Source organism: Dromiciops gliroides, chromosome X, assembly GCF_019393635.1.
Source record: "Dromiciops gliroides isolate mDroGli1 chromosome X, mDroGli1.pri, whole genome shotgun sequence".
Lineage (NCBI taxonomy): Eukaryota > Metazoa > Chordata > Mammalia > Microbiotheria > Microbiotheriidae > Dromiciops > Dromiciops gliroides.
Window position 1 is genome coordinate 81758111 of NC_057867.1, and position 144179 is coordinate 81902289.

Consider the following 144179-nt stretch of genomic DNA (forward strand, 5'->3'; position numbering starts at 1 on the left):
GTCTTTGTCTATGTCTTTCTGTCTCTGTGCATCTCAATTTCTTTGTGTCTCTGTCTCTCTGTCTTTGTCCCTTTGTCTCTCTGTCTCTGTGTCTCTGTATCTCTTTTCCTTTGTTTCTGTGTCTCTTTCTCTGTGTGTCTCTCATTGTCTATGACTGTCTCTCTTTTTGTCTCTCTTTCTCTGTCTCTCCCTGTCTCTTTCTTTCCCTGCCTTTGTCTCTCTGTGATTCTCTGTTTCTTTGTCTTTCTATCTCTGTGTCTCTGTCTCTTTCTCTCAGTGTTTTTCCAGGTTTCTCTGAAATCTGCCTGCTCATCATTTCTTACAGCACAATAGTATTCCATTAAATTCATATACCATATAAATTCAGCTATTCCTCAATTGATGGGCATCCCCTAGATTTCCAATTCTTTGCCACCGCAGAGAGCTGCTATAAATATTTTTATACATGTGGGTCCTTTTCCCTTTTGTATGATCTCTTTGGGATACAGACCTAGTCATGGTATTACTGGGTCAAAGGGTATGCACAGTCCCATAGCCCTTTGGACATAGTTCCAAATTGCTCTCCAGAATGGCTGGATCAGTTCACAACTCCACCAGCAATGGATTAGTGTTCCAATTTTTCCAGAGCTTCTCCAACATTTATTACTTTCCTTTTTTGTCATATTAGCCAATCTGATAGGTTTGAAGTGGTACCTCAGTTGTTTTAATTTGAATTTCTCTAATCAATAGAGCATTTTTTCATATGGCTGTAGATAGTTTTAATTTCATCATCTGAAAACTGCCTATTCATATCCTTTGACCATTTCTCAATTGGGGAATGACTTGCATTCTAATAAATTTGATTTAGTTCCCTATATATTTTAGAGGGGCAGCTAGGTGGCACAGTGGATAGAGCACCAGCCCTGGATTCAGGAGGACCTGAGTTCAAATCTGGCCTCAGACACTTAACACTTACTAGCTGTGTGACCCTGGGCAAGTCATTTAACCCCAACTACCTCACCAAAAAAAAAAAATTAAAAATTAAATTAGAAATGAGGCCTTTATCAGAAACACTGGCTGTAAAAATTGTTTCCCAGCTTTCTGCTTTCCTTCTAATTTTGGCTGCATTGCTTCTGTTTGTACAAAAACTTTTTAATTTAATGTAATCAAAGTCCTCCATTTTGCATTTCATAATGTTCTCTATCTCTTGTTTGGTCATAAATTCTTCTCCTCTGCACAGATCTGAGAGTTAAACTATTCCTTCCTCTCCTAATTTACCTATGGTATCACCTTTTATGTCTAAATCATGTACCCATTTTGACCTTATTTTGGCATAAGGTATAAGATGTTGGTCAGTGCCTAGTATCTGCCATGTTATCTTCCAGTTTTCCCAGCAGTTTTTGTCAAATACTGAGTTCTTATCCCAGAAGCTGGAGTCTTTGGGTTTATCAAACAGTGGATTACTATAGTCATTTACTACTGTGTCTCCTGTGCCTAGCCTATTCCATTGATCCTCCACTCTATTTCTTAGCCAGTACCAGATAGTTTTGATGACTGCTGTTTTATAGTAGAGCTTCAGATTTGGTATGGCTAGTCCACCTTCCTGTGCATGTTTTTTCGTTAGTTCCCTTGGTATTCTTGACCTTTTATTCTTCCAGATGAATTTTGTTACTATTTTTTCTAGCTCTACAAAATAATTTTTGGGTAGTCTGATTGGTATGGCACTGAATAAGTAAGTTCATTTAGGTAGAATTGTCATTTTCATTATATTAGCTTGGCCTATCCATGGGCAATTGATGGTTTACCATTGTTTAGATCTGATTTTATTTGTGTGCAAAGTGTTTTGTAATTGTGTTCATAGAGTTCCTGGGTTTATCTTGGTAGATTGCCAAATATTTTATATTGTCTGCAGTTACTTTGAATGGAATTTCTCTATCTCTTGCTGCTGAGCTTTGTGGGTCATGTATAGAAACGGTGATGATTTATGTGGGTTTATTTTATATCCTGCAACTTTGCTAAAGTTGTTAAAATTGGTTAAATTGGTTAAAATTGTTTCGAGTAGGTTTTAGTTTGTCATCTGCAAAGGGTGATAGTTTTGTTTCCTCTTAGCCTATTGTAATTCCTTCAATTACTTTTTCTTCTCTTATTACTAAAGCTAACATTTCTAGTAAAATATAAAATAATAAAGGTGATAATGGATATCCCTGTTTCACCCCTGATCTTACTGGGCATGCCTCTAACTCATCCCCATTATATATAATGTTTGCAACTGTGCTAAAGTTGTTCATTATTTCAACTAGCTTTTAGTTTATTCTCTAGGACCTAATCTGTACGTATACCATCTGCAATGGGGTGAAGGTTTTCTTTTATCATTGCCTATTCTAATTCATTCCATTTTTTATGTCTCTTATTGCTAGAGATAATATTTCTAGTACAATATTGAATAATAGTGGTGATGTCCATTAGGACATCTTTGTGTCACACCTGATTTTATTGGGAAGGGTTCGAGCTTATACCCATTACAGATAATGCTTGTTGATGATTTCAGATAGAAATTATCATTTTAAGGAAAGCTCCCTTTATTCCTATGCTTTCTGGTGCTGGCCCATGGGGGAAGGGAGGGATGGGGAAAGGGGTCCTTAGATCATAGACTGTTAGAGCTGGGAGTGATGTAGGAGGCAAAAAAGGGGTTAACAGAAAAACCCAAGACCCAAGATCTAATTTAGTTCTGAACTCTAAAAGGGATTCAGATCCCAGTTAATGGATAACTTAAGACTTGAGTCTTCATTAATATGTCAGACCTAGGTTCTCCTTACACACATTAATCAGCACACATAATAAGAACACAAAGAGGTAGATCATAGAGACCTTAACTATAACAGTGATACACTGACAGGGTATAGAAATTCAAACTGATAAATAAATATTTTGAAACTAGCCATGGGAATCAAAAGGTGACATGCTCAGAAAAGGACAAATTTGTCCCCAGATTCACCTTATGACGTGTAAAGACCCAAAACACACCTCCACGGAAAAAGGTACCCACCTCAGGGGCTGGCTTAGGACCCCAGGAACTCCAAATTAGGATAAGCCCTCCCCTGTACCTCCAAAAGCTGGAGATCATTATAATGAGACTGATAATCAATTTACCCATACTATAAATATAACTGTCTTTTCTTTCCTAATTCCAGAGATACTGTTCCACTTTTCTGGTTCTATCTGTGTTCACTCATAGTATTGCAATAAATCTTGTAAAACCGAGTCACTGAGTCTTGTAATTCTTTTGGGACGACACACGATCAATTTGACCCTAAATTCCATTCCACATCAGGAGAATCTTTCTGTAAAAGTGAGGAGCTTCATTGATTATCTGTGTTATTTAGAATATTATGGGACTAGGCTGGGCTTTCTAAAATATTGTTATTTATAAATTAATGGTGGGGCAGCTAGGTAGCGCAGTGGAAGGAGCACTGGCCCTGGATTCAGGAGGACCTGAGTTCAAATCCGGCCTCAGACACTTAACACTTACTAGCTGTGTGACCCTGGGCAAGTCACTTAACCATCACTGCCCTGCAAAAAAACAAACAAACAAACCCATAAATTAATGGCTATTGCACTGGTTTTAGCACTAAGCATTTATTATTAAGATCATATATTAATAAAGTATTGACCACGTGTCTCCCTGACTTCCCCATTGGTCACAGGCTTATAGGCCTATGCAATTGCATACCCAACATAGAGAGTAAGAGTCTCAGGAAGGAGGAGAGAGAGAGAGAGTAAATGCAAGCACCATGCCCTCGTGTCCCCAGGGATTTTTATCCACTTTTTGGTAGAGGTGGGTCACCACATATTGATCTAAGATAATTAATTGGTTAGCATCATTTAGCTTCATTGATTGACATTATTTGGGGGGTGGTCTAGAGATCAAATTGCAACCATGTAGGTGTCTTCCTTCCCCTAGCTAATCAGAAGTATCGATCTGCATTCCTGTGAGAGCAGCTCATCTGGATTTCTCCTAGAAATTAATTATTAATAATTATTTTCTCACATATCCCACCTACTTCGAAGTAGGTAAATGCCTTCCTTAGGCAAGAACAGTTATTAATTGAATCAATTAATCAGAACCATTTGTGAACCTGTATAAGTCTCCTGGAATCCATCAAAAGCACTGTCTTAAGGGATTTGGTCATGCCTCTAGGAATTTGCATGAAAGAGAGGTCCCATCCCAGAAAAAGATAGATATTTCTAGGGTTTAGAAATAGAGAGGAATAAGCTGAGTCATAGCAAACTGAGCCAAGCACGGGCAGAGTTGGGTCAACCAGCAACAGGAGAAAGAGCAGGTAAGTTTGAGCTCTGGCAGAGAAGGAAAATATCAAAGATAGACATTGGCTCTTTGAGCATCTCAGAGCAGAAGACCCAGGCTGGTGCCACCAGTGTACCTGCCTCCTTGAGGCTTAAGGGTAGTTCCAAGAAGAGGTCTGCTCCTTCCAGCTTCCCCTCTTAATACCTGTCTACCCAGAGACACTATAGCAATCTACTGCTTAGTCATACAAAGTTAACCTGAATTTTGCCTCAATCATAAATAGGCCAGGGATTCATTCATTCTATCTTTCTCTGTCTCTCTCTCCCCATGTAAATGTAAATTTACACAGAGAGCCCAACCTCTGCCTAAATGTTAGGAGTTTTCTTAACCCACAATATTTCATCTAAAAGAAATTCCTTAAAGTTATAGAAGAGGCAACTATGTGGACTGAGATGGGGCATTATATTACCCCTAGGCTCACTTTTATTTTTTTTTAAATAATAAACTTTTTATTTGTAGTTTTGAGTTCCAATTTTTATCCCTCTTTACCTTCCTCCATATCCCCCTCCCTGAGGTGGCAAACAATCAGATATTGGTTATACATGTATGATTATGTAAAACATTACCATATTTGTCATTTTGTACAAGAAAACTTGATTAAAAAGGGAAAAATAGCATATTTCAGTTTGTGTTCCATCAATATCAGTTCTTTCTCTGGAGGTGGATAGTATGTTTCACCAATAGTCCTTTGGGATAGTTTTGAATATTGCTGTCTCTGTGCACAATGTTCTCTTGGTTCTGCTCACTTCACTATACATCACTTCATACAAGTCTTTCTAGGCCTTTCTGAAATCATCCTGCTTGTCATTTCTTATAGCACAATAATATTCCATCATCATCATATACCACAGTTTATTTATCAATTCCCCAATTGATGGGCCTTCCTTTGATTTTTAATTCTTAGCAATGACAAAAAGAGCTGCTATAAATATTTTTGTACAAATAGGTCTTTTTCTCTTTTGGGGGCTGTCTTTGGGATATAAACCTAACAGTGGTATTGATGGATTGCATGCACAGTAATGTAGCCCTTTGGGCATAGTTCTAAATTGCTCTCCAGAATGGTTAGATCAGTGCACAACTTCACCAACAGTGGATTAGCATCCCAGCTTTCCCAAATCCCCTCCAACATCCAATAATTTCTGGTTTTACTCTATTTGCAACTCTGATAGGTGTGAGGTGATACCTCAGAGTTGTTTTAATTTGCATTTCTCTGATCAATAATGATCTAGAGCACTTTTCCATATGATTATAGCTAGCTTTGATTTCTTTGTCTGAGAATTGCCTGTTCATATCCTTTGACCATTTATCAATTGGGGAATGACTTGTATTTTTATAAATTTGACTCAGTTCTCTATATATTTGAGAAATGAGTCCCTTATCAGAGATATTTGTTTAAAAAATTACTTCCTAATTTTCTACTTCCCTTATAATATTGGTTATATTAGTTTTGTTTATGCAAAAACTTTTAAATTTTACATAATCAAAATTATCTATTTTATTTTACTCTCTATATCTTCTTTGGTCCTAAATTCTTCTTCTGCCCATAAATCTGACAGATAAATGATTCCATGCTCTCTTAGATGTTGGTCTATACCTAGTTTCTGCCATACTGTTTTCCAGTTTTCCCAGCAGTTTTTGTCAAATAATGAGTTTTGGTTGCCAAAGCTTGGATCTTTGGGTTTATCATATACTAGATTACTATACTCATTTACTATAGTGTAATTTGTACCTATTCTATTCCACTGATCCACCTCTCTATTTCTTAGCCAGTACCAGATTGTTTTGATAATTATGGCTTTATGATATAGTTTGAGATCTAGTACTGCTAGACCACCTTCTTTTGTATTTTTCATTGATTCCCATGATATCCTTGAACTTTTGTTTTTCCAGATGAATGAGTTCAAGAGCTCACTGCCTTTCCTCCACCATCTTCCACTTATTTTTTCAAATAACTTATATAGTATTGGATTAATTGTTCTTTAAATGTTTGGTAGAATTCACTTGTCAATCCATCTGGTCCTGGGGATTTTTTCTTAGGAAGTTCATTGATGGCTTCTTCAATTTCTTTTTCTAAAATTGGGTTACTTCAATATTTCATTTCTTCTTCTGATAATCTGGGTAATTTATATTTTTGTAGATATTCACCCATTTCATTTAGATTGTCAAATTTGTCATATAATTGGGCAAAATAGCTCCTAATAATTATCTTAATTTCTTCGTCATTGGTACTAGTAATTTGGTTTTCTTCTTTCCTTTTTTTGGTCAAATTAACCAGTGGTTTATCCATTTTATTGTTGTTGTTTTTTTTCATAAAACCAGCTTCTAGTTTTATTTATGAATTCAATGGTTTTCTTACTTTAAATTTTATTAATCTCTCCTTTGATTTTCAGGATTTCCACTTTGGTGTTTAGTTGGAGATTCTTAATTTGTTCATTTACTAGTTCTTTTTTAATTGCATACCCAAATCATTGATCTGCTTTTTCTCTATTTTATTGATGTAAGCAGTTAGGGATATAAATTTTCCCTAAGAACTGTATTGGCAGTATCCCATAAATTTAGATATGTTGTCTCATCGTTGTCATTTTCTTTTTTTTCTTGCTTCCCACCTCTCCATCAATACCTTTTAGATTCTTCACCTCATTTAAAAATGCTCATTGATATTTTCTGTTTCTTACAACATAGTATCCCATGTATCCCTCCCTCTTTCTCTCCTCCTCCATGCCAAGTGACAAATGGTGTTTGGTTTTTTTTTTTTTTAGGAAGGAAGAAAGTCAACACAAGTATATGGTATGCAGAGGAGAAGATACTTGTAGCAGGAGACACTGTCTCTGAAAATATTCCAGCTACTATAGGCTTGCTCCCTGGGGAAGCACATCTGCTCTCAGAACATGCAGAGGACTGTCGTTCATTGCCATTTTGGCTTATGAGGACAACTTGAGGACCACTTGAATTGGGTGGGGGCTCTGCCTGGCATGAGGAGCCAAATTGGACAGGAATTTCCCAGTCTTTACCCCATGTCTTCTCTTCTCCCATCTCAGGGCTTCAGTCTCAGCAGGTAGTTGAGCCTAGAGACCATAAGGTTTGGCCTTGGCTATAGCCCATCCATCCCCACTCCCATCAGGAGAGATCCCTTCACATGCACAGCCACTAGTACCATCAGTTGGCCTTAGGTTCTCATTGCACAATCCCTGAAAGCTAAGAACTCTGTCTCTGGCTGCTGAATGGCCTGACCTAACTCTTGGTCTTATTACTCTGGCAGTCAGCACCAACTAGAGAATTCTGGGCTTGCTGCTTCCTTTACCCTCAGTGTGAGTCATGAGGCCTTTGACTCATCCCAATGGCCAACTATGCCAAATGTGAGATCCTGGCCTCATGCTAGTGCTCAGTTCAAAATCACTGTTGGCAAGAGATGGAATGCTCTCAAGTCATTGAGTCTAAGAACAGAGGTGGCTATGTGGTGCAGTGGATAAAGCACCGGCCCTGGATTCAGGAGTACCTGAGTTCAAATCCGGACTCAGACACTTGACACTTACTAGCTGTGTGACCCTGGGCAAGTCACTTAACCCCCATTGCCCCACCAAAAAAAAAAAAGAGTCTAAGAACAGCAGGTCTACTTTGGACTCACACCCCATGGTGGGGGTGGCAGATGACCAGTGTGGGTCTGGGTGTATCAGCCTATGATATCCATCATGTGTTTGAAGAGTCACGGGGCGGTTGTGCTGCCATGTGCCCTTAGGTTTCCTCTGAGGCATGCATGTGTGACTAGGACTAGGTCAGGATACCTGGAAGAGCTATCCATTGTCTCTGGTGCTGAAGTGATGGATTTTGATCTGTTGATATCTCATGTTAACTAAACTGTTGTGTCAGTTCTTGAAAACTCATTTGGCAAAAGGTAAAAGCAGGGATAAAGCTTTCTCAGAACAAAGAAAGGGCAGAAGGGTGGGCTTCCCCACTCCTCTGGAAGGATATCACAGAGCCTCCTCCTGGAACTCATTCCCTCCAGCTCAGGGATGAGATCATCCCTGCTCCCTCAGTGGTCCCACTTCTCCTATCTCCCATTGGCTGAGGTCAGCCAGCACCACCACCAGCCCACCCCTATGGTGATGCCACTTTATCCTGGTCCTCCACCAGCATTAGTCCTTTGTGTCTTGGGAGGAGGAGGAGGTTTGGGTCCCCAGTTTCATGGAGGCTGGGCATGGGGCCCCAGGTAGCTGGAGGTCTGCCTGCCCCTTATCCTCTGCTCCCCACCCCCTGACCAATGCCCAAGGGAGCTACATGTGCTTGACTGTGGATGTGTGAGGTAAGCTCTCCCTCTTCTGCTGCCCCCTGTCCTCCTGCCCCTTCCTCTCCTGCCTCTACCACTCCTCTTATTTCCTCTACCTTTCCCCTCTTTATTCTTCTCTTAGATGAGCTCCCTCCAAAGTTCTCCAGAACCTTCCTGCCCCCATATCCTTGTCTCAGTGCCCTGAGGAATGTGGGTGGGGTCTTGCAGGAGTATGGATACCATTGTTTATGCTTGTGCTAGGTGTGTAAGTGGGATGTTGCGTGTGTAGGTGGGGGTGTAAGTGTGTATATGTGTTTACGTACACATATGGATACCTGTGTGAGTCTGCTTCTCCAGGGTTGCCCAGACTTCGCATTTGCCTAGGGTGACCTTCCTGCCTTGAGAAGTCGGTCAGGGGGAGGCAATGGGATGGGGTGGTGGCCAGCTGAGTAAAGCCTTTGGGGATACTCCCTCCCCTCAATGGAGGCTGGCTTCTTTTCTTCCTATTTCCTTTCTTCCTCCCTCCCTCCTGTCAGGCACCTGCTTGACCTTGGACTTAGGAAGAGAGGAGATAGTGATTGTCTTCTTCCCCTCCCCATTCTATCCCTCATCTGGCTTCCTCTGTAGCGTGTATGTGTGCCTAGGAGTATATTAGGGGGCTTACTGATAGGATACTTGGTAGAGCTTTCCATTGTCTTTGGTGCTGAAGTGATGGTTTTTATCTGTTGATAGATATCATGATAACTAAGATGTTGTGTAAGTTCTTGAAAGATTATTTGGAAAACGTAAAAGCTGAGATAAAGATTTCTCAGAACAAAGAAAGGGCAGAAGGCGGGTTGGCGTGTCCCACTCCTCTGGAATGATGTCACAGAGCCCCCTCCCTTCCCTATGTCCTTTAGACATCCCTGCTCCCTTTGCTCAGGGATGAGATCATCCCTGCTCCCTCAGTGGTCCCCCATTGGCTGAGGTCAGCCAGCACCATCACCACCCCGCCCCTGCAGTGATGTCCCTTTATCCTGGTCCTCCACCAGCATCAGTCCTTTGTGTCTTTGGAGGAGGAGGAGGTTTGGGTGTCTAGTTCCATGGAGTCTGGGCTGGGAACCACAGGCAGCTGGAAGTCTTCCTGCCCCTCCCCTCCTTTATCTCCTCCCCCTCCCCCACCTGACCAATTGCATAGGATTCTGCTGTACGTGATGGGGGCTGTGTGAGGTAAGCTCTCCCTCTCCTCCTGTTGTCTCTGTGCTCCTGCTCTTACCCTCCTGTTATTCCCCCTACCTTTGCCCTCCTTATTCTTCTCTTAGATGGCCCCCTCCAACCTTCTCCAGAACCTTCCTGTCCCTATAACTTTGTCTTAGGGCCTGGGGATGTGGGTGGGTTTTCCTGGGAGTATTGATGCCATTCTTTATACTTGTGCTGTGTGTGTAAGTGGGATCTTGTGGGGGGGGGGCGGGATTTACATTTGTATGTGTTTGTGTATACGGTTGTGTGAACCAGTGCCTACTGGGTTGCCCAGGCTTCTACTTTGCCTAGGGCCACCTCTTTGTCCAGGTCTTTGTCTTGAGGGCCGGAGGCTATAGAGGTAATGGGGTGGAGTGGAGGACAGTAGGGTAAAAATTTGGGCCCACTCCCCCCCCTACTCAAGTGGAGGCTGGCTTCTTTTCTTCATTTTTCCCTTCATTCATTTCTTCCTCCAGTCCCACACCTGCTTGACCTTGGACTTGGGAAGAAAGGATATAGTTGACAAACTCTTCCCTTCCCTTCGCCCTTCTCCATCATCTGGCTTCCTCTGAGGCATGCATGTGTCCCTAGGACTAGATCAGGCCTTACCGAGAGGATACCTGGAAGAGCTATCCATTGTCTCTGGTGCTGAAGTGATGGGGTTTCATCTGTTGATATCTCATGTTAACTAAGCTCTTGTGTCAGTTCTTGAAAACTCATTTGGCACAAGGTAAAGGCAGGGATAAGGCTTTCTCAGAACAAAGAAAGGGCAGAAGGACGGGGCTCCCCACTCCTCTGGAATGACCTCACATAGCCCCCTCCTGCATCCCTCCTCCCTCTGCTCAGGGATGAGATCATCCCTGCTCACTCAGTGGTCCCACCTCTCCTGTCTCCCATTGGCTGAGGTCAGCCAGCACCACCACCACCCCACCCCTATGATGATGTCACTTTATGCTGGTCCTCCACTGGCATCAGTCCTTTGTGTCTTTGGAGGAGGAGGAGGTGGCTTGCGTCCCCTGTTCCCTGGAGCCTGGGCAGGGGTCCCCTGGTAGCTAGAGATCTGCCTGCCCCTCATCCCCTTCTCCTTCCCTTCCTTCCTTTACCTCCTCCCCCCAACAATCCCCAAGGGTCTTGCATACGTTTGATTGGGGGGGGGGTGAGGTAACATCTCCCTCTCTTCTGCTATCCCTTCTGATGTTCCCGACCTCCTGCCCCTTCCTTTCCTGCCCTACTCCTCCTCTTCCCCTCTCTTTATCTTTCTCTTCGATAACCCCCACAGCTTCTCCAGAACCTCCCTTCCCCTGTAACCTTGTCTCAGAGGCCTGGAGGACATGTGGGTGCATTGTCCTGGGAGTATTGATACAAGCATTCTTTATTCTTGTGCTGTGTGTGTAAGTGGGATCTTGTGTGCATGGGGAGGGGTGTGTGTGTGTGTGTGTGTGTGTGTGTGTGTGTGTGTGTGTGTGTGTTTGTACACACTTGTGTACCTGTGTGTGCCTGCTCCTCCAGGGTTGCCCACACTTCCACTGTGCCTAGCGTTTCCTCCCTGCCAGCCCTTTGTCTGGGGGGCTCAGTGATTGGGGTAATGGGGTGGGGTGGAGGCCAGCTGGGCATAGCCTTTGGGGATACTCCCTTCCCTCCTCAAGTGAAGGCTGGCTTCTTCTCTTCCTTCCTTTTACCCTCCCTCCCTCTGTCCCTCTTGGACTTGCTTGACTTTGGACTTGGGAAGAGAGGAGATAGTTGACCAACCCTTCCCCTACCCCTTTTCCCCATCATGTCTTTTGTTTGACCACATGTAATTTAATATTATATTTATTATTCTTCTGGTTTCAACCGGCACTTGGTGAAAGGAACAACATTTCCCTGTAAGTTATTGTCAGACAGGAAGAGATAATTGTCCATGAACCTATGGATGTCTATTATTTACAGCCTGAAAACAGAGGTTTTTAAATTTGCAGTTCTCTAATTTATGTGGTATTTGGGGCATTTTTGTCATATGTTTATTGGTAGCTTGGATTTCTTCCTTTGAAAACTTCCTGTTCATATCCTTTGACCTCTTCATGTTTGAAATTAAAATCCCTTACTTTTATAGCTTGTATATGCAACATTTATTTGAGAACTTTCCTACAAAGACGTTTCCTCATTTAATTCTTACCCCTCTAATTTCACTGCATTAGATTTAATTTCTCTCAGAACATTTCAGCTTTTTAGAAGCAGAATCGTCCATCTTCTGTGATCCCCTCTGTCCCGACCTCTTCCCTGTCCATAGATGGGGAAAGTCATTTCCTCCTTGCTTCTCTGATTTGCTAATGATTCCCCCTTTACATCCAATTCCATTTATGTTTGAATTTGATATGGGGTGTGAGGTGTCAATCTTTTCTCATATATCTCCCAAACTGCTTCTGATTTATCCTGTCTGTTTTTGTGATATAATTTGAAACCTGCTACTGATTAACATGAACCCAAACCCCTTTTTTTTCCTCCTTTCTGCCTCCATTTTTATCCTTCACATTGTTGACCTCTTTTAAAAATTCTTTTTTGAGCTTTTCTTTTCTTACATCACTGAGGTATCCCAAGTATCTCTCTCCCCCTCCCTGAGAGCTATCCCATGTGACAAAGAGTATTTTTTTTTTGTAGGAAGAAAGAAAAAAGTCAGCCTGGGTGATGGATACATTTGGAAAATGTGTGAAGTATGGAGCAGCTGTGGACCTCTCACCTCCAAGAAAGGCTAAGTTGATGGTGTCTTCTATCTTTTTTTGAGTCCTAATTAATCTTTTTCCCCCAATTAATCTTTAACATTTTGTTCCATGTACTTTTTTTTTTGGAGTATTGTTCTTTCCATTTCAGTTTTTGTAGTTACAATGTATACTGTTTTCCCTGGGGATGCTGTTCCCCGTTCTGTCTTATGCCCTCACCCCTCCTCTGCAGAGCCTAGCATTGTGCTGACCATTGAGTAGGTGCTCCACAAGTGGTGTTTGTTGTAAAATGAATTGACCTAAAATCTAATGAACAAGGAACTTCATAACTCTGATTTTGATTATCACCTCTGCACTGCCTCAAACTTTTTGAGCCTGGGAATGGCATTCCCAATTCTCCCAACTCTTTCATGTCTACAGTTGCTATGATTCCTCTCCCTCTCTGACTCTAACATAGGAGAAAAATCTTGGCCCTGCAGGGCCTACACTCAGGAGGAGCTGTCCTGTGGAGCATGTCAGTGAATCCAGAAGCCTCTGAGCAGATCTCTCTGTTGTGCCAGTCTCTTCCAGGAGGCTTGAGCACCAGCAATCTTTTCATTCTGATTTAATGTTGGAATCAAATGAGATCCTGGGAAGTCATTGGGCTGTTAACATTAGCAGACTTCCTTTGAACTGATAGAGCCTTGGGGATGGGGAGAGAGGAGACAGTCTCTGAACCCTTACCCTCCCCTTACCCCTTCATCTTTTTGGTATGGTGATGCTTCGTTTAATGGTATATATTGTTTTCTGGTTTCAAGCAGAACCTGGTGAAAGGGCCACTTCCATGGAGGTTGTTGTGCAATAGAAAGGGGAGACTGTCTGTGAGCTTGTGGGCGTCTGTGATTTACAGACTGAAAGAACAGAGTTGCTTTAATGAGCACTTGTGCAATTCTGAGGGATTTGGAGTGTTTTGTCATGGGGCCATGGATAGCTTGGATTTCTTCCTTTGAAAACTTTTTGTTCATATCCTCTGACCTCTTGGAGGTTAATGATTCTTACTGAAATCAATTCCATATATATCATGCATATACAACATTCATTAGAGAACATTGCTGCAAAGATGATTTTCCTCACTTAACTGTTGCCACTCTAATTTAACTGCATCCGATTTGTTTGGGCAAAGACATTTCAGTGTTATAGAGGCAGAATGATCCCTTTTGTTTTCTGTGATCCTCTCTGTGGCTGAATTGATACATGGTGTTAGGTGTTGATTTCTTTTTAAAAATTGACTTATTTAATTTTGACTTGAAAAAATAAAACAAGCATTTCCCTAACAAAATGGGATAGAAAAAGAGAGCCTTGCCCTGAGATTGCCAATATACACTGTACAACTTGCTATTTCTTTCAAATACACCACCCAGTTATCATATACCTTTTTTCCCTTCCCTTTCCCTGCCAAAATTTTGAGATGGCTACCACTGGACATAAATCTGTGTGTGTATGTTTGTATGTATACATATTTATATGTATGCATATGTATGTGTGTATATTTATACATGTCAGAGTGTTTTGTATTCTAGCTGCTTCTTCCTTCCTAGACTCTTTGCAGTCAATTTGGGTATTTCTAATAGTCAGAATAACTTGATTACTCAAAGTTGTTCCTAAAACAATACCGCTATTATTGTATAGAATGCTCTTTTGGTTCTGCTCATTCTGTTCTTCGTTATTCTGTGGAGGGATCTCCATGCTTTTCTTGTCTTTTTTTTTTTTTACTTGCTATCTTTGTTATTTTTTCTTTTCTTAAATTTTAATAAACATTTTAATTCAAAGTTCTGAGTTCCAACTTCTCTCCCTCCCATTCACTTTCTCTGAGGGAGTAAGCAATCAGATATAGGTTATACATGTGCTATTATGTAAAACATTACCATATGAGTCATTTTGTATAACAAAACTCAAATACAAGAAAAAAATAAAATAAAGTGAAAAACTGCATGCTGCAGTCTCCGTTCAGTCAATATCAGTTCTTTCTTTGGAGGTGGATAGTATGTTTCATCACTAGTTCTCTTATTCCTTCTTTCTTTTTTCTTCTCTTATCACTATTGCTAGGATTTCCAATACAATATTGAATAATATTGGTGACAGCGGGCAGCCTAGTTTCACACCTGACCTTACTGGGAAAGCTTCTAGCTTATCCCCATTACAAATAATGCATGCTGGTGGTTTTAGGTAGATGCTTCTTATCAATTTAAGGAAAAGTTCTTTTATGCCTCTGCTTTCAAGTGTTTTTATTAGAAATCAGTGTTCTCCTTTACCAAATGCTTTTTCTGCATCTATTGATATTACCATATGATTTTGTTACTTTTCTTAATGATATAATCAATTATATTAATAGTTTTCCTTACAATGAACCATTCCTGCATTCCTGGTATGAATCCCACTTGGTTCTAATGTATAATCTTTGTAATATATTGTTGTATTCTTTTTGCCAGTATTTTATGTAGGATTTTTGCATCCGTATTCATTAATGAAATTGGTCTATAATTTTCTTTCTCTGCTTTTACTTTTCCTGGCTTAGATGTCAGTATCATATTTGTCTCATAAAAGGAGTTTGGGAGGACCCCTTCTTTGCCTACTATACCAAATAATTTATTTAATATTGGAATTAGTTTGTCTTTAAATGTTTGATAGAATTTGCTTGTCAATCTTTCTGGTCCTGGGGCTTTTTTCTTAGGAAACTCCTTTATGGCCTGTTCAATTTCTTTTTTCTAAAATAGGTCTATTTAGATATTCTATTTCTTCTTCTGCCAACCTAGGCATTTTATATTTTTATAAATATTCTTTCATTTTACTTAAGTCGTTAAATTTATTGGCATGTAATTGGGCAACATAACTCCTTAATTGCTTTAATTTCATCTTCTTTAGTGGTATATTTACCTTTTTCATTTTTGATACTAACAATTTAGTTTTCTTCTCTCTTTTTTAAAATCAAATTAACCAATTATTTATATATTTTTCAATTTTTGCATAATACCATCTTATAGTTTTATTTATTAATTTAATGGTTCTCCTGCACTCAATTTTATTAATTTCACCTTCAATTTTTAGAATATCCAATGTAGTACTTAATTAAGGATTTCCAATTTGTTCTTTTTCTAGGGTTTTTAACTGCATAACCAATTCATTGGTCTGCTCTTTTTCTTTTTTATTGATATAAGCACTTAGACATATAAATTTTCCTCTGATTACTACTTTTTCTGTATCCCATAGTTTTGATATGTTATTTTCTTATTGTCATTTTCATTAATAAAAGTACTGATTGATTCTATTATATTTATTTATTTTTTAAAGCACAAAGTGCCTGCCTCTTTTTTTTGTTTTTGTTTTGTTTTGTTTTGTTTTGCAGGGCAATGAGGGTTAAGTGACTTGCCCAGGGTCACACAGCTAGTAAGTGGCAAGTGTCTGAGGCCCGGATTTGAACTCAGGTCCTCCTGAATCCAGGGCCGGTGCTTTATCCACTGCGCCACCTAGCTGCCCCCTTGATTCTATTATTTAACCCATACTTTCTTTAATATTAGTTTGTTTAAACTATAATTAGTTTTCTATGTTACCATGGTGCATCAATTAATATTTTTTGCATTGTGATCTTTAAAGAAAGCATTTAATATTTCTACTTTTAGCTATAAAATTTTTGTGCCCTAACTATATGGTTAATCTTTGCAAAGGTGTCATGTACCATTGAGAAAATGGGGTATTCCTTTATATTTCCATTCAGTTTTCTCCAGATATCTATCATATCTGTCATATCTAGGGTTCTATTCACTTACCTTCTTTCTTATTTCTTTTTTATTTACATTTATTTAAATCTGAGAAGGGAATATTAAAATACCCCACGATTATAGCATTACTATCTATTTTTACCTGTCATATTGCTTCATTATCTATGGTTTCTTTTATCATAATGTAGTTTCCTTGTTTGTCTCTTTTCATTAAATGCAATTTAGCTTTGACTTTGTCTTATATCATGATTGCTACCCCTGCTTTTTTGTACAAGCTGAGGTATAATATATTCTACACCAGCCCTTTATTTTTACTATGTGTGTATCCATCATTTTTAAATGGGTTTTTTGGAAGCAGAATAGTGTTGGATTTTGACTTTTAATCCCTTCTGCTATATGTTTCCATTTCATGGATTAATGATTTATTGTCAAATTTTTGCCAAATTGGTGTCACTTATGTCTTCTGGTTTTTTTACCAAATGCAACATTGCCCAGCAAGTTAGGGAAGAGAGAGAGGGAAGCCAAAAGGTGTTCATATGCCCTTGGAAGTAGGGGATCAGTACAGGGTGCAAGGACACCAAGGGGTTAGGCACAGAGAAGTAGGAACAGGAGGAAGATGCCAGGCCAGTGCCAGCTTCATGGGGTCCCCCCAGGAGATGAGGTACAGACACTTTGGACTTGGATACAGACCCACACAGGAGAAAACAGGTGACATGTGGGGCCTGGTGAAAGTCACAAGATACCTGAGCATGGATGGACAGAAGACAGACACACAGAGGCTGGGAACTCCAGCAGGTGGCCAGAGCAGAGCAAAGATCTCCTCTCCCTGTACTGGAGGTCCCAAGCCTAGCCCTGGATCCAGCAGTGGTGGTGGTCTCTCCATGTGTTCAAAACCCTGTTCTACCCTCTTCCCCCCTGCCTCCATTAATATCCTTAAGATTCGACTTGTTTTTTTAAAATTATTGATGTTTTCTCTTTCTTAAAATATTGTATTGCATACCTATCTGTTCCTTTCCACCTCCCTGAGAGCCATCCCTCATGATATATTGTATTTTTTTTAGAGACGAAAACCAAAGTCAGGACAACTATAACATTCAGAAGAAAAATACTTGTGGATGAAGATACCATCTCTGAGAACATTCCACTTACTACAGGCTTGCTTTCTGGGGAAGCACATCTAGTCTCCGAACACTCAGAGGAAAAGATACTTGTTGCAGGAGACACTGTCTCTGAGAACTTAACAGTTACTACAAAATTACTTTCAGGGGAATCACATCTAATCTTAAAACATTCACTAGACAAGACATTTGGGGTTGAAGACACTTTCTGAGAACATTCCACTTACTATAGGCTTGCTTTCTGGGGAAGTACATCTAGTGTCTGAACACTCAGAGGAAAAGATCCTTGTTGCAGGAGACACTGTCTCTGAGAACTTAACAGTTACTACAAAATTACTTTCAGGGGAATCACATCTAGTCTTAAAACATTCACCAGACAAGACATTTGGGGTTGAAGACACTGTCTCTGAGAACATTCCACTTACTATAGGCTTGCTTTCTGGGGAAGTACATCTAGTCTCTGAACACTGAGGAAAAAATACTTGTGACAGGAGACACTGTCTCTGAGAACTTAACAGTTACTACAAAATTTACTTTCAGGGGAAAGACATCTATCTAATCGTAAAACATACACTAGACAAGACTTTTGGGGCTGGAGACACTGTCTCTGAGAACATGCCGATAACTATAAAATTGCTTTCTGCTGACACACATCTAGTATTAAAACATTTTGTAGACAACACATCCGGGGGCTGGAGACACTGTCTCTGAAAACAAATCGGCGACCACAGGCTTACTCCCAATGGAGTATAGTCCTTCAAGACAAGACGCAATCTTTAATGAAATCGAAGACTTTCAAACATTCCTGATGAAAAGACCCGAGCTGAATAGAAAATCACACACAAGACTCAAGAGGATGCAAAAAAGGTAAACATGAAAGAGAAATCATGATGGACTCAAGAAGGTTACCTTGTGTAGCTTTCTATAAGGGAAGATGATTTATGCATCTTCTCAGAATTTTTTCATTATTAGGAAATTAGAAGGGTTCTACAGAGAAGAAGGGTCTGGGAGTGAGTTGATTATGTTGAGATGGACTAGATGAGAAAGAGAGATGCAGTGGGAGAAGGGGAAAGAGAAAGATTGGGGGGTAGAATTGTCTCATGTAAAAGAGGTGCCCCAGAAAGAACTTTTACAATGGAAAGAAAAATGGAGGATGGGCCAGGCAACATTTAAACCTCATTCCCATCTAAATTGTTTCAGAAAGGAAAAATACATAGGCATACTCAATTGGCAATGCAAGTCTCTCTTACCAACTAGGGAAGTAGGAAGATAAAGGGGTAAGAGAAAGGAGATTCAGAACTGGGGGGGCGGGCAGATAAGCATTCAGAAGCAAAACAAACATTTGTGGAGGGAGAGAATAAAGAGAGAGAGAGAGAGAGAGAGAGAGAGAGAGAGAGAGAGAGAGAGAGAGAGAGAGAAGAACATAGGATGTAGGGAAAGGCACAGTTAGTAATCATAAGTGTGAATGTGATGAACTCACCCCGAAAATAGAAGTGGATAACAAAAGGGATTAGAAACCAGAATCCAAGAATATGGTTTCTGTTTGTTTGTACAAGAAACACACTTGAAACAGAGACACCCAGAGAGTTAACATACAAGGCCAGAACAGAATGTCTTGTGCTGCTACTGGAGTGAAAAAGGCAGGGGTAGCAATCATGATCTCAAAGACAGCAAAGGAGAAATAGACCTAATTAAAAGAAATAAGCAGGGAAACTACATTTTGCTTAAAGGAACCTTACATAGTGCAGTCATATCAACAGCAATGGGTATGACATCCAAATCCCTAAAGGAAATGTGAAATGAATTACAGGAGGAAATAGACAGTAAAAGTATACAAGAAGAGAACCTCAAGTTGCCCTGGTGAGAGGGAGATAAATCTAACCTTAAAAAATTAAATAAAAACAAGTTAGGGAAATAAATATAATCTTTTTTTTTCTGGTGAGGCAGTTGGGCTTAAGTGACTTGCCCAGGGTCATACAGCTAGTAATTGTTAAGTGTATGAGGGCAGATTTGAACTCAGGTCCTCCTGAATTCAGGGCTGGTGCTCTATCCACTCTGCCACCTAGCTGCCCCCATAAATATAATCTTAGAAAAGAGAGAGGCAGACCTGTAGAGACCAGAAGAGGAATAGAAAAGAGTACAGACATTTGTAGCTTTATGTAAATTGACATTATGCAAATTTGATTTTACATATGAAATTCTGAAAGAAATCTGCATTCCAGGAAAATTACAAGGTTAGCTTTACTATACTGTCTTCTCTCTCTCTGTCTCTGTCTCTGTCTCTGTCTCTGTCTCTGTCTCTGTCTCTGTCTCTCTGTCTCTCTCTGTCTCTCTCTCTCTCTCTCTCTCTCTGTCTCTCTCTCTCTCTCTCTTTCCACTCCTGCTCCTTGGCTGGTCTCTCTTTTCCTGGAGAGAAAAAGAGAGAGAGAGACAGAGACACACACACACAGAATCAGAGAGGGGGAAGAAGGGAGAGAGGGAGAGGGAGGGGGAGAGAGGCCACCACCACCGCTGGATCCAGACTTGGCTTGAGACCTCCAGGGCTGATAAAGGAGACCTTTGCCCAGCTCTACCCACCAGCATGTCCAGCCCCAAGTGTCTCTCTTCCATCCAGCTGTGTTCAGTTACTGCATGTCTGTTGCAGGCCTCCATAGGCGCCCATCTTTCCCTGCCTGTGTCCATCTCTTGCCCCACTTATCTGTCCTCCACCTCTTCTTCCTGTCAGTTATAGCCAGGCCCCCAAGTGACTGGTCCTAGTACCCATGGGTCTCTGGATTTCTCCAGCTCTTTTTTCCCTGTCCCTCATGTGTCTTTTATTTATTTATTTATTTATTTATTTTTTTTGTGCAGGGCAATGAGGGATAAGTGACTTGTCCAGGGTCACACAGCTAGTAAGTGTCAGGTGTCTGAGGCTGGATTTGAACTGAGGTCCTCCTGAATCCAAGGCCAGTGCTTTATCCACTGTGCCACCTAGCTGCCCCCCTCATGTGTCCTTGAACCATATGCCAGCCCATTCCCTTCGTGGCCACAGGATCCCCCTTCCTGGATCCAACTCTCACTTTGTTCTTTTTTTTTTTTTTTGGTGGTACAATAAGGGTTAAGTGATTTGCCCAGGGTCACACAGCTAGTAAGTGTCAAGTGTCTGAAGCTGCATTTAAACTCATGTCCTCCTGAATCCAGGGCCAGTGCTTTATCCACTGCACCCTCACTTTGTTCTTTACCTCATGGCACCAATTCAGATTATGTAAGAATGTATTATGCAGGGGCGGCTAGGTGGCGCAGTGGATAAAGAACCGGCCCTGGATTCAGGAGTACCTGAGTTCAAATCCAGCCTCAGACACTTGACACTTATTAGCTGTGTGACCCTGGGCAAGTCACTTAACCCCCATTGCCCTGCAAAAAAAAAAAAAAGAATGTATTATGCACTATGTTATTTCCCCCCAGTTTTCTGCTTTATTCCTAATTTTGTATGCCTTGGTTTATTTGTGGAAAACCTTTTTAATTTGATGTAGTGTGGCTCAGTCCCTTTCAGAAGCAATTGGGCCTCTCCCTCTACCCCCAAGATTTAGCCAGAAAAGTGCTCTGGACAGAGAGAGCCACACTCCTCATGCAATGCAGGCACATAGACAAATCTGGATTACATCCAGGAATGAGGAGGGGGATGGCAGCTTCCCAGGGGCAGGTTTTGTAAGTGGGAATGAACCTGTGAGTTTACTCATTCTTGCTCCTAGATAAAGGGGCTGATTAGCACAGAAACGAAAGATAGCAGAGGCCAACTAGTGCAGCCCATGTCTGAGGATGAACGCTCTCTGTGACTTCCTAGATGAGTGTTCATTATTTGGTTAAAAACTTGAAGGTGACGCTTCCCCTGACAAAAAACACAGAGCCTCACCCTCAGGCAGCTCCTTCCACTTTGATCAGTTCTTCTTGATTGTTAGTTTTTCTTGAGATCTATCTTGGACACATCTCCCCCTTCCTGGCTCCTGGCTCTGCTGTCTGCACTTTGGATCTTTTTTTTCTGGGTTCCCATATTTATTTGAAAACAGACTAAGAAGGAATTAACATTTTTTGACAACCAGGTCACAATATGGATTTATATTTAGCTTTAATCAAGTAAATTCCATGTCATTTCCCACATGCACTGTTTTGTTATACCGGATCTCCACCTTCTACTTGCCAAAATGATTTCTTTAACTTGGGTTTACAGGTGGACACTTTGCCCTATTATTAGGCTTTTGTGGTTAAACTCAAACTTTTATTTCAGCATTTTCAGATGTGTTTGGGTCTTCATTCTCATTTACTCCTGCTTGCTTCATGTCATCTGAAATTTTGATTAACGTGTTTTCTCTATGCTTGTGTCCGCATGGAACTTAAGGTCCTCGAGAGCAAAGATTGGTTTGGTTTGTTTTTTAAATAACATTCCCACTGTCTGACCTGTGGCAGTTTGAAACAATGCTAATTGAAGGAGTGAATGAATGAATGTAAGTCATTGAAAAGAAGGTAGTACAAAAGCTTCACCAGAGTCCTCCCTCCAGGCTGACAATAACCTGCACAGTCTGGGTAAGGTGGTTGAAAGAGTTCAGAATGTTCCTTGTGTTTGGCCCCCATTTGTCTTCTTGTACACCCTGACGTTGTGAGAGACTCTGGCAAATGCCTGATAAACTACAGATATAATGTGCCCATGGCTATTCCTCAGTCTGGTCAATGGTGTTAATGAAATGATCGCTCTTAGGTCACTTCCACAAACATTTACGTGCCTTTTATGTGCCAAGCACTGCTGGAAGTACTAAAGGAGACACAATTGTGGGTGGTGATGGCTGCTGTGCTGAGAGTCCAGGAGAGGAAATGGATGTATCATACATATACACAACCCAGTATAATCCAAAAGGAAGTGCTGGGTGGGAGTTATGTGAGAGCTGAACTGTATGTGCAGCTCCTCATACACCTGGTTAATTCCTTTTGAAATAATGAAAACATAAAGTTGCCTGTTCATTAGTCACTATTCTTCTTAATTCAATGTTTTTATTGATACTTCTGGTTTTCTAGCACTGTCACTTTCCAACAACCCCTACCTCCTGTGTAGAGTCCTTCCTTGTGAAGAAGATAAACAATGAAATAAAGCACCCGAGTTCCAGTATGGGTAGGGGTTGGGAACTGTTGGGGTGAGAACCATCAATGGAAAAGAACATTGATGTAACTGAGACAAAAGAGAACTTTGAAGATCTGTCATGCATTGAGAAAGCATGCAATGTGTGATACCTGTTGCTCTCTCATGCCCAGGAAGGGGGTAGATTGATGGTGGTGTCTATCTTCTTTTGAATCCCTCTTGATCTGTAACATTTGGTTTCATGTACTTTAATTTTTTTTGTTTAAATTGTTGTAGTTACCATGTATATTATGTTCTCAACTCTGCTTCACTTTTCTTCATTTTCCAAACATATTTCCATGCTTCCCTGTATACATCACACCTGTTATTTCTTACAGTGCAGTAGTAACATTTCATTACAGTCATGTACCATGCTTTGTTTAGTCATTCCCCAGTTGATGAGCATCTATCTACTTTGTTTCCAATAATTCTTAGCTGTCACAAAAAGTGCTGCTGTAAATACTTTGGATTACATGGGGACCTTTTTTCCTTCTCAATGGCTTTCTTGGGCTATAAGCTAAATAATAAGAGTGTTTTAAGGGGTATAGACATTTGTACTATATTCTTGGCACGTTCCCAAATTCTTTTCCAAAATGGTTGTGCCATTTCGCAGCTCCACCAACAATAATAATGGGGGAAATGGGAATCCTTGCTTCACTCCTGTGTTTACTGGAAAAGGTTCTAGGGTATTCCCATTGCATATGATACTTGCTTTTGATTTTATAATGTTTTATTTCTCACAATTACCTATAAAATGATTTTTAACATCCATTTTATAAAAATGTTGAGTTCCAAATTTTCTCTCTCTCTCCCTCCCCTTTTCCCCTCCATGAGACAGTAAGCAATTTGATATATGTGTGTAATCATGCAAAACATTTTTCCATATCGGTCATGTTGTGAAAGAAAACAACTGAAAAAAGAAACCCTTAGAAAAAGAAAACAGACTGAAAAACAAGAAAAAATAAAGTACAAATTGAAGCATATTTTCCTCTATATTCTTTTTTTATAAGAGGGAATCATGGCTACTGTGATTAATATGATTAGCATAAATTCATATGTATCTCTGTTGCTTTATTTGTTGACTTCTCCATGAGTGGGGGATAGGGCACAGGAAGGGAGACAGTTTGAAAATGAAAATAAAAAGGAGCAAAACTAAAGACCAGTTTCCCTAATGAATATTCATGTAATTTTTAAAAAATAAGAGCAAGGAAATTATAGCAAAATATTACAACTAAGCGACAGATTTGTTATTTTGGGGGCCTCATTGGCTACTGCAGCTGCTTTGCAGGATGAGGGATCTCTCTGCTCCCCAAACCTAGGGTAAGTGTGCCTAAGAGTAGGGCTCTTAACCTAACCCTTTCATCCCTGACAAAGAGGGTGGGAATACCAACTACACTCAGGATCATGATTGTGTTAAAATTGTTGACTTGATTTTAACCCCTCCAGAACTGAGATAGAAAACCCAGATTGTTCCTGGTACAGTGATGGCTCCTGCCTCCAAATGACTCTGGTAAATTAACGTCTGGGCATATGATCACCACCACTGAGGAGGTCATTGAATCAGGAGCGCTTCCTTTGGCCTCTTCAGCTCAACAAGCTGAACTGGAAGCTCTGACACCATCTTGTGAATTACCAAAAGGGAAATGAGTGGACATTTACACGGAGAGCAGGTATGCTTTTGGGGTGGCACGTGATTTCAGGATGTTATGGAGATATCAAGGGTTAATGACTTCTTCTGTCACTCCCATTAAAAATCCCTCTTGTTGGGGCAGCTAGGTGGTGCAGTGGATAAAGCACTGGCCCTGGAGTCGGGTGTACCTGAGTTCAAATCTGGCTTCAGTCACTTAACACTTACTAGCTGTGTGACCCTGGGGAAGTCACTTAACCCCAATTGCCTCACTAAAACAAAACAAAACAAAACAAAAATCCCTCTTGTTGCCAGCAGCAGTGGCTGTTTTGAAAGTTGAAGGACCCTCCCATGAAGACTCTCCCTATGCCTGGGGTAATGCCCTTGCTGACCTGTATGCCAAGGAAGCAGCTCAGAAGCCCCCAATCCCTATAGGACTGTCTTCCTTTACATCTGTTGGGCCCGCCCTCAAATGAACACTGACTCCAGCAGAGCTTACTGCTGTCTAAGAAGCCATGTCTTGTTCCATCCAAGACAGACAAAGATGAGAAGCATGCAAAAAAGGAGAAAAACCTTGGGCTCTGGTATGGATGCCTAGTCCTTCCTGATGCTTGCTGTGTGTTCTTGGGATGGAATACCTGCACTCTTTAAGTCACTGGAGCCCTGAGGAGCTGCTTGGTTTGAGCTGCAAATATTGTTGGGGGAAAATGAGGCCAGCTGCATTTGATATTTATTTACAATGTGAAATCTGTCCCAAATGTAATGTTAGCAAGCCCCTAAGACCTCTGTCAGGGAAATTCCCTCCCCTTGAGGCATGCTTTCAAGTCTGGCAGACTGATTTTATTTAGTTCCTCCCCTGCTCTGGTTATAAGTATGTATTACTCATGTTCTGCCTGTTTTCCCTGGTGGGTGGAGGCTTTTTCTTGCAAGGAAGCCACTGCAACAGACCTAGCCAAGCACCCCCAACCCTCTAGTCTGGCATAATGTATCAATAGAATTAAGATTCAGTTTGCACATTTATGGATGATTGGGGTCTGCCATGGCCAAATTCCTTAGTTCTTCTGACATCTTAGGGTAATCCCTTTTGACAAATACTCTCTTTCACCCTTTGAAATCATTCTCGGGCATCTTATGACCCTCCCTCTTCCCCCCAACCCCAGTGACTCCCTCACCACCAAGGTTTCCCTTCTGCCCTACTGCTGGGATTCAATCAAAAATGTTTTCATACCTTAACTCTCTTGTTTCTCAGTCATTTTCTAGAGACTCAAGCCTGAATCAGTCTACCTTGCAGTCAGAACCCAAAGAAAAGGCCCTACCAAGTCCTGCTGACCAACCCCTCTGCTGCAAAACTGAAGGGAATTGACAGCTGGGTGCACCTATGACATCTGAAGAGGGCTCCATTCCCCCAATGGAGAACTCAGCCCACTACCAGTGATACCAAACTCCATCTGACCCGGAAAAGGAAGCAGACAACAGCAGGGGTAGACCCCTTTCCCAAGACACTGGATGTGGCCTGAGAACCCTACGTTCCTTGCTTCAGCTTACATTAATTTAGAACTTTTGCAACCTATGTTCCTGTACCAGCTACTGAATGTGCCCTACTTGTTAGTCTTTCTGTATCATCTATTCCCAAATGGCTAATTATTTTTCAAAATTAGTAAATAGGTAAAAAATCAACCCCCTTTTTGAATCAAGTCAACTTTAGCGAGATAACTCTTGTTCCAGCAAAACATTAGACCCTTGTCACATCTTTTTAGTCATCAGCAGAATTCCAGACTTCCTCTTGGCCAAGAGAATGAAACGACAACCAGAATTGACCAATAATTGACTGATCCTGCCCTGGTCTCTATTCCCAAGCCAGTGAATTGCCTGTGGCTGACCCAGTATTGCCATTCTGGCTTCTCATTATTTTGTAAACCTCAAACTCTCCCCTCCCAAACTCTCTCACTCTCTCAACTTTTGTTATGTAAAAAAACATACCTGGCGAAACCTTGAGATACTTATCCCTTCTAAAGGCAGTCTCTTCACTCTTAATCTTAGTAAAAACTCTGTTCCCATCTCACTCTTTGGGTACTCCTAGCACTTGCTATGGTAGTACCATCAGGTGTAACTCTTCTGCCACAATTAAAGACCTTCATTTTGTCATATTGTTTGGCTTCTTTCATTTCAAGATGGACCCATTCTGTAGATGAGGAACCCAAGGCACAGAGAGGGCAAGGGACTTCCCCAAGATCACAGGTGGTAAAACTAGCAGACAAGTTTCAAAGTCAGGTCCCGTGATTCCAGATCCAGTTCCTTCCACTGTTTCCCCTCCATTGTCTCTGTAGTGCTGAGTACTTCCTAGAACTTGGGTGGTGGGTGTGCCCTGGCTCAGCCTTTCTAACCAGGAAGAGTCCCTTCACTGACCTGAGCCTTCATTTTCTCTTCTGCAAAATGGGAATAATGTTGTCAGCCCCTCCTGCTCAGAGGGCTGCTGTGATTTTTAACTGAGGTTACACAGAGAACTCAACAAGCCTTATTCAAGTGCTTTATGAATGTTGGCCATAATTATTGGCAAATATATCTATGTCCCCGCATGCACAGACTGCCATCTTTACTTGTGGGGTCTTGGGCAAGATACTTCCAGTCTACAGGCTTAAAATGTCCCCCACTCTAATTTCCTGGTTCCCCATGGCTGGTGGCTCCCCTCCCCCCTCTGAGACCATCTGCAAGTTACTCTCTGTGTGTCTCCTTTATACAGATATTGACAGACCTTTTGTTTCCCTCCTTCACACTGGGAGCTCCCTGAAGGCAGGAATAGTTTGGGGGTTTTTTCTCTTTTCCTTATATCTCCATCAGTTGTCACAGTGTCTGGCACAGAATAGGCAGTTATGCTTGTTGACTGTAAGATGAGGAGGTTGGAGATTAGACATGATTTCTTCCACAAATAAAATCATCTGATCCTAATGGAAGATTTTTCATAGTTCAGTCCCATCTACTTGGTTGTCATGCACCCATGGGAATGGGAAGCAGCCTTGTACAGTGGAGAGACCAGTAGAAACCTTGATTTAGAGATGCAGGCCCTGAATTCTAATCATGCCCTGCTACTTACTGACTGGGTGACCCTGGGCAAGTCATTTCCCCTCCTCCTTTGCAAAAGTGAGGGGGTCCTCTTCTATGGTTTATAAATTCCCTTCTACTCCAAAGGTAGGGTGTCATATTCCCCCATTCTTTCTACTCTTCTCCCCCAAATCACTTCGTACTATTCTTATGAATCTAAGAAAATCCCCATCTTGTTGCCTGTGATTAATTTCCTAGGGACAGCCTGAGTGGACACAGAGAGCAACAAAGCAATTAATGAATAAACATCTATCAGGTACCTCCAATCTGCCAGGCACTGTGCTAAGTACTCAGAATACAAAAAAAGGCAAACAGTTCCCCTCATGGAGGACCTTACAGTCTAATGGGGACACAAGAGGCAAACAAATACATGACAGACTTAAGTGACTTGCCCAAGGTCACACAGGTAGTAAGTGTCTGAGATGACACTCAGTAAGATGAGTCTTCCTGACTCCAGGCCAAGTTCATAGAGCACTGGGCCTGGAATTAAGAGGAGATGGGAAAAAGTTTCAGTGAAAGATGGGATTTTGGTTGAGCCTTAAGGGAAGTCAGGTTGAAGAGGAAGAGCATTCCAGGAAAAACAGGCCAAGGGAATGCCCAGGATCCTGGAGACAGAAGGTCTTCTTCATGGCAGCCAGAAGGCCAAGGTCATATGGCATAAGAAGTAGACTAAGTGGGGGCAGCTAGGTGGCACAGTGGATAAAAGCACCAGCCCTGGATTCAGGAGGACCTGAGTTCAAATTTGGCCTCAGACACTTCACATTTACTAGCTGTGTGACCCTGGGTAAGTCACTTAACCTTCACTGCATGGAAAAAAAAAAGAAGACTGGAAAGGAGGAGGGCGTAGGTGATGAAGGGCTCTGAATGCCAACCAGAGCATCTTTATTTGCCCCTGCTGGACACAGGGAGCAAATGGAGTTTATTGATAGGGAAATCCCCAAAGCTGTCAAGGATGGGCTAAGGATATGGCAGTGTGCCTGGAGGATGCCCCTGTGCACATACCTCCCCTTATGTAATGGGGTGAATGGGAGGCCAGATGCCCTAATGGGGTGAACTGGAGGTCAGATTTCCTTTCTGGCCATACAGCTAAAGCCAAGGCCACCATCCCCTGAATGGGATTTGGACTCCTGACAACCCCCAGAGCAGAGGAGGAAAGGGGTGATCTTGGGCAGAGGCTGGACTCAGCCTCCTTCATCCAGGCATGAGGAGACAAAATCAGGCCAGAGCCTGGGAGGGACATGGGGGCACCCAGGCATGTCTGCCCCTGACCACACGTGGGCTGTAGGAAACTGAAGGCAATTGTTCCTGGGCAACTTCCTTCCCCCGACCCCTGAATGAAGGAGTGTTGAGGCAAAGGGCTGGGATCCTAGTGTCATGGGGTACAGAGCACCCCAGAAGTTCTCTGGGGCACATCAAGGAAACTTCTCCTTGAGAAACTAAACCGGAGGACAGATAATGCCTAGAGAGATAAGCTGAACCAAATCAGACAGCTAGCTTCGGACTCCCACCCTTCATTCTGGTCTCCCTTACCCTGGGAAGATAAATTTGGGTGTGGCTGCGGCCTTTGTGTCCAGAAGAGAGGTTTGTAGCCACTCCTCACCCAATTCCCCCAGCTACCCCCAGTGGGGGATGGTCCTCCCTCACTAAAGGAACTTTCCACAGGAAGATGGTGCACCCCCATCAGTCCTCTATAAAAGTACCTTCCAGTCTCCTGTTCGAGGAGATTTGGTACCTCTGAGCCATGTGCTTTGTGCCTATCTCCCCATGAGAAGTCCAAGGATTTCTTTCATGGTTTCCCTCTCCCTACCCTTCCCTTCCCTTGCTCCTAAGTAAACTACCACATTATTCTAACTACTTTTGTGTGCAAGAGGGTGTAATTCTTTAAAGAGGAATTCCTAAGAACTCCTACCCCAACCCGTACCCCATTTTCCACCATTACACCAGGAAGGCTCCAGCATGCCGCACTACTCACAAAGAGCCTCACCCACAGCACCCACAGCCCCTGGGGGGGGGGCCCAGACATCTAGCCAGGAGCCCCTGGAGGCTGAGAAGACATCTTGATGAGACAGTTTCACTTACAGAAACTAACTACTCAATGTAAATGAACCTTTAACAAAAGAAACTATAGAAACTACACCTGAGTTAAGTATAGATGCTACTTTAAATAGAAACTACTTAATGTAGGTGGACCCTTTTTACATAAAAACATAAAGTCCAGGGAGTAAGGCAGGGATCATTTTGCCTTGGGGAAGGTCCATAAGTGGATCAAGAATGTGGAATTGACAAAATATTGGTCAGCCCCAGGCAATTCACCTGCCTGGGTAGGGGGGGGACTGGGTGGGGAATCAGTTCTCAGTAAATTTTCTAGTTATCAGTAGCAGCACAGGAACAGAGTCCAAGGTGAGTGCTTTATCTTTGTCCCTCAGGCCTGGAGAGAGGCGGCTGAGACCCCCCCCCCCCCAGCAGCCTGCCTGCGGGCCCTCAGGTGCCTGGGACCCTGCGGTCGGGTCTCATAGTCGGGCTGGGTGAGGGGGGCGAGAGGAACGACTTGGGCCGGGAGACCTTCCAGAGCCCCTTCCCCTTAGCCTCCCTTCCTGGTCTCTGGGAGGAGACAAGCCAGGCCCTGCGCTGACGTCACCGCGTAAGTCCTTCGACTGTGGAGGAGGAAATGGAGGATGAGGAGGGTGGTGCCGAGGGGTGCGGGAGCCGCTGGAGCTCTGCCTGCCCCTGCCCTCCTCCCCCCCACTCCTCACCCCGTCCTCCAGACTGGAACTGAGCGATCCCCAGGGTCCTGCCAGCACCCAGGGGCTGGGCGCGAGGTAAGTAAGAGCCCCCTCCCCTGCTCCGACCCCACCCCTCCCTTCTCCTCTTCTCTAGTGCCCCACCTCCACCCCCACCCCCTTGAGCTCCTCTTAGTGCCCAGGGGGATGTTTGTAAGGCTGGGTGGAAGGTTGCGGAAGTAGAAATATCTTTGTGTATTCCTGTTTGGTGAGTGTAGAGTCAGATCATCTGTGTGGGTGTGTTCGGGCTTAACCTGTCAGTGCCCGATCCTCCTGGTCTGCCCCGGCCTGGGGCTTCTTGCCTGGTCCCGCCCTCCTTCTGTAGGTCTGCTGGTTTAGGGGATCGTGGGAGTGGGTTGGGGTGTGATGGAGGCCAGCAGGGAGAAGCCTTTGGGGACGCTCCCTCCCTCTCCTCCTCAGGTGGACGTTTCCATCCTTTCTCCCTTTCTCCCATCCTCGGCTTGGCCTTGGGGCTGGGCAGAGGAGAAAGTCTAGGAACTTTTCCCCTGCCCTTCTCCGTATCACCTCTGTCCTTTAGTGTCCTTTAATTTCATCGAGTATTTATTTTTGTTCTGGTTTAACCAGCACCTGGTGAATGGGGCGTTGCCCTTTGTGTTAAACAAGAAGAAGAGGTGGAGTCCATTAACCTGCAGGTCTCTGTGATTTACCAGCTGAAAGAACTGAGCTGTTTTCATGTGCACTGCTCTCATTATGAGGGATTCGGAGCATTTTGTCCTAGGGTTATTGAGAGCTGGGATTTCTTCCTTGGAAAACTGCCTGTTCACTCCCTTTGACCTCTTGGAGAATGTCTCTGAATCTTGGAAACTGGAATCAGTTCCTGCTTCATCTTTTATATGCAACGGTCCTTAGAGAGCTTTACTGCAAAGATGTTTTCCCTCCCTTAATTTTTCCCCTTCTCCTTTTAACTGCATTTGATCTGTTTGTGCAAAAACCTTTCCCCTTCATAGAAGCAGAATTTTCCATTTTATTTCCTGAGGAATTAGTTGACCTGACTTAAGGGAAATCTGTCATCCATTGCTATTGTCATTATTTATTTACTTGGAAACTTTGTACTTCCTGTTGGGGACAAACTGCCTCAGTTTATCCAAATAACTGGAGGAGACCACAAGTCAAGCAGAGACAGATTTATTACATCCTCATGAGGACGGGCAAAACACAATTACACATTGAAGTCTTGCAAAGATATGCCCAATCCTCTAGGTTTTTATGGTAATCTTGAAAAGGACTGTCCCCACGTACACCTAGGGTGGATGAGCTCACAATCTAACATCCAATCCTGTTTCACCCAAGATGTGTACCCAGCTCATGATCCATGTATGGAGACATGCCCAAGAACAAAGGGGAAAAGGGGAAGAGGTACAAGTCTGAGGAATGTCAAAGAAAGAGGGAGGCAGAAATCACTCCCTTATCTGACTGCAATTTATCATGACAGGGACTGGGGTTTGACATGTGAGAGGAGTAAGCTGACTATTTGGAGACACGATTTTTATTACAGGCCATAAACCAAGGCATAGCTGGCATGTAGGAACTAAGCAGAAGTAACGTAAATAGTGCTAATTGGTAGAACTGTGACAAGTAATAAAACTTACTGGGGGAATGGATATCTCCCAGACCCCATCCCCAAAGTTTACAGAACTGTCCCAAGTCCATTATCTCAACAATAAAACTTAAAGGAGACAGTGAGAATTTGACAAGCAATTAACTTTTAGGCAAAGTGAGAGGCTAGCTATTGGGGGGGGGGGCGGAGCAGGGCTAGCTATCTTTCATACTCCATCCTCAGAGTTTAATCTGAATCAAATCCATAATTGTCCCACACACTTCCGAATTATTTTCAATTTCAGATAATTCACTTTAACAGTCAGAAGCAGTAGCAGCTTTGGGAGCTCTCAAGCCAGAGACAGTAAGGTGACCCAGCCACTGGTTAGAGAGAAGTCTCTGTGACTTGTTCTGTCATGACCTCTTCCCCTTTCCATAGATGTGAAAAGTGATTTCCTCTCTGCTCCTTGAATTTGCTATCGATTCCCCTTTTTCCGTGGACTCCAAGTATCCATTTGTGGTTTAATTTGATAAGTGCTGGAGGGTTTTAATTTCCTATCAAATTTCTGGCAAATTGCGTTTCCCTTATCCCATTTTTTTAAATAAAATAGCAGGCAAGTTTTGTGTTAGAGAGGGGAAAAATAATGAACACAGCTGATTGCATACTTTTTCTCAAGTGCATCAATGTGTAACACCTGTAGACCTCTCACCTCCTGCATGGGGTATGAGAAAAACAAGTATATATTGTGCCCTTCTCAATGTTACCAAAAAAGACAAACCAAAAAACCCAGGAAGATAAGGATGTTGACTCAGTGAATTCTATACAGTCAAGAATTGTCCCCAAAGGAAAGAACTGTCATGGGGCGCAGAGCACCCCAGAATTTCTCTGGGGCACACCGAGGAATCTTCTCCTTGAGAAACTAAACCAGAGGACAGATAACGCCTAGAGGAACCAAATCAGACTGAGCTAGCTTGGGATTCCTACCCTTCATTCCGGTCGGTCTCCCTTATCCTGGGGAGATAAGTTTGGGTGTGGCTTCGGCCTTTGTGTCCTGAAGAGGGATCCATAGCCACCCCTCACCCAATTCCTTTAGTCACTACCAGTGGGGGATGGTCCTCCACTGCTCACCCAATTCCCCCAGCTACCACCAGTGGGGGATGGTCCTCTCTCACTAAAGGAACTTTTCACGGGCAGATGGGCCACCCCCATCAGTCCCCTATAAAAGTACCTTCCGGTCTCCTGTTCGAGGAGATTTGGTACCTCTGAGCCATGTGCTTTATGCCAAATCTCCCCATGAAAAGTCTAAGGATTTCTTTCATGGTTTCCCTCCCCCCACCCTTCCCTTCCCTTGCTCCTAAATAAACTATCACCTTGTTCTAACTAAGTTTTGTGTGCAAGAGGGTGTAATTCTTTAAAGAGGAATTCCCAAGAACCCCAACCCCAACCCGTACCCAATTTCCACTATATCATCTGGCGCCCGAACGTTGTAGGGACGTGGGATTTTCCTCTTTCCTCTTAGCACACAAAACTGGGGGGTGGGAACCTCCCTTCTGGGTTTCCTTTCTCCCTCTCCCGCCTGACTCAACCTCCCGTTTGAGTCACAGAGAGGTAGAGAGAGGGTCAGCTTTCGCACGCGACAGTGGAGGGCAGCCTGAGTCTCCCTCCCTCGCTGAAAGCTCAAACAGACGTCTGGACCACGCTTGGCACAGAACCTGGAGGTAAGACCCTACCTTCTGGGTTTCTCTTCTCCCTCTCCCACTGGACTCAACCTCCCGTTTGAGTCACAGAGAGGTAGAGACGGTCGGCGTCTGCAGGACAGCAGAGAGCAGCCTGGGACTCCTAGATGTCCGAACCACGCTCGGACTCTCAGACTACACGTTTCTGGGTAAGAACATTTATGCTTATGTGTCTATCCCTTACCAGCTCTCTGCTCTTGGTTCAGACTATTCTCCTTAGACAGTAGTTATGGGACAGAAAGGGAGTGTTCCGAAAAATTCACCTCTGGGGTGCATTCTAAGAGATTGGACTAGACTGGAACTTAAAAACCTAAGAAAGAGATGTATGATACATTTTTGTAACAATTTATGGCCACATTATCCTCTAGGAAGTGAAGGAAATTGGCCTGTACACGGCACCCTTAATTATAATACCATCTTGCAATTGGACAAGTTTTGCAAGCGTGAAGGGAGATGGACAGAGATTCCATACGTATCGGCTTTTATGAGTTTGAGCCAGAAATCAAAGGGAAAGGATGAGGTCCCCTTGCCGGTTGAGAATCACCACAAGCCCAAGCAATTCGCTAACTCTTGGGGCACCTACTCTGAGACCTCAGCCTCCCCTCCCCCTCAAACTCATTCCCTACCTGTTTCTCATTCCACTCCTTCTCCGCCTGCTTCTGTACCTATGGGTCAACCACAGTCATATCACTCTATGACTGAGACCTCTCCTTGCCCACCGGCTGATCTCAGAACCAATTCCCTGTGCCACACGGGGAGTGGATATCAGTCTCCTTCTATCCTGCTCTACCCCATTTACAATCGGGGGGAACTCCAATATGTTCCCATTTCTCCTGTTTTTTCCATTCAGCCGACCCCATCTGCTTTACCTAATCTGCAGTTACCTACGGCTATCTCCCTTTCCCCATCTCCACCCATGCTGCAGCCAAAGACTGTTTCCCCTCCCCCACCTACTCCACAGTCAAAGGCTGTCACCCCTCCCCCACTGGGCCCTGCGCCCAATCCTCTGTCTCCACCTGAGCTATCTCCCCAACCCAGGTCCTCACCAGCGTCTCCCACTACTTCCCTGCTTCCATTAAGGGAATTTCCCATTGGGAAGGGCACAACAGTAAGGCATGCCCCTTTTTCTATAAGCAGGTTATCTCAGATTAAAGAGAAATTGGGGAGCTACTCAGAGAACCCCACAAAGTTCATAGATGGCTTTAAGTCTGTGACACTGGAGTTTGACCTTTCCTGGACTGATTTGCAAATTATTCTTGCCAGCTGTTGTACCCCTGATGAGAAAAAACAGATTTGGGACCTGGCGGTACAAGTTGGGGATGAACACTCACAGGTTGGAAATTGGGTTGGGGTCCCTGGTTTTACAGCTGTCCCAGTCATAGAGCCGAGATGGAACTATGATAACAGGGAAGATAGAGCTTGTAGAAATCACATGATCACCTGCCTAGTTGAGGGAATGAGAAGGGGGGTTAAGAAACAAGTCAATTATGGAAAGGTGAGGGAGATAACACAGGGGTCTGATGAAAATCCTGCTGTCTTCATGAGCCGCTTAGCAGACTCTCTGAAGAAATATACTAACCTAGACCCCCAAAGAGATGTAGGAATTACTGTCCTCAATATTCATTTTATCAGCCAGTCTGCTCCTGACATTAGGAGAGAGCTCCAGAAGTTAGACTGGAGTCCCCAGATCCCATCCTCACAACTCCTTGACATTGCTTTTAAGATTTTTAATAACAGGGACCTTGCCGTAGCCAAAGAGAGAGAAAAGATGGCTCGTGCCCGCTCCATAGACCAAGCTCATATAATAGCAGCAGCCATCACCACATCTGCTACCAGCAGAACTCTGGCTGGCCGAGATTCTGGCAGCTGCAGTAAACCGGAACACAGAAGTGGGGGACGCCGCACGAAGGTGAGGTCAGCTCTCCTACCTCTTTGTCCCCAGGGCAGCACCCGAGAGATCGGCTTAGCAAAAATCCAGGGCTCTGCAGCTTGCTCTCCTGACCAGCATCGTGTCAGGCCTATGGCCAAGCTGGATATAGGAGGCAAGCCTAGGAATGGTTTTGGGGCGACCTCTGTCTTACTCTCTGGTTCAGGTCCTAGCATACAATCAAGGCACAAAGTAGGGATGGGATAAAAGGACCCTTAATGTAGACAGACACTGCCTATCACAGAATTAGGCTTGAACTCCCTCCTGTAAAGCAGGCCACACCCTGTCCTGCAAAAAAAGGTCCCACTTGACTCCTGATCTGATAAAGTCCCTTTTCCTTTTTTTGCTCTGGTCAGTTTTAATTTTTTTTGTTTAAGTCTGTTCCATCTAGGCTCAAGGATTCATGACACTGTGCCTACGTGTTGCCTCTGGACTCTCTGGGCCCCTCACAACTCCGAGCATTCCAGGCCTTCTCCACTTCTCTCCCCTCCCCCTCCCTTGCGCCGTGATTCTTCGACCCCCCGGTCAGCATGAAGCAGTTTCAGAAGAATCTTCGTCCCCTTTCCTTATATATAGAGAAGTGGGGAATGTCATGGGGCGCAGAGCACCCCAGAATTTCTCTGGGGCACACCGAGGAATCTTCTCCTTGAGAAACTAAACCAGAGGACAGATAACGCCTAGAGGAACCAAATCAGACTGAGCTAGCTTGGGATTCCTACCCTTCATTCCGGTCGGTCTCCCTTATCCTGGGGAGATAAGTTTGGGTGTGGCTTCGGCCTTTGTGTCCTGAAGAGGGATCCATAGCCACCCCTCACCCAATTCCTTTAGTCACTACCAGTGGGGGATGGTCCTCCACTGCTCACCCAATTCCCCCAGCTACCACCAGTGGGGGATGGTCCTCTCTCACTAAAGGAACTTTTCACGGGCAGATGGGCCACCCCCATCAGTCCCCTATAAAAGTACCTTCCGGTCTCCTGTTCGAGGAGATTTGGTACCTCTGAGCCATGTGCTTTATGCCAAATCTCCCCATGAAAAGTCTAAGGATTTCTTTCATGGTTTCCCTCCCCCCACCCTTCCCTTCCCTTGCTCCTAAATAAACTATCACCTTGTTCTAACTAAGTTTTGTGTGCAAGAGGGTGTAATTCTTTAAAGAGGAATTCCCAAGAACCCCAACCCCAACCCGTACCCCATTTCCCACTATATCAGAACTAAGAAGACACCCCCCCCCAAACTGACTCAAACCAGCCTATCAGTGACTGCTAACTGACCCTAAAACCTTACTGCCCCTGCTTGATGAGCATTGATGAAGCTCATACCTATTATCCAACACACACCTGGGCAGAGGTTTAACATTATAATGAGACATGTGTCATATTTTTATAGGCCCACAGCACCCCAGAAGTTCTCTGGGGTACATCAAGGAACCTTTTCCTCCAGAAGCTAAACCAAAGGACAGACACACCTAAAGAGATAAGTGGAACCGGATCAGACTGAGGTAGCTTCGGGACCTCCACCCTTCATTCTAGTCTACCTTACCCCATGGGAGATAAATTTGGGTGTGGCTGCTGCCTTTCTGTCCTGAGGAGATGGCTTGGGAGATCTGCAGCTACCCCTAACCCAATTCCTCCAGCCACCACCAGTGGGGGATGGTCCTCCCTCACTAAAGGAACTTTCCACAGGCAGTGTTCTGGTGATCAGCTCTGGTTCTCGGTGGCGGCACGCGTTTGACTCTGGTTCTCAGCCTGAGAGGCAGTTTTGGGATTCAGTGAGGTTTATAAAAGAATATAGACTAAGCTTAGATCTAAGACAATTCATTTGTATTTCTACTTTCCTATTTCCCTAATCAGTATCACCTGTTTGTTGGCTAATTAATTCCCAAACAATAAAAGCTAATCCCTCTCTGATTAAAGCTCTGAGGCTTCTTTTCTTACTGGTCTGGGAGATATATAAGGAAAAAAAATTAAAGGGGAAGTTTAATGATCTTATATCCAATTTTAAATCTCACAAAAGGGATTTGCTTCTGTCTGTCCCCTCCCCCACTCTGCCCTTCCTTCTTTTGCCCCTCTCTCTTTATCCCCTTCCTCTCCTATTTTCCTGCAGGGTTAGAGAGATTACTCCACCCAGTTGAGTGTGTACATTATTCCCTCCTTCAGTCAATTCTAATGAGATTGAGGTCTTTGAGCCAATTCTGATGAGTGTTAGGCTCATTTACTGCCCAGATTAAATAGATTACTCCACGCCTTTCACAATCTCAGATCAGAAAAGAGTCAGGTGAACTCTGCCTCCCGCTATCATTCAGTTCCCACTCTGATGGCTTAAACCATGTTGGGGAGGTGCCCTAGGGTCTTGGTTCTGCCAGTAGATATCCTGATTTTAGCCTACAGCAGGAAGGGCAAGAAAGGTGAGGGAGGTGATGTCATATATATGAAGATGTGTTTGCTTTTTAAAATCAAGCTGTTAGAATCTCACCAGGAAGAAACTTCATTTGCTCAAACGATGGGGTAGACTTAGAGACTAGTATGGTTCATTTTTTCAGCAGTCATTTATTAAGTACCTACTACATGACAAGTGCAGTTGGGCTCAAAATATACCCCCACCCCCAAGTGGTTGCCATGGAGAAACTTGGTTTCTAGTGGGAGGAAACCATATGTAGGGAGACACAAAAAGTAGGCACGAGAGCTTCTTGATCAGGGACTAATTCAGACCTTACAAATTCTGCTCTTATAGCTGATTAGGCAGGAGAAAAAGGATGCACTGAAAACTTGAGTAGGTGAATCCTGAAATTGAACTTTTTAGTGTGGCCTGTATTTCCTAGACCAAAGTTTAAAAAAAAGAAAGCTTCCGGTTTTAGGGTTTCTTTTTTACAGAAATATCTCATCTAGAAATTGGATGAATAGTTTGCATGGAAGCTTATATGACAAAAAACCAACCTTGAAAAGGCCTAGGAATTTTTGCCATACTCTTAGAATACTGGAATAAAAATTAAAATAGTACCACATTCCTAATGTAGCAATAGTTTTCCAAAACATTTTCTCTGAAGCAGTACTTTAAGAAAACAATCAGAACTTATCCAAGGAGTAACCCAGGCAACGTTTTCACCCTGTTCCCTTTTGGTCCTTCAGGACAAGAAAAAGTATAGGAAAGGTTCAAGAAGTTGCAGACTTTCTGTATTAGATCATGTCCTTCATTTTCTCAGCATCTGCATCTGTTTCTATGCTGCTTGTCAGTACTTCTTCCCCATCATTGTTGCCATCATCTCCTTCAGGGCACTGATTCTGAAGCTGTAACACACGTGCTTTCTTGACAGGGCTTTGGCTCTCCAAGTCAAGAGGCTTATACTTCTTTTCGCATCCTGTTCCTTCAGCTTCTGGAAGATCAGGGCTTCCTGACATCAGAGTTAATTCCCTCACTACCCTCAGCTTATGGTCAGTGTTACAGCACTTACTAGCGATCAGCCTGCCTTTCAAACAAACACTACTTGAATGAAGGCTTTCTTGACCTGGGAAAAAGGTACGTAAAGCCTGACAGAGTAAAACATTCTCTTCCACTTCTGGGTCACCGCTTCTTCCTGCTAAGTCAAATAACACAATTTATCACTCAGCATCATGTAAAAGTTCAGACTGACATGGAAAGCAGGGGTATAGGGCTTTTCGTGGCTTATTTGGTCTAAGGGTCCAATTACAAACTCTTACCCACAATGGTACTTTTTCGTAGACTATTGGGCAAGCATCTGCCAAAGCTGCCTTCTTGAACCTGATTAAGACAGAGCCCTTTTCAATTATCAAAAGGTCTTCTGTGTGCTACTGACCAGGGACTGCTGACTACATCCCCTTTTGTTAAGCTGGGGTCATTTCTAAGTCTGACATGGCCACACTGAGTACTGGGTTGATAACCGGTTATTAGAGACACCCAAGCGATCACTTCCTGAGCCTCCATACTCTATAAAATAGGGTGTGCAGGGGCTGCTTGTGAAATAACAGCTTGGCCAATGTGAAAGTGCTGTAGGTAAAGCTGTGTAGGAAAAAAATATGGTTATTAACTTTTCTTTTTACCTGTCTTTGGTCTCTTTCTTCTTGCAAGTTCCTCTTTTAGTAAACGGATATCGTTCATGTGTTTTCCTACTAACTGCTCACTCTCAGATAATCCACTGCCTATTTCCTACAAAAGAAAATGAGCTTCATTATATAGACAACTTTCTAATTCACAATACATTAGTAACCTGCTGTTGCTGGTGTTTGTCCTTCTTTCTTGAAGAGGACCATGACATTGGGAGGTGATGTCATGACTTGCACTGAATTGGAATTAAGAGAGGCAGGACACTGCAAGGTCCCCAACCTCACTCTCTCCTCCAGAGCCATCTGGGTCCAGTGGCAAGATATAGGTCAGGATGACTGGGGGTGACCCCACATGCTTAAGGAAATTGGGGTTAAGTGACTTGCCCAGGGTCTCACAGCTAGTAAGTGTCTGAGGTGAGATATGAACTGAGGTCTTCCTGACTTCAGGGCCAGTGCTTCATCCATGTTGCCACCTAGCTGCCCCAAAAGAGTAACCTATACTAAGCAAAAGGAATTCTATTGGACAGAATAGGGAAACAATCACAGATTTTAGCAGCTTCCTGAATTGTATCACAAGACAATAACTGCATTTCTGTAAGGGCAACTTCCTTCTTTACCTAACAACAATATGGCTAATTGGAACTTAATAGAACCAAAGAAAATACTACCTAGTTCAAGATTATAGGTTGAGGAATTTTTAAAAATAAATTTTCTGAATTAAAGTAAAACAACTTCAGTGTACATGTATAATATTAAATTGTTAATTTTTTTGTACAGTGTATTTATGAGAAATTATACTTCTAGGCAAAATCTGTATATTTATCTAGAAGAAATCCTAAACAGGCAGCACTAGCATGATTTTGAAATCGAGAAACAATCTTTAAAGGTTTGAGATACTTACCTTTAATTCTTCCTGCACAGTAAGGTAAAGTTCACTTATTTTCTGTACCTCTTTTAAAGTTCCATCTTCCTTAAAAAATTCTGACCTATTGGTGAAAGAGAAAATGTTTCCTTGTACACAGATATTTCAAAACTGATGTTTCTAGTTCATCTGTACGAATGAAGATTTGACTAGGTGATGTAGGGCCCTTGAACACAAAGCCTATGAACAGGTGCTGAGAAAGTAGAGTGCTATTCTCTTTTTTTAAGAAAGGAAGGGAGGGAGAGTTGGAGGAGAGGAGGGTCTGCCGTGGGATCACAAGTAGTTTGGGTTTTTTTAGGATGAGGGAAATCTGTATGTTTATGAGCAGAAGAGGAGATGATAGAGTTTGGACTTTGCAAAGTAGGGATGAACAAAGACTGGCCATGGTCTTAGAAGGATGAGGGTAGAAAGAGTTAGAAGGGAATTAGTGGCATTCTTTTGGTGAGGCAATTGGGGTTAAGTGACTTGCCCAGGGTCACACAGCTAGTAGGTGTCAAGTGCCTGAGGCTGGATTTGAACTCAAGTCCTCCTGACTCCAAGGCCAGTGCTCTACCCACTTCACCACCTGGCTGCCTCATTAGTGGAACTCTTAAAGAGAAAGACCCCCTCCTTCTTTCAGAAGGAAGGGAAAGAAATGATGAAGAGCAGGCAGTTCCTGGTGAATGGGCTTTATCTTTGCAATATCATAGGCAGTGGCGTCTTCTGCAGGGAAAAAGGCAGAGAAAGGAAAAGGTTGGTAAGAGCCACTTGGGAAGTATGAAAGTCCCAAAGCACAGCCAAGTATGACAATGTCACTCACCTGATGAAGAAGCTCCAGGGGCTCCTAGTGCTTCCAGGATAAATAGGGACTACTCTATTTGGCATTAACGTTAGGCTAAAACAGGCCTGAGGACCAGAAGCCTGGTGCACCCACTAAAGGCTGGCTGTGAGAGGGGGCAGAGGGGAAAGTGTGGAGGGGGGTAGTGGGGTTCTGTTGGCAACAAGGCCACAAGTGGGGTGGGGAGCGGGGAGAAGGGGTGACGTGCACCATGTCACTCCCTGGGGTCAAGCTGTGTCTCCCAGCAGGGCCCTACACCCAACTCTGGAGGTGCCAGGAAGCCCTTGACTCACTGCAAGGACCTTGTGTACATAATTTGCATTGTCTCATTCGTGCATATGCTGCTCCCCCCAAAAGGAACTAATCTCCTTGAGAACAGGAATCCTTTAACTGTATCTTAGCCTGGAGCCTGACCTAGGGGAGGCACTTAATTATGATTAATGATCTACTGACAAGACACAAGATTACAGAGGAGGAAAAGGAAGGCATGAGGGCTTGATTAAAGTGAGAGAGCATAAATGCCTAGACAGACTCTCTCCACAGTGGCTCTAACTTTATGTTAGTTCAAGGTTAGATCCTCTTTAGATTGAATGACACAGAAATCCTCATTTAGACAATGAGCATATTGGAAATTTGGGGCATCCAGGTGGCTAAGTGGAGAGAGTGCTGGGCCTGAAGTCAGGAAGACTCATGTTCCTGAGTGCCAGTGTGGCCTCAGAGAGTTAGTAGCTGGGTGACCCTGGCCAAGTCACTTAACCCTCATTGCCCTGCTTGAAGAACAAAACAAAAACGAAAGAGCTAAGGTAAAGAGATAGTGGTTGAAGAATGATCTTACCTGTGTGTGTGCATTGTTCGTCCAAAGGCAGCGGATCTATAGGAACCTGACACGGTCTTATATCCCTGCTGTTCCCACATAGCCACCTCTAAAGGCACTTTATGGAAAAATCTAAAGAACATTTTTGAGAGGAATTTTAAACAACGTTAAAAATGAGCAGTGGCGGGGCAGCTAGATGGCACAGTGGTTAAAGCACCGGCCCTGGATTCAGGAGTACCTGAATTCAAATCTGGCCTCAGACACTTGACACTTACTAGCTGTGTGACCCTGGGCAAGTCACTTAACCCCAATTGCCTCACTAAAAAAAAAAAAAAAAAGAGCAGTGGCATCTATATAACCTTCTTCTTCCATTCATCAATAGACCACCCTACAGAAATGAGGTAGACAAACATCCTTTACTACTTGCCCAAATAATTATTCAGCTGAAAATGACCCAATTAAAAACAATTCCTTTTCTCTACAACACTGGCAAGTACTTTCAATGTAAAACGCCCACTTTGGTTGACTTCATAAGGATTAGTTCCCTTTAAATGGAATACATCTGCAATTAGGCATAACTAATATTTTGGCTTAAGCTATTATCCATTAGTGTTAAAAAAATCCTATCAAATCAATGCATTTTTGATATCAGGCTGGATGATGCTGGGAAAAAGGCATCTGTATGACATGGGGCACTACCACCCTAATTAGCACCAGTAAGGGAAGGAGAAATGGGTGGTTTTCTTCCTAGTCTTTTTTTTAAGTGAGGCAATTGGGGTTAAGTGACTTTCCCAGGGTCACAGAGCTAGTAAGTGTTAAATGTCTGAGGCTGGATTTGAACTCAGGTACTCCTGACTCCAGGGCCGGTGCTCTAGATGGTTTTCTTCCTATTGGTACCAGGGCTCACTATGACCCCTGTGTTCAGGAAAATCTAGAAATGAAAGGGAAAGGCCCATTTCACATAAACCCATGCATAAACAGTTGTGTTGTCAACTTAAACATTTGGATAAAATATTTAAGAACTGTGGGAAAATCAGATCCTGGAGTTGACTGGCCAATCTAAACGTGTGCCAACACTTACCCTTCCTCAAGTCTAAGCAGTGCATGATCCAGTCTATGAGTAGAGCAGTTTTCTGTGATTATACTTGATGTCAGTAACAGAAAAAAAAGTCCTTGATTTGAAAAATGTTGCTGTAAATTTTCATGAAGAACCCTCTCTCGAAGTGCCGTCACTGGGTCTGAGTAATGTCTTAATTTGTACCATCCAATCACATTCTAAGGGGAGGGAGGAATCAAACTTAAATCAAGCTAGAACTGTACTACCACCATGAGACAATATTCAAAAACAACCACCAAGATTTAGAAAAAGTGTTGACAAACTTAAGGATTGACATATATTCATTTTGTACATTCCAAAACTGTAAATGTTGGTTTGTACGTAACAATATTCCTTCCAAAACAACCCCAAAGGACTAATGATAAAGCATATTATCCACCTCCAGAGAAAGAACTGATATTGATTGAACACAGACTGAAATATGCTATTTTGCACTTCCTCATTTTTTACTTGAGTCTTTTTATGTAAAATGACTAATATGGTAATATTTTGCATAATTGCACATGTATAACCCAATTATACTGATTGCTTGTAACCTTGGGGACAGGGGAGGGTAGGGAGGCAGGGAATGAGAGAGGGATAGAATTTGGACCTCAAACTTTTAAATAAATAAATAAAAACTAAAAACAAAGAAATTACATTCAGTAAAGGATATTGTAATCATAAAATAAAAAAATAACGATAAAAAACCAATATTCTTATGCATTCCTTAGACTGCTAAAAAATTCAAGACAGAAAAAGAGGTCCTACTTAGGAGGTTAGGGTTAAATAAGGGATAGTGAGGTCTCCCTCACTTGAGGTATTTAAGCCAAATCTGGATAATTACACTCTCTTACAGGCCAACTACTCTAAGACCCTCCTTTTGCAGGTGAGGAAACTGAGGCTCAGGGAAATGAGGTGACTTGCCCAAGGACACCCAGTTAAGAGGGGGATTTGAGCCAGGTCCTCTGGCTCTGAGCCAGTGCTCTTGGCACAAGGGGGAATCCCTCAGGTCTGGAGACCCCTTTGTGTTCTAGCCTAACCCTCCAATTGTGTGGTAAAGGGCCTGCCCCTCAGCTTTATATAGCACCTTAGAGTTTGCAGAGGCCTTCTCTCATAAAAACCCTTAAAGGTACAAGGATTTATCTCCATTTGACACACAGATGAGGAATTGTGTTTAGAAAAGCTCAGGGTCTTGCCTATGGACCTCCAGGCCCTACACACTGACTGTGCTGCCTTTCAGCTCTTTCTACTTTGGAGGATAATATGAAGAAAAGTAGAGAATTACGGGAGTGAGTCACAGAGGTGCAGCAAGGCCCAATACCTTTTCACAGCCCAGGATGATCTCCTGCAGTGCCTGCTCATTTACTTCACCTGATGAGTTATAAAAGCTAAAAAGAGGCAGTTGAAAAGAGATTTCAGTAAGATCCCTTCATAAATAGCTCCCTCCATCCAATATCGTATGGTAATTGGTGCTAACCAACGTACCTCGGTGCAAAGCAACAAGTATTTACCCGCCCGCCAGGTGGGTAAAAGCCAACACCATCTGCCTTGGCCCAACCACACCTCATGAGTCTACCTGACAAATGAGCCCTAGAACATACACAAAGACATCTTCTAAAAGTTTCCAGATTAAGTTACTTAATTCAAAGTCTACCCATTGTTATTCTTTTCTTTAAAAGCACATGTCAACAAATTGCTTTATTTTTAAATTATGATTTATACCTGGCTTTTAGATCACATTTCTTTTTTATGTTTTTATTTATTAATTTTTTCTTAGTTCACTTTTTTTTAGTTTTCAGCATTTGTTTGTATAAGATTTCCAATTTCAAATTTTTCTCCCTCCCTCCGCCCTCCCCTAAATAGCAAGCAATCCAACAGACAGACAGACACACACACACACACACACACACACACACACACACACACACAACATTAAATATATTTCTGCATCAGTCATGGTATAAGAGAAGAATCAGAGCAATAAGGAAAAACCTCAAAATAGAAAAACAGGAGCACCAAAACCAAACGAAATAGTATGGTTCAATCAGCATCCATATTCCACAGTTCTTTTTTTCCCCCTGGCTTTGGAGAGCCCTTCCCATCATGAGTCCCCTGGAACTTTCTTGTACCATTGGATTGGTGAGAAGAATCCAGTCTATCACAGTTGATCAACACATAATGTTGATGATACTCTGTATAATGTTCTTCTGATTCTGCTCATCTCACTCATCTAGATCATATTTCTTTCTTCTTTTTTTTTTTTTTTTTTTAGTGAGGCAATGGGGGTTAAGTGACTTGCCCAGGGTCACACAGCTAGTAAGTGTTAGGTGTCTGAGGCTGGATTTGAACTGAGGTACTCCTGACTCCAGGGCCGGTGCTCTACCCACTGCGCCACCTAGCCGCCCCTGTGGCAGGGCATTCTTACTGGCCGGCCCCGGTGCCTGGAATGTTCTTCTCTCTCCTCATCTCTTCCTCCTGGCTTCTTTCAAGGCCTAGCTACAGTGCCACTTTCTACAGGAAGCTGGTGCCTTCCCTCTGTCCGTTACTTCCAATGTACTGAGTCTAGAGCTTATTCGTAAATCCCTATCTGCACGTCATCTCCCCCACTAGACTTTGAGCTCCTTGAAAGCAGATATTGTCTTTTGCCTTTCTTTGTATCCTGAGCACCGAGCACAGTAGCCAGGGCTCCATAAATTTTGTTGACTGACTGGTATCCTTTTGGATGTTATACTCTTAGAGGTAAAAGAAAATGGATAAGTAACTCTATTATAACTTTTATTTACCCAGCCTAGAGTATTTGCAGTCTAAATAAAACAGGCCTATTAGAGGTACACGTTACCCTCAACCTATGTCAGCCTGAGAACCTACACAGAGCAACAAACACAGCTGAACCTACTGAAGGGTAACTTCACATAACCGAGGTCTCTAAACTCTCCTTGAGTAGTGCCAACTTAACTGTTCACTTGGTGTCCAAATCACAGGAAAAATCACTGCGTGTGTTGTAGACAAAACTGTTTCTGAAGCATCTCGAGGTAGAATGTGATGGGGCCAAGAAACACACAGTGTTCCATAGAAATTTGAGGTCAGAAACGAGTGTCATGGAACTACAACTGAATGTGCAAACAATGCTATGACACACTCATTTTTCCTATCGGTACAAAAATTCATTCAACTAAGCAAGCATTAAGTGCCTACTATGTGCCAGGAACTGGTGAGACCAAGAAAAAACAACACTGGCTTTGCATTCCACTGGAAAAGACAATATGCCCAGAAACAAATAAATACACAATGCATACAAATCTATGTGCAGGGTGTGCGGGAAGGGTACACCCCGAACAAGCAGGCTAAACGGTTAAGGTCTCATGGAGGAAACTGGTATTTGAGCCAAAATTTAGAGATTTCAAGATGAGGAGGGAGAGCGTTCTAAGACTGAAGGACAGTCTGCAAAGGCATGGGGGTGGGAGATGGCTGATAACTCTATATGTATGTTTGCGTGGATGAATCGGAACAGATTTTATTGAGCTTATTTGCCCTTCTCTCTCCTCCCTGTGCCTTTCCATTAAACAACAGCAACAGCAAAAACCCGAGATCTGAAATTGAGAATGGCTGCTCTCTCTCTGCCCCGAAAGCATGCTAAAAGGATCACTTCCCTAATTCCTATCCCCCATCCCACAAACGTATGCCTTGATATGGCCACTCTGGAAATACAGGGCATTATGTATGAGTTTTCTAATACCTCTTCATTCCTGGCAGATCTGCTAGAGTTTGTGAAAATGCTACACATTATAGCTCAGTCCAGCAGCAGGCATAGCAGATAGTTTTTCTGTCTGTTTGTTTGCTTGGTTGTTTTTGCAGGGCAGTGAGGGTTAAGTGACTTGCCCAGGGTCACACAGCTAGTAAGTGGCAAGTGTCTGAGGCTGGATTTGAACTCAGGTACTCCTGAATCCAGAGCTGGTGCTCTATCCACTGTGCCACCTAGCCGCCCCCTATAGCAGATAAAATTATTGGACTTGGAGGCGGTGCAGACCTGGGTTCATATTCTTCCTTGGACACTGACCAGCTGTGTTACTGGTGGGGCCAAGGCACTTGTGATGCAGAAATAGGTAGGATTTTGCACACCAATGAAATCCTGAGTCCTGGAGGAAACAAAGGACTTGATTATCAGTCAGGCAGCACCCAGTCAGCAAGCACTGATGATTAAGAGCTTACTTTGTGTGGGCCACTGTGCTAAGCCAGAGGAGAGGAAGAAAGGGGAAAAGCTCAAGCAGCCCACATTCCAATGGGAGAATTAACATTAACATATAAGTGGATGGAAGAGATGCAGAAATGCATGGAAACAACTGGTGGGCACCACACTGGGAAAAGCTCCTGCAAAGTACAAGACTCACTCTTGGTTTTCTCAAATGTGTAATCTTAGGATGGTCACTCAGTACTCTTGGCCTCCATTTCTGCATGTAGAAAATGAGGGGGTTGCTAGAACTAGATGATCTGTCAGACTCTTTCCAGCTCTAAGACTGTATGATTTTGAGGGGATGATGATTCAACAGCCATTTGGTTTGAGTTTATATCTTTGAGGGTTCTACCAGGGACCTGGTATCACCACAAAAGTGGTCAAATCTCTAGCTTCCTCTACCAGGTCCTCATAGCTGGCTAGCTGTGTTGTTGGGGATTTTGCTTTTTTGGTGACTGCTCAATAAATATTGAATCAAGCTATTGGTGGGCTTACGCTTAAGGACAGGTCCGTACCGATGCACATTTTCTCAGCAAAAGTGTTGTTATTCTCGTTTTAGGGGACTGAATGCTTCACTATGGGAAGATGCAGCACAGAGTTTGTATGTAACCTTATAGAATAATGAAACTGTTTTTCCATGTGGTGGCAGAAAGATCCAAAGCAGAGCAGTTTAGAAAATAGGTGAAGAGGTAAAAGGGGAACAACCATCAAAGAAAATATAGTGGGTGAGGAATAGAACTAGTTAGTAGAGAGAAAAGAAAAGTAGTTGGATTAGTAAAACAAACTGGGCAAATGAGCAGGTGGCTGGAGTGACTCAAATGGTGAATGTGAAGGTCTGGGAGCAACTGAATATCCCAGGGAATGGGAGTACCCAGGTTGAATGAGTAAATGAATAACATTTCAAATAATCAGCAAAAAAGAAGCCCTTTTCATTCATTATAAGATGGCTGATAGGCTTCTTGAGGGCAGGGGCTGTCATTTCTTAAATCTGCATATCCCCAGTGCTCGGTACAATGCCTGGCACCTAGTAAGTGCTTAACAAGCGATTGCTTGCTTGATTGCTTGCTTGCTTGCTTGCTCACTCAACATAACACAATCACAAACTACTGGTCAGAGTTCCTCACATATGGTAATACTTACCTGAAAAGCTGAAAGCAAGGAATGTACCTTTGTATGTCTGAAAGGAAAAGATGAGTCATTTTATCTTCATTGAATTAAATTTCTTAACACTGCATTGGTGATGACAAATATGTTCCCAAAGGCACAGTCCTAGCCTGCAATATTTCCCCTGAATGTCAAGGTGTGTTTACCCTTAATTTCATACTTTGGTAAAGCCGCTGTTACTATTAGGGAAGGCTTTTATATATGTCCTCTATGCCCATATTCTGTGGTTGCTTAAGAGATATTTGATTCCATGAATTTGTTGATGCTGGGGAACTACTTTTATAATAATAAAGAACTAATACATTCTGAGGAATGCATGACACAAATGTCGATGTACTGATATCAAGCCTGGCAGAGTATACAGGACTGCTCTCCAGGTACACGAAACTTAGTTCAGGTCCCATCTCAAGATACATTGTCTACAAGACTATTGGCAACTCACTGACCCTCTCGATGCTCCAGAAACGCTCCCAAACTGGAAGCGGCAGAGACCCACGTATGAGGAGGGGGCTTTTGTCTGAGAGAGATGGCCATAGACCTCTTTTTACTAATCACCTGCCCCTCATTTTATGAATAACCTTATCAATAAAATGATTCAGGGACCCAGAAACTATGACTCTCTCATTTTTAATCCTCACACTATCCCCAAAGTTCACCCCACCAGACCACCTTATCTAGGTGCAATTGTTACTGCAACCCCACCACCGCTCCAATTCCAGTAGGACTGGGTGGAGAATAGATTCTTTTTTTAAAGACTGCTGGGGGCAAAATGATGTAGGAGTGCTACCATGATCAAAGTCACTTCCCCCAGTCCCTCATTAGAAAAAGTCCGCCTCTCATTAGAATATCCATTCTCTCATTAACTGTTAACCAATCAGAGCTGATTTGCCTCTCATTAGAATATCCATTCTCTCATTAACTGTTAACCAATCAGAGCTGATTTTCACCCTCAGGGACACCCGCTTTTCCAAAGGTATTTAAAACATTCAGGGACCTCCATTCTGAGAGGAACCACTGACCTCAACTTATGGATTATGTGCTATCGTAATTAATAAATTGATTATTAATAACCCAGAGACTCTGTCTCTTGGCCTTTTCATTTGAAATTCCTTCTGTTCCCTCGTCCTCAGTTTTTCCTACTTTAGCTAAGCTCAGGCTAAGACTTTTAGAGGAAGAGGAAGTGCATTCATTTTATCTGCCATCTCCATCAAAAATTTTTTAAAAATTATTTTAGAATATTTTTTAAACCCATTTATACCGATTGGACACAAAGCAAACACACAGCAGAGACTCACCAATTGTGTAAACAATTTCAGTCTCACTCCACTGAGAGTCTGTAGTGCTCTCGTTTGATTCACCTCTTATTTCCCCAAGAAGAAAACCTTCCTAGAGGGGTACAAAAAAGAAGCAATGTATGAAATCAACTAACATTTACTATGTCTTTACTCATGAATTCATTCCAAACCTGAGCACCTACAATATGCTACAAAAGAGCATCTCACTCAAGCTAGTTGGAGAAAAGGTGTGAATTAGTTAAATAACAGAAGGCAAAATTGTGATAAGGGGAAGATTAATAGGGACCCCATTACTGGGGACTATCATCCATGTCTTGTCCCCTATCACGACTAAAATTATGAGAGACATGGTATCTTGGGAATTCAGTCATTTTATTAATATGGCCATCCAGGTTACTAATAAAATGAGGTCTGTTGTCTCTCTCAGACCAAAGACTCCTAATGGCTTGGGGGCAGGAGGTGTCTCAGTTTATATCCCCTTCTCACTGTGGGAGGTCCATCACACAGCAATGAGATCCAGTTGGTTAACAACAATCAAATCTCACTGGGGGACATGACTGGAAGTGGGTTATTTTTAAATGAAGTCCAAGGATGACATCAGAGGACATTTAGGTGGGGTTTAATGTCATCAGGAAAGTCCTTTTGTTCACCCAGACAAAAGAATCTGTCTCCACCCAAGGCTCCTTTTGTGAGCTTGGGGCAGGGGTGGGTTTGATAGAATCTTTCAAGGAGAGCTTGCCTTTGAGTGGAGAGGGAGGGAGAACTAAGAGATCTCTGGATCTCCCGAAATAATGATTACTAATAACTCTTTCTCACAACCCTAACCATGAGGGTGCCCCAAAGTGCTGTCCTCACCCTTCCATTTTTTGTGATCTTCTCAGGCCCCATGGGTTCAAGGTATCATCTTTATACAGATGATTCCTGAATAGATGCCTGTCCAGCCCTAATCTTTCTCCTAAATTCCAATCCCATATCACTTACAACCTTCCTGGGCATCTTGGGCAACTCAAGCTCAATGCCACCAAAACGAACCTCATTTTCTTCCACTTTAACCTACCCTTTTTTTTTTTTTCCAAAAAAAAAATTGTTTTGGTGAGGCAATTGGGGTTAAGTGACCTGCCCAGGTTCACACAGCTAGTAGGTGTCAAGTGTCAGAGGCCAGATTTGAACTCAGGTCCTCCTGAATCCAGGGCCAGTGTTTTATCCACTGCACCATCTAGTTGCGCGCCCCCCCACACACACCTAGTTGTGCATTTCTTTCTTTTTCTAATCCACTGCCCAAGTCTTTTCAGTCTTCTCTCAGAAACATACTCTCTCTCCCCCCCCAGGCTGTCCCCACCCCCTTTTGCTGTGTTACCTAGTTGGTTGCCTGGACAGTTGCATAACCCCTAATCACCTTCCTCCCTGTTTTCCTGTGCTCCTTTTTTCCCCAACCCATTCCACCAGCTGCCCACATAATCTTCCCAAATCACAAGTCTGACCACGCTAATTAATCCCTGCTCAAAAATCTCCAATGGGTTTCCCTGGCCTCAAAGATAAAATACCCACTCAACTTGGCACTTCAAACCCTTTCATTCGGACTCCAGCCTAACTTTCCAGGTTTATGTCACACACATTGATGCACTAGCCTAAATGGCTACTCTCCAGTCCCTGAACTTAAAATGCTCCAGCTCTTACCTGCATGTCTATGAGGAAACTATATTCTAAGCCTTTTAGAATGCTTAGCTTCCTTCCCTACTCAACTAAGGGACAGGTTCCTCGGTGAACCCTTCCTGGCTCCCCTACTCATTAGCATTCTCTCTATCCCTCCCTCCTCAAATTACCTTATATGTATTTCTGTATGCATGCTGCATACCCCCACAAGAATACAAGTTGTTTGAAGGGAGGGGCTCTTTTGTTGTCTTTGGAACTACCTGCACCTGGCTGTTAAGATTAATGAGCTGAAACAGAAAATATTCCTGAGGCAGAAAGTTTCCGAGTGAAAACGATTTAATAGCAAGGCTAGCAAGTTACCATTAAATCAGGTCAACTCATTCTTCAGTAATTAGTGACAAAAGGGTGACTGACGAAGCTTTTTTCTAACAGAAAGGAGGAATCAAAAACCTAGGAAACTTGTTTTGAACATAATTCCACTGGACAAGACGGGTCATCTGGCTAGTTTGCTTCTCCCAGGCTTTCTTCACCCAAATTCTCAAAGTGAGATTCTCCCAGAAGTCCTTGCCTTACTGGTGATGCCTTTTTGTAACCAGAAACTTTACTGGGAAAGAGAAACTTGTGGTGTGTAGTTAGCTGTGAGAAATGGGTGTCTCCTCTCAATGTGGATATAACAGTCAGTCATACTCCCCTGACCCGTTGGTAGCACAAAGGTCTCAGATCCCCTCCTCCCCCTCAGGTTAGCAAGGTCACATGATTCAAGGAGCCCAGGTCTCCAGTAGGTCCTCTCCAGAGTTCTGTCCAGATAAGGAAGTATAAGGTCCACTCCTGAGTTATGCCCATACAAGGAAGAGGGGTGGGAATACTGCGTTCAGATTAGCTAGTTTGGGGGCATAGATTGTAACCCCGACCAGTGATGAAAAAGGGGAAGGTCCATTCGAGTTAGGGACTAGGGTATAAAACAGGGCCTGCGAGCCCCCTTTCTGGGCACCCACTAGCTGCACACTAGGGTGCCTCCTTCTCATGAGAAGAAAATAAAGCCTTTGTCACCTCACTGCTGAGTTCCTGAGAATTATTGAGAAGAGGATGGATTTTTCCCTCACATTAGCGGTCACACAAACGACCTGCCCCATCTTCTAGCTGCCCACCTTAGAAGAGTCCATCGCTCAGCTTGGACTTAACCTCCTAGCTAAGGAAGAAGAAGCCTTAGCCACTAAGACTGGAAAGAGGAAAACTTAACCTTCAGTCAAACCCCCACAAACTCTCCAGCTGCCAGAAAGGGGAACCTTGCCTTTCAAAACATTATCTTATTCCTACAAAGATATAAGTCAGTCTCCAAATTATCTGCTGATAAACGATAAGGATTTATCAATCCATTTTTGACTACAGGTAACCTAGACCGAAGAGACTATTTGTTAGTCTGGCTTAGCTGTTGGGCCGAGCTTTTCCTAAAGAAGGGGGCTTAACCCTACACTCAAACTAAAGAGAAATCAAAGTCATCACTACTAACTGACTTTCCTTTTCTAGCACAGTGCTTGCACATCATAAGCTCTCCATGTTTACTGAAGGAATGAATGAAGTAGGCCCATAAGCTGCACCCGGAAGGTTGGATTGAGTCAGTTGGCATTTATCATCGTACCGAATGCATCCAATCCCATGCCTACCTGTGCCAGGCAGTGTGCTAAGTGTCCAGGATATAAAGAGAGGTAAAAGAAAAAAACAAAACCAAAAAGCCCAGTCTCTGCTCTCAAGGAGTTCACAGCCTAATGGGGACCGTGACATTCCTGGTAGGAGAAAGTGTCTGTGTTAAGGTTTGGAATGAGGAATGAATATGTCAGGTTCAGAAGATAGTTAGATACCTAGTCTGGCTAGAGGGGAGAGGTCCTGGCATCCGGAACTGGGACTTTATTCTCTGGGTATGAGGGGCCTCTGGAGCTTGCTGAGGCATATGAATCAGCAAGTAGTTATCAAGTACCCACTTGGTGCTAGGCATGGGGGTTAAACAATCCAGTCCATGCCTTGGAAGGGCAAAGAAAAGGTAAATAGAATTGGGTCCTTGGAGGAGGGAGGAAGTAGGGGCTGGGGTGGGTTAGGAAAGGCCTCAAGTAGGAGATGGTGACTGAGCTGAGTTCTGAAGGGCACCAGGGATTCTGAGAGGCAGGTAAAGAAAGAGGGAATTCGAGGCAAGAGGGGAGAGCTGAGAGAAAGGCACGAAGACAGGGCGTTTAGAGGAACTGCAAGTGGGGCAGCTTGGCTGGAAAGAGGTTGCACGAAGGGGAGAAATGTGTGATAACTGTGAAAAGGAAGGCAGAAGCAGGTAGTGAAGAGGTTTTCTGTAGATGTACATGTCAAACTGAGGAATTTGCTTTTGACTCCAGATCCCCTGAAACTTTTGGAGTGCGGGAGTGTCATGGCCGAACCTATGCTGGAGAGCAGAAAGCCCTGAGGCAGGAAGACCAGTGGGAAGGCTACTGATCTGTGAGTCTTCTAGCAAAGAGGTCCTGAACAAATGTGGGGGGGGTGGGCAAAAAAAAGGGGGATCACCTTTTATTTTCAAATCAGTCACAGGGGGCAGCTAGGTGGTGCTGCAGTGGATAAAGCACCGGCCCCGGATTCAGGAGGATCTGAGTTCAAATGTGACCTCAGACCCTTGACACTTAGTAGCTGTGTGACCCTGGGCAAGTCACTTCACCCTCCTTGCCCAGGGGAAAAAAAATCAGTCCTTTCCGCCACACCCCTTCTCGCCTACCCCACAGTGAGCTTTTCCTGATGACAAAGAAAAAGTTCCACAACAGCAACTGATTTGGGGGCGGCGGCCGCAGACACAACAATCGAAACCCACAGTCCCCCACCTCTTCAGTGGAAAGAATCACTTCTCCTGGGTCAATTCTCACCGGTCCTTATAATTAGGTCTACGAACATTGCTTCTCCATCCACATCATCTCTCCCAAGACTTGGCAACCGATCAGATTTGGGGGGTGAAGAAGAACAAAGAGTCTAGGCTGGTTCTTAGCTTTAGAACCTGGGTTGGATGGAAGGATGGTGGTGCCCTTGACATAAATATCAAAGCTAGAAGTGGGTAGGACACGATTCAATCGGTGTAATCCTGTTGTCTAAAGGGAAGGGAGGCTAGGAGAGCCCCTTATTTTGAATGGGTTACAAGGTTTCTCACAATAGTTCTTTTTTTTAATCTAAATCAGGGACGCATGCAGACTCTTGGAAATTTAAAATAAATGTAGGTGTGGGTCTACAATCTCTCACCCTTAACAAAGGCCCCGTGTCTTACAGTACTGCTCGGTCCCTTGCTTTTCTTGTGAGTGACTCCTGCTCAAGCATTTCTATTCTTCCTTTCACAAGAGGCCCCGCAACTAGCCCTTTGACCAATCAAGAGGTGAGGCCCAGAAAAGTTCAGCATGCCTCCCTTCCAGTCTCCAGCATTTGGGGCTCTTGCTTCCCCTAAGGGGGAGGCAATGCTAGGGATGCTCTTCCCAGCCTCAGGAAAAGGGCCAAGAGCAGCCCGCAGAGGCACTTCTCCAGGCTCCCCAAGGCGCGGGGAGAAGAGACGGGCAGGCTGCACTGGGCATGAAGAGAAGCTGGGGGTGGGGGGCACAGGCTGCACTGGGCATGAAGAGAAGCAGAACTTGGGGGGTGGGGGGCACAGGCTGCACTGGACAAGGAAGAGAAGCAGAACTTGGGGGGTGGGGAGCACAGGCTGCACTGGGCATGAAGAGAAGCAGAACTTGGGGGGTGGGGAGCACAGGCTGCACTGGGCATGAAGAGAAGCTGGGGGTGGGGGGCACAGGCTGCACTGGGCATGAAGAGAAGCAGAACTTGGGGGTGGGGGGCACAGGCTGCACTGGGCATGAAGAGAAGCAGAACTTGGGGGGTGGGGGGCACAGGCTGCACTGGGCATGAAGAGAAGCAGAACTTGGGGGGTGGGGAGCACAGGCTGCACTGGGCATGAAGAGAAGCAGAACTTGGGGGGGTGGGGGGCACAGGCTGCACTGGGCATGAAGAGAAGCAGAACTTGGGGGTGGGGGGCACAGGCTGCACTGGGCATGAAGAGAAGCAGAACTTGGGGGTGGGGGGCACAGGCTGCACTGGGCATGAAGAGAAGCAGAACTTGGGGGGTGGGGACCCAGGACCCAGTGAGGCCGTGTTAGCCGTGGGGCAATGGTGGGGGAGATGGAGAAGCCTGCGATGACTGGCCTGAACTGATGCAGAGTGGAGGGGGGCAGGACCCTGAGGGGAGGGGGAGAGGGGGAGGGGAGCAGCAGCACCAGCATTTCTCCAAGGGCCACAGGGCCCGGGGCACAGGAGAGTGGCCACCCCAACACCACCAGCACCAACACCTCGCTGAAGCTCAGCCGGGGCGGGTACCAGAGGAGGGTGCCCCTGCCCCCCCTTTCCCTCTCCCCCCTTCTCTCCCCCCTCCCCCCTCTCCCCTCCTCTCTCCCCCCTCCCCCCTCCCCCTCTTCCCTCTCCCCTTCCCCCTCCCCCCCTTCTCTCCCCCCTCCCCTCTTCCCTCTCCCCCCTTCTCTCTCCCTCTCCCCCCTTCTCTCCCCTCCCCCTCGCCCTCCCCTCTTCCCTCTCCCCCTCCCCCCTTTCCCTCTCCCCCTCCCCCTCCCCCCTTTCCCTCTCCCCCTCCCCCCCTCTCCCCCTCCCCCCCTCCCCCCCTCTCCCCTTCTCTCCCCTCTCCCCCTCCCCTCTCTCCCTCCCCCCTTTCCCTCTCCCCCTCCCCCTCTCCCCCTCCCCCCTTCTCTCCCCTCTCCTCTCCCCCTCCCCCTCTCTCCCTCCCCCCTCCCCCTCTCCCCCTCTCCCCTCCCCCTTCTCTCCCCTCTCCCCTCCCCCTCTCTCCCTCCCCCCTTTCCCCCTCCCCCTCTCCCCCCTCCCCCCTTCTCTCCCCTCTCCTCTCCCCCTCCCCCCTTTCTCTCTCCCTCTCCCCCTCCCCCCTTCTCTCCCTCCCCCTTTCCCTCTCCCTCTCCCCCTCCCCCCTTCTCTCCCCCTCCCCCTTCTCTCCCCTCTCCTCTCCCTCTCCCCCTCCCCCTCTCCCCCTCCCCCTCTCCCCCTCCCCCCTTCTCTCCCCCTCCCCCTCCCCCCTTCTCTCCCCTCCCCCTCCCCCCTTCTCTCCCCTCTCCTCCCCCTCTCCCCCTCCCCCTCCCCCCTTTCCCTCTCCCTCTCCCCCTCCCCCCTTCTCTCCCCCTCCCCCTCCCCCCTTCTCTCCCCTCTCCTCCCCCTCTCCCCCTCCCCCTCTCTCCCTCCCCCCCTTTCCCTCTCCCCCTCCCCCTCTCTCCCTCCCCCCTTTCCCTCTCCCTCTCCCCCTCCCCCCTTCTCTCCCCCTCCCCCTCCCCCCTTCTCTCCCCTCTCCTCCCCCTCTCCCCTCCCCCTCTCTCCCTCCCCCCCTCCCCCCCTCCCCCCCCCTCCCCCCCCTCTCCCCCTCCCCCTCGGCGCTCCCAGGGCTCGAGGCCTTGAGGTCTGCTCCCGTGGCCTCACCTCGTCCGCGTTGGAGTTGAGGTGCTGGAAAGTGAGGGCGCTGAGCATGAACCCCGAGATCATCCCCTTTGTCCTCTCGCCCTCCATGCTGCCGGCTCCCTTGTCCTGCGGTGAGGTGCGGTGAGGTGCGGAGTCCCCAACAGGCCTGATGGCTGACAGACGCGAGGGCGAGGCCAGTCTGCACACGCAGCGCCCTGTGAGGAGAGCGTGGACCAGGAGCGGGCTCTGCAGCGCCCTCTGCCGGTGCCGGCGACGCGGGCTCTGCAGCGCCCTCTGCCGGTGCCGGCGACGCGGGCTCTGCAGCGCCCTCTGCAGGTGGCGCCCCCTGCCCTCTGGCCATTTCTAGGGCCCCTCCCTGCCAAAGGCTAAAGCCATTCCCAGGGCTCCTGCCCGTGGTCACCTGGTTTGGTGTATAGCACAGACCACCTGGTGGGGGATGCCGAGGGCTGCTGATGAGGAAAAGGGTAGAAAGGATGGATGGGCTCGCTCGGGGACCTGCCCTGGCTAGAGCTACCAATCGCTCATCAATCAATCATCTATCAATCAATCAATGAATCAGTCAGCAGCCAGCCTGCACCACCTGTTGCTCCTCAGTAGTGCCCCACCCTTCCTGACTCTGCAGAGCATCCCGCCTCAATACTTTCCGTGGGCTTTTTTCCGCAAAGCTCTCTTCCACGCATCCACCCTTCTGTTTCGTGGCCAGGCCCCGTAGCTGTGACAGTGGCCGCCATCTGTGACAGGCTGAGATCTGGCATGGCTAGAAACACCCCCCCCACACCGCCCCCGTGTTTCCCTCTCATCAATCCCTTTGCCATTCCTGACCTTTTTTTTGGGGGGGGGCAGGGCAATGAGGGTTAAGTGACTTGCCCAGGGTCACACAGCTAGTAAGTGTCAAGTGTCTGAATCTGGATTTGAACTCAGGTCCTCCTGAATCCAGGGCCAGTGCTTTATCCACTGCGCCACCTAGCTGCCCCCATTCCTGACCTTTTGTGCTGCCAAATGAATTCCGTCGCTATGTTTTGTACCTCATAAGTTCTGGCGACCTAACTGCGGTAGCGCTGAGCAAGGAGGTGCATTGAGGTAGAACCGTCGTTTTTATCATGTCGGCTTGACCCACCCAGGAGCCAGTCACGGTTCTCCAATGACTTAAGTCTGGCTTGGTTTCTGTAATACCTGCTTTGTAGATTATGTCTACTTCAATCTGCCTTCAGACTCTATCAGTTCTTTCTCTGCTCGTAGAGAACATTTTTCATCCTGAGTCCTTTGGATCATGGTGTTCCTGGGAGTAACTAAGTCATTCGCACTAGATCATCATATGATGTGGCTGTCCCTGTATACAGAGTTCTCCTGCTTCTGCTCACTTTACTTCACGTGTTCCTGTAGATCTTCCCAGGCTTGTCGTTTCTTACGTCACAAATGTATTCCGTCACCATCACAGGCGGAACTCGTTCAGCCATTCCCAAATCCGTGGGCATCCCCTCAATTTCCAATTCTTTGCCACCCTAAAAGACCCTGTACATCCTTCTCCTTTTTGCTGTTCATCTCCTTGGGATACAGACCCAGCAGTGCTATTGCTGGGTCCCCTTCAGAGACCTTGGGGCATGGTCTGGTCCCTTTCCACAGCTTCCTTTCCTTCATAGACATAGGGAGCAACTCCCAGAATCTGCTCTATGGTCGTTTCATGCTAGGCTGGACATCCTTCTCTTGTGGAGATACTTTCCCATCTCAGGCAGGGACGGGTTAACAAAATGGCTGTGAATAAAGGGGTCTAGTCTCCCAGATGATTTAGCACTTTTGCCTAGCCTGTGTGAAAATGAGTAGGATTGTCACCCTCCACTTGCACTGTCTCCTGAAACCTAATGCCGGTTTGCTGGGGAAGTAAACCTAGGGCCACTATTCCTGTAGGTGGAGAGATCAGAGGGAGAGAAAGGTTTGTATGCCCAATATTTTCTCTGACTCACGTAAGGGAATCCCTTTGGCTATGCTGTTTTTGCTATTTGTAGTCCCCACGATGTATGAGACTTCTTAACCTGTCCTAAGAATTCCCCTTGCAATCTATGGCCGTCTTAAGCTAGATTCTATGGGAGGCATGGTCCGGCGATCTGTTCAGCTCAGAGCTAAGGACAGGAGGCTGCTCTACCCCACTCCCCCCAAAAAGAGTAGGGGTGGGTGGAGGCTTACTTCAAGGAAGCTCTCAAAAGAACAGTTCCTCCTCTCCTTCTATTTTCAAATCTCCAAACTTTTATAAACTGGGGGAAAGGCCCCCCTCCCCTGTCTGTCTCTCACTGTTGGCCACAATCAAAAGACAGAAAGAGATCTTTTGAAATTATGCTTTTCTTTAAACTTTAAACATAAATAACAAAAGGAGTGCCTTCAGGCACACACAGAGACACAAAATACAAACACAGAACACACAGTCTCAGTGAGCAAAAATTAAAGTTTAGATGTAAAAGGTACTCCCTTGCTTCCCAGGATTACCATTGACCTCACCTATCTCAAGGTTAATTCCTTTTTTCTTTTTCACTCAAAACAAAAGCACCTAATTACTTCCTCTACTTAAGGAAATCCCTTTACACACATACACAGAGCTTAATCTATCTGATATGTCTATCTGAAAACCTGGCAGTAAGACTCATAACTTTTATAAAGTTCATATTTTCAAAGCCATGCCTCAGTTTCCTTTTTGAAATCCTAGTCCTGCAAGAAATTGTTCAGCACATGCTGCTAGAGTACTTGGCAGACGCCCCCAAAGTTACCCCAAGTTTCTCAGGAGGCACAGAGGTAATCTTGTGTGTCTTGGGAAGGGGCAATGGAAAAGTTTCAATTTTCCTTCCCTTTCCCTGGACAGCCCAGGATGCAGGTATCCTGAGTGTTCAGAGGGAGAAAGCAAGGGTGCATGGGCTAGGACAGACCTGAAGTAAGATACCACGTCAAGATCTCTGTCACCCAAGGGGAGATGTCTGACCCCTTGGACTCCTGTAGAATTCCCAACATTTGTCTTTTGGCAGTTTAAAGAGGAGTTTGGCCCCTTGTTTTCCTGGGTTTGTGCTGCAGCCACTGATGACACTGTGACTGTTTTGCCAGGTCCAAACTTTAGAAGTGATTTTTGTGAGTCCTCAGAGCCAGGGAACAAGCCTTTTACTGTGCCATCTTGGGCACATACATCTAATGTTCTGTTTGTCAACACTAACTCTTCCAATCCCCAAAGCAATCCATTGAATTATGGCAGCATGAAAGTGAAATTCAAGGGCCAAAAGTCAATTTCCAGGATGTTGCAGGTGGTAACTCTTGCATCTCTTGGTCTCGGGATCCCTGAATTTTCCCCAAAGGTTCTGCATTTCTCCTTCCTGAAAAGCTTTCTTTGCTAAAGATTCAGAGGCATTCCTGTAAACAAATTTCATATGGTAACTTATCGGCTTGGAAACAGATCACCACCAACCATTTCTGTTGGGGAAGACACTTCTCCAGGATGGGTTTTGTAAAGGAAAATATGGCTGCCAAGTAGAGGAGGTGGTTAGACAGATCAGATTCTGCAGATGCTCTCCTGAGGGACCTTTGCTGAAGTGTTCATGCACAGTTTCAATCCTGTGGGTAGCAATGATGGTAGTGAGGATGAAGATGGGAGTGTGTCAGTGTCATGTGAATCCTCAACATAATTGGACATTTCATTGCCCTTGCCAGTGAGGTACCATGAGCCACTCCTCTGCCTATCTGCCCAAGGCATTATGGGAGGCTTAGGGTTTTTTTTGTTTTTTCTTTTTTTTAGTGAGGCAATTGGGGTTAAGTGACTTGCCCAGGGTCACACAACTAGTAAGTGTTAAGTGTCTGAGGCTGGATTTGAACTCAGGTACTCCCGACTCCAAGGCCAGTGCTCTATCCACTGCACCACCTAGCTGCCGCATGGAGGCTTAGTTTTTAAAGCAAGAGAGCCCCGAAGTGAGGTCTGATGGGGAAACATCTAGTATTCAGGTCCTGGGGAACTGATAGCCACTTGCCTACTTGCCAAGCTGAAACTCATTGAGGTCTTTTGCTTCATTTTCCTCCATCTCTACAGGTCTTGCCATTCCATTGTCTTCAAGGTCCACATGGTAAGTGAGCCAGAGTCTTTCTGTGCCTTCCATGAGTCATTCAGAGAAATGAGGCCAGCAGTCCTTTCTGCAGTCAAATAGAGAGACAACATCAGAGGTAAGCAAAGATGATGGGCTTTTCCTTTGCCAACAGTCCTGCTCTGATAGTTGCTTCAGTGTCCAGTGCTCACTCCTTCTTGGCTTTTTTTCCTGTGGCATTGTAGAATCTCTCACGTTCAACTCCATTTAAGTGCTGCTGGCTCAAGGTTCCTTGCAAAGGACAAAAGTGTCTTGAGAGATGGTGTCTGTTGCAGGATCATACTGGTCAGCACTTCCTGCACCCTCCTGCATGGGCTTTGGCATTGAAAGGTAAATGAATATTAGAAGATCATCCAGGCATAGGCCTAGCTCACAAACCTGTGTTTGCCCCCTCTATGAACTCCCAGATGTTTTCTGCTAACTCTAGCTATAGCTTAATGTGGGAAATTGCCCCTATTTTGACCAAGAGTGGGAATGTGAAGGAGGATACCCTACTGGGATCCGGGCCAGGTCCCTTCTAGGCGTATCTCACTGATTAACTACCTAAGGTTCCCAGGAACTAGCCATTCCTGGGGACTATAAACAATTCCAGGAGTAGTCCTGGGGGGTTGGCTCCCCCTCAGGAGTATGTCCTGGGAAACTAAATGTTTATTCCAACTTCTCTGGCAGTGATCCTGAGCGAACTCACTTGGTGTCAATCATAAAATTAGCTCATCATACAAGCCACTTTTGGTGGCTACAAGCCACTTTTGTTTAAAGTCCTATATAAGTTAAAGTCAAGCTCCCACCTCTTTGGAGTCTCACCCATGGAGAGGATGCTCTGCCTGGGATATTCCCAATCGGGACTCTGGGAGGCTGTACCGGGACCCCCAGCCAATGGACTCAGGAGGTGGTGCTTCCCCGATTTGGTGATGTATTTTCCCTTTAAATCTCTACATAGTGGTTGCTTTTGCTTTAATAGTTACATTGTTAGGCTGCTTACTTTATTGCTGCTGCCAAACTACTATCTCTTTTCCTGTACTATAATACTCATTAAATCTAATTTTCTTCACTTGGTGTTGGAGTATCATTTTTGTAGGAGCAAATCCGAACATTATCCAAACATTATCCTTAACTATACAGGCATTTACAAGGGCTAGGCTTCTTCCCTACAGCTTATGTGGCAACATGATCTGTTCTCTGCAGCACCTGCCCGTACAAATGGCTAAGTGAGATCTGAAAAGAAGTTCTGGCTTTCCTACTTCAAGGCCCAGGGATTTCAATTGAATCATCTTTCTAATGATTCCCAAAGATACTTCAACTGCAGAATAACCTTTCTGATAACCCCCTGAACTACCTCCATCTCCAAGTGGATTCCAGCAGACACTTTACACTGTCCATGTCTACAACCAAACCCATTAACTTTGCACCTAACCCCTTTGGGCTCAGAATTTGGATGCCCTTGCCTACTGCCCCCTCTCACCAAACCCATATATCCATTCTCTTCCCAAGCTCTCTTGACTTTACTGTTGCAATTGTCTCCTCAGTCACACCCCCGACTTCACCTCAAACTCAGACTATTGCAGTGCAAGTGCAACCTTGATACCTCCCTCTTCAATACATTCCAGGGTCTCCTTATGACCTCTAGGATCAAATACCAAATTCTCTGGAATTCAAAGATCTTCAAAACACACCCTTCCTCCTAACTTTGCAGTCTTCTTCCTCCTTTTTTGTTGTTTTGTTTTGGGGTTTTTTTGTGGGGCAATGAGGGTTAAGTGACTTGCCCAGGGTCACACAGCTAGTAAGTGTCAAGTGTCTGAGGTCGAATTTGAACTCAGGTCCTCCTGAATCCAGGGCCAGTGCTTTATCCACTTCACCACCTAGCTGCCCTCTATTCTCTGGTTTATTTCCAATTCATCCTATGTATGGTTTGTTTGTACTTCAGCTGTTTGTATGTTGCCTCCCCTATTAGACTGTGAGGTCCTTGAGAAAAGGGATTGTCTTTGGCTTTTCTTTTCCTTGCTTTGTGCCTGGCACTGATTAGACTCTATAGTTTTCTTCCTCCTCAGATGGCATGAATTTTAGCCTCTTTCCCATCCTGTCCATCTCATGTATACACTCTCCAGCTTATTCATGTCTTTCTTATTGCACAGCCCTTGTCTTAGTTGACTCCCCCATCACACACTGGTACTTCCAGGTGTAGCTGCTCCTATACTAATTGAAGGACCCTCCCTCCTGTGTTTCCCTTTAACAATCAGCCAGTAGATTTGCTAAGGAGCAAAGGCTTTTACATGGCAAGAACACTAGTCACAAAGGATTTACCCCCCCACTCCCTCCAAAGCCACCCATATGCACTTGAGCACCTGAATTAAGCTTCCTACCTTTTCAGTGTGGAATGTTTCTTCTGAATCTGAAAGGCCTGCTTTTTTATATTTCAGTGCTTCTGCTTTTGCCCCTTGCTCCCTTCAGTGTAGGCTGCTGGGAGTCTAAACTGGGCATGCTATTACAATAGAAGAAAGTGTCATCTTCCAGACTGGAAACTCTATTCATCAATCAATCAGCCATTATTAAGCACCTACTATGTTCCAGGTTCTGTGATTGCTTCTTTGACAAATATTATCTCACTTGATCCTCACAACAAGCAAGTAAGGTACATGATGTTCTTCTCCCTCTTTCCAAATTAGGGTGCACAGGTGAAATTGCTTGTTCAGGATCCCACAGCTAGTAAGTCCTTGAGGCCATATTTAAACTCAGGTCTTCCTGACTCCAGGTTCACTGCTCCAGAGGGATATCAAAGTCTCCTTTTTCTGCTCTGTTACTGTCTATGTCTTCTGGTAAGTCAGTTAATGTTTCCCTTATGAATTGGGATGCTAAGGCATTGGGAGCCTAACAGCTTGTTGTTCCTGATATTGGTTTACCATTCATGGTTCCTTTCAGTCTAATGTAGTTTTCTTCTTTGTCTTTTGCATTGTTTAAATATCTGCTATTGCTTGGTCAGCATGAGCTCGTTTTAAAGTGGGGTGGGGGTGGGGTTAATACAATGCCCCATCTAAGTGCACATGGCTCCCTCTTCTGTAGCTTTAAGGAATTTCTTTTAGAAGAAACTGCCAGTTAAGAAAATTCCTCACATGTAGGAAGAGGTTGGGCTCTCAAATTGACATATATCTGTCTGCTTTTTATCCTTAGCCTTTTTATGGTTGACACAAAATTCAGGTTACTAGAAACCTTTGTGTAACTAAAAAGCAGATTCCTATAGTGTCAGTGACTGGACAGGTATTAAGAGGGGAAGTTAGGGGAGCAGCAGACCTCTTCTTGGATCTATCCTTAAGCCTCAAGGAGGTGGGTACACTGGTGGCCCCAGCCTGGGTTTTCTACTCTGAGATGCTCATAGAGCCAGTGTCCATCTTTGATATTTTCCTTCTCTGCCAGAGCTCAAACCTACCTGCTCTTTCTCCTGCTGCTGGTTGACCCAGCTCTGGGCTCAGTTTGCTTTGACTCTGCTCCTTCCTCTCTACTTCCAAACCCTAGGAATCTCTACCTTTTTTGGGATGGGTCCTCGTTATCACACCAGTTCCTAAAGGCATGACCAAATCTTTTAAGACAGTGCTTTTCACTCCAGGAAATATATACTTGACCTGTCCACACTTGGTTCAGATTGAGTGATTCAATTAATAACTGTTCTTGCCTAAGGAAGATATTCACCTACTTTGAAGTGGGAGGGATAATCAATGAAGCACCTCACTTTCACAGAAGGATCCTCCCACCTCTAACAATCTATGATCTAAGGGCCCCTTCCCCATTCCTTCCCTCCCCCATGGGCCAGCACTAGAGAGCATAGGAATAAATGGAGCTTTCCTTAAAATGGTAAGTGATATTTATCTAAAACCATCAACAGGCATTATCTGTAATGGGGATAAGCTTTCTAGCTTATCTAGCCTTCCCAATAAGATTAGGCATGAAGCAAGGATCCCCATTATAACCACTATTCAGTAATATACTAGAAATGTTATCTGTAGTAATAAGAGAAGAAAAAGAAATGGAAGGAATCAGAATAGGCAATGAGGAAACAAAAACTTCACTCTTTGCAGATAGCATATGTACAGATTCCTAGAAAATAAACTAAAAGCTATTCAGAATAATGAATGGCTTCATCACAGTTGCAGAATATAAAACAAACCCATATAAATCATCAAAATTTCTATATGTAACCAACAAAGCCGAGCAGAAAGAGATAGAAAAATTCTGTTTAAAATAATGGTAGACAGAAAGGGGCACAGAGACAGACAGAGAAGGGCACAGAGAGAGAGAGACAAAGGGAGACAGACAGAAATAAAGATAGACAGGCAGAGAGAGGAAGAGAGACACAGAGACACAGAGAGACACAGAGATACAGAGAAAGGGAGGGACAGAAACAGGTCGAATACTGCTCAAATCTTGCCTCTGTCACTGATGACCTGTGCATCACTGAGCAAGTCACTTAAGGTCTCTACATTTCAGTTCCCAGACCAGTAAAGTGAGGTTTCATTACCTAGCCTCTGATATCCCTTTCAGTCCCAGATCTATATTCCTATGTGTGACCTTAAGCAAGTCACTTCTGTCTGGGCCCCAGTTTCCTTATCTATAAATTGAGTAGGTTGGATAGATAACCTCTGATATCGCTATCTAAATTCTCGTGTATGATCTTGGGTAAATCCCTTCTGTAACATTGGACTAGATGGTCTCTGAGGTCCCTCCCATCTCCAGGTCATCTCCTGGATCATATTTTTTTTTTGCGGGGCAATGGGGGTTAAGTGACTTGCCCAGGGTCACACAGCTAGTATGTTTCAAGTGTCTGAGGCCGGATTTGAACTCCGGTCCTCCTGAATGCAGGGCCGGTGCTTTATCTATTGCACCATCTAGCTGCCCCCATCTCTTGGGTCATATGATCCTGTGGATCCAGTGAAGGCTGAAAGTAACGGCTGGATAGAGAGAGAACTAAGGCCACAGATACACACCATACATTGGACAATGTTGGTCTTACCTCAAAGGGCAAAGATGGCTTTGTTCAGAATGGAGTGTATCAGTTGGAGAGGGATGGAGACCATGGTTCAGGCCAATGAGACAATGAGCAAATAGCAAACCACTCTAGTATCTTTGCTAAGAAAACCCCACAGATAAAAGTCCATGGCATCATATAAAGGTAGACATCACAGAGTGTTGTTGTTTGTTCTTCATTCTCAGAGAAGACCACGACATCAGGGTGATGTCATGACTTGCAGTGATTTGGATTTGGCAAAGTCCCCAGCCTTACTCTTGCAAAGCCATCTGGGGCCAGTGGCAAGATATATATCAGGACAACTGGTAATAGCCATGGTCACAGAGCTTGTAAGTGTCTGAGGTCAGATTTGAACTCGGGTCCTCCTGAATCCAGGGCCAGTGCTTTATACACTATGCCACCCAGCTACACCCCCCCCACCCCCGCCCAGTCCTCTTGAAACTTGAGTCTCTGTTGGGTTTAGCCTGTCACCAAAGGATGTCATAGGAGAATGACCCTTGGTCTTGTAATGAAGGATGTAAATACCTGCAAAGATCTTTCAATCCCCCCAATCCCACCCCTCCAGATAATATGGGAACTTCAGCATCTGACAATCAACTCCAATCCCCACTGGTAGATGTCAGCTTTCCTGACAGGCATCCAGGCTCCCAAGGCTTAAAACACAAGTAGTTTTATTAAAACTGAATGAATGAATGAATGAATGAATGAATAGCACTGGATAAGTGTTTACTGTATGAAAATAACCATGCTAAAAGCTGCCATTACAAAGAGATAAAGAATCAGTGCTCTTAAGGAGCTCCCACTCTAATTGGGGATGACAATGCACACAGGAAGGGATACCTGTGACAAGGCCCAGGACTCCCAGGAAAACATCAGGGAGCCAGCCCTGCAGAGCTGGCAGTCTAGAGGGGACTACCCCACCGCCACTGCCACCACCATTAAGAAGGTGTTATTTCTTCTTTCTTGTGCTTTTGTCCTTTTGTTCTGATTGTTCTCTCACAACATGACTAATATGGAACTATGTTTAACATGATTGGAGTGTATAACCTATATCAGATTGCTCGCTGCCTTCAGGAATAGAGAGGGAAGGGAGGGTGGGAGAAAAATTTGAAACTCAAAATCTTCCAAAAACGAATTTTGAAAAGTATCTTTAAATGTAATTGGAAAAAACAAAATAAAATCTGATTATAAAAAGAAAATGGGATAGAGGGAAATATGCAGTTAATCATCAGAACTATAAATTTGAAAAGGATGAGCTCACCCATAAAACAGAAGTGTCTGGAGGAGGTGAGAAAAGGAGAGAGAGAATTTGAAACTGAAAATAAAAAGAATGTTAACAAATAAACAATAACTTCGGGTTTTAATTAATACAGTAAAAAAAAAGAGAGAGACAAAAGAAGAAAGAGAGAGGGGAAGAATGCCCAGACTAGATCCTCTTTAGAGATTTTGACCTTTCTGGGGATTGCCATGTGGTTTTACCCTCAGGAGAAATTGTGTGGCTTCCCTTGCTTGTGTCCTGCTGGAGACACGGCCTGATTGTGTGTGCTAGGAGGAGAGGTCCGAAGGGGGGAGCCTACCAGCTTGTGTTTGCCTGTAGGAAGTGAGAAGGAAGCAGGAACCTGGCCTGGGCTGAGTGTAGCAGAAAGTGTTGGGAGTCAGGGCTGGGCTCCATGTCCCTCGTCCTCTGGGCAAGGTTCAGGCGGTTGGTTCAGAGCAGGGGGTCCCTACCTTTTCAGGCCCCTTGGCTTCTCAAGAAACCTTCCCATGCCACTTACTCAATGAGAAATGCAATAAATTCTACTGCATATTCTCATTGTAACTGAAATCAAGAGATCCGTTTTCCTTCTCCCAGTGTATAGCACTGGATGGGATCATATCGTTATTTGCTGAATATTCTGTGTACCCCCTCGACAAGCTCCTCTTTCTCTCTGGGGCCGAGATGATGTCCAAGGGCCTCCTCCTCTTTAGAGCAATGAACTTCCAATTTTCCTTCCATACTCTCCCCGACAGGGCTCTCTGGAGGTCACTGGCTCATTCATTAAGCCAGGGTTGAGCTGCCAGGCTGCCTGGGACCAGCCCTGATAGCCCCCGCCTGAACCACTCTACCAGCAACCTCCCTGCCTGGCCTGATTGACCTCTGAGCCTGGGGTCCTGGACGGAACCCTGGTGAGATCTGCTGTCACAGAGATGAGGGCCTGCACTTCCCCCTCCCCAGTGCAGTTCCTGGCCAAGGTTTCCCATGTAGATAGATCCTGTCTATCTGGACACTGCTGAAGCCTATTTACCTCTTCCTCCCCTCCCTGAAGTTGATGTAGGAGGCAAAAAGGGGTTAATAGAAAAACCTAAGATCCAAGTTCTGATTCAGATATTAGCTCCAAAAGAGAGTTAGACCCCAGTTAATGGATAAATTATGCTAGGTTATCATACTCACAGTGATCCGTACCCATAAGGGACCATAATGGGTCAGGTCAAATAACAATGATAAAATGACAAGGGTATAGAAATTCTAATGAAAAATGAAGATATTTTGAAACTAGCCATGGGAATTGGAAAGAGACATGCGCAGAAAAGGCCAAATTTGTCCCCAGATTCACCTTATGACGTGTAAACCCCCAAAACACACCTCCACTGAAAAAGGTACCCACCTCAGGGGCTGGCTTAGGACCCCAGGAACTCCAAATTAGGATGAGACTGATAATCAGTTTATCCATACTATAAATATAACTGTCTTTCCTTTCCTTATTTGAGAGAGACCTTTCCACTTTTCTGGTTCTTTCCCTGTGATCACTCACAGTATTGCAATAGAACTTGGGAAACTGAGTCTTGTAATTCTTTTGGGACAACAGGATCAGTTTGACCCCAAATTTCCTGCCTGCATCAAAGTGACAGCTTCCATGTGGAGTCAGAGGGTCTGGGTTAGAATCCTGACTCTGACTTTCTAAGGTTCTAGGCACCTGGGTGACCATGACAATTCATGTGGCCTCTCTGGGGTTCCAGACTCCCCTCTGACATCCCTTTCAGGACTGGGTTCTAGAATGGATCCCTGTGGACAGGCTGCCCTGATACCCAGAGAGGAGACCTCTAGCCCTCTATGGTGGGGATGGGGAGGGAGGATTGAGAGGCTGTGAGTACTCTCTCTAGGTGGGAGGAGGGAGGGGGATCAGGCTGAAGTCACTGCTCTCCCTCCATGAGGCAGCTGCCCCAAAGTGGAAAAGGCTGCCTCAGGAGGAAAGGACTTAGTTCTCCAGCCCTGGCTGGATGCTCTTGAGTCCTGAATGTTGTACAGGGGATTGGCGCTCCTGCTGGCGCTCCGGCCTGGGCAGGAGCCAGGCATCTGCAGTCCTCTCCAACTCTGTGGGTCTGTGATTGGAAGATCCCATGACCCTAGGCTGCCTCTGAAGAGCCTCATTGTCCTCCCAGCCCTTCCCCCCTCCCAACTGTACCACCAGCCTGGGCTGCCACTCACAGGGATGAAGTTGCCCAGTCCCTCCTCCTCTCCAGATCTCAAGCCTTTCCCCAAGGCTGCTTCCTGCTGCTTCTCTCAATCAGCCCAGGCAATTTTCTCTTCCCAGAGACTCTCAATGGGACTTCTTCCCTCTTTCTTTTTATTTATTTTTTATTTTATTTTATTTTTTTTTGCAGGGCAATGAGGGTTAAGTGACTTGCCCAGGGTCACACAGCTAGTAAGTGTCAAGTGTCTGAGGCTGGATTTGAACTCGGGTACTCCTGAATCCAAGGCCAGTGTTTTATCCACTGCGCCACCCAGCTGCCCCCATTTTTTTGTTTGTTTGTTGGTTTGTTTATTTATTTATTTATTTGTGCGGGGCAATTGGGGTTAAGTGACTTGCCCAGGGTCACACAGCTAGTAAGTGTCTGAGGCCAGATTTGAACTCGGATACTCCTGAATCCAGGGCCAGTGCTTTATCCACTGGGCCAGTGCTTTATCCACTGTGCCACCTAGCTGCCCCTTTCTTCCCTCTTTCTGCTCCCTACCCACCCCTTGTTCACAAAGGAGCAGCTCTGCGGGCAGGTGTGCTGGGCAGGCTCCTTCAAACAACCTCCCATTAGCAGATCTAAATGAGCATGTAAATACTGATGGCTCATGCCCCAGACAGACCGGGGGACTCTGGAATCAACCAAGATTTGGATCGGGATATTTTTGACCACATCGACGACTTCAGGGACACCAGAACGCTTTTCTTCTTCCCAACACAAATAATGCAGGCCCCATGCACCTGTGTTTGCATTGGGGGTGGGGATGGAGGGTGAACTGGATAATTAGATGATGAAAGGCTCATAGATTTTGTAGCTGCATTATGGGAGTATTATGGGCCCCAGTTACCCCAGAAGTTCTCTGAGGAGGTCAAGGAACTTTTTCCTTGAAACCCCAGGAGTTTTTCCCCTGAGATCAAGGAAGCTTCTCCTTGAGCACAACCAAAGGACGGACACACCCAAAAGAGATAAGTAGCACCAGATTGAACTAAGCAAATTCGAGGACCACCACCCTGCATTTCAGTCCTCCTCCCCACCTCGATGAGGTAATCCTGTTAGGTGTGGCTGCACCAGGAGAGGACAAAGAAACCGCCCCCCAGCAGACTGCTAGGACCCACCAGGATGGAGTTAAGGACCGTCACCAGATTGCCCACGACCCACCGACAGACTCCTTCCAACCCATCACCCAATAAGGGACATTTTACCCACGCCATTTTAGCCCTATAAAAGGGCACTCCCCAAGCTAGTTGGGGAAGAAAGTGTTTTTTTAAACCTTCCTCCTGGCCAGTTTCTCTTGTACCCCCATCAACCTGTTCTTTTATTCCTAAATAGGACTTGCGCGAGAGTGTAATTCTTTACAGAGGAATCCTAAGGACCCACATGCTTTCTCCCCCATATAGTTTTGGCGCCCCATGTTGGGCGCCAGGTTATGTCATGGGGAAAATGGGGTAGGGTAGGGTTTGGGGTAGGGGTTAGGGGTACTTAGGAATTCCTTTTTAAAGAATTACACCCTCTTGCACACAAAAGCAATTAGAATAAGATAGTAGTTTATTTAAGGTCAGGGGAAGGGAAAGGAAACCATGAGAGAAATCTTTGGACTTCTCATGGGGAGAAAGGCATGGAACAGAGCATGGCTCTGAGATACCAATCTCCTGGAGCAGGAGACAGGCAGATACTTTTATAGAGGATTGACGGGGGTGACCATCAAAGTTCCCTTAATGATAGAGGACCATCCCCCACTGGTGGTGGCTGGAGGAGTAGGGTGAGGGGCGGCTGCAGATCTCTCAAGCCATCTCCTCAGGACACAAAAGCAGCAGCCACACCTAATCTTATCTCCCCAGGGGTGGAGGAGACTAGAATGAAGGGTGGGAGTCTGGGAGCTAGCTCAGTCTGATCTGGTTCCACTTATCTCTCTAGGCATGTCTGTCCTCTGGTTTAGTTTCTCAAGGAGAAGGTTCTTTGATGTGCCCCAGAGAACTTCTGGGGGTGCTCTGGGCCCATAATAGCTGGAAGGGACCTTACTGTTATAGGGGAAATTGGTGGGGGTTTGGGGTAGGGGTTCTTAGGAATTCCTCTTTAAAGAATTCTACCCTTTTGCACACAAATCAAATTATAATAAGATATTATTTTATTTAGGCGCTAGGGAAAGGAAACCAAGAGAGAAGTCCTTGGACCTCTTCTCACGGGGAGAAGGCATGGCACAGAGGCATGGCTCTATGAGATACCTATCTCCTTGAGCAGGAGACAGGCACATCCTTTTATAGAGGACTGTATGAGATGATTATGGATTTGAGTCAGATTAAACTCTGAGGATGGGGTCTGGAAGATACCCAGCCCTGCCCCAGTATAGTTAGTTTAAAAGTTTATTGCTTGTCAAATTCTCACTGTCTCCTTTAAGTTTTATTGCCAATTAATAGTATTTTTCCTTCTGCTCAGTCTCCCCACTTGTCAGCTACATCTTAGTTTTATCTGGAATCCATCATGTGTCAGAACCCCAGTCCCAGTTGAGTGGGTCAGGGAGTTTGCCCACCAATTCAATACTCGAGACTCAAGAAGAAAGGACAAGGCTCGGCATAGGATTCGGCAATTAAGTTGAGACCAGATGTTAAGTGACATGTCTCTTTTTCTCAGAGCAGAATCCCCTTGACCCTAGGTTCCCAACAATGGATTATTCTATTATTCTTTATTCTATTTCCTTGATTTCCCAACATAGCCGAAGATAAATTTTAACCCTCATCCTTCTAAAAGTAACACCACTGCAAAATGACCGAGTGACTCTTGCTGTTATTCAAGTTAAATATCTTTAGAGATAGGGGCTGGGATAGGGGAGTCAGTGGGAACTGTCAGATCTGAAACATCTGACTGTCACTCCCCTGTTCCCTCTTCCTTTGGTTTGACCTTGTTCCCCTTCCCCTTTTCCCCCTTGTTCCTGGAACACATATGCATGTCTCCACACGCTGATCACGAGCTAAACACGCACCCTGGGTGAGACAGGATTGGATGTTAGATTGTGAGCTCGCCCTAGTGTGCGTGGGGACTTCCTCTCTGACCAACATTCCTATAAAATGTCAAGGCATGTATTAGCTATTGCGACTCAGTTATTGAGTTTGCCCATTCCCGCGGGAATGTAATAAATCTGTCTCTGCTTGACTTGGTGGTCTCCTCGAGTTATTTGGGTAAACTGAGGCAGTTTGCCCCAAACAGGACCATAGTGGTCTGATGGGATGATTATGACTGTGGAAAGCTCCCTTATTGGGGGAGGACCATCCCCCACTGGTGGTGGCTGGGGGAAGTTCGGTGAGGGGTGGCTCTGGATCTCTCAAGCCATCTCTGTCTCCTTCATGCCACAAAGGTAGCAATCACACCTAATCTTATCTCCCCAAGGGGTGGGGGATACTGGAATGAAGGGTGATGGTCCTGGAGCTAACTCTGTCCCAATCCTGTGCCACTTATCTTTTAGGTGTGTCTGTCCTTTTGATGTACGCTGGAATCTGGGGTCAAATTGATCGTGAGTGGTCCCAAAAGAATCATAAGACTCAGTGACTCAGTTTCCCAAGTTTTATTGCAATACTGTGGGTGACCACAGGGAGAGAACCAGAATAGTGAAAAGGTATCACTCAAATAAGGAAAGGAAAGACAGTTATATTTATAGTATGGATAAATTGATTATTAGTCTCATTATAATAATCTCCACCTTGGGGAGGTACAGGGGAGAGCCTGTCCTTCTCATTATAATATTCTCCACCTAGGGGTTTTACAAGGGAGGGCTTATCCTAATTTGGAGTTCCTGGGGTCCTAAGGCAACCCCTGAGGTGGGTACCTTTTTCTGTGGAGGCGTGTTTTAGGGGTTTACACGTTATAAGGTGAATCTGGGGACAAATTTGGCCTTTTCTGCACATGTCTCTTTCTGTTTTCCATGGCTAGTTTCAAAATATAATAATTTTTCATTGGAATTTCTATAGGTTGTCTTTTTCCTTTATTGTTATTTTGACCTGACCCGTTCTGGTCCGTTCTGGATGTTGATCACTATGGGTATGAGAACCTAACATAAGTTATCCATTAACTGGGATCTGACTCCCTTTTGGAGCTAATATCTGAATTAGAGCTTGGGTCTTGGGTTTTTCTATTAACCTTTTTTTTCACCTCCTACATCACTTTGGTTTAATTTCTCAAGGAGAAGTTTCTTTGATGTACCCCAGAAAACTTCAGGGGTGCTCGGTCCATAACATTTAGGGACCAGGAAATCTAGTTTCCCTCTCAATTTTGTAGATAAAGAATCTGAGACACAGAGAGATTAAGTGACTTCCCTAGGGTCACACAGTGACCCCCTGTGTGTGTGGCTGAGATCTTCTATAATTCAAATCCAGCACTCAAACTGATGTGGGATGGAATTTGGGGTCAAATTGATCGTGGGTCATCCCAAAAGAATTACAAGACTCAGTGACTCAGTTTCCCAAGTTGTATTGCAATGCTGTGGGTGGCCACAAGGAGAGAACCAGAAAAGTAGAAAGGTGTCTCTCAAATAAGGAAAGGAAAGACAGTTATTTTTATAGTATGGATAAATTGATTATCAGTCTCATTATAATAATCTCCACTTTGGGGAGATACAGGGGAGGGCCTGTCCTCATTATGATATTCTCCACCTTGGGGAGGTACAGGGGGGGTGTCTATCCTAATTTGGAGTTCCTGGGGTCCTAAGCCAACCCCTGAGGCGGGTACCTTTTCCTGTGGAGGTGTGTTTTGGGGGTTTACACGTCATAAGGTGAATCTGGGGACAAATTTGGCCTTTTCTGCACATGTCTCTTTCTGTTTTCCATGGCTAGTTTCACATTTTTCAGTAGGATTTCTATACCCTATCTTGTGTCTTATTTTATCCCCTACTCCCTATCGCGAATAGACCCTCCCCTTTAATTGATTACTCAAGGGTTACAATCTCCCAGCAAAGACTAGCTAATCGGAATGCAGTATTCCCAACCCTAATTATTGACCTAATTGAGACCAGCTCAGGCTCCTAGAACCATGTGATTTTGTTTGCCCGAGTGGGAGGAAAGGATCTGAGACCTTTGTCCTACAAGGAGGTCAGGAGGGGTATGATTGACTGTTATATCCTCATTGAGAGGAGACAACTACCCATTTTCTCACAGTCCTGTTATGGGTACTGATCACTGTGGGTAAGAGAACCTAGCATCCTGACTTGTAAGTTATCCATTAACTGGGATCTAACTCCCTTTTGGAGCTAATATCTGAATTAGAGCTTGAGTCTTGGGTTTTTCCTATTAACCCCCTTTTCACCTCCTACATCAAAACCAGGCCCTTATTAGGACCTTTCTCCTTATTAGAAGCCCTGGCCTCTATTCAAATGGCACAATGACAACTTTAGCATTCTCACAGAATGGGGCTGAATGAGTTTCTCACAGCCCTGACAATACAGGTGCCTTTGAAGAAAAGAAAAGGTCCAGACTGGCTTCTTTTTCTCCATCCACAGAACAGACAATGTCTGAGTTTAAAAGGAACTTTAAGGACTTTTTGTCTGTTTTCTTTCATAATCTGACTAATGTGGAAATGCTTTGCATAACTACACATGTATAACTTATGTTGAATTGCTTGCATTCCTAAGGAGGGGTTGGGGAGGAAGGGAGGAAGAGAATTTGGAAGACAAAGGAAGAAGTAGACTTAAAGAGCAGGGTCAACCAGCAACAGGAGGAAGAGGAGGTAGGACTGAGCTCTGGCAGAGAAGAAAAATATCAAAGATGGACACTGGCTCTATGAGCATCTCAGAGTAGAAAACCCAGGCTGGTGCCACCAGTGCACCTGCCTCCTTCAGGCCTAAGGATGGTTCCAAGAAGAGGTCTGCTGCTTCCAACTTCCCCTCTTAATACCTGTCTGGTCACAGACACTATAGGAATCTGCTTTTTAGTTTCACAAAGGTTTCTAGTCATTTGAATTTTTCCTCAACCACAGAGAGGCCAAGGGTAAAATAGAGACAGGGATAAGTGTCAGTTTAAGCAGACAGTCCAACTTCTGACTAAATGTTAGGAATTTTCCTAATCCCTAATGTTCCATCTAAAAGCAATTCCTTAAAGCTGCAGAACATTGAACCATGTGGACTGAGGTGGGGCATCATATTAGCTCTAGGCTCACTTTAAAACTGAGCTTGCACTTGTCAGGTGGTGTTACACTTAGATCAGAGATCATGGTGTTATGGGCCTAGCACCCCAGAAGTTTTCTGGGGTACATCAAAGAAACTTCTCCTTGAGAAACTAAACCAAAGGAAAGACCTAAAGACATAAGTGGCACCGGATAGGGACTGAGCTAGCTCCAGGACCACTACCCTTCATTCTAGTCTCCCCCACCCCTGGGGAGATAAGATTAGCTGTGGCTGCTGCCTTTGTGGCATGAGGAGGAGGGAGATGGCTTGAGAGATCTGCAGCCATCCCTCACCCAACTCCCCCAGCCACCACCAGCGGGGGAAGGTCCTCCCCCAATAAGGGAACTTTCCACAGTCAGATGATCACTCCCATCAGTCCTCTCTAAAAGTACCTGCCTGTCTCCTGCTCGAAGAGATAGGTAGCTCAGAGCCATGCCTCTGTGCTATGCCTTCTCCCCTTGAGAAGAAGTCCAAGGATTTCTCTCTTGGTTTCCTTTCCCTAGCACCCTAAATAAACTATTATTTTATTCTAATTGGATTTGTGTGCAAGAGGGTGGAATTCTTTAAAGAGGAATTCCTAAGGACCCCTACCCCTTTCCTGGACCCCCACTCTATTTCCCCCATGACAATGGAACATAGGAACATCCCGAGATCACAGAATGTTAGATCTGGGAATTCCCTGAGATCAGAGAACATGGAATGTCAGGGCAGGCAGGGACTCAGGAACAGAAAACCTCAGAGGTTGGGAGGATCATCTTAGCATCACAGAATGCCAGAGCTGAAAGGGACCTTGGAAGGCAGAATGTCACTGCTGTAGAGGGATCCCTGATTGGCCACACTAGAAGGGTTCTCAGCACAGAGACAGACAGCCAGAGTGGGGAGGGTTGTGAGAACACTGAGCAGCATTGCAGGAAGGCATGTGAAAGAATGGACTCATGTAAACCCGGCAGAGCTCAATTTCCTGACATGGTATGAGTGGCTGGAGCTAGCTGGTTTGGCTCAATCAGTGTAAATTATAGATGAGGTTGATGTGGGCAGGAAGTTTGGGGTCAAACTGATCGTGTCATCCCAAAAGAATTACAAGACTCAGTGACTCAGTTTACCAAGTTTTATTGCAATGCTGTGAGTGATCACAGGGAGAGAACCAGAATAGTGGAAAGGTATCTCTCGAATAGTGAAAGAAAAGACAGTTATATTTATAGTATAGATCAATTGATTATCCATTTCATTATAATAATCTCCCCCTTGGGGAGCTACAAGGGAGGGCCTGCCCTACTCATTATAATATTCTGTACCTAGGGGTGTTACAAGGGAGGGCTTATCCTAATTTGGAGTTCCTGGGGTCCTAAGCCAACCCCTGAGGTGGGTACCTTTTTCAGTGGAGGTGTGTTTTGGGGGGTTACACGTCATAAGGTGAATCTGGGGACAAATTTGGCCTTTTCTGTGCATGTCTCTTTCTGATTCCCATGGCTAGTTTCAAAATAGAATCATTTTTCTTTAGAATTTCTATACCCTTGTCTTTTCCTTTATTGTTATTTTGACCTGACCCATTTGGGTCCGTTATGGATGCTGATCACTGTGGGTACGAGAACCTAGCATTTTGACGTGTAAGTTAAACATTAACTGGGCTCTAACTCCCTTTTGGAGCTAATATCTGAGTTAGAGCTTGGGTCTTAGGTTTTTCTATTAACCCTTTTTTCATCTCCTACATCAAGGTGAATCACCCAATCAATGTAAATGAGGAAGCATAAACAGACATTGAAGCCCTCTGTGTTCTGGCTTGTTCAAAGGGCAGGGAGTAGGATTGGGGTCCCACACCTTTTCCAGGGGAAATCCAGATCAAGTTAGCACCGTACCTTCAATGGAATATAATCTCTCTAGAGGCAAATTGTAATGTGTAGCAAAGCAGCATCTGCTAGCTCTAAATGACTGGTTGCCATGGTGACTGGTGGTTGCCAGGGATACCTGCAATCCTGAATTGCTGGCACTCAGACTACCTCCTTATCTGACCTCCATTATGATCTCTAGGTGGGAGGAGGGGAGGGCTTCTTCGCAGCTTTGTCCCGGACTGCCAGCTGGGAGCAGATCTAAATCACCAGGGACCACAAAATATCAGGAGATACCACCTATGAACTATCGTGTGTACACAGGCATATATATCATATATGCTGAGAGAGAACAAGACAAAGACATACATAGAGATGTAGAGACAGACACAGGCACAGCCTGAGAAAGAGAAACAGAGGCCGACTGCAGAACAGGATGCGCTAGGAGACACATAAGCAAACAGCTGTTGCTATGGGATATGCATCCGGAATGGAACAAACACTGTCCTGGACACTCTGGTGACCTCACTGGTCTCCTCCTAGCGGGGGGGGGGGGGGGGAACCGAGGCCCAGTAAGGTGAATTTGGTGCCCAGGGGCACAGAGGTACTAGGCATCAGAGGCAACATTTGAACCCAGGTCCTCTGATGCCATGGTGGCCAAACTTCTTCCATAATACAATTCTGCCTCCCAAGCAGCTTTTGCCACCAAACCTTGGTTTCTCAGGGGACACCAGAATTTGGCATTTAATTCTCCACAGAGAAGGGTAAAGGACCTTAAGCTTGCTTGTTAGCAATCAGGCAATAACATGGCAAATCTAGGACAGGGGGCAGCTAGGTGGCCCCGTGGATAAAGCACTGGCCCTGGATTCAGGAGGACCTGAGTTCAAATCTAGCCTCAGACACTTGATACTTACTAGTTGTGTGACCCTGGGCAAGTCAGTTAACCCCCATTGCCCCACAAAACAAAAAAAACAAATCTAGGACAGACTTTATTTTTGACCTGGTGAAAAATGCAAAGTACAAAGGATTTGTCCTTGATCACAGTGCCTGGCACATACACAGCAGGCACTTAAATGCTTGGCTGATTGGCTGGGCACCTAAAAGTCAAGACAACACTTCTTCTCTCTCCAATGGTCTTATCTATCTCCCCAGGATCTATCCTTAGGTGGAGGTCACACACCTACCAAGGACAAAGCCCTTGGGATCAGCAGAACACACCACTGTCCCTTTGATAGGGTCCAACTTTGGGCTCGCCCTTAACCCTTTACCACCTATTGTCTATGTTTATTGAGGAGGCTGAGTCACCTAAGGTCTCCATGTTCTGGGAACATTTCTAAGAGTACAAATTGTAAGCAAAGTAGGAATCGGTGGAGAGATTTTTCTATTCTGGGAGTCATCCACACTTGTCACATGTCTCATCCCTATCCCTGCAGCTGTCTGATCAGGAAGCCTTCTTCTCAGCCTCCAGGGGCTCCTGGCTAGATGTCTGGGTCCCCTCAGGGGCTGTGGGTGCCCTGGGTGAGACTCTTTGTGGGTAGTTTAGCATCCCGGAGCCTGGGGGGATCCCAACCCTCTGCCTCAACAATCCTTCATTCAGGGGCGGGGCGGGGGGGGGGGGAGAAGAAAGGGAGTTCTCCAGGAGTAATTGCCCTCAGTTTCCTACAGCTCAGGTGTGGTCAGGGGCAGACAAGCCCGGGTGCCCCCATGCCCCTCCCAGCCCCTGGCCTGATTTTGTTTCCTAATACCTGGACGAAGGAGGCTGAGTCCAGCCTCTGTCCCAGATCACCCCTTTCCTCCTCTGCTCTGGGGGTTGTCAGGAATCCAAGTCCATTCAGGGGATGGTGGCCTTGGCCTTAGCTGTATGGCCAGAAAGGAAATCTGACCTCCAGTTCACCCCATTAGGGCACCTGGCCTCCCATTCACCCCATTACATAAGGGGAGGTATGTGCACATGGGCATCCTCCAGGCATACTGCCATGTCCTTAGCCCATTCTTGACAGCTTTGGGGATTTCCTTATCAGTACTGTCCCAGGGAAGCATATGTGTATACCTGGTCTCTCTTATGTCTGCTTGGTTTGCCCCTCCCTATAAAAGGGGGCCCCTTGGTGTAGGACAGCATGGAAATCCACTTTGTCAACTGGCCATTAAAGACTACTACCTACCCAGGTGCAAGTGCCTTATCACAAACTCCTCCCTATGACTCCCAATACTGGCTGGTCCAGCTCCTTCTTCAGTATCTCAGCTCATGGGGGGAACTTATCCTCCTGAGCCCCTTCTGTCATCCAACAGCCTTCAAGGAATTGAGACCCAGGGGGAGAGGGAGGATGGTTGGTACAACTCCCAACTTCTAGTAAGTACTCAACACTAGTACTCAACACTACAGAGACAATGGAGGGGAAACAGTAGAAAGAACTGGATCTGGAATCATTAGACCTGACGTTGAAACTTGCCTGCTAGTTTTACCACCTGTGATCTTGGGGAAGTCCCTGGTCCTCTCTGTGACTTGGGTTCCTCATCTGTAAAATGGGTCAATCTTGAAACTAATGAAACCAATAGATTTGACAAAATGAAGGTCTTTAATCAGCACAAAAGACTTACACTTGATGGTACCCCATGGCAAGTGTTAGGAGTACCTAGAGTGGGATTGGGAACACAATTTATATAGAATATTATGATAGAGTAAAGAAATTACCTTTAGGAGGGGGGAGTCTGAGGTTTACAAAATAATGAGAAGCCAGAATGGTAATACTAGGTCAGCCCCAGGTAATTCACTGGTTTGGGAATAGAGACCAGGGCAGGATCAGTCAGTTCTCAGTCAGCTGTGGTTGTCATTTCATCCTCTTGGCCAAGAGGAAGTCTGGAATTCTGTTGATGACTGAAAAGATGTGACAAGGGTCCAATGTTTCATGGGAACAAGAGTTATCCTGCTAAAGTTGATTTGATTTATAAAGGGGGTTGATTTTTTTTACATATTTACCAATTTTGAAAACTAATTTGCTCATGGGAGTAGATAATACAGAAAGACTAACAAGTCGGGTACATTCAGTAGCTGGTACAGGGACATAGGATGGAAAAGTTCTAAATGAATGTAAGCTGGGGCAAGGAACACAGGATTCTCAGGGGTCTACCCCTGCTGTTGTCTGCTTCTTTTCCCAGGTCAGATGGACTTTGGTATCACTGTTAGTGAGCGGGGCTGTCCACTGGGGGATTGGAGCCTTCCTCAGATGTCATAGGTGCATCCGGCTGTCAATTCCTTTCAGTGTTGCAGAAGAGGGTTTGGTCAGCAGGACTTGGTAGGGCCTTTTCTTTGGGTTCCAACTGCAAGGAAGACTGATTCAGGATTGAGTCCCTAAAAAATGACCGAGAAATATGATAGTTAATGTCTCAAAAAGTTTTGAGTGAATCCCAGCAGTAGGAGAGAAGGGAAACCTTGGTGGTGAGGGAGTCACTGGGAGGAAAAGGTCATAAGATGTCCAGTAATGGTTTCAAAGGCTGAAAGAAAATATTTACCAAAAGGGGACACCCTAAGTTTCAGAAGAACTAGGGCTTTTGGCCATGGCAGACCCCAATCATCCATATATTTGCAAGTTGAATTCCATGGATAAATTGTACCAGACTAGAAGATTGGGGGTGCTTGGCTAAGGCTGTTGCAGTGGCTTGTTTGCAAGGAAAACCCTCCACCGATCAGGGAAAACATGCAGACCATGACTAATAGAAACATCACTAGAGTAGGGGAGGAACTAAATAGAATCAATCTGCCAGACTTGAAAGGGAGCCCAAGGAGAGGGAATTTCCCTGGTGGAAGTCTTAGGGGCTTGCTAACATGATATTTGGGGCAGATTTCACATTGTAGGTAAACATCATGTGCAGCTGGTCTCTTTTTCCCCCACCAATATTTGCAGCCCAAACTAAGTATCCTGTCAGGGCTTCAGTGATTTAAAGAGTGCAGGTATTCCATCACAAGAAGACACAGAGAGAGTCAGGGAGGACTGGGCATCCATTTGGCCCATGCCAGAGCACAGAGGCTTTCTCCTTTTTGCAGCCTTCTCATCTTACCATGTCTTGGAATGGGACAAGACATGGCCTCTTAGACAACAGCAGGCTCTGCTGAGGTGAATGTTAATTTGAGAGCAGGCCCAGCAGATGTAAAGGAAGACAGACCTATAGAGATCGGGGGCTTCTGAGCAGTTTATTTGGCATGCAGGTCAACAAGGGTATTACCCCAGGCATGGGGAGAGTCTTCATGGGAGTGTCCTGGAACTTTTATAACAGCCACTGCTGCTGGCAACAAGAGGGATTTTTCATGGAAGTGCCAGAGGAAGTCAGGAACCCTTGATATTTCCATAACATCCTGAAATCATGTGCCACCCCAAAAGCATACCTGCTATCCATGTAAATGTCCCCTCATTTCCCTTTTGGCAATTCACAAGATGGTGTCAGAGCTTCAAGTTCAGCTTGTTGAGCTGAAGAGGCCAAAGGAAGGGTTCTTGATTCAATGGCTTCCTCAGTGGTGGTGATAACATGCTCAGAAGTTGATTTACCAGAATCTTTTGGAGGCAGGAGCCATCAGTGTACCAGGAATAATCTGACCCAAGAGCCACCGTTTGATTAACACCATTGACCAGACTGAGGAATAGCCATGGACACATAATATCTGTGTTTTATCAGGCATTTGCCAGAGTCTCTCATGATGTCAGGGTGTACAAAAAGACAAATGGGGGCCAAACACAAAAGAGGAATCTGAACTCTTTCAACCACCTTACCTAGATTGTGCAGGTTATTGTCAGCCTGGAGGGAGGACTCTGGTGAAGTTTTTGTACTACATTTTTTCTAATGACTTGCATCCATCCATTCATTCATTCATATAGCATTGATTCAACCTACCACAGGGCAGACAGTGGGAATAAAAAAAACTTAAACCAATCTTTGCTCTTGAGGACCTTAAATTCTATGGGGACACAATCATTGAGATGGTGTGTTTATCAAGGTAAATCATTTTGGCAAGTAGAAGGTGCATGTTGGCAATGATGTGAAATTTAATTGACTAACGCTAAATATAAATAAACATTTTGACCTGATTGTCAAAAATGTTAATTCCTTCTTAGTCCGTTTTCAAAGAAATAAGAGAGTCCAGAAAAAGATCCAAAGTGCAGTCAGCAGGGCTAGGAGCAAGGAAGGGGGAGAGGTGTCCAAGAGGCAGATTTATGCTGGATCTCAGGAAAAACTCTAAACAATCAAGAACTTCCCAAAGTGGAATGAGCTGCCTCAGGGTGAGGCTGTGTGTGTGTGTGTGTGTGTGTGTTGGGGGGGTCACTTTCAAGTTTTAAACAAAGAATGAGCAGTAGTCTAGGAGGTCACAGAGAGCATTCATCCTCAGACAAGGGTTGCACTAAGTGGCCTCTGACATCCTTTCCAACTGTAAGATTCAATGTTTCTCTGTTAGTCAGCCCCTTTATCCAGGGGCAAGAATGAGTAAACTCACAGGTGCCTTCCCACTTAGAAAACCTGCACCTGGAAAGCTGCCACCCCCCCCTTCCCTTTCCTTTCCCATTCTCCTCCCCTCTGCCCTGCTCCCCTCATTTTCCTCCTCTCTTCCCTTTCATCACCCCTTCCTTCTGCTACCTTTATGTTCAGGAAGGGACGACAACAGAGGCTCTTCCTAAGGCAGGTGAAGAAGAAAGGGAAAAGGGGAGAGAAGAAGAGGAAGAGGGAAGGGAGACGGGTTTTGGACACTGGATAGAACTGATGGGCCCTTCCTCATTCCTGGATCCAATCCAGATTTATCTATGTGCCTGCATTGCAAGATGACTGTGGCTCTTTCTCCACAGCACTTTTCTGGCTATATCTTGGGGGTAGAGGGAGAGGCTTAATTGTTTACCAAAGGGACTGAGCACACCTACTTGTTAACTCAGTTCAGCACAGTTCCTTTAGGCACAGTGATCAGGGATTAGTAGGTCTCTACGTAAGTCTCTTTGGTGCCACCTAGACCTAAACTGGCTGCTGGCACCATCCCTTCCACATGTCCAAATTAGAGTAAGGAGGCAGCTTTCAGGAATTCCAAGTGGTGAGCTATGTGAAATCTGCACTGGGTCCTTTCCTGTCTACTACCACCTCTCCCCACCCCAGTTCCCACCCCCAATTTTAATTTTTTAGGCCAGGATTCCTGATGCCAGCAGTGATGGAGCTTAATTGTCTGCCTAGAGATCTGATAATCTGAATAAAAGGGGTGAATATTTGCAAAAATATTAATTACCCAGGTCAAGAGAAGTGGAAATAGAATGCTTAAATAAGTCTATCTTAGAAAAAGAAACTGAGCAAGATATCAAGGATTTCCCTAGGAAAAAAATCCCCAGGACCCAATGGATTTACATTTGAATTCCACCAAACACTTCAATAATAATTAAGTCTAATGTTCTATAAAGTATTTGGGGGGAAAAAGGTAAAAAAGGAGTCCTACAAATTTCCTTTTATGACACAAATAGGGTGCTGATACCCAAACCAGGAAGAGCAAAAACAGAGACAAAAAGTGAGAGACCAATATAATCCCAGAATATGAAAAAAACCACATTCAGGGAGATTCCAGCTAAACATACACAAAGATCATAAACTATGTTCAGTTGGGATTTAAAGCAGCAGTGCAGGGCTGATTCAATATTCAAAAACCTATCAACAAAATTGACCATATCAATAAGAAAAAACAACAAAAATCATATGATCATCTCAGTAGACACAGAAAAAGCATCTGTTTCTATTAAAAAAAACAACACTAGACAACATAGGAATAGATGGAGCTTTCCTTAAAATGATAAGTAGTATCTATCTAAAACCATCATGATTTGGAATAGGGATAGACTATTAAGATTAGGGCTGAAGGAGGGTGCCCATAATCACATCTATTATTCAATATTGTTGTAGAAATGCTAGTTGTAGGGGGCAGCTAGGTGGCACAGTAGATAAAGGACTGGCCCTGGATTCAGGAGGGCCTGAGTTCAAATGTGGCCTCAGACACTTGACACTGTGTGACCCTGGGCAAGTCACTTAACTCTCATTGCCCCACAAAAAAGAAATGCTAGTTATAGCAATAAGACAAGAAAATGCATTGAAGGAATTAGAATAGGCAGTGAAGAAAAAAACTCATTCTTGAAGATGATATGATGACACACTTACAGAATCCTAGAGAATCCACTAAAAAACCTACCTGAAATAATTAACAACTTCAGCAAAGTTGTAGGATGTAAAATAAACGCACAGAAATCATCAGCATTGCTCTATATCACCAACAAAGTCCAGCAGGAAGAGACACAAAGAGAAATTCCATTTAAAATAACCAGATAATAGAAAATACTTGGGAGGCTACCTGCTAAGACAAAATCTAGCAATTATATGAACACAAGTACAAAACATTTTTCATAGAAATAACATCAGATCTTGACAAGCATAAAAATATAAACTGCTCCTGGGTAAGCCAAGCCAGTATAATAAAATGGCAATTCTACATAAATTAATTTACTTATTCAGTGCTAGACCAATTAAATTTACAACAATTTTTATAGAACTAGGAAAAAAACCCCTGAAAAAAAATTCACCTGGAAAAACAAAAGGTGAAGAATAGCAAGGGAATCAATGAGAAAAAAAGTGAAGGAAGGTGACTTACCACTACCAGATCTCTCACCAAAAACGTTGGTACTGGGGAAGAAAGAGTGTGGAGGATGAGTGGAATAGATGAGGAACACAATAGATAGCACTAAATGATCACTCTGATCTTGTCTTTGACCAACCAAAACAGTCAAGATATGGGGACAAGAAATCAGTATCTGCCAACAATTGTTGGTGTGTAATTTAGTCATCTGCTGGAGACTTACTATAGGAAAGCTCCACCATTGGTAAAACTGGAAAACCGCTTGGGAGAAATTAGGCACAGATACACATCTGACTATAGTGAAATTAGTTCTAAATCGGTACCTGATTTAATCATTAAGGGTGATGAATTAGGGAAGCATGGAATATTTTACCTGTCACATGTTATGATGAATGTATACACCACCTTATTATCTACAAGGATTTTATGAAACCTTGGATTAATAAGATCAAAATACGTTCCAGCTTAACTCCAAACTGAACTTAGCTAGCAGATAAATTCCCATCTACTGACTTCTTTCCCCAGGATAGTTAAGTCCCTCTCTTGTAAAAACATCTGGGCATCCTTGTTCTTGACAAATCCCTTTTGGGTTCATATAATCTTATAGCGTTTTCTATCAAAGTATCAAACTGATTGGCATTCCATACGTTCTTTTTATGGTCGAAATTGGTAAACGGATTTGTATTTTATACATTTTTGTTATAGTGTTTGCTTTTAAGCTGAATTGTGTCATGCTGATGAGACTGATACCACCCTGTTTATAAACCTTCACAAAAAAGGCATCTTTGAGCTCCTTCTTTGGAAGTGGTCTCGAGATGATTCATGACTGCTTCATTTTGGGACAAATAACCTGGTACTTTGTTTTTCCTGTCTGGCTCTGATTAGGTTTTTTTCATAGTACGCCAGGTAAGAAAAACAAAATTTGATGGAACAGATTTATAGAAAAGGGAAGAATTCAGAATGAGATGAAAACTGAGTAATTTTGATTTCCTCAAATTTAAAAGGTTTTGCACAAAAAACCCAAGGCAGACAAAATTAGAAATAAAGCAGAAAACTGCAGGGAAATTACAGAGTATATAATATATTCTTTGTTTTTGTTTGTTTGTTTTGTGGGGTGATGAGTGTTAAGTGACTTGCCCAAGGTCACACAGCTAGTAAGTGCAAGTGTCTGAGGCTGGATTTGAACTTGGGTCCTCCTGAATCCAGGGCCAGTGCTTTATCTACTGTGCCACCTAGCTGCCCCCTACACGTAATATATTCTTACATAATGTGAATTGTTGCCCTGATGGAAAGAAGAAAGTGAGGGTTGGATCCAGGAAGGTGATCCTGTGGCTATAAAGGGAGGGGGCTGGCACATGGTTTAAGGACACATGAGGGACAGGGAAAAAGGAGGTGGAGAAATCCAGAAACCCCTGCGTGCCAGGACCAACCACTTGAGGGCCTACCTGTAACTAACAGGAACAACAGGTGGAGGGCAGATAAGTGGGGCCAGAGATGGATACAGAGAGGGGAAGGTGGGCGCCTGTGGAGGTCAGCAATAGGCATGCAGTAACTGAGCACAGCTGGATGGAAGAGAGACCCTTGGGGCTGGACACGCTGGTGGGTGGAGCTGGGCAAGTCTCTCTCAGCACTGGAGGTCTCAAGCCAAGTCCTGATCCAACGGTGGTGGTGGTGGTGGTGGTCTCTCTGCTCCTCTCTTCTGCTTTTCTTGGAGACTCTCTCCCTTTCCCTCTCTCTCTCTCTCTCTCTCTCTCTCTCTCTCTCTCTCTCTCTCTCTCTCTCTCTCTCTCTCTCTCTCTCTCTCTCCCCCTCTCACTTCTTTTCTCTCTCTGGCTTTTTATCCTTTCCCTCCATAAATGTCTGTTTTGCTTCTGAACTCTGCCATTTTTATCTGCCCCCCGAGTTCTGACTCCCCTTTCTCTTACCCCTTTACTCTCCCCTACTTCCCTAGCTGGTAAGAGAGACTTGTATTGCCAATTGAGTATGTATATGTATTTTTCCTTTCTGAAGCACTTTACATGTGACTGAGGTTCAAATGTTGCCCAACCCACCCTCCATTTTTCCTTCCATTGTAAAAGTTCTTCCTGGGGCATCTCTTTTACTTAAGACAATTCTCCCCCCCACCCCCAATCTTTCTCTCTCTTTCCCCTTCTCCCACTGCATCCCTCTTTCTCACCTATCCATTTTGATCATCTCAACCTAATCAACTCCCTCCCAGACCCTTCTGCTCTGTAGAGCCATTCTAACTTCCTAATAATAATGAAATTCTGAAAAATGCATAAATTATTTTCCCTTATAGAAGGCTACACAAGTTAACCTTCTTGAGTCCATCATGATTTCTATTTCATGTTTACCTTTTTTGGGTCCTCTTGAGTCTTGTGTGTGATTTTCTATTCAGCTCGGGTCTTTTCATCAGGAATGTTTGAAAGTCTTCGATTTCATTAAAGATTGCGTCTTGTCTTGAAGGACTATACTCCATTGGGAGTAAGCCTGTGGTCGCCGATTTGTTTTCAGAGACAGTGTCTCCAGCCCCCCGGATGTGTTGTCTACAAAATGTTTTAATACTAGATGTGTGTCAGCAGAAAGCAATTTTATAGTTACCGGCATGTTCTCAGAGACAGTGTCTCCAGCCCCAAAAGTCTTGTCTAGTGTATGTTTTACGATTAGATAGATGTATTTCCCCTGAAAGTAATTTTGTAGTAACTGTTAAGTTCTCAGAGACAGTGTCTCCTGTCACAAGTATTTTTTCCTCAGTGTTCAGAGACTAGATGTACTTCCCCAGAAAGCAAGCCTATAGTAAGTGGAATGTTCTCAGAGACAGTGTCTTCAACCCCAAATGTCTTGTCTAGTGAATGTTTTAAGATTAGATGTGATTCCCCTGAAAGTAATTTTGTAGTAACTGTTAAGTTCTCAGAGACAGTGTCTCCTGCAACAAGGATCTTTTCCTCTGAGTGCTTGGACACTCGATGCATTTCCCCAGAAAGTAATTGTGTAGTAACAGCCATGTTTTCAGAAACAGTGTTTTCAGGCACAAGTATCTTTTCCTCTGAGTGTTTGGAGACTAGATGTGCTTCCCCAGAAAGCAAGCCTGTAGTAAGTGGAATGTTCTCAGAGATGGTATCTTCATCCACAAGTATTTTTCTTCTGAATGTTATAGTTGTCCTGACTTTGGTTTTCTTTTCTAAAAAAAATATGATATGTCATAAGGGACGGCTCTCAGGGAGGGGGAGAGGGAGAGGTAGGTATGGAATACTGTGTTTTCAGAAAGAGAAAACATTGATAATTTTTTTAAACCAAGTCAGATCTCAAGGATATTAATGGAGGGCAGGGAAGAGGATAGAACAGGGTTTTGAATACATGGAGAGACCACCACCACTGCTGGATCCAGGGCTAGGCTTGGGACCTCCAGTACAGGGAGAGGAGATCTTTGCTCTGCTCTGGCCACCTGCTGGAGTGCCCAGCCCCTGTGTGTTTGTCTTCTGTCCATCCATGCTCAGGTATCTTGTGCCTGTCCCCAGGCCCCACATGTCACCTGTTCTCTCCTGCCTGGGTCCATATCCAGGCCCAAAGTGTCCGTATTTCATCCTCCATGTTCTTTTTTTTTGGTTCCAGCCAGGACCACATGTGGCTGGCACTGGCCCCACATCTTCCTCCAGTTCTTACTTCTCTGTCCCTAGGCCCTTTGTGTCCTTGCACCCTGTGCGGATCCCCTCCTTCCATGAGCATACGAATGCCTTCCAGCTTCCCTCTCTTCCTCCCCTAAGTTACTGGGCAAAGTTGCATTTGGTAGAAAACAGAAGGGAGAAGTAACACCAATTTAGCAAAAAATGGACAGGAAATCAACCCCTAAATGGAAATAAAAATCTAACAGTACGCTGCTTCCTGGAAACACATGTAAAAGGGAGAGATACACCCAAAGTTAAAATAAAGGGCTGGAGTAGAACATATTAAGCTTCAGCCAGTACAAAAAAAGGAGGGGTAGCAATCATGATATCAGCCAAAGACAAAACTCAAATACATTTAATTAAAAGACATAAACAAGGAAGCTACATTGTGATAAAATGAACCATAGATAGTGAAGCAACATCAATATTAAACTTCTATGCACCAAATACCATAGCATCTGTCTTTTAAAAAGAAAACTTGAGTGAATGACAGGTAGACATAGTGGGGGGTTTTAATCTTCTTTTCTCAAAATGAAATTAACCTAACTAAAAAAGAAATAAGAAAGTTAAAGAAGTGAGTAGAATCTTAGATAAGCCTGATGAGAGATATCTGGGGAAAATTGAAAGGAAATAGAAAGGAATACCCCTTTTTCTCAGTGGTACATGCTACCTTTACAAAGCTTGACCATATAGTAGGGTACAAAAATGTTATAGCTAAAAGCAGAAATATTAAATGTTTCCTGTAAAGATCACAATGCAATAAAAATATATTAATTGAGGGACCATGGATATATAGAAAAAACCTAATTGGAGTCTAAACAGACTAATCTTAAAGAATGTATGGGTGAAGGGGTAGCTATGTGGCACAGTGGATAGAGCACCGGCCCTGGAGTCAGGAGGACCTGAGTTCAAATCTGGCCTCTGACACTTGATACTTACTAGTTGTGTGACCCTGGGCAAGTCACTTAACCCCAATTGCCTCACCAAAAAAAAAAAGAAAAGAAAAGAATGTATGGGTGAAATAATAGAACCAATCAGTAACTTTATTAAAGAAAATGACAATAATGAAATAACATAAGAAAACCTGTAGGATAGAGTAAAAGAAATAATCAGAGGTAAATTTATATCTCTAAGTGCTTATATCAATAAAAAATAAAGAGCAGACTAATGAATTGGGTATGCACTTAAAAAGAAAACTAGAAAAACAAATTAAAAATGCCCAAGTTAAACACTAAGTTGGACATCCTAAAAATTATAACTGAAATTAATAAAATCGAGTGTAAGAAAACCATGGAATTAATAAATAACACTAGCAGCTGCTATTATAAAAATCAATAAAATAGATAAAGCATAGTTTAATATCATTTTGAAAAGCTCCAAAAGAAAACTGAATTGCTAGTATCAAAACTGAAAAGGGTAAATGTAACACTAAAGAAGGTGAAATCAAAGCAATGATAAGGAGTAATTTTGCCCAATTACATGCTTACAATTTAAGAGTTTAAGTGAGGGGCAGCTAGATGGCGCAGTGGATAGAGCACTGGCCCTGGAGTCAGGAGTACCTGAGTTCAAATCTGGCCTCTGACACTTAACACTTACTAGCTGTGTGACCCTGGGCAAGTCACTTAACCCCAATTGCCTCACTAAAAAAAAAAGAGTTTAAGTGAAATGAAAGACTATTTACAAAAATAAAAACTGCCTGGATTAGAAGAGAAAATAGAATATCTAAAAGACATATTTTTTTTAAAAAAGAAATTAAAAAAAAGAAAAAGAAAGAAATTGAACAGGCCATAAAGGAGTTTCCTTAGTAAAAAGTACCAGGAACAGATGGAATGACAAGCAAATTTTATCAAACATCCGAAGACCAACTAATTGCAATATTAAATAAATTATTTGGAATAATAGGCAAAGAAGGGGTCTTCCCAAACTCCTTTAAAAAAAAACAAGTACAGTACTTATACCTTAGCTAGAAAAATTAAAAGCAGAGAAAGAAAATTATAGACCAATTTCACTAATGAATATAGGTATAAAAATTCTACATAAAATACTGGCAAAAAGGTTATAGCAATATATTAAAAAGATTATACATTAGGACCAAGTGGAATTCATGCCAAGAAAGCAGGAATGGTTCAACGTAAGGAAAACTTAACATAATTGATTATATCAGTAAGAAGTGTAACAAAAATCATGTGGTAATATCAATAGATGCAAAAAAGTATTTGACAAAGGACAACACTCATTTCTAATAAAAATACTTGAAAGAATATGCATAAATGGACTTTTCTTTAAATTGATAAGTATTTTTCACCATTAGCAAGCATTGTTTGTAATGGGCATAAGCTAGAAGTATTCCCAGTAAGGTCAGCTGGGAAACTAGGCTGCCCACTGTCATCAATATTATTCAGTATTGCATTGGAGGGGCAGCTAGGTGGTGCAGTGGATAGAACACCGGCCCTGGATTCAGGAGGACCTGAGTTCAAATCTGGCCTGAGACCCTTGACACTTACTAGCTGTGTGACCCCAGGCAAGTCACTTAACCCCAATTGCCTCACCAACCCCCCCCCCCAAAAAAAAACAAATAAAAAAACCAATAGGGGCAGCTAGGTGATGTAGTGGATAAAACATTGGCCTTGGATTCAGGAGGTCCTGAGTAGTTCAAATCCAGCCTCAGACACTTGACACTTACTAGCTATGTGCCCTTGGGCAAGTCACTTAACCCCATTGCCCTGGAAAAAAAACAACAAGGGGGCAGGTAGGTGGCGCAGTGTGATAGAGCACCAGCCCTGGATTCAGGAGGACCCGAGTTCAAATCCGGCTTCAGACACTTAACACTTACTAGCTGTGTGACCCTGGGCAAGTCACTTAACCCCCATTGCCTCACCAAAAAAAACCAAAACCAAAACAAAACAAAACAAAACAAAAAACAATTAAAAAAATGATGAAGAATCTAGAGTGCAAGGATCTGATCCCTTCCTGGTTTGCCATGAGTGTGACATTTAAAAAGGGTTCCAGAGACATCAATTCTTGGTAACTTAATCCTTTTGTTAATAATGCCAGCATTTTAATAAAATGATGGTCATTTGGCTGTCTTTCTCTTAGACCAAAGGCAGCCTGGTGCAAGCTCACACTTTATATGCCCTTTTAGAAGAGGGGAGGCAATCAATTCTAATTGGATAACAATTTTTACTTTTATTTTTTGAGGGACAGGGCAATAAGGGTTAAGTGACTTGCCCGGGGTCACACAGCTAGTCAGTGTCAAATGTCTGGGGCTAGACCTGAACTCAGGTCCTCCTGAATCCAGGGCCAGTGCTTTATCCACTATGCCACCTAGCTGCCCCACTAATTGGCTAACAATTAATGAATATTACAATGAGGGCTTGACCTGACTTTCACTATGTTTATTTCATTACATATACTTATAACTAACAATGTAAAGGGAATAAAAAAAAGAAAAGAAATTGAGCGACACGTTCACAAAGACTAAAGGGGTATATGTAATGTTATTGCTTCGTTGAAGAAAAATTCTTCCTAATGAAGCACAGGGGGGAGTGTGAGAATATTATCACCATAGGCCCCCTGCTGTGAGGGCATGGGTGGACCTTTCTAAGGTTCAGTGTCCCGAAGTTACCTCACATCAACATGAGACCACTCTTGACCAATCAGCTTGAAGCAGTGTGTGAGGCAGTCAGTTTTGTCAGTTGGTATTTGAAACCTCATGGGGTTGACAACTAAACCAGGAGTGGTTGAGGTAGTTAGGGTTTTCCTATTCTTTCAGAGATACTTGTTCTCTCTTTGTTAACCTCTAATATATTTTAATAAATGCTTAATACCTAAACTGTTAAACTGTTGTCCTAGCTAGCTTTCCCCACAAGGGGACAGATAAGGTAACCACACACATTTAGTTTTACCCATCACAAATGAAATACAAAACAAAAGAGCCCTGAGGTTTTACCTGCAACCCTATGAAATGTCAAAAAGGACAAAAAAGTAGATGTGCATTCATTGGGGAATGGCTAAACATAGCCGGGAACATGAATGTCATGGAATATTACTACTACAACAAATGAAATGATGGATGTGCTGAATACAAAAAAATACAGAAAGAACTTTGAGAACTGATGGTGAGAGAAGTAAGCAGAGGCAAGAAAACAGTAGACATGGTGAGCACAATTTCCAAGAAAAGAAGAATGCACCAAAAATTAGAAGTACATGGGACAAAATGTTGAAGATTAATTAGGAATCAAAACAAGATATGGCACCATCAACTTAGCCCTTCCTGGAGGGGAGAGGTCCACAACTGGTACACTGCTCACATTTTCCAAATGTATCCATCACTCAGGCTGACTTTTTTCTTCCTCCCTACAAGAAAAAAATATTCTTTGTCACATGGGATGGCTCTCAGTGAGGGGAAGGGAGATAGATACATGGGATACCTCAGTGATGCAAGAAAAGAAAACATCAAAAAATTTTGAAAGAGGTCAAAAATCTCCATGATAAAAATGGAAGGAGGAAAGAAAGGGGTCTGGGTTGATGTTAGTCAGCAGCAGGTCTCAAATCTTACCACAAGTCTGTGATTAAGAAACCAATTGGTTTTTGTTTAAGATAAAGTTTCATCAGCGGAAAAGATGAGGAATGCTATATACAGAAGCAAACAAAAACAATAGCATAGTCTATACTAATTCCAAAGAAAGCAGTTGGGGTAGAGGGGGGCAGGGGAGGACCCAGTATGTTATTAAAACAACAGACAGCATAAATCAAAAGCAGTTTTGGAGATATCTGAAAGGAGATGAACACTTCACACTGATGTGGAGTTGTAACTAGTTGGTCAGACTGATCGTGAGGCATCCCAAAAGAGTTACAAGAGTCAGTGACTCAGTTTCCTAAGCTTTATTGAAAGACTGTGATGACCACAGGGAGAATACCAGAAAAATGGGAAAGGTATCTCAAATAGGAAAGGAAAGATGTTTATATTTGCAATCAGAAAATAATTGATCATCTCTTCATTATCATCATCTCCACCTTAGGGAGGTACAGGGGAGGGCCTATCCTAATTTGGAGTTCCTGGGGGCTTCAGCCAGCCCCTGAGGTGGGGACCTTTTCCCTTGGAGGTGTGTTTTGGGGGTTTACATGTCATAAGGTGAATCTAAGGACAAATTTGGCCTTTTCTGTGCATGTTCCCAAGGGCATGCTTAAACTTGTCAATCTCAGAGGGTCTCTGTGCTTATGATATCTCTTTACTTAAATCTGGTTTCTAGATGTCCTGTCATCTAGGAATATTAATGGCTATTCATGGTTAATGGTCCCTGGTTACTGTCTCTGTTGATGGTGAGGGTTGATAGGGACAAAACCTCTTGGTTACTGTAAGAACACAAACCTTAGTTTCTCTGTTAATGCTTTTAGGTACTATTGATAGGTTATCTGTTAACCCTTTTAGCCTCCTCTATCAAAGCCACATAGCAAATTCAACTACAAATGGATATAGGAATTAGATGTAAAGGGGGAATCATTAGCAAATTAGAGAAGCAAGGAGGAAATGACTTTCCCCATCTATGGACAGGTTGGGACAGAGAGGATCACAGAAGATGGATAATTCTGCTTCTAAAAAGCTGAAATGTTCTGACAGAGATAAATCTAATGCAGTGAAATTCGAGGGGTAAGAGGTAAGTGAGGAAAAACATCTTGGTAGTAAAGTCCTCTAAGAAATGTTGCATATACAAGCTATATAAGTAAGGATTTCAATTTCAAACATTAAAGAGCCATTCATTCTCCCAGAGGTCAAAGGATATGAACAGGAACTTCTCAAAGGATGAAATTCAAACTATCAATAAACATAGTGATGGAGGAGAAGAAAGAGTTAACAGACAAATTTAAGATCTGAGCTCTAAAAAGGGATACTAGATAACCCAAAGACCCCAATCTTGAAAGGAGATTAATAGATAGGCCTCAAATCTAAGCCCTTGTCAATGCCACCTAATAGATAAACCAAAGTTTGGATTCTTATCAGTTGTTACCTGGAGATTCAGGTTACCATCAACTAACACTTAAACATAATCCTGAGGTGACAGGACATAGAGACCTTAATTGGTCATCAATAGCTGAAATGTTTAAATTAGATGACAGGACACCTCTAAGTAAAGAGATACCACAAACACAGAGACCCTCTGAGATTGACAACTTTAAGCATGTCCCTAGGGGCATGCACAGAAAAGGCCAAATTTGTCCTTAAGTTCACCTTATGACATGTAAACTCCCAAAGCACACCTCCAAGGAAAAAGGTCCCCACCTCAGGGGCTGGCTGAAGCCCCCGGGAACTCCAAATTAGGATAGGCCCTCCCCTGTACGTCCCTAAGGTGGAGATTATGATAATGAAGAGATGATCAATTATTTTCTATTTATAAATATAACCATCTTTCCCTTTTCTGTTTGTGATGACCACAGGGAAAATACCAGAAAAATGAGAAAGGTATCTCAGTCGTTCAATAAAACTTAGGAAACTGAGTCACTGAGTTTAGTAATTCTTTTGGGATGCCTCACGATCAATTCGATCAGCTATTTACCATCCTACATCAATATGGCCAAACGCTACAAATCCCTCCTGATTAGAGACCTGAAAATTAAAGCAACTGGGTTTTTTCAGGATGTAAATCATAGAGATCCATAGATTCACGGACAGTCACCTCTTCCTGTCTGACAATAACCTACAGGGAAATGTTCCTTTAAAACCAGAACAAAAATAAATATAACATTAAGTTCCATGTGGGGGCAGCTAGGTGGCGCAGTGGATAGAGCACCGGCCTGGATTCAGGAGTACCTGAGTTCAAACCCGGCCTCAGACACTTAACACTTACTAGCTGTGTGACCCTGGGCAAGTCACTTAACCCCAATTGCCTCACTAAAAAAAAAAAAGTTCCATGTGGTCAAACAGAAGATATGATGGGGAGAAAGGGGAGGGGAAGATTTCATCTACTATCTCCTTTCTTCCCAAGTCCAAGGTCAAGCAGGTGCAGGACTGGAGGGAGGAATGAAGGAAGAGAAGATGCCAGCCTTTACTGGATATGGGGAGGGAGTATCTGCAAAGACTTTATTTACCCAGCTGCCCTCCACCCCACCCCACTACCCTCCAAGCCCTGAACCCTCAAGACAAAGGACTAAGATGGGAGGTAGCCCAAGGCAAACTGGAAGTCTAGGCAACCCTGGAGAAGCAGGCACACAGGTAGAAACATGTGTACATGCACACATATACACACACACACCCTCCCACCTACACACACACATAGGATCCCACTTATACACCCAGCACAAACATAAACAATGGTATCAATATTCCCCCAACACCCCACCCACATGCCCCAGGGCACTGAGGCAAGGTTACAGGGTCAGGAAAGTTCAGGAGTAGTTGGGAGGCTGGGGTTGTCTAAGAGAAGAATAGGGAGAGGAAAGGTAGGGGGAAAAGAGGAGGGGTAGGAGGACAGGAACAGCAGAAAGGGAAGGAGTAGCAGGAGGGACAGGGGCAGGGCCAGGTTCAGCAGAACAAAGAGAAAGATCTTACCTCCTACACTTCCAACCATGCACATGCTGGATCCTCGGGAATTGGCGGGGAGGCGGGTAAAGGAGACAAGGGGAGGGGAAGATAGTGAAGGGCAGACAGACTTCCAAGGCTCTCTGCTCAGGCTCCAGAGAACAGGGGACCCAAACTACCTCTTTGTCCAAAGACACGAAGGACTGATGGGGTGGAGGATCAGGAGATAGTGACATCACAGTAGGGGCGGGGTAGTGCTGGTGCTGGCCAATGGGAGACAGGAGAGCCTGGACCACTGAGGGAGCAGGGCTGACCTCCTCCCTGAGCAGAGGGAGAAGGGATGTCTGAAGGACATAGGGAGGGGAGGAAGTTCTATGACATCATTCCAGAGGAATGGGGAGCGCCAACCCCGCTTCTGCCCTTTCTTTGTTCTGAGAAATCCTGGTCCTAGCTTTTACATTTTGCAAAATGAGTTTTCAAGAAATGACACAACAGCTTAGTTATCATGACGTATCAACAGATTAAAACCCATCATTTCAGCACCAAAGACAATGGATAGCTCCACCAAGTATCCTCTCTGTAAGTGCCCTAATCTAGTAATAGGCACACTGCATGTAACAAAGGAAGCCAGATGAGAGATAAAAGGGGAAGGGGAAGAGATCGATCACTATCTCCTCTCTTACTAAGTCCAAGGTCAAGCAGGTGCAGGACAGGAGGGAGGAAGGAAGGAAGCAAGGAAATAGGAAGGAAAGAAGGCAGCCTCCACTTGAGGAGGGGAGGGAGCATCCCAAAAGCTTTACCCAGCTGGCCAGCACCCCACCCCATTGCCTCCCAAGGACTGAGTCCTTAAGACAAAGACCTGGGCAGGAAAGTCACCCTAGGCAAACGGGAAGTCTGGAGAAGCAGGCACACACAGGTATACATGTGTGTACATAAACACACACTGCCACCTACGCACAAGATCCCACTTACGCACACAGCACAAGCATAAACAATGGTATCAGTACTGATGCAACACACCACCCACATCCCCTAGAGCACTGACAAGGTTATGGGGGCAGGAAGGTTCTGGAGAACTTTGGGAGGTATCTAAGAGAAGAATAAGGAGGGGAAAGGTAAGGGAAATAAGAGGAGGAGTGGAAGGGGAAGGAGAGGAAGGGGCAGGAGGGCAGGGGCAGCAGGAAAGGGAGAGCTTACCTCAGTCAAGCACATGCAACTCTCTTGGGAATTGGTCAGGGGTGCAAGAAGGAGGTAAAGGAGGGGTAGAGAGCAGAGGATAAAGGAAAGGCAGATCTCCAGCTTGCCAGGGCCCCATGCCCAGCCTTCATGGAACTGGGGACCCAAACCACCTCCTTTTCCAAAGACACAAAGGACTGATGCTGGTGGAAGACCAGGATAAAGTGACATCACTGTAGGGGTGGGGTGGTGTTGGTGCTGGCTGATCTCAGCCAATGGGAGATAGGAGAGGTGGGACCACTGAGGGAGCAGGGATGATCTCATCCCTGAGCAGGAGGGAGGGAGTTCCAGGAGGAGGCTCTGTGATATCCTTCCAGAGGAGTGGGGAGCCCCACCCTTCTGCCCTTTCTTTGTTCCGAGAAAGCCTTATCCCTGCTTTTACCTTTTGCCAAATGAGTTTTCAAGAACTGACACAACAGGTTAGTTAACATGAGATATCAACAGATAAAAACCATCACTTCAGCACTAAAGACAATGGATAGTTCCACCAAGTATCCTTTCAGTAAGGCCTGATCTAGTCCTAGGCACACATGCATGCCTCAGAGGAAGCCCAAGGGCACATGGCAGCACAACCGCCCTGTGACTCTTCAAACACATGATGGATAGCACAGGCTGATGCACCCAGACCCACACTGGTCATCTGCCATCCCCACCATGCTGTGTGAGTCCAAAGTAGATCTGTTGTTGTTAGACTCAATGACTTGAGAGTGCTCCATCTCTTGCCAACAGTGATTTTGAACTGAGCACTAGCATGAGGCCAGGCTCTCACATTTGGCATAGTCGGCCATTGGGATGAGAGCCAAAGGCCTCATGACTCACACTGAGAGTGAAGGAAGCACCGAGCCCAGAATTCCCTGGTTGGTGTTGACTGCCAGAGTAATAAGACCAACAGGTCAGCCCATTCAGCAGCCAGAGACAGAGTTCTTAGCTTTCAGGGATTGTGCATTGGGGGCCTAAGGCCAGCTAATGGTACTGGTGGCTCTGCATGTTAAGCAATCTCTCCTGATGGGTGTGGGGGTGGATGAGTTACATCCAAGGCCAAACCCTATAGTCTCTTACCCAGAAGCTCAACTACCTGCTGAAGTGGGAGCCCTGAGCTGGGAGAAGAGAAGACATGGGGTAGAGATTGGGAAATTCCTGCCCAGTTTGGCACCTTGTGCCAGTCAGAGCCTCCACCCAACTCAAGTGGTCCTCAAGCTATCCTCATCAGCCAAAATGGCAATCTCCCATTTCAGGGCAGATGTTTTCCCCAATAAGCATCTGCAGCTACATCTCCCAGGTACTCCCAGGACATGTGCCCAACCTCCCAGAATTCATATCAGTAACAGATCAATGCCACCCTGGGAAAAAATAATAGGGATCTCCTTGGGATCCCTGTTCTTGGGAGTCGAGTCTATAGGACAAATTGCCTGATAAGAAAAGGCTGTTTATAAAAATAGATGAGGCTCATCTTCTCCAGTTCTTCCTTTTTCTATTTCCAGGTCAGAGCTGCCTTGGCCTCAAGGTCTTTATTCCATCAGAGGGCTTTATACATTTTGCAAAAATATCTCAGGTCCTCCTCTATAGCCAGGTTTGCTTTCCTCTGGGATAGTTAAGTCAACACACACCCAGAAATGGCTTGGTAGACCAAGGGATGAAATTATTGGGAATTTCCTTCTCTGTAATAGAATGAAGTAGGGGAAGCTGTTACTATGGTAGGGATTCATTTGCTTGGAAGAAATGGTGGGTAAAGTGATCTTCCCAACACCCAGGTCTTGCCATGCCACTCCACTATTCGAGAAACTCCTCAAGGCTCAAATATAAGATTCTTTGTTTGGCAATCAAAGCCCACCATAAACTTTCCCCTAGATCTGTGCTCTTTCTATACCCTATCTTCCCCCTGCCCAGGTAGTCTGTGACCCAGTGAAACTGACCTCCTTGCTGGTCTTTGCACAAGACTCTCCATTTCCCAGCTCTGGCCCTTTTTAGGGGATGTACCCTTTCCCTGCAGTGCTCTCCCTCCTCATCTCCACCTCCTGGTTTTCCTGACTTGATTCAAGTCTCAGTTATCATCCCAGCTTTTATGAGAAGCCTTTCCCGAGCCCTCCTAACTTATGGGGCCTTCATTCTCTCTTTGTTGCAGGGTAATGAGGGTTAAGTGACTTGCCCAGGGTCACAAAGCTAGTAAGTGTCAAGTGTCTTAGGCCAGATTTGAACTCAGGTCCTTCTGAATCCAGGGACGGTGCTTTATCCACTCTACCATTTAGCTGCCCTGGCCTTCATTTTCTTGCTTATTTCCAAATCATCCTGTACAGAGCTTGTTTGTATTTACCTGTTTGTATATTTTCTCCCCTATGAGCCTGGGAAGGCCTTGAGAAAAAGGATTGTCTTTTGCTTTTCTTTGTGTCTTCAGTGCTTAGCAAAACATCTTGGACTTTGCAGAAACTTAAGAAATGTTTATGGACTGAATCCCTGACCATTAGATCATAAGTCCCTGCATTATGTCATAAGCTCTCCCATTAGACTGTAAGCTCTCCTACTAGACAAGACTCCTCTGGTTGATAGTTCCCGAGTTTGTCTTGGTAAGTAGACTCCTAAGTATTTTATATTGTCCACCATTTCTTTAAATGGAATTTCTCTTTCTATCTCTTGCTGCTGAACTTTGTTGGTCATGTATAATTCCTTTTTCTTCTATTATTGCTAAAGCTAACATTTCTAGTACAATATTAAATAATAGAAGTGATAATGGACATCCCTGTTTCACCCCTGATCTTATTGGGAATGCCTCTAACTTATCTCCATTACATATAATGTTTGCTGATGGTTTTAGGTAGATACCGCTTATTATTTTAAGTAAAGCTCCACCTATTCCTATGCTCTCTAGTGTTTTTAATAGAAACGAGTGCAGTATTTTGTCAAAAGCTTTCTCTGCATCTATTGAGATATTTATATGATTTTTGGTTAGTTTTGTTATTGATGTGGTTGGTTATGTTGACAGTTTTCCTAATTTTGAACCAGCCCTGCATTCCTGGTATAAATCCCACTTGGTCATAGTGTATTATCCTGGTGATGAATTTCTGTAATCTCCTTGCTAATATTTTATTTAAGATTTTTGCATCGATATTCATTAGGGCAATTGGTCTATAATTTTCTTTCTTTGCTTTGGCTCTGCCTGGTTTAGGTATCAACACCATATTTGTGTCATAAAAGGAATTTGGTTTAACTACTTCTTCACCAATTTTTCCAAATAATTTGTATAGTATTTGATGTAGGAGGCAAAAAGGGGTTAACAGAAAAACCTAAGGTCCAAGCTCTAATTCAGATATTAGCTCTAAAAGGGATTCAGACCCCAGTTAATGGATAATTTACAAGTCAGGATGCTAGGTTCTCTTACCTACAGTAATCAGTACCCATAACGGGAACAGAGGGAGAGAGGCCACGAAGACCTGAAACTATAACAATGATAAAATGACAGGCTATAGAAATTTAGACTAGAAATAAATGATAAATGAATATGTTTTGAAACTGAGCATGGGAACCAGAAAGAGACATGGGCAGAAAAGGCCAAATTTGTCCCCAGCTTCACCTTATGACGTGTAAACCCCTAAAACACAGCTCCGCAGAAAAAGGTACCGGCCTCGGGGGTTGGCTTAGGACCCCAGGAACTCCAAATTAGGATAAACCATGCCCTGTACCTCCCTAAGGTGGAGATTATTATAATGAGACTGATAATCAGTTTATCATACTATAAATATAACTTTCTATCTTTCCTTATTTGAGAGATACCTTTCCACTTTTCTGGTTCTTTCCTTGTGATTACTCACAGTATTGCAACAAAACTTGGTAAACTGAGTCACTGAGTCTTATAATTCTTTTGGGATGACTCATGATCAGTGTGACCTTAATTCCATCTTGCATCAGTGTTGGAATGGTTTTTTCTTTAAATGTTTGGTCGAATTCACCTGTAAACCCATCTGGCCCTGGGGATTTTTTTCTCAGGGAGTTCATTGATGGCTTGTTCAATCGCTTTTCTAAGATGGGCTTGTTTAGGGATTTTATTTCCTCTCCTGTTAATCTGGGCAATTTCCATTTTTGTAGATATTCATCTATTTCATTTAGATTGTCAAATTTGTTGGCATACAGTTGAGTAAAACAGCTCCTAATAATTGCTTTAATTTCTACTTCATTGGTGGTGAATTCACCCCTTTCTTCTTTTTTTTTTTTTTTGCAGGGCAATGGGGGTTAAGTGACTTGCCCAGGGTCACACAGCTAGTAAGTGTCAAGTGTCTGAGGCCAGATTTGAACGTAGGTCCTCCTGAATCCAGGGCCGGTGCTTTATCCACTGCGCCACCTAGCTGCCCCCACCCCTTTCATTTTTGATGCTGGCAATTTGGTTTTCTTCTTTTTTTAAATCAAGTTAACAGAAGGTTTATCTATTTTATTGATTTTTTCATAAAACCAGCTCTTAGTTTTATTGATTAATTCTAGTTTTCTTACATTCAATTTTATTAATCTCTCCTTTGATTTTCAGGGTTTCTAATTTAGTATTTAATTGGGGATTTTTAATTTGTTCTTTTTCTAGCTTTTTTAGTCACATGCCCAATTCATTGATCTCCTCTTTCTCTTTTTTATTCATGTAAACATTTAGAGATATAAAATTTCCCCTAAGAACTGTTTTGGCTGCATCCCATAAGTTTTGGTATGTTGTATCATTATTGTCATTCTCTTGGATGAAGTTATTGTTTCTATGATTTGTTGTTTGACCCACTCATTCTTTAGGATGAGATTATTTAGTTTCCAATTAATTTTCAGTCTACCTTTCCATGGCTCTTTATTACATGTAATTTTTATTGCATCATGATCTGAGAAGGATGCATTTACTATTTCTGCCTTTCTACATTTGACTGTGAGGTTTTTGTGTCCTGATACATGGTCAATTTTTGAGTATGTGCCATGTACCGCTGAGAAAAAGGTATATTCCTTTCTACCCCTCTTCAGTTTTCTCCAGATAGCTATCATATCTAACTTTTCTTACATTCTATTCACCTCTTTAACTTTTTTCTTATTTATTTTGTACTTAGATTTATCTAATTCTGAGAGGAGAAGGTTCAGATCCCCCACTAGTATAGTTTTGCTGTTTATTTCCTTATTTAACTTCTCCTCTAAGAATTTGGATGCTATACCACTTGGTACATATGTTTTGTATTGATATTACTTGATTATCTATGGTGCCTTTTAGCAAGATGTAGTTTCCTTCCTTTTCTCTTTTAATTACATACATTTTTTTTCTTTTGCTTTGCCTGAGATAAGGATTGTTTGGAAGTAGAGAGGAAGGAGCAGAGTTAAAGAGCTGCATCAGTCAGCAAAAGGAGGAAGAGAAGGTAGGACTAAGCTCTGGCAGAGAAGAAAAATATCAGAGATGGGCACTGGCTCTATGAGCATCTCAGAGTAGAAAACCCAGGCTGGTGCCACCAGTATACCTGCCTCCTTGAGGCCTGAGGGTAGTTCTAAGTAGAGGTCTGCTCCTTTTCCAACTTCCCCTCTTAATACCTACCTGTCTGGTCACAGACACTATAGGAATCTGCTTTTTAGTTGCACAAAGGTTTCTAGTCATTTGAATTTTTCCTCAACCACAGAGAGGCCAAGGGTAAAATAGAGACAGGGATAAGTGTCAGTTTAAGCAGAGAGTCCAACTTCTGATTAAATGTTAGGAGTTTTCCTAACCCCTAATGTTCCATCTAAAAGAAATTCCTTAAAGCTGCAGAACAGGGAACCATGTGCACTGAGGTGGGGCATTATATTAGCTCTGGGCTCACTTTAAAACTGAGCTCATGCTTGTCAGGTGGTGTTACACTTAGATCAGAGATCATGGAATGCCAGGCCTGGGAACGTCCTTAGATCACAGAATGTAAGCTCTGGGGATTCTCAGAGATCAGAGAATATGGAATGTCAGGGCTGGAAGGGACCCTGGAACAGAAAATCTCAGAGGTTGGGAGGATCTTAGTATCACAAAATGCCAGAGCAGAAAGGGAACTTGGAAGGCAGAATGTCATTTGTGAGGAAAATGACTCCTGCTCAATAATTCTCTGGAACTCGGTGGTGGTAATGTGTCAAAGGCTCATTTATTATCATTCTCGGAAGAATAGGCAACCCAGTGTGCAGCTGGTGGGTGCCAAGAATGGGGGCTTGCAGACCCCGTTTTGAACCCTAGTCCCTAATGTGAATGGAGCCTCCCCTTTTTCATTAGCCAATGGGGGAGGTGATACAGGGGCAATTCTTCAATCCTCCTTTATATGGACAAAGCTCAGGAGTGGACCTAATTGAGACCAGCACAAGGCTTCCCTGAATCATGTGATTTTGTTTGGAGGGGGAGGGGAAAAGGAGACCTTTTTCCTCAAACAGGTCTGGAGGAGTGTCATTTGAATGGTGACTATTATATTCTTATTGAGAGGAGACCATTCCCCATTTCCTCCCATCGTTGTTTTAGAGGGACCCCTGACTGGCCACAATAGAAAGGCCCTGAACATAGAGACAGACAGCCAGAGTGGGGAGAGTCGTGAGAACACTGAACAGGATTGCAGGAAGGCATTTGAAAGAATGGACTCATGGAAACCCAGCAGAGTTCAACTTCCTTCCATTGTATGAGTGGCTGGAGCTAGCTGGTTTGGCTCCATCAGTGTAAATTATGGGTGAGGTGAATCACTCAATCAGTGTAAATGAGAAAGCATAAGCAGATGTTGAAGCCCTATGTGCCAAAAAGCCCAACCCCTCGGCCCCAGGATGCTTGCCGCTGGCTTGTTCAAAGAGCAGGGAGTAGGATGGGCATCCCACACTTTTCCAGGGGAAATCCAGATCAAGTTAGCACCGCACCTTCAATGGAATATAATCTCTCTGGAGGCAAAATGTAATGTCTAGCAAGGCAGCTTCTGCTAGTTCTAATCACTGGTTTCCATGGTGACTGGTGGTTACCTGGAATCCTGAGTTGCTGGCACTCAGGCTACCTCCTTATCAAGCCTCCATTATGATGCCTAGGCTGGAGGAGGGGAGGGCTTCTTCCTAGCTTTGTCTTGGTCTGCCAGCTGGGAGAAGATCTAAATCACCAGTGGCAACAAAATATCAGGAGCTATCCACCCGTGCTCAATATGTTCACAAGGCATATGTATAGTATATATTGAGAGAAAGAGAACAAAACAAAGACATACATAGAGATGCAGAGACAGAGACAGGCACAGCCAGAGAAAGAGAAACATAGAGGCCGACTGCAGAACAGGATGCCCAAGAAGACACACAAAACAATCAGCTGTTGCTATGAGATATGCATCAGAGAAAGGAATAAACCCTATCTAAGTCAGTCTTCGGACCTCACGGAGCTGCTCCTAGCCAGATGAAAAGAAACTGAGGCCCAATAAGGTGAAGTTGGTACCCAGCATCACAAAGTTACCAAGCATCAGAGGCAACATTTGAACCTAGGTCCTTATGATGCCATGGTAGCCAAAATTCTTCCATAATACAATTCTCCTTCCCAAGCAGTTTTTGCCACCAAACCATGGTTGCCCAGGGGACATGGAAATCTGGCTTTTAATTCTCCACAAAGAAAGGGTAAAGGACCTTAATCTTGATCATTAGCAATCAGGCTAATAACATAACAAATCTAGGACAGCCTTTATTTTTGACCTGGTGAAAAATGCAAAGTATAAAGGATTTGTCCTTGATCACAGTGCCTGGCACATACACAGAGGGCACTTAATAAATGCTTGACTGATTGGCTGGACACCTAAAAGTCAAGGTAACTCTTCTTCCCCCTCCAATGGTCTTGTCTCCCTCCCCAGGATCTATCCTTAGGTGGAGGTCTCCCATTCACCAAAGAGAAAACCCTTGGGATCATCAGAACACACCACTGTCCTTTTGGGGGGGGGTTAACTTCAACCTTATTATGCTCCTTAGATCTCTATGTTGGTATGATGATGCTTGGGTGTGGCTCATTAATGGGAATCTAGCCCTAGAAATGGATTTATTTATTAATTTTATTAATTTTTATTTTTTTGTGGGGCAATGAGGGTTAAATGACTTGCCTAGGGTCACACAGCTAGTAAGTGCCAAGTGTCTGAGGTCAGATTTGAACTCAGGTCCTCCTGAATCCAGGGCCGGTGCTTTATCCACTGTGCCACCTAGCTGCCCCTAGAAGTGGATTTAGACAAGCTTCCATCTGGGACATTGGGACTCCTGTTGAATGCTGCGTTAGAACTTTGAAGCATCAATGATTGGGTCATTTCACTCATGTGAGTCTTTGTGACCCAATGTGTATTTTTTGGTAGGAAATACTGCAGTGATTTGCTGTGTCCTTCTCCAGCTCATTTCATAGATGAAGAACTGAGGTAAAGAGGCTTAAGTGACTGGCACAGGGTCACACCACTAATAAGGGTCAGAGGTCAGATTTGAAGTCAGGAAAATAAGTCTTCCTGATTTCAGGCCCAGCACTCTCACCCCTGTGCCACCTAGCTGCCTATGCTTGTGCTATAATGTCCCTATGGGGTTCGTCCCTCTGACACATATTTCAGTATTACTAGATTAGGTGACTAATTTAGGGGAAATCTGGCAGAGCTGTCCGGGATGTTTGGTGCTGAAGTGATTTTTTTTATTGACATCTCATGTAACCTAAGCTCTTGTGTAAATCCTTGAAAACTCATTTTGGTAAAAGATAAAACAGGAATAAAGACTTCTCATATTAGAGAGAGAGAGTCAGATGTAGATGACAGTTCTGTCAAAGAATTCAAATCAGGCCAATAAGAAGCTGTTGAATGCTCATGAGGTAAAAGTGGATACTTTTGGGCAAAGACTTTCCTTTTGACATTCAAAAAAGAAATTTATCTCTCATGCTTCTAGGCTTAGAACATCTAGAGATGTGGGTACACTAGTGAGATGAAATTATAAGAGGCAATGAAATATAATGAGTTGGGAAAATCTTGGTTCACATCCTACCTTATTAGCTGTGTGCTGTCAGGTTTTTTTCCTATGTAAAATGAGAAGCTTCCACGAGGTGACCTTTGAGGTCCCTTCCAACTCTATATCTCTGATCCTACGTGTGATTTGGGGCGAGTCCCTATACCTCGCTGGTCTTTATTTTCCTCTGTAGCAGGAGGGGATTGGACTAGGTGCACTCTGAGGGTGCTTTGAGCTGGAGACATCAGTCTATGATCCTGTGGACCCATTTGGTGACATAAGGTAAGGACTGGGTGAAGAGGGCATGGAGGCAGCAGATAGAGAGCACATGGAAGAGACTTGAGGCTTTGGACAAGAATAGTGGGATATGGAGTCAGAGGATCCGGACTGGAGTCCTAGCTCTACTGCTGCTACAAAGACCACATCTAGAGTCTCTCTCAGTGACTGCTCTTTGTGTACTCCAGGGTGAATTTTTCTTTGACACTCTGCTTGGGCTTCCCAGATTTGGCACTGGTCAAGGCTTGGCCCAAACTGGCTAGTTATTTAACAAAACTCCTTCAAAGCTAAGGGCAGCCATTTTCTTGACATATTTCCTCCCAATTTTGTTTGACCTGGTCAGTGGGCTTCATGAACACTTTGCCTGGTGCATGGCCTCTCGGCTTGGTTGCTTGTCCATTTCCTTCTATTTGCCTGCTGTGAGAGACTCTGACATGGCTGCCTCTCCTTCACACAAGTAGAAGAGCATGGTCATTGGTCTCCCCAGCTTCTCAGGGCAGGGGAAACCTGGGAGACTGTCTTTGGGCTGACCCTCAACCTTCTGCCATGTATTGCCTGTATTTACTGAGGAGGCTGAGTCACCTAAGGTCTCCATGTTCTGGGAACATTTCTAAGACTACAAATTGCAGGCAGAGTAGGAATTGGTGGAGAGAATTTTCTATTCTGGGAGTCCCCCACACTTGTCACATGTCCCATCCCTATCCCTGCAGCTGTCTGATCAAGGTGTCTTCTTCTCAGCCTCCAGGGGCTCCTGGCTAGATGTCTGGGCCCCCTCAGGGGCTATGGGTTCCCTGTGTAAGGCTCCTTGTGGGTAGTGCAGCACGTTGGAGCCTGGGGGGGATCCCAACCCTCTGCCTCAAGACTCCTTCATTCAGGGGCTGGGGGGGGGGAGGATGTTCTCCAGGAGTAATTGCCCTCAGTTTCCTATAGCCCAGGTGTGGTCAGGGGCAGACAAGCCCGGGTGCCCCCATGCCCCTCCCAGCCCCTGGCCTGATTTTGTCTCCTCATGCCTGGACGAAGGAGGCAGAATCCAGCCTCTGCCCCAGATCACCCCTTTCCTCCTCTGCTCTGGGGGTTGTCAGGAGTCCAAATCCCATTCAGGGGATGGTGGCCTTGGCCTTAGCTGTATGGCTAGAAAGGAAATCTGACCTCCAGTTCACCCCATTAGGGCACCTGGCCTCCCATTCACCCCATTACATAAGAGGAGGCATGTGCACATGGGCATCCTTCAGGCACACTGCCATGTCCTTAGCCCATCCTTGACAGCTTTGGGGATTTCCTTATCAATACTCTCCCAGGGAAGCATGTGTGTATACCTGGTCTCTTTTATGTTTGCTTGGTTTGCCCTTCTATATACAAAGGGGACCTTAGATCAGGATGACAGGAAATCCACTTTGTCAGCTGGCCACCAAGGACTACTACCCACCCAGGTGCAGGTGCCTTATCACAAACTTCTCCCTATGATTCCCAATACTGGCTGGCCCAGCCTCCTTCTTCAGTATCTCCTTTACCTCAGCTTATGGGGAGAACTTATCCTTCTGAGCCCCTTCTGTCATCCAGCAGCCTGGAAGGAATTGAGACCCAGGGGGAGAGGGAGGAGGGTTGGTATAACTCCCAAATGGATGAATTCCTGAAAGATCATTCTGAGACGCTTTTTACTCCTCTAAGGACAAAGACCATTCTCTCTCCCATGTCAGACACTAGAAAGGATACTTGAGCTCCTCTTGGCTTCCCCTTGGCACCCATTCCAGGATGGATAGAGGAAATGTGAGGTTCAAAGGACCCCCATATGTGTGCATGAGGATTGGCCTGCTGCCCCAAGTCTGTCCCCACTTCAGTCCATCCTCCATTCAGCCACCAAAGTGATTTTTCCCAAAGCCAAGGTCTGATGTGCCCCCAGCCCCCACTCCCTTAGACTCCAATAGCTCCCTGTGCCCTCCAGGGGCAAATAAAAGTGCTCTGGTTGGCATCCAGAGCCCCTCATCACCTACCCCCTCCTCCTTTCCAGTCTTCTTACATCTTACTATTCTTACTTATACTTCTTAATGTACTTCTTATGTCACATGACCCTGGCCTTCTGGTTGCTATGAACAAGACTTTCCATCTCGAGGTTCCTGGGCATTCCCATGGCCTGTTTTTTCCTGGAATTCTCTTCCTCTTCAACCTGACCTCCCTTAAGACCCAAACAAAATCCCATCTTTCACTGAAACTTTTTCCCATTTACTCTTTTTTTTCTGGCGGGGCAATGGGGGTTAAGTGACTCGCCCAGGGTCACACAGCTAGTAAGTGTCAAGTGTCTGAGGCTGGATTGGAACTCAGGAACTCCTGAATCCAGGGCTGGTGCTTTACCCACTGTGCCACCTAGCTGCCCCCCATTTACTCTTTTTTTTTTCTTAGTGAGGCAATTGGGGTTAAGTGACTTGCCCAGGGTCACACAGCTAATAAGTGTTAAGTGTCTGAGGCCGGATCTGAACTCAGGTACTCCTGACTCCAGGGCCGGTGCTCTATCCACTGCACCACCTAGCTGCCCCCCCATTTACTCTTTTTTTTTTTTAATGTATGAGGTATTTTATTTTTTCCATTACATGTAAAGATAGTTCTCAACTTTTGTTTATACATGCTTTACAATTTCAGATTTTTCTCCCTCCCACCCCTCCCTCCCCCCTCCCCTAGACAGCAGGCAATCTGATATAGGTTATATATATATATATATATATATATATATATATATATATATATATATATATATATATACATATACATATAGATATATATAGATATATACACACACACATATATATACACATAATAACATTAATCCTATTTCTGCATTAATCCTGTTACAAGAGAAAGAATCAGAGCAGTGATGCAAAACCTCAAAATAGAAAGAAAAAAAAAACCAACAGCACCCAAAACAAAAGAAATAATATGGTTCAATCAGCATCTATACTCCACAGTTCTTTCTTTCTTTTTTTTCTTGGATTTGGAGATCCCCCATTTACTCTTTTTTTTTTTTTTTTTTGGTGAGGCAATTGGGGTTAAGTAACTTGCCTAGGGTCACACAGCTAGTAAGTGTAAAGTGTCTGAGGCCGGATTTGAACTCAGGTCCTCCTGAGTCCAGGGCTGGTGCTCTATCCACTGTGCCACCTAGCTGCCCCCCCCCATTTACTCTTAATTTCAGGATCAGTGCTTTATCCACTGGGCCTGGAGTCAGGAAGACTCATCTTACTGAGTTCCAATCTGGCCTCAGACACTTACTAGTTGTGTGTTCTTGGACAAGTCACTTAACTCTATCATATATTTGTTTGTCTGTTGTCTCCTCCATTAGACTGTAAGCTCCTTCAGGAGAGGGACTGTCTTTTGCCTTTTTTGGGGTATTCTGAGTACTTAGCACAGTGCCTGGCAGATTAGAGGTGCTTGATAGATGTTTATTCATTGATTGCTATATTGTTCTCTGTGTCCACTCAGGCTGTCCCTAGGAATCCATCACAGGTAACAAGATGGGGATTTTCTTGGATTCATAAGAAGGGTATGAAGTGATTTGAGGGAAGAGAGTAGAAAGAATGGGGGAGATATGATACTCTGACTTGAGAGCTAAAAGGGAATTTAAAACATAGAAGAGGACCCTGTCATTTCTGCAAAGGAGGAGGGGAGATAGCTTGCCCACGGTCATACAATTAGTCAGGTGTAGGGCCAGGATTAGAATTCAGGGCATGCGACTCTAAATCGATGTTTCTACTGGCCTCTTCAGTATACCAGGCTGGCTCCCATTCCCATGCATGATTACCAAGTAGAGGGGACTGAACCATGAAAAATCTTCCATTAGGATCAGACAATTTTAGCTATGGGACAGACTACATCTAATATCCAACCTCCTCATTTTACAATCAACAAGTATATTGGGCTACTTTGTGCCAGACACTGTGACAACTGATGGGGATACAAGGAAAGGAGAAAAAAACCAAAACCCATTCCTGCCTTCAGGGAGCACTCGATCTAAATGAGGGAGACAACATGTCTGTCAATAACTGTATAAACAAGACACACAGAGTAATTTGGAGATTGTTTAGTGTGGGGGAGAGGGGCAGCACAAGAGTGGAGGATATTTTAAGCCTGTAGACTAGAAGTATCTTGCCCAAGGTTCCACAAGCAGAGATGGCATTCTGTGCATAGGGAAAATAGATGTTTGCCAATAATTATGGTGAACATTCATAAAGCACTCAAATAGGTCTTGTTGAGCTCTTCCTATAACCTCAGTTAAATCTCACAGCAGCCCTGAGAGGAGGAGGAAGCGTCACTAATATTAATTCCATTTTACAGATGAGAAAATGAAGGCTCAGGTCAGGGAAGGAACTCTTCATGGCTAAAAAGGCTGAGCCAGGGAACACCTAGCACTACTCAACACTACAGAGAGAATGAAGGGGGAAAGAGTGGAAAGAACTGCATCTGGAGTCATTAGACCTGACTTTGAAACTTGCCTGCAAACTTTACCACCTGTGATCTTGGGGAAGTTCCTTGCCCTCTCTGTGCCTTGGGTTCCTCTTCTGTAAAATGGGTCAATCTTGAAATTAATGAAACCAAAAGATATGACAAAATGAAAGTCTTTAGTCAGGGCAAAAGATGTACACCTGATGGTACCCCACAGCAAGTGCTAGAAGTACCCAAAGGTTGGGATTGGGAACAGAATTTATATGGGATATTATGACAGAGAGAGTGAAGAAATTACCTTTGGGAGGGGAGAGTTTGAGGTTTACAAAATAATGAGAAGCCAGAATGGCAATACTGGGTCAGCCCCAGACAATTCACTGGCTTGGGAATAGAGACCAGGGCAGGATCAGTCAGTTCTCAGTCAGTTGTGGTTATTATTTCATCCTCCTGAACAAGGGGAAGACTGGAATTCTGATGCTGATTGAAAAGATGTGACAAGGGTCCAATGTTTTGCTGGAACAAGAATTTTCCCACTAAAGTTGATTTGATTTATAAAGTGGGTTGGTTTTTTTTTACATATTTAGTAATTTTGAAAAACAACTTGCTAATGGGAGTAGATAATACAGAAAGACTAGCAAGTCCAGTATGTTCAGGAGCTGGTACAGGGACATAGGTTGGAAAAGTCCTAAATGAATGTAATCTGGGGCAAGGAACACAGGATTCTCAGGCCACATCGTGTGTCTTGGGAAAGGCGTCTACCCCTGCTGTTGTCTGCTTCTTTTTCTGGGTCAGATGGAGTTTGGTATCACTGGTAGTGGGCTGGGCTCTCCATTGGGGGATTGGAAGCTTCTTCAGATGTCATAGGTGCTGTCAGTTTCCTTCAGTGTTGCAGCAGAGGGGTTGGTCAGCAGGACTCGGTAGGGCCTTTTCTTTGGGTTCCAACTGCAAGGGAGACTGATTCAGGATTGAGCCACTAGAAAATTACTGAGAAAAAAAGAAAACGACTGAGAAACAAGATAGTTAAGATCTCAAAAAGTTTTGAGTGAATCCCAGCAGTAGGACAGAAGGGAAATCTTGGTGGTGAGGGAGTCACTGGGAGGAAAAGGAGGGGCATAGGATCCCCAGTGATTCCTTTTCTAAAAATGTAATGTTATCTGGGTTTATTATGGGTTTTTTGGTTTTGTTTTGTTTTGTTTTGTGGGGCAATGAGGATTAAGCTGTAGAGAACTCAGAGGGCCAGAGGCCTTTTCTGAAGTTCCCCTCCCTGGTGTTATGCCCAAATCTTTAGGCTTGAGGAGGAATGGTTAAAAGTATTCCAGGCTAGAGTCCAAACCTTTAGGAATGTCAAGGATCTGTTAAAGTGTTCTGAGAATCAAGGACAGGGCGTGAGAAAGAGATAGCTTCTCGGGACTAGCAGCTGAGGTTTACATAGATAAACGAGCACCTCTCCAGGATCTGGGGGAAACTCTGTTCTGAAGGGTAGACAGGCTCACGCTTGCCATGGAGCAGGCTACAGCTAATAAAATATGCCTTCTTGCTTGTAAGATTTGTCCCTGAGTCTTTCTCTAGTGTTTCCGGATCTGACCCCGCAACATTAAGTGACTTGTTCAGGGTCACACAGCTAGCTAGTAAGTGTCAAGTGTCTGAGACCAGATTTGAACTCAGGTCCTCCTGAATCCAGGGCCAGTGCTTTATCCACTGTGCCACCTAGCCGTCCCCCATGATTTCAAAGGGTGAAAGAGAATACTTACTAAAAGGGGTCACACTACCTTTCAGAAGCACTAGGGCTTTTGGCTATGGTCAACCCAAATAATGCATAAATTTGCAAGCTGAATCTTAATTCCATTGATAAATTCTACCAGACTAGAGGATTGGGGATGTTTGGCTAGGTCTGTTGCAGTGGCTTGATTGGAAGACAGACCTATAGAGATCGGGGGCTTCTGAGCAGTTTATTTGGCATGCAGGTCAACAAGGGTATTACCCCAGGCATGGGGAGAGTCTTCATGGGAGTGTCCTGGAACTTTTATAACAGCCACTGCTGCTGGCAACAAGAGGGATTTTTCATGGAAGTGCCAGAGGAAGTCAGGAACCCTTGATATTTCCATAACATCCTGAAATCATGTGCCACCCCAAAAGCATACCTGCTATCCATGTAAATGTCCCCTCATTTCCCTTTTGGCAATTCACAAGATGGTGTCAGAGCTTCAAGTTCAGCTTGTTGAGCTGAAGAGGCCAAAGGAAGGGTTCTTGATTCAATGGCTTCCTCAGTGGTGGTGATAACATGCTCAGAAGTTGATTTACCAGAATCTTTTGGAGGCAGGAGCCATCAGTGTACCAGGAATAATCTGACCCAAGAGCCACCGTTTGATTAACACCATTGACCAGACTGAGGAATAGCCATGGACACATAATATCTGTGTTTTATCAGGCATTTGCCAGAGTCTCTCATGATGTCAGGGTGTACAAAAAGACAAATGGGGGCCAAACACAAAAGAGGAATCTGAACTCTTTCAACCACCTTACCTAGATTGTGCAGGTTATTGTCAGCCTGGAGGGAGGACTCTGGTGAAGTTTTTGTACTACATTTTTTTCTAATTACTTGCATTCATTCATTTATCTAGTATTGATTCAACCTACCACAGGGCAGACAGTGGGAATAAAAAAAACTTAATCCAAACCAATCTTTGCTCTTGAGGACCTTAAATTCTATGGAGACACAAGCATTGACATGCCATGTTTATCAAAATTTCAGATGACATGAAGTAAGGAGGAGTAAATCAGAATGAAGACCCAAACACCTCTGGAAATGTTGAAATAAAAGGTTGAGTTTAACCACAAAAACCTAATAATAGGGCTAAATGTCCATCTGTAAACCCAAGACAGAGAGATCATTTTGGCAAGTAGAAGATCTGGTAAAACAAAACAGCCCATGTCGGAAATGACATGAAATTTAATTGACTAAAGCTTAATATAAATCAACATTGCGACCTGGTTGTCAAGAATGTTAATTCCTTTTTAGTCTGTTTCCAAAGAAATATGAGAGCCCAGAAAAAGATCCAAAGTAAGGAGCCAGGAAGGGGGAGAGTTGTCCAAGTGGCAGATTTAGGCTGGATGTCAAGAAAAACTCTAAACAATCAAGAACTGTCTAAAGTGGAATGAGCTGCCTGAGGATGAGGCTCTGTGTGTGTGTGTGTGTGTGTGTGTGTGTGTGTGTGTTGGGAGGGGGGCCACTTTCAAGTTTTTAAACAAAGAATGAGCAGTAGTAGTCTAGGAGGTTACAGAGAGCATTCATCCTCAGACATGGGTTGTACTAGTTGGCCTCTGACATCCTTTCCAATTGTTAAGATTCAGTGTTTCTGTGCTAGTCAGCCCCTTTATCCAGGGGCAAGAATGAGTAAACCCACAGGCGCATTCTCACTTACAAAACCTGCCCCTGGGAAGCTCTCCATTTCCTTTCCCATTCTCCTCCCCATCTCCTTTATCCCCTAGTTTTCTTCCTCTCTCCCTTTTATCCTTCCACTAGCTTTATATTCATGAAGTGACTACAACACTGGGCTCTCCCTAAGGCAGGGGAAGAAGAAAGGAAAAAGTGGAGAGGAGAAGAGGAAGAGGGAAGGGAGACAGGTTTTGGACACTGGAAAGAACTGATGGGCCCTTCCTCATTCCTGGACCTAATCCAGATTTGTCTATGTGCCTGCATTGCATGAGGACTGTGGCTCTCTCTTTCCACTGCACTTTTCTGGCTAAATCTTGGGGGTAGAGGGAGAGGCTCAATTGTTTCCCAAGAGGACTGGGCTCACCTGTTTCCTTAGTTCAGCAGTTCCTTTGGGCACATTGATCAAGGATTCGTAGGTCTCTACGTAAGTCTCTTTGGTGCCATGTAGATCTACACTGGCTGCTGACACCATCCCTTTCACAGGTCCAAATCAGAGTAAGGAGGTAGCTTTCAGGAATTCCAAGTGGTGAGCTTTGTGAAATCTGCACTGGGTCCTGTCCTGTCTACTCCCCCCTCCTGCCACCCCAGTTCCCATCCCCATTTTAATTCTTCAGGCCAGGATTCCTTATCCCGGTAATGACAGATCTTTGGTGAGCATGAACTCACCACCAATGAAGAGGAAATCCAAGCAATGATTAAGAACAATTTTGTTCAGCTGTATGCCAAGAAATATGATAATCTGAGTGACAGAGATGAATATTTTAAAAATAGTAAATGCCCAGATTAAGAGAAGAGGAAATGGGATACTTAAATAAGTCTATTTTAGAAAAAAGAAACTGAAAATAAAGTCAAAATGGGTACTATTTACAAATGAAGAATGATACCATAAGCAAATTAAGAGAGTATGGAATCATTTATCTGTCAAATTTATGGGCAGAGTAAGAATGTAGAACCAAAGAGATATAGAGTAAAAAAATGTAAAATAGATCACTTTGATTATATTTAATTAAAAAGCTTTTGCACAAACAAAGCTAATGTAACCAAGATTACAAGGAAAGCAGAAAACTGGGAAAGAATGTTTGAAACAAATATCTCTGATAAAGACCTCATCTCTCAAATATATGGAGAACTGAGTCAAATTGATAAAAGTACAAGTCATTCCAAGTGATAAATGGCCAAAGGATATGAGCAGACATTTTTCAGACAAAGAAATCAAAGCTATCTATAATCATATGAAAAAATGCTGTAGATCACTATTGATCAGAAAAATGCAAATGAAAACAACTCTGAGGTATCACCTCAACCTATCAGAGTGGCAAATATAACAAAAACAGAAAACGTTGGATGTTGGAAGGGATGTGGGAAAACTGGGATGTTAATACACTGTTGGTGGAGTTGTGAAAAGATCCAACCACTCTGGAGAGCAATTTGGAACTATGCCCAAAGGGTTATAGAACTGTAGAAACCCCTTGATCCAGCGATACCACTACTAGGTTTATATCCAACAGACATTGCCAAAAAGAGAAAAAGACCCATTTGTACAAAAATATTTATAGGAGCTCTTTTTGTGGTGGCTAAGAATTGGAAATCAAAGAAATGCCCATCATTTAGGGAATGGCTAAACAAACTGTGTTATATGATGGTGATGGAATATTACTGTGCTATGAGAAATGATAAGCAGGATGACTTCAGAAAGGCCTGGAAAGACATGGGTGAAATATGTATAGTGAAGTGAGCAGGACCAAGAGAACATTGTGCACAGAAACAGCGATATTGTTTGATGAAGAACTGTGAATGTTATAACTATTGTCAACAATACAATGATCCAAGACAATCCCAAAGGACTATGGATGAATCATACTATCCACCTCTAAAGAAAGAGCTGACAGTGATGGAACAAACTGAAGCATGCTATTTTTTACTTTCATTAATTTTTTCTTTTAATCAAGTTTTCTTCTAAAAAATGACAAATATGGTAATGTTTTACATAATCATACATGTGTAACCTATATCTGGTTGCTTAGCACCTTAGGGAGCGGGGAGAGGAGGGAGGGAAGGAGGGATAAAAATTGGAACCCAAAACTATAAATAAAAATGTTTATTACATTTACAAAGAAAGAAAAAGAAACTAAACAAGCCATCAAGGAGATCCCTAGGGAAAAAATACCCAGGACCAGATGGATTTATATTTGAATTCTATCAAACACTTAAACAATAATTAAGTCTAATGCTCTTTAAAATATTTGAAAAAAAAGGTAAAAGTTCCTTTTATGACACAAATAGGGTGCTGATACCTAAAGCAGGAAGAGCAAAAACAGAGACAAAATACTAGAGACCAATATAATCCAAGAATATTGAATAAAATACTAGCAAGGAGATCACAGCTATATATCACAAAGCTCATACACTATGACCAGTTGGGATTTATACCAACAGTGCAGGGCTGGTTCTATATTAAGAAAACTATCACCAAAATTGATCATATCAAAAAAATCGTATGATTATCTCAATAGATGCAAAAAAAAGCTTTAGAGAAAATAGAGCATCTGTTTCTATTAAAAACAGTAAAGAACATAGGAATAGATGGAGCTTTCCTCAAAATGATACCTGGTATCTATCTAAAACTAACAGCAAGCATTATCTGTAGTGGGGATAGGCTAGAAGCTTTCCCATTAAGATTAGGGGTGAAGAAGGATGCCTATCATCACCTCTATTATTCAATATTGTTCGAGAAATGCTAGTCACAGTAATAAGACAAGAAAAAATGCATTGAAGGAATTAGAATAGGCAGTGAAGAAAAAAACTCAGTCTTGCAGATGGCAAGATGATATGTTCACAGAATCCTAAAGAATCAACTAAAAAACTTGTTGAAATAATTAACAACTTCAGCAAAGTTAACAGGATGCAAAATAAATCTACATAAATAATCAGCATAGATCTATAATACCAACAAAGTGCAGCAGGAAGAGACAGAAAGAGAAATTCCATTTAAAATAACCACAGACAATATAAATACTTGAGAGGCTACCTGCTAAGGCAAAACCTAGCAATTATGTGAACACAACTACAAAACATTTTTCATAGAAATAAAGTCGAATCTAAACAAGTAGAAAAATATAACCTGATCATGAGTAAGCCAAGCCAGTATAATAAAATGACAATTCTATATAAATTGATTTGCTTATTCAGTGCCAGACAAATTAAATTTTCTTCAGACATTAAATTTTAAATTTTTTTCATAAAACTAGGGAAAAAAGCTTTTAAAAATTCACCTAGAAGAACAAAAGGTCAAGAATGTCAATGGAATCAATGAGGAAAAATAGTGAAGGGTGGTGACTTACCAGTACCAGATCTCATCCAAACAAAGTTGGTACAGGGGAAGAAAAAGTGTGAAGGATCAGTGGATTATATTAGGAACACAATAGATAGTACTCAGTGATCATAGCAATCTTGTGTTTGATAAACCAAACAGCCAAGATCTGGGGACAGGAAATCAGTATCTGACAAAAATTGTTGGTGAGTGAACCTAGAAAAGTTTGGGAGAAACTAGGCATACATGCATATCTCACTTGTTTTGTGAAATTAGGTCAAAATCGGCACATGATTTAATCATAAAGGGTGATGAGTTAGGGAAGCATGGAATATTTTACTGTCACATGTTATGATGAATGTACAGACCACCTTATTATCCACAAGGATTTTATGAAACCCTGGATTAATAAGATCAAAATGCCCTCCAACTGAACTCCAAACTGAACCTAGATAGTTAGCATATAAGTCCCCATCTACTGCCTTATTTCCCCAGGATAGTTAAGTCCCTCTCTTGTAAAAACATCTGGGCATCGTTGTCCTTGCCAAATCCCTTTTGGAGTCATATAATCTTATCATAGAGTTTTCTATCAAACTGATTGGCATGCCATACGTTCTTGTTATAGTTGAAATTGTTAAAACGATTCATATTTTATACATTCTTATTATAGTGTTTGCTTTTAAGTTGAATTGTGTCATACTGATGAAACTGAGACCACCCTGTTTATATACCTATACCAAAAAGGTGTCTGACATCCTTTTCTGGAAGGAATCCCCACATGATTCATGCCTGCTTGTTCCTGGGACAAATAAACTGGTACTGTGTTTTTTCCTGTCTGTTTCTGATATGTTGTTTTTATAGGAAGCCAGGTATGAAAAATAAAATTTGATGACACAGATTTATGGAAAAAGAAAGAATTTGTAACCAAACAAGAGATAGAGAGCAGAATGGGCTGAATAATTTTGATTACATCAAATTTTTTTTTTTTTTTAGTGAGGCAATTGGGGTTAAGTGACTTGCCCAGGGTCACACAGCCAGTAAGTGTTAAGTGTCTGAGGCCAGATTTGAACTCAGGTACTCCTGACTCCAGGGCTGGTGCTCTATCCACTGCGCCACCTAGCTGCCCCGATTACATCAAATTTAAAATGTTTTTCACAAAAAAACCAAGGCAGACAAAATTAGAAATAAACCAGAAGGCTGTAGGGAAATTACAGCGTACATAATACATTATTTTTTTTTTGGTGGGGCAATGAAGGTTAAGTGACTTGCCCAAGGTCACACAGCTAGTAAGTGTCAAGTGTCTGAGGCTATATTTGAATTCAGGTCCTTCTGAATCCAGGGCTAGTGCTGTGCCACCTAGCTGCCCCAATACATTCTTACATAATGTGAATTGGTGCCCTGAGGTAAAGAAGGAAGTGAGGCTTGGATCCAGGAAGGGGATCCCGTGGACAGGAAGAGAGGAGGCTGGCATATGGTTCAAGGACACATGAGGGACAGGGAAAAAAAGAACTGGAGAAATTCAGAAACCCATGGGTGGCAGGACCAGCCACTTGGGGGCCTGGCTGTAACTGACAGGAAGAACAGGTGGAGGGCACATAAGTAGGGCCAGAGATGGACACAGACAGGAGAAGATGGGCAACTGTGGAGGCCTGCGACAGACATGCAGTAACTGAGCACAGCTGGATGGGAGAGACACTTGGGGCTGGACATGCTGGTGGATGGAGCTGGGCAAAGGTCTCCTTTATCAGCCCCTCTTGCAACCTCAAGGTCTCAAGCCAAGCCCTGATCCAGTGGTGGTGGTGGTGATCTCTCTGCTCCTCTTTTTTGCTTTTCTTGGAGACTGTCTCCCTTTCCCTCTTTCTCCCTTGTTCCCTCTTCAACCCCCCCCCCTTCTATTTCCCTTTTTCTCTCTCTCCCTCTCTGTCTGAGTCATGTGTCTTTTTCTTTCTCTAGTAAGAAAGTGACCAACCAAGGAGTAGGAGTAAAGAGAGAGAGGACAGTACTGTAAAGCTACCCTTGTTCTTTTCCCAGAATGCAGCTTTCAGAATTTCAAAAATAAAATCATATTTGCATAATGCAAATTTACATAAAGCTACAAATGTCTGGTCTCCGCAGGTCTGCCTCTCTAACTTTTCTAAGATTCTATTTTTCTCCTTAACTTCTTTCTTATTTAATTTTTTTTTTTTTAGTGAGGCAATTGGGGTTAAGTGACTTGCCCAGGGTCACACAGCTAGTAAGTGTTAAGTGTCTGAGGTCGGATTTGAACTCAGGTACTCCTGAATCCAGGGCCAGTGCTCCATCCACTGCGCCACCTAGCTGCCCCTCTTATTTAATTTTAAGGTTAGATTTATCTCCCTCTCACCAGGGCAACTTGAGGTTCTCTACTTGTATACTTTTACTGTCTATTTCCTCCTGTAATTCATTTCACATTTCCTTTAAGGATTTGGATGTTATATCATTTGCTTTTGATACTACTACATTTTAAGCAACATGTAGTTTCCCTGCTTATTCCTTTCAATTAGGTCTATTTTTCTTTTGCTGTCTTTGAGACCATGATTGCTACCCCTGCCTTTTTTACTTCAGTAGCAGCATGAGATTCTATTCTAGCCCTGCATGTTATCTCTCTGATTGCCTCTGTTTCAAGTGTATTTCTTGTAAAAACAAACAGAAACCATATTCTTGGATTCTGGTTTCTAATCCCTTTTGTTATCCACTTCTCTTTGAGGGTGAGTTCATCACATTGACATTCACGGTTATGATTACTAACTGTGCAGTTCCCTCCATCCCATGTTCTTCTCCTTATCCTTCTCTCTCTCGCTTTTTATCCTTTCCCTCCACAAATGTCTGTTTTGCTCCCGAATGCTGCCATTTTTATCTGCCCCCAGTTCTGACTCCCCTTTCTCTTACCCTTTATTCTCCTACTTCCCTAGTTGGTAAGAGAGACTTGTATTGCCAATTGAGTATGCACATGTATTTTTCCTGTCTGAAACAATTTACATGTGAGGTTCAAATTTTGCCCAATCCACCCTCCATTTTTCCTTCCATTGTAAAAGTTCTTCATTGGACACCTCTTTTATATGAGACAATTCCACCCCCCCCCAATCTTTCTCTTTCACCTTCTCCCACTGCATCCCTTTCTCACCTAAACATTTTTAATCATCTCAACCTAATCAACTCCCTCCCAGACCGTTCTTCTCGATAGAGTCCTTCTAACTTCCTAATAATGATAAAATTCTGAGAAGATACATAAATCATCTTCCCTTATAGAAAGCTGCACAAGTTAACCTTCTTGAGTCCATTATGCTTATTCTTTCATGTTTACCTTTTTTGGGTCCTCTTGAGTCTTGTAGGTGATTTTCTATTTGGCTCTGGTCTTTTCATCAGGAATGTTTGAAAGTCTTCGATTTCATTAAAGATTGCTTTTTGTCTTGAAAGACTATACCCCATGGAGAGTAAGCCTGTGGTCACCAGTTTGTTTTCAGAGACAGTGTCTCCAGCCCCCCGGATGTGTTGTCTACAAAATGTTTTAATACTAGATGTGTGTCAGCAGAAAGCAATTTTATAGTTACCGGCATGTTCTCAGAGACAGTGTCTCCAGCCCCAAATGTCTCGTCTGGTGAATGTTTTAAGATTAGATGTGATTCCCCTGAAAGTAATTTTGTAGTAACTGTTAAGTTCTCAGAGACAGTGTCTCCTGCAACAAGTATCTTTTCCTCTGAGTGTTTGGACACTAGATGCATTTCCCCAGAAAGCAGTTTTGTAGTAACAGGAATGTTTTCAGAAACAGTGTTTTCAGGCACAAGTATCTTTTCCTCTGAGTGTTCGGAGACTAGATGTGCTTCCCCAGAAAGCAAGCCTGTAGTAAGTGGAATGTTCTCAGAGATGGTATCTTCATCCACAAGTATTTTTTCCTCTGGATATTATAGTTGTCCTGACTTTGGTTTTCTTCTCTAAAAAAATATGATATGTCATGAGGGACGGCTCTCAGGGAGGGGGAGAGGGAGAAGTAGGTATGGAATACAATGTTTTAAGAAAGAGAAAACATTGATAATTTAAAAAAAAACAAGTCAGGTCTCAAGGATATTAATGGAGGGAGGGGGGAAGAGGGTAGAACAGGGTTTTGAACACATGGAGAGACCACCACCACTGCTGGATCCAGGGCTAGGCTTGGGACCTCCAGTACAGGGAGAGGAGATCTTTGCTCTGCTCTGGCCACCTGCTGGAGTGCCCAGCCCCTGTGTGTCTGGCTTCTGTCCATCCATGCTCAGGTATCTTGTGCCTGTCCCCAGGCCCCACATGTCACCTGTTCTTGCCTGCCTGGGTCCATATCCAGGCCCAAAGTGTCTGTACCTCATCCTCTATGTTCTTTCTTTCTTTTTTTTTTTTTTTGGTTCCAGCCAGGACCCCATGTAGCTGGCATTGGCCTTTCATCTACCTCCTGTTCTCACTTCTCTGTCCCTAGGCCCTTGGTATCCCTGTGCTGATCCCCTCCTTCTATGGACATATGAACCCCTTCCAGCTTCCCTTTCTCTTTTCCCTTAATTGCGAGGCAAAGTTGCATTTCATAGAAAACAGAAGGAATAAGTGACACCAATTTGGAAAAATTGTACAGGATTTTAACCCCTAAAATGAAAATAGATAGCAGAATGGATTACAAAAAAAAGTCCAACAATATGCTGCTTCCTAGAAACACATGTAAAAATGTGAGATATACAGAGTTAAAATAAAGGGCTGGAGTACAATGTATTGTGCCTCAGTCTGTACAAAAAAAGCAGTGGTAGCAAATCATGATATCAGACAAAGTCAAAGCTAAAATACATTTAATTAAAAGACATAAACAAGGAAACTACATTATGATAAAAGGAACTGAAGCAATATCAATATTCAACTTATGCACCAAATGCCATAGCATCTAACTTTTTTTTTGGTGAGGCAATTGGGGTTAAGTGACTTGTCCAGGGTCACACAGCTAGTAAGTGTTAAGTGTCTGAGGCCGGATTTGAACTCAGGTCCTCCTGAATCCAGGGCTGGTGCTCTATCTGCTGCACCACCTAGGTGCCCCAAGCATCTAACTTTTTTTTTTAATCTTTTTTTTAGTGAGGCAATTGGGGTTAAGTGACTTGCCCAGGGTCACACAGCTAGTAAGTGTTAAGTGTCTGAGACCGGATTTGAACTCAGGTCCTCCTGACTCCAGGGCCGGTTCTCTATCCACTGCGCCACCTAGCTGCCCCAGCATCTAACTTTTTAAAAGAAAACTTAGTGGGTAAAGCAATGGCTCTGGACTCAGGAGGATCTGAGTTCAAATCCGGGCCTCAGACACTTGACACTTACTAGCTGTGTGACCCTGGGCAAGTCACTTAACCCTCATTGCCCCACAAAACAAAACAAAACAAAACAACAAAAAAGAAAAGTGAATGACAGGTAGAAATAGAAAGAAATACTATAATAGTGGTGGATTTTAATCTTCCTTTCTCAAAATTAGACAAATCTAATCAAAAAAGCAATAAGAAAGAAGATAAAGAAGTGAATAGAACCTTAGAAAAGCCAGATATGAGATATATCTGGGGAAAACTGAATGGAAATAGAAAGGAATATCCCTTTTTCTCAGAGGTACATGGTATCTTTACAAAGATTGACCATATAGTAGGGCACAAAAATTTTATAGCTAAAAGCAGAACTATTAAATGTTTCCTATAAAGATCACAGTGCAATAAAAATATATTGAGGGGCAATAGAAATATAGAAAAAAAACTAATTGGAATCTAAAGAGATTAATCTTAAAGAATGTATGGGTGAAATAATAGAATCAATTAGAAATTTTATTAAAGAAAATGACATTAATGAAATAAGATGACAAGATATATGGGATACAGAAAAATCAGTAAGCAGAGGCAAATTTATATCTCTAAGTGCTTACATCAACAAAAAAGAAAGAACAGACTAATGAATGGGGTAGTCAAATAAAATAAAAACTAGAAAAAGAACAAGTTAAAAACTCCAATTAAACACTAAACTGGAGAGCCTAAAAATTAAAGGTGAAATTAATCAAATTGAGTGTAAGAAAACTATTGAATTAATAAATAAATCTAGGAGCTGGTATTATAAAAAATCAATAAAAAAGATAAAGCATTGGTTAGCATGACTGACAAAAGAAACAGAAGAAAACCAACTTGCTAGTATAAATGAAAAGAGTGAATATACTACTGAACAAGATGAAATCAAAGCAATTATAAGGAATTATTTTGCCCAATTACATGCCAATAAATTTAACAACTTATGTGAAATGAAAGACTACTTACAAAAATTCAAACTGCCTGGATAAGCAGAAGAAGAAATAGAATATCTAAACAGACCTATTTTTTTTAAAAGAAATTGAACAGGATAAAGGAATTTACTAAGTAAAAAGCACCAGGACCAGATGGAATGACAAGCAAATTTTATCAAATATTTAAAGACCCACTAATTCCAATATAAAATAAATTATTTGGAATAATAGACAAAGAAAAGGTCCTACCAAACTCCTTTTATAAAGCAAATACAATACTGATCTCTAAGCTAGAAAAAATAAAAACAGAGAAAGAAAATCATAGACCAGTTTCATTAATGAATATGGATGGAAAAATCCTACATAAAATACTAGAAAAAAGACTTCAAGAACATATTACAAAGATTATACATTAGGACAAAGTAGGATTCATACATAGAATGCAGGGATGGGTCAAGCTAAGGAAAACTAATAATATAATTGATTATATCAATGAGAAAGGTTAAAAAAACATATGGTAATATAAACAGATACAGAAAAAGCATTTGATAAAGGAGAACACTCATTTCGAATACAAACACTTGAAAGAATAGGCAAAAATGGATTTCTTTTAAATCAATAAGAAGCATTTACCTAACACCATCAGTAAGCATTGTTGGTAATGGGCATAAGCTAGAAGAGCTCCCGGTAAAGTCATGTGGGAATCTAGGCTGCTCACTGTCAACAATATTATTCAATATCGTATAAGAAATCTTGGCAATAGTGATAAGAGAAGAAAAAGACCAAGAAGGAATCAGAGGACTCGTGATGAAGCATACTATCCACCTCCAAAGAAAGAACTGATATTGACTGAACACAGACTGCAGCATGCAGTTTTTAACTTTATTTCTTTCATTTTTTTCCTGGTATTTGAGTTTTCTTATACAAAATGACTAATATGCTAATGTTTTACATAATTGCATGTGTATAACCTATACCTGATTGTTTATTGCCTCAGGGAAGGTGAATGGAAGGGAGAAAAGAATGGAGAGATGTTGGAACTCAAAACTTTGAGTAAAAATGTTAATTAAAACATAAGAAAAGCCATAATAATAAAGGTAGCAAGTAAAGAAAAAGACAAGAAAAGTATAGAGATCCCTCCACAGAATAATGAGGAGCAGAATACGCAGAACGCAGAGAACATTCTATACAATAACAGTTGTATTGTTTTAGGAACAACTTTGAGTAACCAAGTCATTCTGACTATTAGTAGGCCTCCACCAGTCGCGGATGACCATGGATCAGTGCCTTGAAGAGCCACAGGCCACAGTGTGGCTGTGCAGTCTGATACAGGAGCCACAGCTCCTGAGTGACTTATAACCGGTAACTGCCACATCCCGTGCTGTATCTACCCCATGAGGAGTAGCTGGAGTGTCCTCTCCAGGGCGCTGGCCTGGGCGGATCAATATGGAAAACGAGCTGTTGCCCACGCAGCAGGTTTTCCCTCTCTGCAACATTGGTGGTTCCAAAGGAGAGGCAGAGCCAATACAGTTTGGCACCTGTGCCGCTGCAGGAGTTGCCAGAGGGATGTGATGTCCAACAGCCAACTGCCTAAGGGACTCCTGATTTTTCCTCGGGGTTAACTCCTGAAGCCTTTCCCATATATGGGTATAGCTGCAAGGCAGTGGAGGTTTAAGATCAGGGTTACCTTCCCCTAAGTGGGTTGCCTGCCAAGGCTAACGAGCCCCACCTGCCCAAAGCAACTGGTTTTAAGGTGCCAGTGACTCACCTTCACCCCTTCTCCTGTTAGTGGAAACAGTTCCGCCATGAGAAGGCCAGGAGTTGGGCTTCGGTTGCCAGAGGCTATTGGAGACGCACGCTATTGGAGCATTTTATAGAGAGTGGGAGCTTATCCCCACTCTCACCCCGGCATGACAAAACTTTGGAACCATTCTGACTATTAGAAATATAACACATTAGTCATCTTTTCCACTGATCAACCTCAATCTTAAAGAAGTACCACTTAGTTTCTTAATCACTGACATGGTACGATTTGATACCTGCTGCTGATTAGCATCAACCCAGACCCCTGGGTTTAGGAAGTTTAGGAAGGAAAACAGCTGCTATAATATAAAAAAACCCCTGACATGTATATATATAGACTTACTTGTACTGGTAGACATCACAAAGATTGGGTGGGGAAGGGAAGGGGAAAAAAGAAGGGTGCATGATAACTGGATGGTATATTTGAAAGAAATAGCAAATTGTACATTGTATATCAGCAATCTCTGGGCAATGCTCTCTTTTTCTATCCTACTGTGTTATAGAAATGCTTGTTTTATTTCTTTAATTCAGAATAAAATAAATAAAAATTTAGAAAAAGAAATCAACACCTCACCCCATGTATCAATTAATACTACAAACAGATACAGGCATTAGATATGAGAGGGGAATCATGAGAAAATTAGAGGAGCAAAGAAGCAGTGACTTTTCAAATCTATGGATGGGGAAAAGGTCATGACAGAACCAGTCACAGAGAAGATCACAAAAAACAAAAGGGATCATTCTGCCTCTATAACATTGAAGTGTCTTTGCCCAAACAAATCTAATGCAGTTAAATTAGAGTGGTAACAGTTAAATGAGGAAAAACATCTTTGTAGTAAATTTCTCTAATGAATGTTGCATATGCAAGACATATATGTCATTGATTCCCATAGGAATCATTAAGAGAGATTCTTCAAGATGTCAAAGCATATGAACAGGAAGTTTTCAAAAGAAGAAATCTAAGCTATCCATGGCCCTATGAGAAAATGTTCCAAATCCCTCAGAATTACACAAGTTTGTAAATCACAGACACCCACAGGCTCACAGACAGTCTCTTCTTGGTTGCACAACAACCTCCATGGAGGTGGCCCTTTCACCAGGTTCTGCTTGAAACCAGAAAACAATATATACTATTAAATGAACCATCACCATACCAAAAAGATAATGGAGTGAAGGGGAGGGTAAGGGTTCAGACAATGTCTCCTCTCTCTCCATTCCCAAGGTTCCGTGAGTTTAAAGGAAATCTGCTGTTAACTGTCCACTGACTTCCCAGGATCTTGTTTGATTCCAGCAATGAATCAGAAGGAAATCATTGCCGGTGCCCAAGCACCCTGGAAGAGCCTGGCACAAGAGCAAGATCAGCTCAGAGGCTTCTGGATTCACTGACACTCTCCAAAGGACAGCTCCTCCTGACTGTAGGGTCAGCAGGGCCAAGATTTTTTTCATATGTTAAAGAGTCAGAGAGGAAGATGAATCATAACAACTGTATACATTAAAGAGTTGGGAGAATTGGGAATGCCATTCCCAGGCTCAAAAAGTTTAAGGAAATGCAGAGGCGACAATCAACAAAATCAGTCAGACCCATGTCTCACAGACATCAGTGGGGAAGCAACTCCTGTAGAGAAGGGGCCCTTCGACTTCTCAAACTACCAAAGAATTATTTTATACAGCAAGGAAAATAACAAAGTTCATCTGGCAGAACAAAATTTTAAGAATATCATGGGAATCAATAAAATAAAGATGTGAAGGAAGACAGCCTAGCCATACCAGATCTCAAGCTGTATTATAAAGCACTATTATCAAATCAACCTGGTACTGGCTAAGAAAGAGAGTGCCAGATCTGTGGAAGAGATGAACTACACAATTCATTGTAGTAAATGGCCATAGTAATCTAGTATGTGATAAACCCAAAGATTCAAGCTTTTGGGACAAAAACTCATTATTTTACCAAAACTGCTAGAAAAATGAGAAAACAGTATGGGAGAAACTAGGTACAGACCAACATCTCATATTGTACACCAAGATAAGCTCAAAATGGGTGCATTCTTTACACAGAAAAGCTGATACCATAAGTAAATTAGGAGAGCAAGGAATCATTTACCTGTCAAATCTATGGAGAAAGATGAATAGGAAGAGGTGGTTGTAAGGCAAAGAAATCAAAGCTATCCTTAGTCATATGGAAAAAGGTCTAAATCAAAATTGATAAGAGAAATGCATATTTCAAAATAACTGAGATACCACCTCAAACCTATCATATTTGTTGACATGTCTGACAAGGGCAAGGACAAGTGCTTCAGAGGGTGGCAAAAATTGGGATATTGATGCATCATTCCTAGAGGTATTGGGGAGGAAAATTTGAAAAGACAGCAAAAGGCATAAAACAGTGCATAGCCTTTGATTCAGTACTAGGTCTGTATCCAATAAAGATCAAACAAAAAAGTAAAGGATGTATGTGTATAAAAATATTATAAACCACACTTCATGGTATATCATAAATGGAAAAATGACCTTATCATAAAATATCATACTGATAAAAAATCAGAAGGGAAATAGATCATGTACCTGTCACTGCTATGAGTAAGAAATGTATCTTTAACCAAATGAGCAGTAGACAGTTATAAAAGGTACAATCAGTAACTTTGATTACTTACAAGTGAAAAGCTTCTGCATAAACAGCACTAATATAACCAGGATAAGAAGGGAAGTTGTTGATTGGGAAAATGTCTCGATCAAATTGGGTGTAATATCCAAGATATACAACTTTCCCCTGTGGATAAATGGTCAAAGGATATGAACAAGTCTCAAAAGAATGACTGCAATGTATGTGTAACTATGAGAAAAAAATGCTCCAAATCACCAATAATAAATGAAATACAAAACAAAAGATCCCTGAGGTTTCGCCTGCAACTCTATGAAATGACAAAAAGGACAAAGAAAGTAGATGTGCATTCACTGGGGAATGGCTAAACAAAGCAGGGGTCATGAGCGTCATGGAATATTACTACTACAATGGGAGAAATGATGGAGGGGATGAATACAAAGAAATACAGAAAGAGCACTGATGGTGAGAGAAGTAAGCAGAGGCAAGAAAACAGTAGACATGGTGAGCACAACAATTTAAATGGAAAGAAGAATGTACCAAAAATTAGAAGTACATGGAATGACATGTTAAAGATTAATTAGGAGGGGCAGCTAGATGGCGCAGTGGATAGAGCAGAGTCAGGAGTACCTGAGTTCAGATCTGGCCTCGGACACTTAACACTTACTAGCTGTGTGACCCTGGGCAAGTCACTTAACCCCAATTGCCTCACTAAAAAAAAAAAAGATTAATTAGGAAGGAATCAAAACAAGATATGACACCATCAACTTAGCTCTTCCTGGAGGGGAGAGGTCCACAGCTGGTACACTGCTCACATTTTCCAAATGTATCCATCACTCCGACTGACTTTTTTCTTCCTCCGACAACAAAAAAACACTCTTTGTCACATGGGATGGCTCTTAGTGAGGGGAAGAGAGATACATGGGATACCTCGATGATGTAAAAAAAGAAGACATCGAAAACATTTTTAAAGAGGTCAAAAATCTCAAGGATATAATTGGAAGGAGGAAAGAAAGGGGTCTGGGTTGATGCTAATCAGCAGCAGGTATCAAATCGTACCATGTCAGTGATTAAGAAACTAAGTGGTACTTCTTTAAGATTGAGGTTGATCAGTGGAAAAGATGAGTAATGTGTTATATACAGAAGCAACCAAACACAATAACATAATCTTTACTGTTATGGGGAAATTGTTGGGGGGTTTGGGGTAGGGGGTTGATGTTTGGGATCCTTAGAAATTCCTCTTTAAAGAATTACATCCTCTTGCACACAAATCCAATAGGATAAAATAATAGTTTATTTAGGGCCTGGGGAAGGGAAACCAAGAGAAAAATCCTTGGACTTCTTCTCGTGGGGAGGAGGCATAGCACAGCGGCGGGGTTCTGAGATACCTATCTCCTCAAGCAGGTACTTTTATAGAGAACTGATGGGGGTGATCATCTGACTGTGGAAAGTTCCCTTATGGAGGGAGGACCATCCCCCACTGGTGGTGGCTGGGGGAATTGGGTGAGGGGTGGCTGCGGATCTCTCAAGCCATCTCTCTCCTCCTCAAGCCACAAAGGCAGCAGCCACACCTCATCTTATCTCCAGAGGGGTGGGGGAGACTGGAATGAAGGGTGGTGGTCCTGGAGCTGGCTCAGTCCTGATCTGGTGCCACTTATCTCTTTAGGTGTCTCTGTCCTTTGGTTTAGTTTCTCAAGGAGAAGTTTCTTTGATGTACCCCAGAAAACTTCTGGGGTGCTAGGCCCATAGCATTTACCCACTTCTCTCTATATAAGGAAAAGGGGCAAAGATTCATCTTCTGTAACTACTTCATGCTGAGCAGGGTTGAAGAAATCACAGTGGGGGGAGGAGGGGAGGAAGTGGGGAAGGCCTGGTCTGGAGTGTGAGGAGATGTGAGGTCCAGAGGGCGGGAGGAGACATGAAGGCACAGTGGGTGTCTGCCCTGAGGTTGAATCCTGGAGCCTAGATGGAACAGACTTAAAAATTTAAAAGAGACCAGGGCAAAAAATGAAAAAGGACTTATCAGATAAGGAGTAAAGTGTAGCCGTTTTTCTTCAGCTGGAGCCAGCAAGACTGAATGCAAGCCAGGGTGTGTCCTGCCTTAAAAGAATTAAGTAATCGGATCAAAGCTTAATTCTGTGTAGTTCAATGGTTAGACTAAAAAAATATTTCTCTTTGCAACTTTTACACATTACAAATAATTCCCAATTTAAGCTATTCTACCACAAAAGATTTTAAGAGTAGCAGTAAACAGATCAACAACTCTGAGATAACTACAGGTTATTTCTCCTGGTCTATGCAGTGAACTAAGACCCCATATGCTAGGAATTTCTTACTGAGCTTGCTTTTTCTTGACATCATGCACTAATAAGGGCCAAGGTGAAGAGAGTAAAACCAGGAAGGGATGAAGGAATTTGTGATCCTCTTGCAAGCATATTAAAGGCAGTGTCAGTCTACATTTAAGGGATGTTCCCCCACTCCCCACAACCTTTGGCTTTGATGGAATAATAGGACCTGAATGAGAGAGTAAGACAGGGGTCGCCCTTGTGTCATCCATAGACTTACCTCCTATGTCCAGCTTGACCCTGGGCTTGGCCATAGAGATGTCAGTGACAAGGGGCTGACCAGGAGACTGAACTGCAGGGAGCTGGGTTTTCACTTGGCCAACCTCTTGGGGGCTGCACTGGGGACAAGGAGTTAAGGGAGGTGGCCTCACCTTTGAGGAGTGTCACCCACTATGGTGTCCCAGCTTACTGCAGCTGCCAAAATCTCAGCCACCCAGAGATCTGCTGGTAGCAGACGTGATGGTTGCTGCTATTAGCGAAGCTTGTTTTATGGAGCAGGCACGAGCCTCCTTTTTTCTCTCTTTGGCTACTGCAAGGTCCCTGTTATGAAAAATCTTAAAAGCAATATCAAGACATTGTGAGGGTGGGGTTTGGGGACCCAGTCTAATTTCTGGAGTTTTCTCCTAATGTCAGGAGCAGATTGGCTAATAAAATGTATATTGAGGACTGTTATTCCTACATCCCTTTCTGGATCTAGATTAGTATATTTTTTTCAGAGAGTCCACTAGGCGACTCATGAAAAGAGCTGGGTTTTCCTCTGGCCCCTGTGTGATCTCCTTCACCTTCTCATAATTGATTTGCTTCTTAATCCCCCTTCTCATTCCCTCAACAAGGCAGGTGATCATGTGGTTTCTACGGGCCTTGTCTTCTCTGTCATGATAGTCCCATCTTGGGTCCACAGTTGGAACAGCTGTAGTTCCAGGAACCCCAGCCCAATTTCCAAGCTCTGAGTATTCATCACCCACTTGTACAGCCAGGTCCCAAATCTGTTTTTTCTCATCGACGGTACAACAGCTGGCAAGAATAATTTGCAAGTCGGTCCAGGAAAGGTCAAACTGCATTGTCACAGACTTAAAGCATCTATGAACTTTGTGGGCTTCTCTGAGTAACACCCCAATTTCTCTTTAATCTGAGACAAACTGCTCATGGAGAAAGGAACATGTATTAGGGTTACACCATTCCCAGTGGGAAATTCCCTTAATGGAAGCAGGGCAGCAGTGGAAGACGCTGGTAGGGACCTGGGTGAAATAGGTTGGGGAGGGAATAAGGGGGCTAATGGAATAGGTGGCTCAGGTGGAGGTGGAGCCAGAGGATTGGGTGAAGGAGCCAGGCTAGTCTGTGAAGTGGGCGGGGGAGGGGTAAAGGAGACAGGGGGAATGGGTGTAGGCAACTGCAGATTAGGGAATGCAGATGGGAGCAGCTGCTGAATGGAAAAAAGAGGAGAATAGGGAACGTATTGGAGCTCCCCCAGATTGTGACAAGGGTACAGCTGTGAGGGGTACAGCTGGATGAATTGTGGAGACAGCTGTTGGGCGGGGTAAATGGAAGAATACTGACGTCCACTCCCAGTGTGGCCGGAGGTCGGCTGTGGAGGGCACAGGAGATTGGTTCTGAGATCAGCAGGTGGGCAAAGAGGAGTCCCAGTCATAGAGTGGTATGACAGTGGTTGACCCATAGGGATGGAAGCAGGCAGGGAAGAAGGGGTGAAGTGAGAAACAGGTAGGGAATGAGGCTTAGCAGCAGGAGGGGATGGGGTCCCAGAGGAGGAGCGTGTGCCAGAAAGATTATCTAAACGCTTGGACTTGTGGCGATTTTCTACCACCAGGAGGCAGTCATCTAAGAAATCATTGAATTCCTGTGAGGAACAAGGCATTTTAGGTTTATGGAAAGCCTCCTGTGAGGAAGGTGTTTTAGGGTTGTCCAGAGCCTCCTTAGATTTAGTTGGTTTTGCTGGGCATATTCTGTTCTATTCCTTTCCTTTTGAGTTCTGGCTTAAAGCCATAAAGGCCAAAATGTATGGAATCTCTGTCCATTTCCCTTCACACCTGCAAAACTTGTCCAATTGCAAAATGGTGTTATAGTTAAGAGTTCTATGTAAAGTCCAGTTCTCTTGGGATCCTAACTGATACTTTGGCCAAAGAGTGTTACATTCATAGATCATGCATCCCTTTCTCAAATTTGTAAGTCCAGTCTCTTAGGAAGCACCCCAGCGGTGAACCTTTCGGTACACTCCCTTTCTGCCCCATGGCTGTACCCAGATATCATCCTGTCTAAGGAGAATTGTCTGAACGTGGTTCAGATGTTACGTTGAGCTTTCTCAAGGGAGGGAGACACTGACTGTCTGTCTCATGGAAGAGCCGAGTGTTGGCAAGGGATAGATACACAAACACAAAAGTTCTTACCCAGAAACATGGAGTGCGAGGGTCCAAGCTTTTGAGGCTGGAGGGAGACCCAGGGTACCCGTCACTGTCACATGCAAAAGCTGACTGTCTCTACCTCTCTGTGACTCAAATGGGAGGTTGAGCCAGGTGGGAGAGGGAGAAAAGAAACCCAGAAGGGAGGTTCCTACCTACAGGTTTTGTGTGCCAAGAGGAAAGAGGAAATTTCCTGTGCCTTTCAATGGTGGGTGCCAGTTATGTTATGGGGAAATAGGGTTGGGGTTTGGGACAGGGGTTGGGCTAGGGGTTTGGGGTAGAGGTCTGTCTCTGTTGATAATGACTGGAATCTTCTTGGTTACTGTACTATTGATAAGAACAGAAACTTGGAGGGCAAATTGGGGGAGGGCAGTCAGAAGCAAAACACTTTTGAGGAGAGATAGGGTCAAAGAAGCTAGAAATAGAGTAAATATCACAGGGGGCAAGTAAGAGGGAGGGAAACACAGTTAGCTATAGTACCTGGGGAAAAAATTTGAAGCAGAGGCAAGAGCAATGTAAGATGAGGATGATGATGGTGGTGGTACTTCTTTGCTGGACTGTTATGAAGAAAATTCTTTGTCAGGTATAAGGTACCATATAAACGTTAGCTGTTATTGTTGTTGCAATAATCAATCTCATGGGTGTTTTGTAAGGAACACTCCCTTTAAAGAACACAAACCTTAGTCTTTCTGTTAACCCTTTTAGGTAGTAGTGATCTTAGGTTATCTGTTAACCCCTTTTAGCTAGAGTTGATAGCTTATCTATTAGCCCCTTTTAGAGCTCTGGTCTTAGTTAGAGCTCAGATCTTAGGTTGTCTGTTAATCCCATTTTAGCCTCCTCCATCAAAAGGATATGAACAGGAAGTTTTCAAAGGAAGAAAGCCAAGATATCAATAAACATATGACCAAATGCTATAGAGATCCCTCATAATTAGCCAAAAGCAAAGGAAAACAACTGTTTTTTCAGGGTATAAATCATAGAGATCTGTAGGTTCACAGACAGTTCCCTCTTTCTGTCTGACAGTAACTTACGGGGAAATATTCCTTTCGCCAAGTGCTGGTTGAAACCAGAATAAAAATAAATGTAACATTAAGTTTCACATGGTCAAACAGAAGAGATGATGGGGAGAAGGTGGATGGGAAGATTTCATCAACTATTTATTTCCTCTCTAAGTCCAAGGTCAAGCAGGTGAAGGCCTGGTGGGAGGGAGGGAGGAAAAGAGAAAGCCAGCTTTCACTTGAGGATGGGAGAGAGTCTCCCCAAAGGCTTTATCCAGATGGCTTCCACCCCACCCCATTACCCTCCAAGCCCTGAGCCCTCAAGACAAAGGACTGGGAAGGGAGGTAGCCCAAGGCAAAGTACACACTTACACCCCCCACCTACATACACAAGATCCCACTTACACAGAGGACAAGCATAGATAATGGTATCAATACAACATCCCATTCACATGCCCCAGGGCACTAAGATGAGGTTACAGGGGAGGTAGGGTTGTCTAAGAGAAGAATAAGGAGGGGAAAGGTAGGGGGGGAAAGATGAGGTGTAGGGGCAGGAGAGGAAGGAACAGGAAGGTAGGGGCAGAAGAACAAAGAGAAAGATCTTACCTCCCACACACACCCCTAATCATGCTGTTATGGGAAAAGCACGTGGGTCCTTAGGATTCCTCTGTAAAGAATTACACTCCCGAGCATGTCCTAGTTAAAAATAAAAGGACAGTTTTATTAGGTACAAGAGAAACTGGCCAGGAGGAAAGTTGAAAACTTTTTCCTCCCCGACCAGACTGGGGCACTCTTTTATAGGGCCAAGATGGTGTGACCACCTGAGTGAGGGTGAAATGTCCCTTATTGGGTGGTGGGTTGGAAGCAGTCTGGTGATCGGCGTTGTTCTGTCCCCTCCTGGTACAGGATTATCTCATGGAGGGGGTGACAGAGACTGGAATGAAGGGTGGTGGTCCTGGGGTTATCTCAGTCCAGATCCTGTGCTGCTTATCTCTCTAGTGTCTGTCCTTGGTTTAGTTTCAAGGAGAAGGTTCCTTGATCTCCCTGGAAAATGTCTGGGGTACCTTGGGCCCATAACAATGCACATGCGGGAACCCTGGGAACTGGGAACAGGTAAAGGAGATGAGGGGAGGGAAAGACAATGAAGGGCAGATAGACCTCCCAAGGTCCCATGCCCAGGCTCCCAGGGAACAGGGGAGGATCAGGAGAGAGTGACATCACATTAGGGGCGGGGTGGTGGTGGTGCTGGCCAATGGGAGACAGGACAGCCTGGACCACTGAGGGAGCAGGGCTGACCTACTCCCTGAACAGAGGGAGGAGGGATGTCTGAAGGAGATAGGGAGGGGAAGGGGCTCTGTGACATCATTCCAGAGGAGCGGGGAGCGCCAACCCGCCTTCTGCCCTTTCTTTGTTCTGAGAAATCTTTATCCTAGCTTTTACCTTTTGCCAAATAAGTTTTCAAGAATTGACACAACAGCTTAGTTATCATGAGATATCAACAGATAAAAACCAACACTTCGGCACCAAGACGCTGGATAGCTCCACCAAATATCCTCTCAGTAAGCCCCCTAATCTAGTCATAGATACACATGCATGAAACAGAGGAAGCCAAGCAAGCTGTGTATGGAATAAATAGGAAACAATTGAGGGCAGCTAGGTGGCACTGTGGATAAAGCACTGGCCCTGGATTCAGGAGGACCTGAGTTCAAATGCGGCCTCAGACACTTGACACTTACTAGCTGTGTGATCCTGGGCAAGTCACTTAACCCTCATTGCCCTGCAAAAACAAAAAATAAATAATAGGAAACAATTAACTAGGGGAAGGCAGAAGCACTGAGAGGTTAATTAAGGCTTCCTATAGAAGGTGAGATTTTAGTTGGGATTTAATGAAAGCCAGGGAAGCCAGTTGTCAGAGCTGAGACATTCCACATATGGGGCCAACCAGAGAACATGCCAGGAGCTGAGAGATGGAGAGTCCTGATTGTGGAAGAGCCAGGAGGCCAGTGTCACAGCTTCAAAGACTGAGGTGCAAGAAGACTGGAAAGGTAGGAGGGGCTATTCCCCTTCAAGAGTGCTATTTGGCAAGATTTGCCTGCTTACTCTTCCTCACATGTGACACTTCACTTCCTATCTACACGTCTTTGCAGAGGCTGTCCCCCGTGACTGATACAAAGTAGACCCTTAATAAACGCCACTGAGGAATGTAGCACGGTCTTTGTAGCATCTCCTGTTCCAAAAGGATACTGCAGTTTACTTAAAATTTTGCAAGGAAAAATACTTCAAATATTTTATCTTGTCTCCAACTCCTAATTTTACACTCAGATGAACTCCAGAGTCTACTTTTATTGGGTTTTAACCTGTGGGACAGGTGAAGGGAAAAAGAATGGAGCTAAATGAAGTCCTGAATTTTTCATCCTTTTTTTTTTTTTTAGTGAGGCAATTAGGGTTAAGTGACTTGCCCAGGGTCACACAGCTAGTAAGTGTTAAGCGTCTGAGGCCAGATTTGAACTCAGGTACTCCCGACTCCAGGGCTGGTGCTCTATCCACTGCGCCACCTCGCTGTCCCGAAGTCCTGAATTTTTGACAGGAAGTGAGAAATGAATTCCTTCAGTGCAAATAGGAAATCTGCCTAAGTCATCAAGATCAAAATTACCCATTAAACTCTTCCTTGTAGCAAAAGTCATGTGATATAGGATAAGAATTCATGGCAGTGGACACAGTTGGTTTCAGCCTTCAATGTACCAGTTAATGAAGGAAGGCATTGGTATTATCCACAAACGAGCAATATTCAGAGAAAATGAATCCAAAATTCTTGGTGATCTTTGGGCTTTTGGAACACCATACCACTGTGTGTATTTGCTTCTGCATGTTGTACACCTAATCTTTCTTGACCTCTCTATGTTTAAAATCATATTGCAGTTTACTGAAATGTTTAGAAAACTAGTCAGTAAATCTGTTCAATAAACTTCAGTGACACTCCGGTCCATGTGGGATTAAACACAGAGTCCTCTTTGTTATTTAAAGCCCTTCACATTTGAGTTACATCCTGCCTTGTTAGTCTTATTTTATTACCCTTCATTGATTTATTGCAATTCACCTCCATGTTGTCCCACACACTTGACACTTAATTTCAGTGTAAGTTGCTGATCTACATCTAATTTCAGTCATACTATTCTCCAGTTTTCCCAGCATTTTTTGTCAAGTAGTGATTTCTTATCCCAGAAGCTGTGACACTTAATTTCCAAAAGTCTCCCATGACTGGCACAAAGCCCCTGGCACATAGTAGGTAGTCAAAAATGTTTATAGAATTGAATTGACAGCAGGTGCATAATAAATGCTTACTGACCACTTAATTGCCTTTGAGGAACATACAGTCTTTCATTGACATCTCCTGTTCAAATAGTTTACTTAAATATTTATGTCATGGGGGAAAGAGGTGGTGGGGGTCCTTAGGTATTCCTCTTGAAGGAATGACAATTCTCCCCCACAATCCAATGAGAATTAAGATATTCTTTTATTGGAGCCCTGGAGAAAGTGACCAAGAGGGAAGTCAAAGACTTCCCCTGAAGGGGAGGAGATGTCATTTTTCTCTTCCAGTGGAAGAAAGGGCAAACCTTTTATAGAGGATGGGTGGGGTGACCACCTGACAATGGAAAGTCACTTTGGGGACTGCAGTTGTAGTCTCTGTCTCTTAGTCTGTCTGTCTGTCTGTCTGTCTCTGTTTCCCTGTTTCTCTGTGTATCTCTCTTCCTGTCTTTCTCTATCTCTGTCTCTCTATCTCTCCCTTTTCTCTTTCAGGCCCTGCCAAGCTTATATTGTGTGTACCTGTTACTTCAGTTCCATCTCTGCCCAGTCATTCCCTCAAGACCTTTTGTGAGTCCATGGGATCAGAGTACCTTAGATCTAGATCTGGAAGAGACCTCAGAAGCCATGTTGTTGCATCCCCCTCCTTTTACACAGGGGGACACTGAAAACCACAGAAGTCAAGTAACTTGTCTGAGAGCAGACAGCTAGTAAGTGTCTCAGGCAGGATTTGAACCTGGGCTTTCCTGACTTCAAATTCAGGGCTGTATCCTCTAGGTCCCTCTGCTTTCTATTCCCTCCTCTCACTAAGCTACTCTTATCTCCCTACGAGTTCTAAGAGTAAAGGTACAAGGAAGGGTTTGGGTTTTTTGATGTTAAAGGAAAAATAACTTCCCATAAATGGAGAGGTTCCATTACTAAGCACTCAATAAATAGATCCTTATTGGCCTGAATGGAATTTTTGGCTTCCTGTCTACATAATACTCTCTCCTGAATGTGTCACTTCCTTTACCCCAGCTTTGCCTCAGGCTGATATCTGAGGTTTGAAAAGATTTATGGAGCAGCATACTTTATGAGACAGAAACAGATATAAAAATGATCGTTTCAGCACCAAAGATGATATAAATCTCCTGCAGGAATCCTATTATGGAAACAACTGAATCCAGTAATACTCATTTAGACATCAGAGGGGCCTATGGTAAAATGGTAGCACTACTACCCTGTGGTTCTCTGGAAACCATTCTGCCTACCAGAGTCTGATGGGGATGCACCATCTCCTCCTCACCCAGCCCCACATATCTGAGGATTCCCATAGACTTCAGTGCATCAAGTATTGGTGTCAAAGAGGAAAAATACAGACTGTGTACCAAACCTGGGTCTGGGGTGATCACTTCCCAGAAAAGTTCCCTCTTTCTACAGCTACTGTGATATAGATACAGAATAACGGATCACATGATGCAGCTGCCTTTTGCTGCCAGGTGACCAGCCTCAACACACCAAAGAGCCATTGATGGTGAATCTGCTATGATTAGAAAAGAGCTGATGTGGATTGCAGCACAGTACTTGTTCTACTTTCCATCCCAAAGTCTGGCTGCAGACTGAAGAGGAAGGACCATCTCCAAGAACTTTGTCTATGTGGCAAAGTTTCAATAACTGGTAAAAAAAACTTAGGCTCAAAAGATTTGTGGAAATGCTGAGTAGATGATGGCCACAAAAACCCCAAGTTATCACTCCCTTGTCCGTTGGCTTTTAAGTCAGTTCACTCTAGAAAAATCCCATCTGTTGAGCACTTTCTGCCTGTACAAGACAAGGTTAGGCTCTGTGGAGAGGAGAATGTAGAGAATGAGACAGAGGTAAGGTGAGGATTAAAGCAACAGCACTCTCTGGATAGCGTCATCCCAACCTGCCTCCCTGAACTTTGTTCTCCCTCCCATTTCCACTCAGCTTGAAGTCACCAGATTAGACATTGCTTTCTGATAACAACACTCTTTACCTGGACACAGAAAGAGGAAGCGCGGTTTGGCAATGGGGGCATTTGGGGGTAGAATGAAAGGAGCCTGGCTTTGGAGTCAAAGAGCCCTGGGCTCCAATCCTGGAACCGTCACTAATGACCTGGTGTAAACCTGAGCAAGTCACTTAAGGTCTCTGAGCTTCCACTCCCAGATTAGTAAAATGAGAAGTCTCACTACAAAGCCCCTGAAATCCCTTTCAGCATCTGATCTATATTCTTGTGTGTGACCTTAAGCAGGTCACTTCCCTCTTGGCCTCAGTTTCCTCAGCTATAAATTGAATAGGCTGGATAGATAACCTATAATTTCCCTTGCAGCTCTCAATCTAAAATCTTGTGTGTGAACTTGGCTGAATCACCTCTGTGAAATGAAGGGATTGCTCTACATGGTCTTTGAGGTCTCTCCTATCTGTAGGTCTAGGGTTCTGTGATCCTGTGGACCTATTTTGAAGGCCTCCAAGGAGTGACTGGGTAGAGGGAGAATCAAGGCCACAGAAATGCAACATACATTTGAGAATGTTGGTAATGTCTGAAAGGAAAAAGATGGATTTGTTCAGAATGCAGTGTATCTGTTGGAGAGGGATGGAGAACATGATTCAGGGGCAAGGAGAGGAAGGAACAGCCTGAGGGACAGTTTCAGAATAGCTAATAATCAGTTTATTAATAACACTGGATGATAACAAATAAATTGCTGGTCACTGGTCTCTCTTCATTAGCAAAGGCAAAACCTTGCAGATTACTACTGAATGCTTAGATAGCTTTGGCAAAGGAGGAGCCCTGACGGGTGAAAATCGCCCCTGATTGGTGAATAGTTAATGAGGAGGCAAGGATATTAATGAAGAGGTATATTAAAAGTCCTCAACTTCTCCTGCTGAGAACTTGGTTTGATCATGAGATGCAGCTACCTTCAAGAACGTGAACAAAGGAATCCGTCTCTACCCAGACCACTCTGGTTGGTTTTCTCTTTCATGAGAAAGGATACCCTAAACCACAATGCAGGGCTGAAAGGGCATAGACTTAATGCTTTAGGGCTGGTATTTACCTAGATTAGATTGCTCTAAAGAAAAGTAAGATCTAGTTGACTGAGGTCATGCCCAAGGATCAAGGAGCATGTTTCCTGAGGATTTGAAAATCTTATTTATCAGCAATGTCCTTCAGAGACTGGCTGACTTACAGGGGTTAGTTCTTGAATGAGGACATATAGAGAAGAAACCTTCATCCTAATTCAATAATTGGCTATCAATATAATAGAAAAATTCACTTTTCTCAGCAAGAAGAAGAGATTTGGAAGTAGAAAAGCCAGATTGGTATCCCAGCCCTACTACAGAGGGCAAAGTCTACAGGTGCAGCCTCACTCTCTGGTTTTGTATACACCCAGAGTTTTTCGTTTGTTTGTTTGTACTATCTTGGGACAGGGTAGTTAGGTGGTCCACTGGATAGAACACTGGGCTTGAAGCCAGGAAGATCTGAAATCAAGTGTGGCCTGAGATACTTACAAGATATGTGCCCATGGGCAAGTCACTTAACCATGATTTGACTCCCTTCCTCATCTGTAAAATGGGAACACACCGGAGAAGAAAATAGAAGAGTACTCTATTATATTCACTAAGAAAACTCCATGGTTAAAAATCCATGACGTCACATAAAGTCATACATCACTGAGCATCTGAACAATAACAAGCCCTGGACAACGGGGCCAATATTTGCCCGAGTGCCTGATTTCTCACTGCTAAAGTCTCCGGCAAACTTGATATGTTTTCCCTAAATTGCCTTCAAAACAAAGAGCAGTCATTTTTGTACTTATCTCCTCAAACTTTTGGACTACTTTGGTTGGGCAACATTGTCTTTACCTAAGTACAATGGAGGGTAACATCAGCTCAGTGGTGTCACCATGGCTATGAAGTATTATGCTGCATCAGATGACTTTTGATACGATAGAGAGTTTAATAGATAATTTTGATGTTGGGGATTTAGTCAGAATCCATAGTGACACTGAAGGAATTGACTACTGTCCTCATTTCTGAAATTTGGGGTTTGATTTAGGTCCAGTCTGCCTGCTTAACCAGGAAGGAGTTGTAAAATGGCCTAAAGTTCAATAAAAATACAGTTTGAAATGAGTCGGAGACTTGGATACAAGATAGTGGACTAAAAGTGTAACATCTGCATTGGGCAAAAGACAGGGATCTCAATTGTGCATTATATTCCCTTCTGGCCTTAAACTTTTATTACAATGCATTCTCCCGTTTGTCCACAAGATGGCACCAAAGTGCTAAATTCTGCAGTATCTACGTTGGATACCCGATGGCACCAAAGACCGTCCTATAATATTCTTTAATATTTCCATTAACCACCAGATGGGAGCATCTTCAGTGGCCCTAAATTGGCCAAACCCCCCCCAAAAAAACCCTTTTATTAAAAGTCCATTATGTGGGGGCAGCTAGCTGGCGCAGTGGATAAAGCACCAGCCCTCGATTCAGGAGTACCTGAGTTCAAAAAAAACAGCCTCAGATACTTGACCTTACTAGCTGTGTGACCCTGGGCAAGTCACTTAACCCTCATTGCCCCGCAAAAAAAGGATATATGAAAAGTCTACTATGTGCCCCACTCTGCTCTGGGGGCTAGGAGTCCAAAGATCCAAACCAAACAGCCCCTGCCCTCAGAGAAAAGTACATCTTATCAATAAAGGTCACCTCTGAGTAATACTAAACTCAGTGCACGTGGCCCTTAAGAAGGGGAAGACAAGTCTTACCGTTCTTTTCCAAATGTGACATGTCCACAGGGATGGCAAGATAAATTTGTTTTCAGAGATTTTAAATGTATGGATTCATTTCATTGATTTTTCTTTGTTTTTTTCTCTTCTGTAGGATGGCTCTGCATATTTTTGTTATTCAGTCATGTCAGACTCTTTGTGACCCCATTTGGGGTTTTCTTGGCAGAGATACTGGAATGATTTGCCATTTCCTTCTCTAGATCATTTTACAAATCAGGAAACTGAGGCAAACAGGGTGAAGTGACTTACTCAGGTCACACAGCTAGTTAGTGTCTAAGGCTAGATTGGAACGCAGATCTTGCTGACTCTGGGCCTAGAGCTCTATCCAGTGAACCACCTAGCTGCCCTGATCTCTGGATAGTAAAGCAGTCTAGAAATGTAAACCATGTCTTTTTGAAGGCTCTTAGAGTGAAGGAGAGGGGGCCACAGAGCTCAGCTCTGAAGGGGGCCCTTCCTTGTAGCAGCACTGACTGGTAACTTCTTTGCCGTTTTCTCATCCAGGCCCTTGGCCCTCTTGCACACTATGCCCTTTACACTTTAGGTTCATCTCTGTAAAGTGGGGATGATCCTGGCATTCCCTACTTACCAAGGCTTTTGTAAGGAAAGTCCTACATCCATCTCAGAGTTCTACAGAAACATGAGTTATTCCCTCATTATTGTAGTCTCAAGGGATCTCTGTCCTGGGAATAGGAGAGAAAGAGGAGGAACTAAGAGAAAGCTTGTACAACAACCAGGAATAGAAGAAAAAGAGAGGATCTCAGGTACAGCAAATAGCAATAAAGAGTGGGCATGAGGGGAGACTGAGCCCTGGGAAGGATCACTTTCACAGTGAGGAGGGAAAGGGAGCCTAGAGTCTGGGCCAGCAAGAGAGGGTCAGGGGCAGGTGGGAGTGGGAGCAAGAGAGGTGAGAAGGGATTTCACATGGAACTCAAAGGAGGGGAGCCAGAGAGCAAGGACATGGAGAAGAAGCCTGCCCCAACCAGAGGGGAGACACTGGTGCTGCCTCTAGGCCCCTGGGGAAATAGAGACTGCAGACATTCAACAAATGATGTCCCTCTAAGAAGAGAAAAGCAAGAATGAGATCTGGCAATTAGGAGATCATGAAGACATTAGAGAAAGTGCCTCATGGGTAGCACAAAGCCCTCCTGGGTACAATCTCTGAGGCCCAGCACCTGGGCTCTATGTTTAAGCTATAGAGCAAGAGTACTAGGGTATTTGCTGTTGAAAGAGAAGTTGCCAACATTCTAGGAGAAAAAAGTAAAGAAATAGAGTTTCCCCTTCTCTCCTCCACCCCACGACTCCATGAAAGCAGTGCCAAAGCAGACAGTTAATGGAAGACTCGAATCTTAGATCTCAAAAGAACAGGGAGGCAGCCTCTCTTATCAGACATGACACCCAATGAATCCTATTTATGATACTCCTGACAAGAGGCCTTCCCATCTCTGCTTGGTCTCTGCTTGGAGTCCTACAGTAAGGGAGAACTCACTACCTGCCACCCTTGGTTATTCCATTTTGGAAAGTTGTTTTTCACTGTCTTAAGACAAACCTGCATTCCTTTCATTAGTCACCCAGGCTATAGGGAGTAGAGCTGGAATTCAAACCCAGGTCCTGGTTCTACCTTCATGGCTCCTTCCACCACACAACCCTCCTCCTTTTGTGTTCCTCATAGGCTGAGGTTTCTAGGCCCCTGTCCATCCTTGCCTGTCAATGTCCTTCCTAAATGTGGATGCTAGAAGTGAACATGATATTCTAGAGAGTTGCCTCTCTCCTTGATCCTTTTATCCAGCCCTGAGCTTTCAGTGGTGTGGGGGCACTCCGGCTTGGAGAGTCCTTCTGCTCCTGTCGTTCAGCCAG

General features: G+C 43.6%; 1 protein-coding gene and 3 long non-coding RNA genes across 10 annotated transcripts; 2 read left to right on the top strand and 2 right to left on the bottom strand.

The window, feature by feature from the left end:
* The first annotated feature begins 8482 nt into the window (after positions 1-8482).
* Positions 8483-26266, top strand: LOC122733800. 6 transcript variants are annotated; one of them, XR_006353962.1, is made up of 4 exons: positions 8483-8642; positions 12462-12563; positions 17337-18260; positions 23986-26266. It is a non-coding gene; the product is annotated as an uncharacterized LOC122733800 (long non-coding RNA). The 6 variants fall into 6 exon arrangements; XR_006353966.1 differs by having other exon boundaries at positions 12462-12556; XR_006353963.1 differs by lacking the exon at positions 8483-8642 and adding an exon at positions 9668-9815.
* A 3659-nt stretch (positions 26267-29925) lies between these two features.
* On the top strand, positions 29926-61927 carry LOC122733806. Its single transcript, XR_006353973.1, has 5 exons — positions 29926-30084; positions 52844-53022; positions 53695-53794; positions 60864-60994; positions 61101-61927. It is a non-coding gene; the product is annotated as an uncharacterized LOC122733806 (long non-coding RNA).
* Positions 38019-57074, bottom strand: LOC122733791 (BRCA1-A complex subunit Abraxas 1-like). The gene is made up of 9 exons (XM_043974495.1): positions 56810-57074; positions 49664-49754; positions 48345-48381; positions 44295-44361; positions 42956-43149; positions 41896-42006; positions 40223-40307; positions 39319-39424; positions 38019-38834 (listed from the first exon to the last, which is right to left on the bottom strand). The coding sequence occupies exons 1-9, from the start codon at positions 56894-56896 to the stop codon at positions 38437-38439; spliced, it is 1176 nt and encodes a 391-aa protein (XP_043830430.1). The 5' UTR covers positions 56897-57074; the 3' UTR covers positions 38019-38436.
* An 18250-nt stretch (positions 61928-80177) lies between the features above and the next one.
* Positions 80178-97620, bottom strand: LOC122733797. 2 transcript variants are annotated; one of them, XR_006353958.1, is made up of 4 exons: positions 97413-97620; positions 92956-93055; positions 86480-88215; positions 80178-80744 (listed from the first exon to the last, which is right to left on the bottom strand). It is a non-coding gene; the product is annotated as an uncharacterized LOC122733797 (long non-coding RNA). The 2 variants fall into 2 exon arrangements; XR_006353959.1 differs by having other exon boundaries at positions 87389-88215; positions 97413-97614.
* Between the last annotated feature and the right edge of the window lie 46559 nt (positions 97621-144179).

Bases quoted from the DNA above. Each gene is read 5' to 3' on its own strand.
- LOC122733791 (XM_043974495.1), bottom strand. From the start codon at position 56,896: ATGGAGGGCGAGAGGACAAAGGGGATGATCTCGGGGTTCATGCTCAGC. The intron at 44,362-48,344 runs GTAAGTATTACC...GCCTCTTTTTAG, and splicing joins CCTTGCTTTCAGCTTTTCAG to CTTTTATAACTCATCAGGTG. The intron at 43,150-44,294 runs GTATTGGGCCTT...CCCTCCCCTTAG, and splicing joins TCATCCTGGGCTGTGAAAAG to AATGTGATTGGATGGTACAA.